The following is a 110,877-nucleotide window of genomic DNA, read 5'->3' on the forward strand; positions in this document are numbered from 1 at the left end:
TGAGTTTTACATTTTTACATGTTTCCATCATGGTAGTTTTCTTTCTTCGTTTCTGTATACCAGACTTTCCTAAGCATCTTTGGTAAGGCCAGTCTGCTAGTGATGAATTATTTCAGTTTTTCCTAGTCTTGTAAAGTCTTCATTTCCCCCTCATTTATGAAAGATAGTTTTTCTGGGTAAAGTATTCTTATAGGAAGGTTGTTTTATTCCTTTAAAAATTTGAAATATATCATTCCATTGTCTCCTGGTCTGTAAGCTGAAAAAATCTGCTGTTAATCTCATGGGGATTCCCTTAAAAGTTACTTGGGGCTTTTATCTTGGAGATTTTAGAATTCTCTCTATCTTGCTCTTTTGAGACTTTGATTACAGTGTGTCATAAGTGAAGATCTTTTCTGTTTGGGTCTACTTGAGGTCTCATGGGCTTCCTGTACTTGTATGTACCTTTCTCTAAGTTGGAGAAATTGTATATGTTTAGTGTGCCTCTACTCCTCTCATCATGAATTCCCCAAATTTAGATATTTATTCATTTAATTATATCCCAAAGATCTTGGGACTGTCTCAATTCTTTTTTATTTTTTTCCTCTTTTGGTCTGAGTAGGCTATTTAAAAATGCCTGTCTTCATATTTAGATATTATTTCTTCTGTTTGATCTAGCCTGTTGGTGAGCCTTTCAACTTTGTTTTATTGTTTTTATTTGAAAGGCAGAGTTACAGAGAGAGAGGGAGAGGCAGAAAGAGAGAGAGAGAGAGAGAGACATTGCCCATGCACTGGTTCATTCCCCAAATGGCTGCAACGGCCAGGGCTGGATCAGACCCAAACCAGGAGCCAGGAACTTCATCAGGGTCTTCCATGTGGATGGCAGGAGCCCAAACATTTTAGCCAGCTTTCTTTGGTTTACCAGGTGCATTAGTAGAGAAATGGATTGAAAGTGGAGCATCCGGGACTCAAACCAGTGCCCATATGGGATGCTAATTTCTGCAGGGGGTGGCTGGCTGGGCCATAGTGCTGGCCCCTCAACTTTATTTTTATTTGACCTACTGAGATCCTCATTTTTAAGATTTATGTTAGTCTGTTTTTCAAGATCACAGTCTCTTTGCTGAATTTCTTATTCAAGTCATGCATTGTTTCCCTGATTTCACTCAATTGTCTGTCTTCTCTTGTGGATCTTTGAATATCCGTATAATCATTCTTTTTAATTCATCAGGCAATTAGCCATTCTTTTTTTGGAGGGGGATCTGTTGTTAAAGCTTTATTGTATTCCTTTGTGGGTGTCATATTGCCTTGCCTTTCCATGATTCTGTGTCTTTATATTGATATTTGTGCACTGTTGAATCAGTTGTCTGTATTACCTTAAAAGGATGAGTTTCACAATAGGCTTTTTCCTGTATATGTGTCTTCAAGTGTTGATTTGGAAGGCTACTTTAACTTTAATTCTACTTGAATGTTATATAGTCTGCTTACATCTCCATTCATTCTAGTTGATGGTAGCAGTGGTGCAGAGTCAGTGTTTCTGGGCCCAGCATGGTTGCTGAAATCCCTGGGGTGCAGTCTTTCAACCCATGCCAAGGGAGGGGCCAGTGCTGCAGGAATGGCCTGGGCTGAGAACAGTGCTGAAACTCCCCACCTGCCATTAGTGAGAAGACTTGCAGCTAAGGGAGCAACCCTGGAGCTGGGAGTGGGTTAATTACATTCTTGAGTGTGTGCACAGTCCTAAGTGCCACTGGCAGAACAGGCTAGGGTTACAAGAGACTACTTTGAGTTGCAGTGTGCATGGGTGCAAGCAGTGGTGAGTGACTCCAGGAAATGGTATAAGGGAGAAGTATGACCTTCCAGTCTAAGGGGGAAGATACCCCAATTTCTAGGGTCCTGGAGGTAGGATCCCCCTGATGCATGCATCCCCTATCTCTTGTAGTGCAGAGGACTGTGTAGTCTAGGGTGCTATGATTACCACTGCTCTACTGGGTCTAGTTAGATTTGCGAGGCTGCAATATTTTTTAGTCCTTTTTCTTTGGCTTGTTTCAAATGGTGTGGTAGAATTTCTCTGGGTCCCAAAGAAGAGGGTATGCAACAATTGCTGTGGTAGAGGGCAGTATGGATTCTGACATAGACCATTTTTTAAGATGGTGCCTCCATGCCACAGCCTTTGCACTGGGGACTGGGGAAGATATGATGTGAGTTTCTTTTCTAACTCATAGTGATCACAGGTTCTTCAGATAGCTCTCTTTACTGGACTCTGAATCTGTGATGACTGTGAATTTCTCTTTTTTCTCAGATTGCCTGGGTGAGGCTTTGATCCCAGAGGTCTCTGCTATTGCTGTCCTGTTTGTCATTTTCCCTGAAACAGGATTTCTCCAGGCCATGAGGCTGGGATCTCAGTTTCCAGTTGGCTTCATTTCTCCCTTTATGCTTCTACCCAAGGTCTATGTTCTACCAGACTCCCATTGTTATCTAGCTGACTTCTGGTGTTCTCCCTTGTACTTACCATGAAATGCAGCTATTTATCTGCTATTTCGGCTCCTCTCTGTGGACTCAAGAGCAAAATGCTTGAAGACACTAGTTGGCAAGCCTAAATTGCCTTCAAATTGGATGTCTTCTAATCATTATTTTAAATTCAAGGATATTATTAAACTTTTAAATTTTTGCTGTAACCTTTTCTCACAATGTTCATTTCAAGCTAGTGATTAAAGCTACATATTTTGCATAATAAAGAAAGGAAATAGCTCTGAGAATTATGAACCTGAAAATGTTGGGTCATGATAATAGGAAGACTTACATACTTTCATTTAAAGTACATACTGATGGGGAATTGACATTCAATTTATGCTGTGCTGGTCTCATCTATTAACCAAACTATCCTTATGTAGTCTTATCATAAGTGATATTAATTATTAATTTTTATGTAATATTCCTTTATTAGGTACAGAACTTTTTATAATGTGGAGTTTAGAAACTAGTGGAAAATGATAAATGCAAAATAGAGTTTGAGATGTATTAAATACCACAGATTTATATTAGATTTCACACAAGCTAGTAGAATTCTCTTAAGAATTGAATAGCATATTAAATATAATGCATTTAGAACTCCACCTCACTTATAATATGTATTAGCTGCTATTATCCATTATAAAGATCTTCTCTTTTGAACATAATTTTACTTCATGAAACCATTGATCTTTTTCAGTAAATCAAAAGTACATATGAAGTTCCCTAATAGTCTATTAAAGCTTTAATATAAATAATTGCTGACAAAAGACTATAAGAAATCTATAATTGCAAATAAATAAACAAGGGATGTAACCTAGACTGTTGTTTGACACTGTTATCTACATCTACAGATTACATTATAATCCCTTAGTGTTCCAATTAAGAATGCTTTCAGAAATATAGAGAACTTAGGTAATTGGTTGCTGCCACCCACCTCTACCCCAGCTCATGTAATAAGAAATCTAGAAGTGACTACCAAAGAGCTATTTCAGGTAATGAGTAACTTCATCACAGACTAAAGGCCTTTCTGATTTTTTGCTTTGTTATTAATACATTGGCTTCCACTGTGTTTATCACCTCTTGACTGCTGCACCTTCCATCATCACATTAACACTCCAGGCATGATGAACAGGCAAAGGGAAAATACGAAGTATAGAGCAGCAAAGCACCATACTGAATGAACTTGAGTCTTGTACAGGAAGGCAGGGACTGTCTCTGAAACTCATTTCAGTAGCCACCCTCTGCTATTTCACTAGCCAGAACAGCAGCTTCTGGATACTTCTTAACTAATCACTGGCCAAGGAGATTTTCATGACCACCCGGAGTCCAATGTAAATTGTTCTCCTGGAGTTTTGATAGCCTGTATCTTCCTGCGCTCAAGGGTCTTTCATCTGTGTTTAATATTTCAATAAAAATAAGAGAAGGTCAAAGGAATACCAGGCATGTCACAGTGTGGAACTTGATAAAACATACTCTATATATACTTTTCTTTCCTTTTTTTTTTTTTTTTTTTGGACAGTGAGAGTTAGACAGTGAGAGAGAGACAGAGAGAAAGGTCTTCCTTCCTTTGGCTCACTCCCCAATGGCCTCTACGGCCGGCACACTGCGCCGATCTGAAGCCAGGAGCCAGGTGCTTCCTCCTGGTCTCCCATGCGGGTGCAGGGCCCAAGCACTTGGGCCATCCTCCACTGCACTCCCGGGCCACAGCAGAGAGCTGGACTGGAAGAGGAGCAACCACCGGGATAGAATCTGGTGTTCCAACCGGGACTAGAACCCGGTGTGCCAGCGCCGCAGGTGGAGGATTAGCCTAGTGAGCTGCGGTGCCAGCCTTCTATATACATTTCAATTAGGAATTCCATCTACAGTACCGTTAAGTCAGATACCACAATTTTCTGTAATCCTTTATATTCTTTCCACGTGTTTTGGTGTGTGTGTATGTATGTGTGTGTGTGTGTGTGTGTGTTTTCTCTAGGGGTTGGGTCCTGATGGGAGTGAGTGATTTGCACCTTAGAGTTTTTTTTACACCACTTTCAGCAAATTAACAAAATGGTGGAGACAGTACATAAATAAAATATCAAAAGTAAATATGCAACTAAATAAGCTGTGAAACATTACCACTTAATCCCCTTGACAAATATATTTAAGTATATGCAATATATTGATATTGTCCTAAATATTGAGTTTACAGCAGTAAACAAAATAGGTTAACATTCAGAACTCATTAAACTTACATTTGATGGAGAAAATAAACAAGATAAAAATAATATTTTAGGTAGTAAGTGCTAAGTAAAATAATAGATCAGGGAAGAATAATGAACATGTAATTTTAGCTGGGATAGAACAGTGACATTTGCATAGAAAGCTAAATGAGGTAAAGAAACAAGTCTGTGTGACTAAAGAACTTCTGAAGCAAAAAAGCAATAGTAGGTGCAAAAATCCCTGAGCCAGGAGCATGTCTGTCTTGTTCAAAGAGCAGCAAGGTGTTCCATATGTCTCAAAAGAGAGTGACAGGAGGAAGCAATAGATGAAACCAGAGAGTCAATTAGGGATCAATTTTAGGGCCTTACTGTTCACATAAAGGACTTTGACTTACACAGTAAAGGAAAGTAACATTTGGTTACAATTATTTTCCACCAAGATAGAAAAATAGGAAAACTAATGTAATTTAGTAGAAAAATACAACTACATTAACAGTGTTCTACCTTCTCCATGCACATTACCATGTTCCACCTGTGGGCACCACTCTACTCCACTTGGGTCCTCACAGTCTGTCCAATCCCCCAGCCCATTATCTCCTGATTGTTTCATACCTAATCCTGCTCTCCACTTACCCCCTTGGTTGTTGCCCTCATATTCTGGCTAGTTTATTTTTTTAATCAAATCACTACCACCCTTCTAAATAAAGGAGTTCTTTGTTTTGTGAAGGAATAAGATAAAAGCCTATAACATGACTACTTATATTTCTAGACTTATTTTTTAAAAATGTTTCTATAATCTTCAAGGCTTATTTTCACAAATCTATTTTTGGCCGCATGTTATTCCATAAAGCAATAGTGATTTCTTCCCACATCTTGTCCTAATGAATTACTGCTAAGGTCCAGTGAATGTTTTCAGCTACTGACTTTTACAATACAACTTAATTACTAATTAGACCACAGTTAAGATAGAGTCTTGAATATGTGCATTTATTCCTGCTCATTTTAAATTTTGAATAAAATTACCACAGGCTCAGAAAAAAAATCTGTACTTGCGTTTGAACTAGGGAAAAATTATGTAAACATGCCAGAGACTAAACTTTCTTCTAATTAAAGTGCAGAATAGTTGCGTGTAATGTGCTTTGGGAACAATTTGATATTTGTTCCCCATCAAATATCCTCTACTCCCACAAACTTATGCCTTATGCATATATTAACATGAATATCAAGCTCAAGCTTTTCCATCCTCTCCAACCTAATCTGTATCTCCTAGCAAATATCTCTCTGAATTTACAATGAAACTCTGACCAAGCAGTCAGTACTCAAAGCCCTCTAGTGGATACAAAACGTAATTTTATATAAAGACGGGGCACAAGACACGGTAGGAAGGTGTTCAACAAAAATATTTAATTAGAACACCCAGGGAGCATTTACTTATTCTTGCTTAATGTATATTTCTTTTCCTGCAAAATTTACTGAAATTTCCTTAATGGTAAGCATTAAGCTTTCGTTCTTTTTCCTCAGTATTAAGTACAAAGCAAGCACTAGATACCTGTACATCAATACTGATCTTTGAGAGTTTACCAATAATTTTACTTTATTTACTGTTTTAAATTTTGTTAGAAAAATCGTGGGCCGGCGCCATGGCTCACTTGGTTAATCCTCCGCCTGCAGCGCCAGCATCCCATATGGGCGCCGGGTTTTAGTCCTGGCTGCCCCTCTTCCAGTCCAGCTCTCTGCTGTGGCCTGGGAGTGCAGTGGAGGATGGTCCAGGTGCTTGAGCCCTGCACCCACATGGGAGACCAGGAGGAAGCACCTGGCTCCTGGCTTCGGATCAGCGCAGCGTGCTGGCCGTGGCAGCCATTTGGGGAGTGAACCAGCGGAAGGAAGACCTTTCTCTTTGTCTCTCTGTCTATGACTCTACCTGTCAATTAAAAAAAAGAAAAGAAAAGAAAAGAAAAATTGTACAGGACTATGTTTCAATTTAACCAGTAAGAGAGATTAGATAAACATCTACAAAATCTAAGAACTTGATTCCAGTTATAGTTTATAAGTAGAGACTTTCATTTCATTTTTGTCTGACAGAAAACATACTCAAACTGGATAAGTGAGAGGAAATTATTCCTCAGAATTGGTTTGAAGTGCAGCTTGATTCAAGGGCTCAAATTAAGTCACTAGGACTCTGTTTTTTTTTTTTTTTATTATTATTATTATTCTGTAGCAATCGCCTCTTCTGTTTACACTCTAAAGCTTCTTGGAATTGCGCAATATTTGCCAGTTTATTGCAGTCTTTTTCTTTTAAAGATTTATTTTATTTATTTGAAAGACAGTTATAGAGAGACATAGAGCCAGAGAGAGAGAGAGAGAGAGGTCTTCCATTCTGCTGGTTCACTCCTGAAATGACCGCAACAGCCAAAGCTGAACTGATCCAAAGCCAGGAGCTTCTTCCGGGTCTCCCACATGGGTGCAGGGGCCCAACATCTTCTACTGCTTTCCCAGGCCATAGCAAAGAGCTGGATTGGAAGTGGAGCAGCCGGGACTGGAATCAGAGCCCATATGGGATTCTGGCACTGCAGGCAGTGGTGGTACCCACTACGTCACAGCACCAACCCCTATTGCAATATTTTTTTTTTCTTTATTGATTTATTCATTTTTTAAATTTTAATTTATTTGGAAGGGGAATAACAACAAGAGAGGTCGAGAAAGAGAGTTCTTCCATCCGCTGGTTCCCTCTCCAAATGGCAACAATCAGGCCTGGGCCAAGCTAGAGCCAGGAGCCAGGAACTCCATCCTGGTCTCCCCCATGGGTGGCAAGGGCCCAGGTACTTGGGCCATCTTCACTGACTTGCAAGGAGCATCAGTGGTAAGCTGGATCAGAAGCTGAGCAGCTAGGACTCCAAGTGACACTCCAATACAGAATGCTGACTTCACAAGCAGTGGCTTAACCTGTATCACAACGCCGGCACCAGCAGTTTTCTTTGAATAGTCAGAGCCCTTAGGTTGATGTTGTACTTTCATTCGGAAATCAACATAAAAGTTTAGCACATGTAGTAAGTTGAAAGTATTAGTGAAATCAGAGTTGAGTTTTGCTTTTCCAAACATGTTTTGAAAAGATTGTTTTATTTTAAAACACACACTGTTGGATACAAATGCCTTTTAACCATTGTGGTGGGGAGATTACACTGATTGCTCACATTGATCATTTCTTCCTCTCTCTGAATTCTCTGTTCTCGGAGTCTTATGAAGGATGAGAAGATAATCTCTTCCTTTACTTCCCTGTTGTTTTAATAACAGTCCTTTGACGACAGTAATTATGTGACCAAATTTTCCATAACTGGTGATTATTATTAAAGCTTTGCAGTGGCTGGTTTTCCTATTGATATCTTACATCCAAGCATTTCTTCTAATTTGGTTGTGGCAGGTTCATTCACACTAAATATATAATCATTATTTACTTTCTTCTTCTCTGCCTATTGCAATCTTATATAATCACATGTTCAAGCCCAGAAAAATAGAGCATATCTGCTCCTAGTGAATCCTCTCAAGCCCTGGAATCCTCTTTGATTGGATAAATTTGGGTCCAGTGCTCATCATTCAAGAAATCTCTGTATTTAAGATTCAGGTTTTGGTTTGGTCAGGCTAAATCTCAAGTAGGCTGAGACAGAGCCTCTCCTCAGTGTTGCTGAGGTTTGTGAAGAGATGAGAGGATGCTGGGTACAAAACTGGCTACTAGGCCGGCACCGCGGCTCACTAGGCTAATCCTCCGCCTAGCGGCGCCGGCACACCGGGTTCTAGTCCCGGTCGGGGCGCCGGATTCTGTCCCGGTTGCCCCTCTTCCAAGCCAGCCCTCTGCTGTGGCCAGGGAGTGCAGTGGAGGATGGCCCAGGTGCTTGGGCCCTGCACCCCATGGGAGACCAGGAAAAGCACCTGGCTCCTGGCTCCTGCCATCGGATCAGCGTGGTGCGCCGGCCGCAGCGCGCAGGCCGCGGCGGCCATTGGAGGGTGAACCAATGGCAAAGGAAGACCTTTCTCTCTGTCTCTCTCTCTCTCACTGTCCACTCTGCCTGTCAAAAATAAAAAAAAAAATAAAAACTGGCTACTATACATTGATAAAAAACAACAACACTAGGTTACTATGTCTTAATGCATTACATTTCTGCACTTAACAGTTTACCTTGAGATAAATGACGCCTCATGAAATTCAAATGAAACTCCTCCTCCTCTGCCTCTTCCTCCTTCTTACCCTCCTCACCACCATCATATGAAACTTTTTGACTTCTATGTGAAATACATTGTACTGAAATGAAGTTTGCTCATTACCCTAGACTGAAACAAATGTGATCATTTCTTATTTGAAATAATAACTAAATATGAAACATATCTGTATTACCATCAGGAGGTCAAATTTTTGTGTGGATTTTACACTTCATTTAATTACATGAAAGCAGTTTTCCACATTTCTCTTTATGTAGAGTTTTCTTGATAAATATTATTTATACAAATTTTACTTTAGAATTAACAAGTCAGTCTAATCTTTGAGTTGTTAATATTCTACAGTTTTAAAGCAAAAAGTTTCAGCATATGAAGATTAACTTGAAAACATGATTATTTACATTGACAAGAGATTTATGAAAAAAAGTAACTCAACTCAGTTGCATAGGATTAAATAACCTAAGTTCATTAAAAAAAAAGAGCAATAAATCTGAATAGACATTTTACAAAAGAAGGCACCAGATTGCCCACAGGTAAGTAAAAAAATATTCAGCATCACTAACCATTAAGGCCATGCAAGTCACACCCTGAGGAGATATTATTGCATTCCAGTTAGAATAGCTATGATTGTTGCCAGTGCTATGGTGTAGCAGGTAAAGCTGCCACCTGCAGTGCCAGCATCCCATATAGGCGCTGGTTCGAGACCTGGCTGCTCCACTTCCAATCCAGCTCTCTGCTATGTCCTGGGATAGCAGTAGAAGATGGCCCAAGTCCTTGGGCTCCTGCACCCACGTGGGAGACCAGGAAGAAGCTCCTGGCTCCTGGCTCCTGGCTTCAGATCGGCCAGGTGGCTGGCCTTTGTGGCCACCTGGGGAATGAACCATTGGATGGAAGACCTCTTTCTCTGTCTCTACCTTTCTCTGAAACTCTTTCAAATAAATTAAAAAAAATTTAAAAAAGGAATAGCTATGATCAAAAAGACAAAAGATAACAAGGGTTGGTGAAGATTTGGAAGAAAGGGAACCTATACACATTGTTATTGGGGATGTAAATTAGTACAGTCACTGTGGAAAACAGAACAGAGAGTACTCAAAAAATTAAGAATTATTTTAAGATCCAGCAGTCCTTTTACTGGGAACATATCCAAAAGAAATGAAATATACATGTCCAAGAGACGATCGCTCTCCCTTGTTTATTGGAACTCTACTCAACATAGTCAAGAAATGGAAACAGTGCCCATTAACTGATGAATAGATTAAGAAAATGTGGTGCATATATATAATGGAATACTAACTTATCACAAAATAAAGGATGAAATCCTGTGACTTGTGACCATGAGGCAGTGCTTATGTTAGGAGAAATAAGCCAGGAAGGATAGGTACCACATGATCTTATTCACGTGGAATCTAATCTAATCTAATCTCTGCTGGTGGTGAAGATGGACAAGATGGCACTGCCAGCAGCATGAGGGCAGCCTCCTGGCAGAAGCACATGAGCAGGCACTGGCAGCAAGCCGGGAGCCTCCTCTCCCAGCCCTGCCTCACATACAAGGCTGTATTAGGAGCCAGTGATCCACTTCATAAGGACTCATGTATGTCTTCGATCATGTTAAGGTTCCCAGATATGCTGAGATTGTCCACTTGATGTTACCTGATGGCACACAGAAAAGCGGGCAAGTTCTAAAAGTTGCTGTTTCCAAAGCAGTGATTCACATATTTGAAGGAACTTCAGAGATTAAGGCCAAGAAATTGTCCTGTGAATTTATTCGGAGTATTCTCTGATCACCAGTGTCTGAGGATACGTTCAATGGATCATGCAAGCCCATTCAAAGAGGTCCCATTTTCCTGACTGAAGACTTCCTGGTCATCATGTGTGAGCCAATCAGTCCTCAGTGCTGAACCTACCAAAAGGAAGATTCAGACTGGTACTGCAGCCACAGATGAGATGAACAGCATTGCTAGGCTGCAGAAAACGCCTATCTTCTCCACTAATGGAATATATTTCAATGAGATCGCAGCTCCCATCTGCTGTCAGGCTCATTTGGTAAAGAGATCAAAAGATGTCTTAGGCTACATTGGAGAAAATTTTACAATTATCTTTGCTGTTATGGGTGTAAACATGGAAATTGCCTGGTTCTTCAAGATGACGTTGAAAATAATGTCTCAATGGACAATGTCTGCCTCTTTTTGAACTTGACTAATGCAACCATTAAGAGAATCATTACCCTTTGCATGCCCTTAACCACTGCAGAATTTCTTGGGTACCAGTTTAAGAAACATGTGCTGGTTATCCTGACATACATGAGTCCTTATGAAGTACTTTGAGAGATTTCTACAATCAGGGAAGAGTTTCTGGTCAATGTTGTCGCTCCCCGTCTTCATGGGGGAACGACACAAGACCCTGCGCTGTTCTTTCGTCTGCTCGGCCCTCCCCGGGTTTGCTGCTGGTTCTTCCCGGGTTGGCTACTATCCCTTCCACCTCCGTGGAAGGGCAGTTCCCCCTGGCCACATTCCCCACTTCCGCAGGGGAGCGGCCCACCGCCGGCCGGCTTTCTCGGGGGCTGCACGGGTGTTCCTTCAGCTAGATGTTCCCCATAGATGTTCCCAGTGCATGCCGTCTCTCTCCTCCTTTATAGTCCTCCTCCGCCAATCCTAACTCGGCTGCCCACACGCCGAGTACGCTGCTCTCCTCCAATCAGGAGCAAGTCCTACAGTTTATTAGTTGAACTGGAGGCAGCTGTGCGGAAGCTGTTTACTTCTCTCCCAGCGCCATATTGTGGGAGAGCAGATGCATAGAATAAGTCTTAATTCGAGTAACTTAGTCTAGTCCGGATTGCTCCCCACAGATCCCCCTTTCTTTTTATTTTTGGCGTTGATACGCGCCTGTCTTCGGTGTCCCGCAGCACACACTCTGCTCTACTTGCTAGAGTTGCCACAGGCTCTTACAAGTCCTATCAATCAGGAAAACCGAATCCGGGTCCTCTCTTCGCCATTGTGAGGAGGTTTTTAGGCGCTGATACGTGCCTGTGTTCGGTGCCCTGCAGCGCATGCTCTGGTCGAGCCTGCAGGGGGCTTACAAGCCCTATCAGGCAAACCGAATCCAAGCCTTCTCATTGCCTTATTGTGGGGGAGACTTATTAGTGTTGGTTCGTGCCTATCTTCGGTGACCTGCAGCTCATACTCTGGTCGAGCTGCTTGCTGGCGCTTACCGCCTTAAATCAGGCAGACCGAATCCAAGCTTAATATTGTTGTATTGTGGGGAAGCCTTACTGATGTTAATTCGTGCCTGTCTTCGGTGACCTGCGGCGCATAAGCTGCTAGCTGCCCGCAGGTGCTCATCGCCTCACTTGATTAGGCAGACCGAATCCAAGCTCTCACATTGCAGTGTTGTAGGGAGGCCTTTTTATTTCTCTATTTCTCTATCTCCGGGCATTCCTATTTCTCCCATTTTACTTCTATCTCCCAGCATTCTTATTTCTCTCACTTTACTTCTAAAACTTCTGTTTCTCTTATCCCCGCAGCTTCCTGGTGCCTCGCCCCGCCGGCGGGTTCCCGGCTCTGCGCCGCTTCAGCCCGCGCGCCTCTCTCATCTGCGCAGCTTCCCGGCTTTGCGCGGCTCGGCTTCGCGCGCTCCGCGGTCTCCACGCTTAACCCTTTCGCGTCTAAACCACGGCCTACGCCAGCGTTCCCTATCTATTCACGCCCCGTGCTCTCTCTGCACGCGGCGGCTTCCGCGAGTAACACAGCGTAGCTTGCGTCTCCACCACTAGCATTCAATCCAAGTTCCCCGGGCTAGCCTGGCGAATTCAACCCAGCGTACGTCTCCGCCCCACGATTTGGCTTCCCGTCCTTTGCTCCCCGGGCTAATCAGACGGATCCCAATCTGGCTTACGTCTCAGCTTCTGGTTTCAACTTTTCGCCCCCTATTCCCGGGCTAACTTGAGAATCCCAAAGTGGCTTTCGTATCCGCCTCAGCCTGCCCCCCCGCGGCTTCAATTTCCCTAACACTTTTCTCTACCCGGTATGTTTCCCCAAGCTTTCCTCCAACAATATTCCTCCCTCATTTCTCCTGGCCTCTCCCCACAGTCCGCGTCCGAGTCTGTTTGTTCTAGCTTTCACTTTCGCTTTCGACCTTAGAGATTTCTCCCAGCTTCCCCCCATAGTCCGTATCCGAGTCTATGCCTAGGCTTTCAATAGCTTCTTCCGGCTCCTTTTTCGTCCGGCTTTTCCCTAGGCTGTTTCGAGTCTATGCCTAGGCTTTCAATAGCTTCTTCCGGCTCCTTTTTCGTCCGGCTTTTCCCTAGGCTGTTTGCTAGTTTCTCTCTCCGATATTTTCCCTAGTTCTTCCCGTTTCTTCCCTCCTAAGTTTCCTATCCGTCCTAGGTTTCCTATCCAAGCTAGGTTTTCTATCCGAGCTAGGTTTCCTATCCGAGTCACGGCACCATTATGTCGCTCCCCGTCTTCATGGGGGAACGACACAAGACCCTGCGCTGTTCTTTCGTCTGCTCGGCCCTCCCCGGGTTTGCTGCTGGTTCTTCCCGGGTTGGCTACTATCCCTTCCACCTCCGTGGAAGGGCAGTTCCCCCTGGCCACATTCCCCACTTCCGCAGGGGAGCGGCCCACCGCCGGCCGGCTTTCTCGGGGGCTGCACGGGTGTTCCTTCAGCTAGATGTTCCCCATAGATGTTCCCAGTGCATGCCGTCTCTCTCCTCCTTTATAGTCCTCCTCCGCCAATCCTAACTCGGCTGCCCACACGCCGAGTACGCTGCTCTCCTCCAATCAGGAGCAAGTCCTACAGTTTATTAGTTGAACTGGAGGCAGCTGTGCGGAAGCTGTTTACTTCTCTCCCAGCGCCATATTGTGGGAGAGCAGATGCATAGAATAAGTCTTAATTCGAGTAACTTAGTCTAGTCCGGATTGCTCCCCACACAATGTGGTTCCTCATTCATATATATACAGATTTAGCCACAACCTGTTAGCATCTGGGCCCGTGGAAGGTAGTAATGGCTCTATTACTCAAATACCTATTCTCACCATTGCTAATGATATCACCCACTCTAGCCCTGACTTGACTGGAAACATCACAGAGGGGCGGGTCTACATGGACAGATAGCTGCACAACAGATTTATGTACCTAATAATGCATTACCCTCACTGTCACGGTTAATGAAGTTGGCTATTGTAGGAATGACCAGAAGAATTCATGCGTATGTCTGAAGTCAGTTTCTACACTGTTGGTAAGGAAGCCCAAGCCATGAAGGCTGTGGCTGGAGAAGAAGCCCTTACCTCAGATAATCTGAGAAGTTTGAGAAGAAATGTATTGTTCAGGGTCTTCATGAAAACCACACTGTCTGTGAGACATTGGGCACTGGCTGGCAACTGCTCTGAATCTTCTCCAAAGAAATGCTGAAGAGAATCCCTCAGAACACCTGAGCAAGTTCTAACCTTGAGACTCCCCAAGCATTAGTTGCTGCTCCATCACTGGCATGGGCCTCTTGTGAAATACTTGTTTTGTTTGCTTTATCCCCTTTGTGCTCCTCCATCCCCACCTTGGTGTGGGAGTTTACATGATATCCTGTAATTAAAAATAAAGAAGAGGTATAAGTTAATAAATAAATGAAAATTCTGATCTCACAGAACTTTAGCAGAATGGTGACTACCAGAGGCTTGGGAGAAGAGAGAACTGAGAGGGATTGGACAAGGATGAGTAAATGTACTAAGTTATAATTAGAGAGGATAAAGAAGTGCAGGTATTCTGTTGCATAGTAATGTGACCATACAGAACAATAATTTATGATATGTGCATGTGTGTGTGTGTATGTATATACACATAAATCTACAAGAGACAATTTTGAATGTTTTCTGGATAGAACATTATACAATATATATGTATATCAAGACATCACATTACCCCATAAATATGTATACCTTTTATGTATCAGTTAGAAATAAAAAAGTGATATGAAGGGAAAGACGTTGTCCAGAGACATCAGTAACATTGCATTGCATAATAGAAGATGTGGTTATCCTCATGATTATTTTTCAGCATGAAGTTCCTAGTGATTCAAACCCAGTTTAATCCAATGGAAGTGTGGTCAGCGTTGTGGTACAGCAGGTTAAGCCACTGCCTGCATCTGCTGGCATCCTAGAGCTGAGCACCAGTTTGATTCCTGGCTTCCTTTTTTTTTTTTTTTTTAGATTTAATTTATTTATTTGAGAGGTAGAGTTACAGACTGTGAGAAAGGTTTACCATCCGCTGGTTCACTCCCCAAATGGCCACAACAGCTGGAGCTGTGCCGATCTGAAGCTGGGAGCCAGGAGGTTCTTTCGGATCTCCCACATGGGTGCAGGGACCTAAGGACTTGGGCTATCCTCTACTGCTTTCCCAGGCCATAGCAGAGAGCTGGATCAGAAGAGGAGCCGCTGGGGTTAAAACTGGAATGCATAACGGTTGCCGGCGCCACAGGCAGAGTGCTGCTTTGCTTCCAATTCAAGTTACTGCTAATGTGCCTGTGAAAGCAGTGGAAAATGACCCGTGTTCTTGTACCCCGTCACCCACATGGGAGATCACAGTGGAGTTCCTGGTTCCTGGTTTGGGCCTGGCCCACTCTCTGACTTTGCAGCCATTTGAGGAGTACACCAGTGATATAAGCACTCTCTCTCTCACTCTCTCCTTCTGTCTCTATTTTTCTCTCTCTCTGTCTCTCCCTCTGTCTTACACTCTACCTTTCAAATAAATAAATCTTAAAAAAAATTCATTGTAAGCCAAAAAGAAGCTGGTGAACAGACAACTAAAAACTTCACGGAATTAAAGGAAAAACTGTATGCAGGCATTGTGGCATCTCTACCATGCTGAAATAACTCTCTCAGGATAATCTCTGCTGCTGCTGATCTCTGCTTTTCCTGGCAGCTTTATTCTGTCTGATTGATGAGCAAAGACATCTTTGAGTCATAGTGACACAACCCTGCAAGAGTAGGAAAAAGAAGTATTGTCCATTGTTGTTTACGACAGTAGCTTTAATTCCAACATGGAGACATGTTATGAAGGTATTTCAAAAAGTATATGGAAAATAGAATTAAAAGATTAGTTTATTTTGGAACAAAACATTTGGAATCCATGCATTCCTTGTTCTTGCATTCTGGTGTTGTGGGTAAAGCTGCTGCTTGCGACACTGGTGTCCCATATGGGCACAGGTTCTAGTCCCAGCTGCTCCTCTTCCGAAATTACATATCCTTCTTCTAAATACATGCAGTAGGCTTTCTGAATACTAGTACAGAAATCTGCAATATGCTATGTGATTCAATTCCATGCTGAACTGTTACAGACTTTGAGATGCTGACTGCTACATCCATGAATTAGTCTTTGTTCCTTTTTTTAAAAAAATTGAATGCATAAATTAATCCAGATCAAGTATAAATGCAACTTGGAGAAGGAGGAAGTTATAATTTTTACCTTTTTCATCTTTTCACCCCTCATGATAAAATTAAGTGGTTATTTAGATTTTACTTTCTCATCTACCCTCAGAGGAGAAAGGGTAAACCAGAATGTTCACTTGTTAAATTCATGGAATGAGCAGAGCTAATTTTTCTTTTTGCAGACCAAGAAAAAAAAAAGTAGTGGTGGAAGACACACTGTTGGAGGAAATCTTTATTATTCAAAGCCAGCAGGATATGTGCCTGAGGTAGCTGAGGCAAGAGAGAGTAGTAGATGAGGCCATCACCTGTGGCCGGTTCCTTTTAATCCTTGCTGCACCCCCTGAGGCCACACAGACAGTTGGGAGTGATTAGACTTTGTCAGTTTTTCAAGCTATGTGAGAAATTAATTAAATTGTTAGAGTCATTGCTGGAAAGCAAATGAAACAAATGGGAGATTATTTTCTGTATGTCCTGGGAAAGAAATGAAGTCACATCACTTAGAAGCCTAAGGAAGGTCCTCTGGAATTCATCCTGTGCCCCGCAGTAGTAGAGCTGGGCACTGAAGTATGTCCTATGAACGTCATCACTGTGGCTTATATTAGTGAAAGTTTATAGATGTCTGACTGGAAAAAATCCTATCCTGTCCCGACTTGCATCACCCAAATCTCCTGAAGCTCATGATAGGAATGGAGAGATCGGAATCTATCAAGGACCAGGGGCTCCCAGCCTGAGACAAAAAGAAAAACAACTCAACAAAAAATGTTAAATGAGAAACAAGTAGGGGAAAGATATATGTAGACCTGGCTTCATAATTGCATTTTTTTTTTACCTGATGAATAGGAGCCAGAAATGAATCAAGTTGAGTAAGGAATATGGCTGGATCAATCTTCTCAGTAGCTGTTATTAAACTTGGCTAGGGAATTTTTTTTTTTTTTTGAAGTGCCTCCTGCAAAGATAAGATAGGAAACATAAGATTGGAGAACACAACGTAGAGGCATAGATATTGAGGTATTCAAAGTGTTTAAATGAGAGATTTAACATCCACAAAGGTAGGGATAAATTTTGTTAAACATTTCCTTAATCTCCTTAATATTGCATCTTTTAATTCTTATCTGAACAAGCATGTTTTAGACCTGGAAAGGGAAAAGGCAGATGCTTGGGTCTCATTTTAACTTAAGGACGAACATAGATCTCCAGATTTAAAATTAAATCAGGGGAAACACGAACAAGAGAGTTAGCCCTGTAATGTCATGTTTCTATTTACTATTGATATTTTAAATTTATGTGTCATTATAACTGGGCCAGGGAAAGGAAATTCAATACCTTATAAAATTACACATGTACAAAATATGCAGCAATCTCGCACCAGTGAAGTGTTGCCATCAGGGTAGAAATGGTCAATAGTCTATTTAACAGAAGTGTGGCTTTGGCCTCTGTTCTTTGGCCAGTGCTACAAAGATGCAGTGTCACATATCTCTTTTATCTTAGTTTGAATTAAAAATATTTTAACTTTAGGTGAAATAGATGCAACAAATTTGCAAATCAAGAGAGAGAACTTAAATATCCAACTACTTTCCAGTACACAATATTGTCTCAATTTCTGTACTTAGTTGTGTATTAGCAAAGAACAAAAGAGAAATATTATAAAAATTTAGTCTAATTAACAACCCACAGTTGGTAGAAATACACTATTTGCTTTATAGCCTAAAGGCAAACATTTATGTTCTGTAGTGATAAAAAGGAAAAACTAGAATGATCAAGAAGAGAAACTATTGGGAAATTATGAGAGAATACATTTAAAATAAATTTTAAAAATTCTATATCAATTAACTATTTAGCTCCAAGAACTGGCATATGTATAACCAGTCTAGAAGAAAGTTATGTACAATTTTTAGTTTTAACATCTTACTAAAGAGCCCAGCATTAACAAGTTAACACCAAATATTAATTTCCTGTGGTGCTCTCCAGGAAATACTCTTCAGAATAGCATCTATTTCTATAGATAGAAAAACATCATTAAAATTATTTTCTCTTTCAGTTTGTAAAGCTTCCTTCTGTAATGTGAAATTGATGACTAACAATTTGTTTCATCCTTCAAATTTCCCCTCATAAGCTATAAATCAAATATAAATGACAAGTTCAGGGATAAACTTAGTTGTGCAAAAAGACATCTCTATCCAATGAATACATAGAATTATGTCTGATATGAGAAAAACCTATTAATAATGTTCTTTTTTTTTAAAGATTTTATTTATTTATTCGAGAGGTAGAGTTACACACAGAGGAAGAGACAGAGAGAAAGGTCTTCCTTTCCTTTGGTTCCCTCCCCAAATGACCACAAAGGCTGGAGCTGCGCAGATCCGAAGCCAGGAGCCAGGTGCTTCTTCCCAGTCTCCCACGTGGGTGCAGGGGCCCAAGGACTTGGGCCATCTTCTACTGCTATCCCAGACCATAGCAGAGAGCTGAATGGGAAGAGGAGCAGCCGGGACTAGAACCGGCACCCATATGGGATGCTGGCGCCACAGGTGGAGAATTAACCTACTGCACCACTGCACCGGCCCCAATAATGTTCTATTATTACATTTGAACCAGTATGGGAGGATTAAAAAATACCTTTTTTTTTTTCTCTTCTCCTGGAAAGAGGTCAGGATGGAAGCTTATTAGCAGGGGAAATAAAACTATTTATGCACAGAATGTGCGTATCCATGGGAAAACTCAGTGATGAGTAACTCACAGTGGTGGTTAGCATTTGCCTCTTCTATATCATTTTAACAAAGGGTAATCTGTGAAGTGACAAGAGCAAATAAAAGGTATTTAGCCTTCTAGGAGTGGCAGATCACAACAAAGCAAATACAAGGGAGGAACTTAGGGAAATACTATGATCTCAGCGCTTGAATTTCCCTAAAATTCACATGTTGAAATCCTAACCCCAAGACAGTGGATGAGGAGGTAGCGTCTTTTGGGAAATTATTACATCATAAGGACAGAGCCCTCATGAATGAGATTAGCACTATTATGAAAGGGGCCCCAGGAAGCTCCCTGGCCCTGCCTGTTCTGTGAGGATGCAGCCAAGACACTTTCTAAGAACCAGACAACTGGCCTCAACTGACCATTTGCTGGTTCTTTCGCGTTGGACTTTGCATCCTCCAGAACTGTAAGCAATAAATCTCTGTGGTTCAAAGACCACTCAGTATTTGGTATTGTGTTATAGCCACCCAGAGGAACTAAGACAGCTTATAAGGGTTATTTTATTAAGGTGTTTTTGTGCAGCTCAATCTCAGTGACAACTTTCTGTCTTCAGTGGTCACTTTCCTTGTCCTGGTTTGGGAGATGGTAGGGAGAACAGCTTCACAAAGGGAAATTCATGTGCTGCTTTCAGACAGATATGGAGAGAAGAAGCCCTCCCTGGCGGAGGGCTAGAGCAATGGTGGGATCCTATAATGTTGTTTTGGGTTTCTGCTCAGAAATAGCATATATAACCTCACATTGCAATGATTGAAACAAATGGCATGATCAATACTGATGTCAAGGGATGGATGAAATAAACCCTCTTATGGACATAATTTTTGAACAATAATACAGTCTGCTACATAAACATAAAATGGTTCCCTATAAAAAATAAAAATTTATTTCCTTCTAATTTGGGTGTAGTTAATACATCCTAAAATTTGATAGTCTCCCTGGACTCATGCAAGAGCTTAATCCCCAATCGTGTGTTAATGGCTCTAAGAGGGTATAAACTTAATCAGACTGTGATGTTCATTTTGGAAAGTGATTATAATAGATTAGATTATTACAGTAGAGACCTGAGCTGGAATCCTGATGGCTTCATGAGGAAGAGGAGAGAGACTGCCCAACAGACACACTTCCTGTCTTTTGCCAGCTGAGACTATGTTCTGTGATGTGACTACTGACTGTAAGTCACCTAATGAGACCCCACAGACCCCTAAACTCATTACTCATTGTCCAATGACTCCTCAACAGCTCCCAACTGTCAGTCATAAGCATGATAATATTTCATCCTCCAGATATAGCAGGGCTTATCAACCTATTTTTAAACAAGTAGATTTTTTAAAAGATTTATTTTATTTATTTGAAAGACAGAGTTACACAGAGAGGTAGAGACAGAGACAGAGGTCTTCCATCCACTGATTCACTCCCCAGATGGCCGCAATGGCTGGAGCTGTGCCAATCCGAGGCCAGGAGCCAGGAGCCAGGAGCCTCTTCCGGGTCTCCCATGTGGGTGCAGGAGCCCAAGCACTTGGGCCATCTTCTACTGCTTTCCCAGGCCATAGCAGAGAGTTGGATCGGAAGAGGAGCACCCAGGACTAGAACCAGTGCCCATATGGGATACCAGCGCTTCAGGCCAAGGCTTTAACCCACTGTGCCACAGCGCTGGCCCCACAAGTAGATTTTTTTTTTTTTAATTGAAGAGGCAGAAGAACAGAGACAGACAAACCTCCCCATTACTGGTTTACTCCCAAGATGCCCTCAAGAGTTGGTGCTGATTCTTAGGGCTGGAGCCAGGAGCCAGGAACTCAATCTAGGTCTCCTACATGGGTGCCACTGATCTAACTACTTGAGCCACCATCTGTTATCCACCATTGTCTGCATTGGCAAGAAACTGCAAATGGAAGCTGGGGCTAGGAACTGGACCCAGGAACTCTGATATGGGACATGGACAGCTTTATCACCAAGCCCACGCATCCTTTTTTAGTTTCATTACTTCTTTATTGAATAGGAAAATTTTCCATGAGACTCAATTGAAAATTTGAAACACAATTTTTTTTTTTCTGAAAGCTAACCCAATCATCATTTTTACCAGTTAGCAGTGAATGAATCTCCCTTTACTAGCACTGGATTTTGTTTTGTTTTTCCTAAACCTTGATAAGTCTGGATCGTCAGGGAAGCCAAACAAGGAGATAAGAGACTTTATTAGAACATTATTGAGCTGAGTACTTCATGGCAAAGGATGAATACAAATAACTGGTGAGGCCTTCACATAGTACTATCTAAACTTCAACTAAACAATGGGTCTACATCTAGTTAACAATTATTGCCACTTTTTGGATGCATATGTTAAGATTTTGTAAACACAAAAATCTATTTAAAGATGTGACTCTTGGAGGCACAATATTTTAATGAGAACCAAAACTTTAAATTTTATATATATATAAAATTATAATCATATATAACCAGATCATATTCAATGCTGCTTAACTCTGAGTCAAACCCAAGCCCTCCCTCATGAGTAATGCTGTCCTCATTATTTTTTTTTCTGCCAGATGGCTTGCTAATTTAAAATCCCTGAAGTGATAGGTGTTTTATTATAGACAACCCACTTGGCTGGGAAAAGTAAGACTGCAGCTTTTCACACCTTCACGGATGAAGTTAATGAGTTCCTATCAACTTTATGAAGCTCATTTCCTTCTTCAGACTTGCCGAATTGTGTTCAGAGAGGACAAACATGGATTTCAAGTTCCAGGAATATTCTGGTGAAGTCCACATAGAGAGTTACTAAGCAATGAAAACCCTGTCATGTTCTTTTCCATTGTTACTTCCAATGACCCACATCAAGGCTGTTATTAACTCACAACCAATCCATTGCCAGAATCTGTAAATTTTTTACTGCTTTTAATATTTCACTTTTTCAAATTACACTTCCTACAGTCATCACAATAATGTCTCCCCAATGCCTCTAGTATCATCCAACTGATGATTATTTAACGTCCTACTTCCTTGGCCTGTCATCTAAGTGTTTTCAAATCATCCATCCATCCCTTCCTTACCCTTTCCATATTCTTCCAGACAAACTCTGCACTTCTGCCAACATAAGTCCACTCACAGCCCACTCAGGTTATTTCTGATCACTTCACCCTTATACTTAGTTTCCTTGGCAGAGATGTTTGCAAGAAATAAGTGGGGGCCAGTGTTGTGGCCCAGAGCATTAAGCCTCCGCCAGCAATACCAGCATTTCATGTAAGCACCAGTTCAAGTGCAGGTTGTTCCGCCTCCTTGTTAGCTCCTTGCTAATGTGCCTGGGAAAGCAGCGGAAGATGGCCTGAAGTACTTGGACCCCTGACACTCACCTGGGAGAACTGGATGGAGTTCCTGGCTCCTGATTTCAGCCATGTCAAGTCCTGGTTTTTGCAGCCATTTGGGGAATGAACATTCTCTCTCTCATTCTCTCTCTCTAACGCTGCATTTAAAATAAATAAATAAATCTTAAAAAAATAAGAAAATTAATATTTATGCATTATAAGCTCAAATATATTTTCAAGTAATGCTGATGAATATTAAACAATTCTTAGTAATACAATACTGTGAATTGTTTACCTATTAACATGCCAATGAAAATTAATGTATTTCTTCTGGGCACTGTTAACTAAGGTATGCAAACTAGAGTTGTCTAATACCCACCTAATCAACCCTATGACAACTTTAAGTAAAATGTACACTTAGAGCAGATGTAGTGTAGTGGATTAAGCAGTCATTTGGGGTGCCCACATCCTATATCAGGGAGTTTGGCTGGAGTCCTGGCTGTTCTACTTCTTTTTTTTTTTTTTTTTTTTTTTTTTTTTGACAGGCAGAGTGGACAGTGAGAGAGAGAGACTGAGAGAAAGGTCTTCCTTTTGCAGTTGGTTCACCCTCCAGTGGCCGCCACGGCCAGCACACCGCGCTGATCCAAAGCCAGGAGCCAGGTGCTTCTCCTGATCTCCCATGGGGTGCAGGGCCCAAGCACTTGGGCCATCCTCCACTGCACTCCCTGGCCACAGCAGAGAGCTGGCCTGGAAGAGGGGCAACCGGGACAGAATCCAGAGCCCCGACCGGGACTAGAACCCAGTGTGCCGGCACTGCAAGGCGGAGGAACAGCCTAGTGAGCCGCGGCGCCGGCCTGCTCTACTTCTGATTCAGCTTTCTATTAAGGCACCCTGGCAGTCTGCATATTGCCGCCCAATAATTGGGTTACTGCTATGCACCTGAAAGAGTTATGGGCTCCTAGTTTCAGCCTGACCTAGCCTCCCCTGTTGCAGTCATTTGGGGAGTTGAAGCACCAAATAGATCTTGTCTCTCTTTCTTACTCTGCCACTTTGCCTTTCACATAAATAAATAAATCTACAATAAAGATAGCTGAGAACAGAGTATGACATGTAAGTGAATATGATACTATGAAATAAAAGCATCGTATGTAATTATTAGCAGTTGCAGGTAGAAAAGCCATGCTTAAGAAAATGATACAGAGGCTGGCGCTGCGAAATAGCAGGTAAAGCTGCCGCCTGCAGTGCCGGCATCCCATATGGGTGCTGGTTTAAGACCCGGCTGCTCCACTTCTGATCCAGCTCTCTGCTATGGCCTGGGAAAGCAGTAGAAGATGGCCCAAGTCCCTGGGTCCCTGCACCCACGTGGGAGACCCGGAAGAAACTCCTGGCTCCTGCTTCTGATCAGCGCAGCTCCAGCTGTTGTAGTCAATTGGCGAGTAAACCAGAGGATTGAAGACCTCTCTCTCTCTGCCTCTCCTTCTCTCTGTGTGTAACTCTGACTTTCCAATAAATAAATAAATCTTTTTTAAAACAAGAAAATGATAAAATTTCAATTTAATGAAATCATGTTTTCCTTCTTTAGTTGATTTCTTTAGAAAGTTTCAGAAACTTTTAGGAACTATTTAGAGGGTCTATATTTCTTTCAACACATTTTGGGATAAGTTCCAGCCTAATTAAAGTACTAATAAGTTTAAATAAAAAGACTCTGCTTCTGTTTTCTGTATTATTTAAAAATTTATCTAAACATCTTGTAAAATGTTAACTATGCATTTTTGCTGATATATTAGGGAGAAAATATAGATAACTCACTCCTGTCACAAACTTGGAAATTTACTCCTTGCTTGTCAAGAACTAAAAAAAGTAAGGTGGCCAAATATTAATTTATCCACAAGTATTTATCAGGCAAATACTATGCATAAATCAGTATTTCAAGCAAGAATGTTTTTCAGATGGAGACAAACAGTAATTCAGACTAGATGAATATATGTTATAGTCAGGTTTAAAAAAGCAAAACATAATGGATAAGTAAATTACATTTCTGTTATACTATGAAGAATATTTAAGATAACAGAAATAACAATAAGAGGATTAGAAACTTTTGAGGAGTAGAGTTTACACAATTTCTAATTTTAAGTCTTATTTAATTGATCTCACATATTGGCACACATTAAAAATTAAATAATTATGCTATGCTATATTCTGTTATGTTACACAATTTTGAGAACACTAATTAGAAGAAAGGTAAAACAAATTACCAATATGTTCTTATTCATTTTTATGTTACTCATAAAATATGTATTGAACACCTACTTTGTGTTTGGAACTGTTATACTCATTTAGGGTAGATTAATGATTAAAAGACAAATACAGGCATGGCAAAAATTATGTAAATAATAAGTTAACAATAAAACATCATAGGAATACAAATATATATTGTATCACAAAAATATTATTGTTATATGATAGAGAATAATTAGATAATTAGCTAATGCAGGGTAGTCAGCTGTGGTTCCTGCCAGTGAATGAAAGAGACATGGTAAGATAGTAGGTTATAGAGTTAAAGCAGAGGAATGCCTTCACTCTATGTTTTAAAATGCCACTTTGACTGCTAAGCAAAGAATAGCCTGTTGCGATTGTAGAAGTTCATTAAAATTTTAAGGCAATGTATTATGGTAGTTTAGATGAGGTAGAAATGTTGGAGGAGTAGGGTAGAGCAAGCACATGGTAATATGGTTTGGAAACAGAATTCATAGAGCTTGTTGATACAGCAAAAATGAAAAGCAAAGAATCAACTAACATTCTTTGATAACTGATTTGAACAAAATATGATGTCTTTCATGACAGAAATGGGAAACATTGAGAGAAATTCAAGATTGGAGTGGATTAATAAATTGATTAATTAATTAATAAAATTAATTGGAGTAGATTAAGTTTATCTGAATTTAAATTTGTTAAGCTAGTAAACACCTTTCTCAACAAGGTCAAGTAGTGAGTTATCCAGGAACGGGGGGTTCTGGGAAGAAGTCAAGGTGAAAACACATGTCAAAATTAGTCCCTAAACAAAATCAATAAATTGACTTTAAATATAAGTTAGGCATTTCTTTTAGAAATTCTGTTTTTATCATCACTCTGATTATAGCTCCCATATGTCACAGTGTACAAGAAGCACTTTCTGGGAAATGACAATCAAAGGCTGTCTTTTAAAACTGAAACCACATGGTGGAACTGAAGAAAGTGATTTTACAAGCTGCAATTATCCTTATTGCACATATCGTGTCAGAATATAAGCAAGATGAGTTGTTTATACAAATCCAAACATATCTTTGTAGGGTCTTTACAGTTAGATGGAATTTTAAATTCAAACAATCTTAAATTTTCTTGCAAGAATAAGTAAGATTCTTTACTGAGGAAATGTAATCAGTATAATCAAACCCAGTGGAGAAGAACTAAAATACCTCGCATAGCTAAAGCCTCATTGACCCGAGCCTTCAGTTGTTAAATTCACTTTCTTTTCTTTTCTTTTCTTTTTTTTAGTATTAAATCCTAAACTCAATTAGAGGAAATTGTGTTCATGATAAATGTTCAATATGTACAGTAAGAAAAAAATTCTACTACTATACTAAGATTATTTTTCCTAATTAATTGCATCGTTTCATATTCCTTAGATCTCTCACTTTATTTATTTTTCAAATATATTCCTGAATACAGAGCAAAGTGAGTTTGACCATGTCTTTATTATACCCTGAATTTATTCTACTTTACTTTTGTTTGATTCTGTGCAAAAATCTCATTGCAACCAGTTTTCAAAGACTAATAGCTGTATATTCTGTCAGTGTTATGAAGAAAAAACATGAACTGTGGAATATAGAAATACAGTCACACTAATTTTGCTAATTGATATCACAGACTTGAGAAATGAAAAGAAAATATTTAGATGTGTTAACATTTACAAAATTCTTTGAAGACTCAAAAATTCTGTAAAGTATAAAACTCAGTGGGGTGGAGAAGATATAGAATAGATTCGGAGGAAACACTGTGTTTAATTTATGTAAGTCCTTTAATCTTACTGTCAGCAGAGGCGTACTCATTAATTAATGTCCATGGAAAAGTTCTGATAGTAGCACACTAACACTGCATTATTCACCTTCAACACAGACATGATGGGGTATTTTACTCTTTTAACTACCTGCAGAAATATATGCTCAAGTATTATCTATTCACATCCTTCCATTTCCATTCTATTCTGTGACTTTTATATTTTAGAACATTGTACCTTTTAAAGTCCACTACTTTGAATTCATTGTAATGGTGGTTTTTTTTTTTTTTTTTTTTGACAGGCAGAGTGGACAGTGAGAGAGAGAGAGAGACAGAGAGAAAGGTCTTCCTTTTGCAGTTGGTTCACCTTCCAATGGCCGCCGCGGCTGGTGCGCTGTGGCCGGCGCACCGCGCTGATCTGAAGGCAGGAGCCAGGTGCTTATCCTGGTCTCCCATGGGGTGCAGGGCCCAAGGACTTGAGCCATCCTCCACTGCACTCCTGGGCCACAGCAGAGAGCTGGCCTGGAAGAGGGGCAAGCGCGACAGAATCCGGCTCCCCGACCGGAACTAGAACCCGGCGTGCCGGCGCCGCAAGGCGGAGGATTAGCCTATTGAGCCATGGCGCCGGCCTGTAATGGGTTTTTAAGAATCAGGACTAACCATATTTTAATATGCATATGACTTGATGGTGTTCAGTAAATAGCCATTTTCCCATGAACCTGTTTTTTTGGGGTAATTAAGTAGCCTACTTTTTATCTGCTTCTTCCTCATAGAAGCTGTTACCTTTGATGCAAGTCAGTAGCATAGATAGAAGAAATTTTAGTTTTTATTCTTTGTTTTTTTTGATTTCCTACTTGATTTTTAAAAACTTTGTTAAACAAATAGACTTCAAAATCTTATCAAAGAGGCGGGCACTGTGATGTAGTGGGTAAAGGTGCCACCTGCAACACCAGCATCCTATATGGGCACTGGTTCATGGTGCTAATGCTCCATATCTGGTTGGCTCCCTGCTAATAGCCTGGGAAAAGCAGCAGAAGATGGCCTAAGTACATTTGCCTCTGACACCCACATGGGAGAGCAGGTGAAGCTTCTGGCTCCTGGCTTTGGCTTGTCACAAAATATTAGGAAACCAATGCATAGTAAGAGTAATCAAGGCTGGCGCCGCGGCTCACTAGGCTAATCCACTGCCTTGCGGTGCCGGCACACTGGGTTCTAGTCCCTGTCGGGGCGCTGGATTCTGTCCTGGTTGCCCCTCTTCTAGGCCAGCTCTCTGCTGTGGCCCGGGAGTGCAGTGGAGGATGGCCCAAGTCCTTGGGCCCTGCACCCCATGGGAGATCAGGAGAAGCACCTGGCTCCTGCCATCGGATCAGCGTGGTGCGCCGACTGCAGCGCACTGGCTGAGGTGGCCATTGGAGGGTGAACCAACAGCAAAGGAAGACCTTTCTCTCTGTCTCTCTCTCTCACTGTCCACTCTGTCAAAAAAAAAAAAAAAAAAAAGAATAAAAGAGTAATAAAAAAATTCATAAAAATGTATATGCTTTAAAAACTGCATGGATTTCAAACTTATCTTTTAATTCTACTTTTCTATGAACTTTTTGAACTATGTGAACATCTGTGATAAGATTTTTCCTCTTTTCTCCAAGTCAAGTTCACAGACTAAGAAGATTCAAAATAAGAGAGGTTATTCGACCATGCAATCATTGTGAAGGATTTTCTTTGGGAAGGTACTGTTCAACTTGGTACCATGTTTTTTCCCAGGGGAATTTCAATAAGACTTAGGAACTCCCAATATCCTTTCTCATTTCATGACCAAGAGGCAGCAGAAATATTTGAAAATTCCCATTTGCAACCTGATCTCTCAAAAGCTTCTCTTTGCTTTTTTTTTCCTGACAGGCAGAGTTAGACAGTGAGAGAGAGAGAGAGACAGAAAGGTCTTCCTCTTCTGTTCGTTCACCCCCCAAATGGCCGCCATGGCCGGTGCGCTGTGCCTATCTGAAGTCAGGAGCCAGGTGCTTCCTCCTGGTTTCCCATGTGGGTACAGGGCCCAAGCACTTGGGCCATCCTCCACTGCACTCCCAGGCCACAGCAGAGAGCTGGACTGGAAGAGGAGCAACCGGGCGGGACAGAACTGGTGCCCCAAATGGGACTAGAACCCCGGGTGCCAGCGCCACAGGCAGAGGATTAGCCAAGTGAGCCACGGCACTGGGCTAATTTACCTTTCAACTTAAATGTGCTATCAAAAACTCTTCCTTTGCTAAATCACTTGATTTCTGCAAGCAGGAGGAAAATCATGAGCTCTTTTCCAGCTTTGCAGAGTTTTTTAAGAAGCATTCTTGAAAGAATCATCATTGTTTAATAAAGTTAGCCAGTTTTGTACCATCATCTAGAATTTCTTCTCCAAATTACATTTCCAAGAGGTTTTTTTGACACCAATAAACCTCTGTGAAAAAAAATCAGTGTATAATAACACTATTTTGCAAGAGAAGTGGGTTAAACCTCTCATGAAACTAACTGTTGGAGGGGCACCATCCAACTCAGTTCCTCCAAGACAAATATTTTATTTATAAAACTTTAACAATATCTTGGCCTTTGGTAATTTTTTAGACAGTTCTCTGCCATAGAAAAAGCCTTCTTAAACTTCAACTTAATTTGCAAATCTTCCATATGCTCCAGCATGACATTTACTGATGAAATCTGTTGAGTCACCAACCTGGAGAGAGAAGCTGTTGTTTTTCAATTTACTGCACACAACCTTTTCAGCGATCCACGAGGCACCATCAGTGCCTCACCTTATTTGTCACTTGAAAGTGGAGCCTTTATATCATCTTGCACTGTAGAGCAGTTTACTCGCATTTTACATGTTGCATTATTAGTTTTCTCTTTCTGGGCAAGAAGGTTCTCGGCTAAGTAAATTGCTTCCCAGGTGTTTCGAAATCAAACTTTTATTCTGTTTGTTCTGGGAGTCCAATTATTGTTTAAAATAATAAACACCTTTAGTGATAAACTGGCTGTGAATTTGGTGGAATAATCAGTACATTTGAAAGTTGTCTTCCCTAGAGAAGACACAATAGGAAGACTTGATTACCAACCCATGAAAAACACATTAAATAACTTCCATTGTAAAAATCAGTGATTTTATGTCCTCCATTGCAGTGAAATAACACAGATTTTAATTCTTTGCTGTTAACCTCATCAAAATTTCCCAGAGACCTAGCCCTGGAATCTTTCTCTTTGATCTTACACTTTCTCTTCAAAAACTGTTGCACTGAACCACAAACGCTAAATAAATGTAAAACAAAAGGGCATAATTAATAATAAAATAAAAATTCTTCCAATAACACTTTACCTCTGCCTTATGCTTCCACATTATGTAATGTTTGTCAGAATAGTGAACAGTGGAGGAAAGTGAAAGTGGCTCAAGCAGCTGAATCACGGCACTTAAAAATTTCTACTTTAGAATGAAAATGTCTTTCAGATCTCTGCCCAGGCAAACTCCCTGGGCTATGAGTACTTGGTGTAAATCAATTATATTGATGCCTTGTAGGTCTTACAAAGTTGATGAATATGAGGAAGGCAGAATGCAGGAATGAAAGAAGACAAATCTCATAAGGTATTCTGTACATTGCTTAAGGAATGACTATCCCAGGTTGGAGGGAAATCTCTCCATTACGTTAGCAGGTATTTCCTGCTTTGTACTTCTTCCAATGAGGTGGAATTAGCATGTATGAAAGGGTCTCCTGGGGGTTGGTGTTGTGGCACATTGGGTTAAGCTTCTGCTTGGAAAACCTGCACCCCATCTCAGAACACTAGTTTGAGTCTTGACTGCTCTGCTTCCAGTCCATCTCCCTGCTAACATGCCTGAGAAAGCAGTGGAAGATGGCCCAAATGCTTAACCCCCTAACCGTGCACGTGGGAGACCTGGATGGAGGTCCAGGCTTCTGGATATTGGGCCTGGCCCAGCCCTGGGCATTGAGACCATCTGGGGAGTGAACTAGGGAGATAACAGATCTTCTCTATCTCTCCCTCTTCTCTGCCTTTCAAACAAATAAGACAGTCTTTAAAAAATCCTCATGAAACTATACAGAGAAGCTTCATTAGAATAGAAGGCAGGGAGGCCGGCGCAGTGGCTCAATAGGCTAATCCTCTGCCTGCGGCGCCAGCACCCTGGGATCCAGTCCCGGTCGGGGTGCCAGATTCTGTCCCGGTTGCCCCTCTTCCAGTCCAGCTCTCTGCTGTGGCCAGGGAGTGCAGTGGAGGATGGCCCAAGTGCTTGGGCCCTGCACCCGCATGGGAGACCAGGAGGAAGCACCTGGCTCCTGGCTTTGGATCAGCGCGGTGCGCTGGCTGCAGCGGCCACTTCGGGGGTGAACCAACGGAAAAAAAAGGAAGATCTTTCTCTCTGTCTCTCTCTCACTGTCCACTCTGCCTGTCAAAAAAAAAAAAAAAAAAAAAAAAAATGAATAGAAGGCAGGGAAAGTAGATTCTATTATTGACTTTTCCAATATCTATATTTTAGTTCTCTTATCTATAAACTCAATAAATAAAATAAGACAACTTTAGGATCTGAGAGTTTATAATTGTCCATCTCAAGAGGATGCTTGTAAGTATTAAAGGAAACATATTTTGCCCTTATTACAGACTCATACTTTGAAAAACATCCCACCTAATACTACATTAGACAATTCTGGTTTGCTTTGCTCATTGTAAATGAAAGACACAGCCTTCTGAACTTTGGCATGCAGTCTGAAGAAACTAAGACTTCCATGAAGTATAAAGGACACAGGTTATAGATGGAATATAATGGAATTTTTAGAGAAAACTATGGTAAGAGAATACTTGACATTGCTTCTTCACACTATTGCTCTGCCTCAGGTTTCAGAGTTTGCATTTTCACATCTTGAAAATGTGAGGATAATATTATTTGAAATATTCCTTGCACACCACTCACTGTATTTATCTAGGGCAGTCGTGTCATGGCTCAATCCTCTTGAAATACCTCAAACTGCACGACGAAAGAGTCAGCATCTGTTATACTCCCACACACTTTATGGTTGATTGGAAGCCAGAGAAGCTGTGCCTCCTTCTCTTCACACAACAGAAGGTAAAGTATTGACACTCAGATGTTAAATAATGCCATAATTGAGAATGGTATGTGTGAAAGGTAGTTAAAAAATAAACTCATATGCCACTTGAAGAGTTGGGTTTTTTTAATTTTTAATTTTTTAGAAGGTTATGCTATGGTAAAAGCAAATAGCTACTGATCACTTTTGAGTCTGTCCAGTCTGTCTGTATCAAACAAAGGAGGAGCTTGGGAGTTAAACTTCATGAGAGCAGCTGCCTCTCTGGGTACCATATTCACTCAGATTTGCCATTTAAAAACACTGGCTGATTTATACATATTGACATGAATACAAGCTGGAATGTCACCACATATATCCTTCTCTAGCTCTAAATTTGCAACAAACTTTTAACATTAAGATCGAATTGTTGAATTTGGATGATATTCTGACAAGTTCATCAACAGTGGCTATGCAGAGGTCAAGCAATAATAAGTATAATATCTTGGCTATTTTTATACTAATTTGCCTAATTGGTAGATGGAAACTCTATTCAAAGCTGTCATCTTATAATAAAGTTAGCACAAATAATTGCCATAATACAAATCCATGTATAATAAAGTTAAAAAATGATGAAGTTAAACCTTACATATGATAGAAATAAGAAGAAAAACTTCAATGCCAAATATGCTGGGCTTGAATTCCAACTCCATCTCTTACCTGCTGGACAAGTTACAGTTTTCTCAACTTCAATTTCCTCTAGAAGGAGTAATTACAGACCTCTGTCACTGGGTCAATTGTGCATAAAATCACACAGATCTAAAGCAACACATTGGGACAGGCATTTAGCTTAGTAGTTAGGGTGCTGCTTGGAATGCTGGCATCAGAGTGCCTGGATTAAAGTTCTGGCTGCTTTCCCAATTCTGCCTTCCTGCTAATGCACACTCTAGAGGCAGCAGATTATGGCCCAAGTAGTTAGGTCCCTATCCACGCACATGGTAGACCTCGATTGTGTTCCCAGTTCCTGGTTTTCGCCAGGCTCAGAACTGGTATTGAGAGCATTTGAGGAGTGAACCAGCAGATGGATGAACTCTGTCTACCTGTCTCTATCTTGCTGGCTTTCAAACAAATAGACTTTTGGTTTTTTAATGCAGAGCACTTTCTTGAACATAGTATATAATCTGTAAAAGTCACCTTTATTTACTACTCCAAATTTCTAATCTCTGTAGAGTCAATATTCTATCAATCACTGTAATATCTTTACATAATGCTATGTTTGACATACAGTGGATTTTGCCCTCCATTTGTCAACTCATTTCTTTTTCTACCCTTCTAATATTCTAAACATAAAAGCCCTTCCTGGGGCTGGCGCTGTGGCGCAGTGGGTTAAAGCCCTGGCCTGAAGAGCCGGCAACTCATAGGGCGCCGGTTCGAGACCTGGCTGCTCCTCTTCTGATCCAGCTCTCTGTTATGGCCTGGGAAAGCAGTACAAGATGGTCCAAGTCCTTGGGCCCTGCACCCGCGTGGGAGACCCGGAAGAAGCTCCTGGCTCCTGGCTTCGGATTGGTGCAGCTCCAGTAGTTACAGCCAACTGGGGAGTGAACCATGGGTTGGAAGACCTCTCTCTCTCTCTCTCTCTCTTTCTCTTCTTGCCTCTCCTCTCTCTGTGTAACTCTGACTTTCAAATAAACAAATAAATCTTTTAAAAAAAGCCCTTCCTGCTTCTATGTCTTCTTCAATTATTTTCTCAAACTGAAAATCGCTAAGAATTATATAGAGAACCAAAAAGCCTCATGCAGATTCCTGGTTTAAATTCAGTGAAATAGAAATAGAACAGTCCCCACTGGGACCCCTTTGCTGTACACACCAATTTTCACCATTCTTTAAGCCTTCACCTGATCATAGATAATGAAAACATTCTTTGAAATGTAAAGACTCTGTAAGAATGGGAAGCTTGCACTGAAATATAAATGACAGAACTTGTATCATCAGTGTGAAAAAATAACATCATATTCTAAAAATATTTTTCCAAATTCTTCTCTGTCTTTCGGAGAGAATGCTCTTCTTCCCCAACAAGAAGGAGCTGGTTTGCATGTGTTCCCCAAAGTTCATGTGCTGGAAATGCAATCCCCAATCCAAGTGTTGAGAGGTAGTACTTTTGAGGGTGATTAGGCCACAAAAGCTCTGTGCTCATGAATGAATAAGAAATTACCTTGAGAGTAGGTTTGTTTTTACAGGAGTGGGCTTATTACCAGAGTAACTGTAGTTCTCTCTCTCTGCCTCTCATCGGGTGATGCCTTCCATCATGCTGTGATGCAGCAAGGACACTCTCACCAGATACAGCCTCTTGACCTTAGAGTTCCCAGCCTCACGTGCCAATGCATTATGTTCTTTATGAACTACCCAGTCTCAGGTATTCAGTTATAGCAGCACAAAATAGACTAAGAATCCATTTCCTTAAGATAATTGAAAGCCCTGAAGGGCACCCTCATTCCATGAGTTCAGTTCTGGTCTCTAGCATTTCCACTGGAGAGGGGAATGTGATTTATCCTCCTATGAATGAAAGACTCTGAAATGGTTCCTGGAGTCTGGGTGCCTGTGAGATGATTTTGTGGTTGCTGAGACTGAGGCTGATATCACTGTTGACTCTCAGAGGTTCTATTAAGAGTCCTCGCTGGATCACTGACCGGAAGGCATTGTTGCTATCAGTAAGGTTACAGGGATTGCATTTTTCTCCACTGAGACCAGAACTTAGCAGACTGCCCTGAAAGCTAGAGGACTGGTTACTTAAATTTAATTGTTTTATGTTCTGGTATGGTTTGGGTACAATTTGAATATCCCCCGAAGGCTTCATGTGTTGAAAATTAATCTCCATTGTGAGATATTAAGAGAGTGGAACTTCCGTCTGGCAATTGTGGTTGGAAGTGGGACCTTCAGTAAGAGATAAGGATTAGGTGGTCCTTAGGGTGGAGTCCCCATGATTGGTTCATCCTGGGTTTGTAAGCAAAGAGAAATGCATACTCGCTATCCCTTGACATATGACACCATGTGCATCCCCAGCACTCGGCAGTGCTAGCAAGTAGGTCTTAAGGCATCAAGTGGTAGCTCAGGGGAGCCCTCACAATAAACACATCATGTTTTCTGGATTTAGAGCCTTCAGACTCATGAGCTAAAATACACCTCTGTTTTTTACAAAATCAGCCTGCTTCAAGTCTTTGGTCTCAGGAGCAAAAAAGGTGACAAATATATCTGGAGTACACTAAGGTCCCAGTGACAAAGCCCTTCAGAGACACATCCGTCTCGGTTTGAACACATGTACTCTGCACAGAATTCCCTCTATTAATTTATTAGAATTAATTAGCTTCCTCTATTAATTCATTAATTTCCTCTACCATGGGTTAGTTTTGTTATAATTGGTAATGCAACATGATTCAATACTATTAATACCACGTTTCCTTTGGACTTACTAAGTTTGTAAAACAATGTTCTTTTCTTTATCTAGTGTTCTATTAAAGGTACTGCCTTGGGGCTGACTTTGTGAGGTAGTCGGTTAAGTCAGCTTGCCACCGAGGTATCCCATGTCAGAACATTTGTTCCAAGTTGCTTTCAGCCCAGCTCCCTTCTGGTACATCTGGGAAGATAGCAGAGCACAGCCGAGTGCTTGGGATGTTGTTAGCCAAGCAGGAGACCAGAATGGAGTTCCAGGCTCCTGGCTTTGCTTTGGTGCAGACTCAGCAGGTAAGGCCATTCAGGGGCTGAACCAGTGGACGGGAGATCTCTTTCGCTCTCTGACTCTCCCTCTCTCAGTTGCTCTGCCTTTCAAATGGATCAAATAAATCTTTTAAGAAAAGAAAACAATACTGCTTTACATTGGTTTGTAATGGTTCCTTAGGTGACGGTTTCTCAGACTTCACTTGTTTTTGATAACTTTAATGCATTTGAGGGATATTGATCAGGTATTTTGTAGAATTTTCTTCTATTGGAATTAGTCTGATGTTTTCCCCATGATTAAACAACAATTACTGGTTTTGAGGAGAAAGATCAGAGAGATAAAATGCCATCTTCCCCACATTTGGGCCATCTTCCCTTTTGCTTTCCCACGAGCTTTAGCAGGGAACCAAATTGGAAGTGGAGCAGCTGGGTCTCAAACTGGTACCCATAGGGATTGGCGGCATCACAGGCAGCAGCTTAACCTGTTACACCACAACATTGGCCCCTCCATAAACATTTTGAAAAGCCCTTGTAGATGAGGAATTGGCCCCTGCAATTATAGAAGCCAAGAAGTCCAACAATCTGCTGTATGAAAGATGGAAAACCAGAAAAGCGGGTGGTGTAATGAGTCTAAAAGCCTGAGAACCAAACTTTGAGGGCAGGAGAAGACGGTTGTCTGACCTCAAAGCGCTCTTTTCCCTTCCTCTGCTTTTTGTCTGCACAAGCCCTCAATCATTGGATGACGCCTACCTATGCAGTCTGTTGATTCAAATATTAGTCTATTCCAGAAACACCCTCACAGGCACACCTGAAATAATATTTTCTAGGTATCTAGATGTCCCTTAGTCTAATCAAGCTGACACACAAAACTGACCATCACACGCATTGACCCATGTATACCCTCATGTCCATACATACCTTGACAGGCAACCAACTGCCTCGCAGGTTTGGGCAATTATGAAGAAAGCTGCTATCATCACTCACATGCATGCCTTTGTAAGAACTTAAGTTTTCAAACACACCAGGAACTCTGTTGCTGGATCATTTGGCAGGATTTATCCAGCCTTGTTAACAAACTGTCTTCCAAAGTAGCAGTGCCAGTTTTCTTTCTTTCTTTCTTTCTTTCTTTCTTTCTTTCTTTCTTTCTTTCTTTCTTTCTTTCTTTCTTTCTTTCTTTCTTTCTTTCTATTTTTTGACAGGCAGAGTGGACAGTGAGAGAGAGAGAGAGACAGAGAGAAAGGTCTTCCTTTGCCATTGGTTCACCCTCCAATGGCCACCGCGGCCAGCACGCTGCGGCCGGCATACCATGCCTATCTGAAGGCAGGAGCCAGGTGCTTATCCTGGTCTCCCATGGGATGCAGGGCCCAAGCACTTGGGCCATCCTCCACTGCACTCCTGGGCCACAGCAGAGAGATGGCCTGGAAGAGGGGCAACTGGGACAGAATCCGGCACCCCGACTGGGACTAGAACCTGGTGTGCCGGCGCCGCAAGGCAGAGGATTAGCCTACTGAGCCGCGGCGCCGGCCTACCAGTTTTCTTTCTTACCAGCAATGAATGAATGTTTCTGTTGCTCAGTACCATAGCTAATTTCTGATATCATCAGTTTCTTAGAGGTTAACCATTCTATTACATATGTAGTGGCATCTTAGCGCTGTTTCAAGTTGCAATTCCCTCATGACAAGTATGCTGAGCGTTTCTTCATGTACTTGCTTTCCATATACATATCTTCCTCAATCCAGCATCTCTTCAGATTTATTGCTCATTTTTCATTTTTAAATTTTAGGCATTTGTTTTTTCAAAAAGATTTATTTATTTATTTGAAAGTCAGAGTTACACGGAGAGAGAAGGAGAGGCAGAGAGAGAGAAGGAGATTTTCCATCCGCTGGTTCGCTCCCCAATTGGCCGCAATGGCTGGAGCTGTGCAGATCCGAAGCCAAGAGCTAGGAGCTTCTTCCGGGTCTCTCACTTGGGTGCAGGGTCCCAAGGGCTTAGGCCATCCTCCACTGCTTTCCCAGGCCATAGCAAAGAGCTGGATTGGAATTGGAGCAGCTGAGGCTCGAATTGGCACCCACATGGGATGCTAGCACTGCAGGCGGCGGCTTTACCTGCTACTCCACAGTGCTGGCCATGGCATTTGTTTTTAAAAAATGTATTTTATTTATTTGAAAGACAAAGTTACAGAGAGAGGTAGAGAGAAAGTGAAAGCGAGAGAGAGAGGGAGAGAGATCTTCCATCCACTGATTAACTCCTCAGATGGCTGCAATAGTTGCAACTGTGCTGATCTGAAGCCAGGAGCCTGGGGCTTCTCCCAGGTCTCCAACCTGGAGTGTGAGGGCCCAAGGACTTGGGTCATCCTATACTGCTTTCCCAGGTACATTAGTAGGGAGCTGAACCGGAAGTAAAGCAACCAGGACTCGAACAGGCTCCATATGGGATGCAGGTGCTGCAGGCCATGGGTTTAACCTACTACACCACAGCGTTGGCCCCTATGCATTCTTTATAGTTTAGACACAAAGCCCTTATCACATACATATTTCACAAATATTTTGCAATCAGTAGTTTGTCTTTTGTATTACCAATCTCTTTCATAAAGTAAAAGTTTTTATTTTAATAAAATGTAAGTTATTACTTCTTTTATGGATTGTGTCTTTGGTGTCATATCCAAAAATAACAACAACAACAACAAAAGCCAGTAGCGCCTTGATTAATTTTTGCTTTCTTCTAGATGCTTTACAGTTTTGCACCATGAAGCATTTTCAGATAAATTTTATGGAAGATGTGAGGCCTGCCCCATCCACCCTCCTTTTATCTATACACACACATTACCTTTTCTCAGTTGAACCATTTTTGTTGCTTTGTAAAATATTAATGACCATGCATTCTGGTATATTTCTTGGCTTTTAATGCCAATTGATTTATCTTTGTGCCTATTTTTTCAGGCTATACCATATTCATTTGATCACTGTTACTTTATAGTAATCTTTGAATATAAATATGCCTAATTGTTATCTTCTTCATTATCACGCTGTCTATACTAGATGTTTCGATTTTCCATGTAAAAATTTTTAAAGATTTATTTATTTGTAAGGCAGAGTTACAAAGAGGTAGAGGCAGAGAGAGATAGAAAGAGAAAGAGAAAGAGAAAGAGAAAGAGAAAGAGAAAGAGAAAGAGAAAGAGAAAGAGAAAGAGAAAGAGAAAGAGAAAGAGAAAGAGAAAGAGAAAGAGAAAGAGAAAAAGATTGGTCTTCCATCTGCTGGTTCACTCCCTGGATGGCTGTAAAAGCCAGAGCTGAGTCGATCTGAAGCCAGGAGCCAGGAGCTTCTTCCAGGTCTCCCAAGCTGGTGCAGGGACCCAAGGAATTAAGCCATCTTGCACTGCTTTTCCTGGCCATAGCAGAGAGATGGATTGGAAGAGGAGCAGCCATGACTCGAACCAGCCCATATGGGATGCCAGCACTGCATGTGGCATCTTTACCTGCTACTCCACAGTGCCAGCCTCCCATGTAAATTTTTTTAAATATTTATTTATTTTATTCGAAAGGCAGAGTTACAGAGAGGCTGAGGCAGAGATAGAGAGAGAGAGAGAGAGAGAGAGAGAGAGAGAGAGAGAAAGAGGTCTTCCATCCAGTGGCTCCATCCATCGCCAGATATCCGCAATGGCCGAAGCTGCGCTAATCTGAAGCCAGGAGCCAGGAGCTTCTTCTGGGTCTCCCAATTGGGTGCAGGGGCCCAAGGACTTGGGCCATCTTCTGCTGCTTTCCCATGCCATAGCAGAGAGCTGAATTGGAAGTAGAGCAGCCAGGACTAGAACTGTCACCCATATGGATGCTGGCACTGCAGGCGGCGGCTTTACCTTCTACGCCACAGTGCTAGCCCCTGTTTTCATCTACTTGAAAGGCAGAGAAAGAGAGAGAGAGAGAGAGAGAGAGAAAGAGAGAGAGAGAATCTTCCAGTTATTGGTTTACTCCTCAAGTGCCTACAACAGTCAAGGCTGGGCCAGGCCAAAGGCAGGAGACTGGAACTGCATCTGGGTCTTCTAAATGAGTGACAGGGGCTTAACCCATTGAGCCATCATCACCTACTTCATAAAATGCATTAGCAGGAGGCTGAATTGAAAGTGGAGGAGCTGGGATTCCAACCAGCACTCCGACACATGATGAGGATTCCTCAGATAGTAGTTTAACTCTGTAACCCAACCACCACTTCAACTGTTGTTTTTTTATATATAAATATTTATTATATTATGTCCTTATCAGTGCTGTCCAGTAGGACTTTGTGTAATGATAAAAATATTTCACATCTACAGGACCTATGGAGACTATTAAGCACCTGTGACCAAAATGCTTGAAATGTGGTTAACAGGACTACAAAGCTGAATCTTAATAAAATCTTCAGTTATAATGAGATTTCAATTGCTTTGTGTGGCTAATGCTTACTCTATTGGACAATATGAGTTTATATTATGGTTGTATTAACTACAGTTTCTAGAAATCTAATCCTTTCTTTTTCTCTCTTTGCTGACATTTCTTTGTATTCTTTTACTTGTATGTTTTTGTAATTTTCTGTTGTAAATTCATTTTTTTAAAGAGGAATGCATCTTTGAGTATTTTGTACTGTCTATATGCCTCTAGACAGCTCATACATTTATTTTATCTAAGACCCCAGAAAACTCTAGACATGTGAGTTGTATTTAATAATATTTTTTTAAGCTCAGAAAATTCTACAATGTAAATTAGGATTCCAAATCTTCTGGAATCTAAGTTAATGGTTACATTTTCTCTAGAAAGACTTTTCTGTCTAAAGTTCTGGCTAAATTATAAACTATTTTCAAAAAGTTCATTGAAAATGTATATTACGAAAAAACTATGTGCAGTTTTCAAAATTTTTTCCAAAAATAAATTTGTTTTAATTATTATAGAGGCAGAGAAGCAGAGAGACAGAGACAGAAATACAGAGACCTCTCATTTGCTGGTTCACTTCCCAAATGCCCAGGAGCTGGGAACTCAGGCCAAGTGTCCTCCATAGTTGGCTGCAACACAACTCCTTGAACTTTCCTTGCTGACTCCCAAGAACCACGTTAGCTGGGGTTGAGAGCAGGCACTGTAGCATGGGATGTGCACATATCAGCTGATATCTTAGTTGCTGTACCAAATGCCTACCCCTCTATGATCTTTTGTGTGGTAGCTTCATAAAGGTGTTTTCTTCTAGCATTCCTGACAAAAACTGATTGGATCAGTAGATAATCCAATTTGGGTAGGTGTCAATTACCAACTACAGGTGGGCTAATTGCATAGAAAAACTTTTACACACTCAGGAATAACTCAGTGTTCTGAATATATCCCATTGATCAACCTTCCACCTAATGTCTTCCAGTACTTTTCCACTAGCTCATCCCAGTATTTACAAACCCTCCTGAATTTTGTTTTGGTGGAGTTGAATTCAGACTGGCGTGTAACACTAAACAAATATTCTTTGCATTTTAACTTTGGTGAGTTTTTGCAATGACATAGGTTAAATCCAAGTCCTTATATTAACAAGACTAGAAAATTGTCCAAGGCTGTTTTGTATTGGTGCTCATACTGATGGGACAGGGACTCATTTTTCTCTTCACTTTATTCCTAGGAATTTCTGTTACTTACTTCCCTCTGAGCTCAACTTTGCATATTTAAAAAGATTTATTTATTTGAAAGTCAGAGTAACAGAGAGAGAAGGAGAAAGAGATTTTCCATCTGCTGGTTCACTCCCCTGATGGTGACAATGGCCAGTGTTGTGTCAGGCTGAAGCCAGGAGCCAGGAGCTTCTTCCAGGTCTCCCACGTGGGTAGCAGGGGCTCAAGCATTTGGACCATCTTTTGCTGCTTTTCCCAAGCCATTAGCAGGGAGCTGGAATGGAAGCGGAGCAGCCAGGACAGAACCAGTGCCCATATGAGATGCCAGCATTGCTGGCAGCAGCTTTCTCCACCATGTTACAAGGCCAGTCCCTCAATTTTACATTTTAGAGATTATTTACTTTATGGAATCTAGCATTTCTAGATGATTTGTACTGAAAGAATTTTTACTAGGACTGATTACAGATTTTATGGGGCTCAAACCAAAGAAAAGTGCAAAATTCCTTGTTTAAAAATGATTAAGAATCTCAAGATGGTGGAAGCAGCATGGAATCAGTCACAGGAACTTTCTAAGCATGTAGCTCTCTAACTGCACAGAGGCTGACCTGATGTCTCAGTGTATAACTGAGTTATACACTGAAACATCTTGCTTCTATAATGTCAGTCCATTTCTCTAGTTTCAGTTTCCAGATCGCCACCTGATTCTTACCTCTCCACTTCTGAATATTTTGAAGCTTCTTCTATATCCAGTATTTACCTAAGGGTCAAATATTGTCTCTGGTTTTCTCCCATACCTTTCTGAATAAAAGAGCTTAAAAGATCAGTCTGTACTTAGTTCAGCTTCCTCTCTATTCATTCATGACACTCTACTGGCCAGTCTCAAGACTCCATGGATCTATGCTTTTGAGATCACAACTCCCAAATTGCCAAATCCAGATAGATACTTCCTTTGTCCACCTGATGCTATTGTCTTCTCTTCTTTCTGGAAAATTCCCTTTCATTGACTTCATTGACAAAATATTTTCCTCATCTCCAAGGCCCTATCTTTCACCATGCCACCAGGTAGACACTTCTAAAATGTGTAACTTACTGTTAACATTCAGTATTAAACCTTCCCATCAATCTCCATAGCACTAGGAATCAAATGTGTACAACCTGGCATGACGTTCAAAACCATTAGTAACTCAGACCTTGTCAATGAGTTCTACCTTCCTGTCACTCAAACACTTGAAGATCTTAGCATGACCTTCAAGTCTTGGTCTTCTCTATTCAATCTATGTCTGTCTGCCTGTGTTATCCCTTACATCCGGAGCTTTTAAAACCCCACCACCATCCTCTCTATTTCCATCTTCACAAGGCTGCAGATTAGAGTTGGGGGTCTGGTCCTCTAAGAATATTCCCTGGGTTAATTAATTCTCTCTGATCTGACAATCCCTTATGCAGATCTCTACCAAGGCACTGATCATATAGATTTACAGCTACTGTATACACTTGGACTGCAACTTTTTTTTTGTCTTTCTGTCATTAATGTCATCATTTAATAGTTAATGAATGGCAGTGACTGATATGCTGTACAGAATGTTAGGTGCTAATGGAGTCAGAATAAGAAATTATCATAGTCACTCTTTCTAAGTATTGATTGTCTAGTATTAAAATTTGTTAGTTAGTGTAGCAATAGTAAAAATAACAATTATAGTAGTAATAATTCTAGTACTAATAACAAAGGGAAAGAAGAGTATTTCTGGTACACTCTACTATTGCTATTACATACCATGCATCATGCTAGTCCTTTTTTCATACATCGTTTTTGTGGAATGGATAGGAAGATGAATGAATGCATTGCCCACTTGACGTAACTATTATTGTTGCATCCTGTTAAGGGGAAAGCTCAGTTCTGGTCCTCACTAATAATAGCATTTATTCGCATCTGTATCTCCTCTATAAAACACCATGACTTTGTTAAGAGAGAGAATGGAATGGGGTGGTTGTTGGTTCATGGTTAAAGTGTTTTGGAATCAGCTTAATGAAGAATACTTTTCTCTTCTCACATGTGTGTAGACTTGTCATATCCTTTTGACATTTCCCCATCTGGTGACCATTAATTTTTGGCTACTATGACTTATTACTGGAATATGTCATTGTCCCTGTATGCATTTGGGTCTAGTATCTACCATTTTTTCTTCTCATTATTTGTACTTCAACTCTTCTCTGTATCCATGCAGATCTGTCTAGCTCTGACATATTACTGCAACATATATTTTCTTTCACTCTAGATACAAAATCTACGCAGTTTACTGCCCTTCTTTGGTTCCTTTTGCTAAATCCACACAGAAATGCAGGCTTCCTCAGATTTTAAGATACCATTCCTTACCAAAAATTCCTAAAATTGGAAAAAGCACTTTTCATTTGTCTCTAAATGCCACAAATAATAGACTGTGGTACTGGAATTATCTTTCTAATGATAATGCTTAGGCTTTTTGTGATTAAAAGTTTAGACCATTAATTCCTTATTCTAGCCAATATTTTAGAACCCTGTACCCATTTCTAACTTCCAGTTTAATGATTTCCCTGTTCTGTGTCAAAATTGACTTTTTAGCTTCTACATATGACAGAATAAATGGCATTATTCTTTCTGCATATGACTTATTTCACTTAACATAATGTCCTCTGGTTTTATCCAGTTTTATTAAAGTTTCAAACTATACCCCATTAATATATGCAATTATTGTTTGTGAATCAAAAGTGAAAACAAAATGGTTAAAGAGTTGGAAATGGTAACTACCCCACTTGATCATTATATACATCATGTACATATATTGAATTATTGTACTATAGCTATATGTATACTATATGTACAAATAAAGTAATAATAGGAAACCCCAATATTTTCTGTACTATAACTTTGGCAAAAAAATCCCTTTTAAGACATTGCCTAGCAAGTATCCAGAATATATACTGTATTTAATTTCATCTCATTTTTGATTTTTCACATTACACATGTAGCTTTCAATATTTTATATTTACATAGTCTTGATATGTCCCTTTCACCCAATTTTGGATAAAAACAAAAATTGGACATTTTTCCAATTTGAATTTATTCTTGTAGACTGTTCCTCTCCTAAATATTCTTAACCAAGACTTATGGAAGTTTTATTTTGTCCCCTGTAACTCTCTTCTACTCATATATTCTCTCAAACTAGGGAAATTATATCCCACCCTTACCCCATGTTCAATTGGATTGCTTTCTGTAACAAATCTCTCTACTAGTTCAGTGAGTTTTCTCTTTAAGAATTTGCCACCAAGCTCTAGATTTTTATATTAAAGATCCTAATTTGGTTTTCCAGTTCACTGTCTTACTGACTAAATATATTTATGCAGCAAGCTGTTTTTAACATAGCTTCTTGCTTAAGTCTGAAGCTTTTTTCCTCCTTTCATAGAGGTCTAATTTGCTGACTTCATTCTCCATGATTTGTTTTCATAAACAGGCTACCACATAAAGGTCAACAATAAGATTCTAACATCCTGAAATTGAGCACATGATTATCATTTATAGTGTCTCTTTTTTTCTGGTGCAGGAATAACTTGGAGATCAGATGCAGATTATATTTTGTTTTGCATATGGAAGAAATGCATATGATAAGAACTTGGGAGCCAAGCTGATTTTGCTTTTAGAATTATGCCAGAGCATCTCTACTCTACCCCGCCAAAAACAACAACAACAACAACAACAACAACAACAACAACAAAAGCCTGAATGCTTCCTGTAAAAATTGGCAATGTTAAATATGAAAACTAAGACTGATGAAATCTTTACTTAATATATACTAAATCGATCTTCTGTATATAAAGATGATTGAAAATGAATCTTGATGTGAATGGAATGGGAGAGGGAGCGGGAGATGGGAGGGGTGCGGTGGGAGGGAAAAAGCCATTGTAATCCATAAACTGTACTTTGGAAAATTATATCTACTAAATAAAAGTGTTTATAATAATAATAAAATGAAACAGAATTGGGAAGAGATGCCAAATGGAGCATCATTTGGCCTGTCCATCCTTAGAAATGAAACACAGCAGTAAGCTGGTAAACATGCTGCCCTGCACTATTGTACCATTGTGCTCCTGTTCCGATCCAGAGAGACCATTGCTGAGAATTAAAGGGCTGTCCATTTTCAGTGACTGTTGATTACATGCAGCTCTGTTGAAGACTTCCAATTACAATATCAGCTTGCAATCACAGTCCAATTCAATGGACCCTGTCTAAAGGACTGCCTGGTTCTCTCAACAATGTGTTAAACAGATACCCAGTAAAATGGCTTTGGGTCACTATTGATCTTAAACAGATTTCAGGTCAACACAGGGAAACTGGGAGTATAGGACCTGTGTCAAGTTTCAAGTAAAAATTATATTATTCCATCTTGATAAAAATGTATAGTCTAAAAGTCAATGGAACTACATAGGGAAGCTCTTTAATATATAGAAAACTAGAATTATACAAGTGAAAATGTTACATTCTCAAATTTACCTGCATATTTTCTCTTGTTTGTTTTTCCCCAGGGAAATCAATAGCTTGGAACTAGATGAAAAAGATGAATTGCTGGGATGAATTCCTCTCAATAAATCTTACCATGTACTGTAGCTCAAAACAAGGTCTTCTTTTTGGAATCAATTATTTTTATTAAAAGAGTTATTTATTTATCTAAAAGTCAGAGAGAGGGACACATGGAGAGAGGGAGATAGATCTTCCATCCACTAGTTCACTCTCCAGATGGTCCAGCCCTGGCCAAAGCCGGGAACCAAAAGCCAGGATATTTATCAGGATCTTCTACATGGGTGGCAGGGGGCCAAACACTTGGGCCATCTTTCTCTGCTTTCCTCAGGCGTTTAGCAGGGAGCTGGATCAGAAGTGGAGCAGCCAAGGACTCAAACCAGCACCCATATGGGATGCTGGTGTCTCAGGTGTCAGTTTAAGCCACTATGCCACAATGCTGGTCCAGGAATTCATGATATTTTATTTCCTCCAATATTTACTATTTCTTCTGCCTGTGTTAGCCTTATATTCATTTCATTTTCTTCCTTTTCTCTACATATTTTCCTAAACCCTCCTCTCCTTGTTTTCTGTATTCTTTGCCATATATTACAGGGCATGAAGTGTACCAGGCAGAGCTGATTTAGATTCTCTTCCAGTTAGTGTATTGATCTAATAGCGATAATAACTACAAAATTACTCTTAGACAAGTCATTTGCCTTATTCATTTGTTTTATCCTAATGTTAATCCTTTTGATAGTTATTGTTATCTCCTTTTTACAGATGAAGATGGTTAAGTCCTGAGAGAGTAAGGGTTCCCAGGACCACACAGCTAAAGGGCGCTATAGGTAGGATTTCAAGCCACCAATTTAGCACCAGAATTCTTGTTCACAACCACTACAGTAAAATAGGGGTTGAGTAGTGGTTGTGCCTATTCCATACGAGACCATCAGTACATATTTTCTCTTTTCTCAATATCTTTCCTATTCCTGAATGTTTTGATTCAATGCCTTCATATAACTAGTTCATCCAAGCACTATTTACTATTTATTTGCATCATCCAAACTAAGGGTGATGTGGTGACTGAGACAAACTTGTGACTATCAATATCACGATTGTAACATGTTTAGCCTCATGGGTAGCACTTCTAGAATAGTGTCCATTTCTCAACTAGCAGTGTAACTGCAGCTCAGACACTAGGGTTAGAATATAAGCTGTGTGAAAACTGGGCATGTTAAAGTCTCAGTATCTCAGGTTCTGCATAAGTAAAATGGAGATGATAATCGTGAGTGCCTCTTAGAGTTGTGGGACCATTCATGAGTTAATTCATGGAAAACGTGTAGAGCCATGCCTGGCATCTATTAAGTGCTCCATTGGTCTGTTAATGTGCGTCTTGTCTTCCCTGTCCACCCACCCCATACTGCACCCGCATATGCTTCCACATAATTAGTTGTTGAATAGATGGATACAAAAAGAGGAGATACTGACAGGACTGCTAAAGAGAATGCTATTCTTTAAAAGCTCTCTCTGCTTGACTAATTTGCTTTGATTTTTTTTAATTTTCTGTAGCATGTAACACTGTGCATAGTTCTTACATCTGGGAAGGTCTCCCTTTGACCTCTCTGCAGTTTTAGTAAAAATAAGCTTTCATCATTAGTTGACTAATGAACAAGAGTTCAGGCATTGCTGGAGAGATTTAAACTTAGAAGGGAAAAAAGGTTATTATTTTATTTGTAATAAGCCTATTCATAAGAGAAAGATGATTATGTTTTTGGTTTGAAGTTCATGATTTTTGAATAGTTTCTTGAATTTTATTTTTTATTTCCTTTGTACAAACTATCATCATTTTATTCATTACTCATTCTGTTTAAAAAAGGATACTTTTCTCCTAATGTCCAAGAGTAGGCAGTTTCAAACTTGTATTTTGCTATTAGCAAGAGCACATTGCCCTTGTCAGAGAATTTGGCTGGGACACATTTAAACTTGACTTAAATTAGTTAATTGTGCAAATTCCCCAAAGTTGAAAGAACTCACTATAAAAAATCCACCCGAATAGCCTCTGGGAATGTTCAATGCAAGGCAAGCTCTCAAGGGTTCCATTTACATTTATGTATAGCATCAAGAAACAGAGCTGTGCTGCTAAGTCTTCCATGACTATGAAAGTATGAATCAGCTGATAAATGTGGACATTTTTATAAGGCATTTATAATTGAGCAGAAAACAAATTTTCTGGCATATTATGCAAGTATATTCATTTAATCAAAGACTTATTGAACATCTCCTGGACATCATGCCAGGCATAGAGCTTAGTGTTGAGATCAAAGATGACGATCATATATCCTCTGCTCTATGGGATGGTCCAAATAGGTATGTGAGTGGTGGTGGTGGAAATGCAAGCTGATTCTTTTTCTTTCTGTTGAGTAAACGATAGTGACACAGATCTGCACAAATAGCGTAGGAAAACCTGATCACCCTGCTTGTGCAAGAGAGAGAGATCAGGAATATTTCTTGGAGGACATAAAGCCAAAGCTATATAAAGGTTAGCTAGGCCAAACATAAGAATAAAAGCATTCCAGGCATGGAAATAACACGAGCAAAAACATGGGAGTGAGAACTGGCATAGTGTGTCCATAGTTCTGCAAGTGTTTTTATGCTGCTTAAGAACACAATTTAACATGGAATGGCATGAGGAGAGCTTGAATAGTCACTCAGGGGTTAACATACAGGATTCCTTTTTGCCCCGTCACTTATTAAGGAGATTTAGCTTTAACCTTGGGACTATATGGAACCAGTTAAGGGTTTTAAACCTGGGAATGACCTGGGAAGACATGCATATATGTAGATCACTGTATACATTGTGTGGAGACTAGATTTGAAAAACCCAAGACTATATGTAGGGGGACCAATAGAAGGCTACAATTCCAAGAGATGATAAAAACATGAAATCAGGTTGTGTATGTAATAAAGCCCAAGTGGAAGCAATTTAGACCTGAAGTCAGCAAGACTCCATGTTTGGATTTGAGAGATGATAAGTTACAGGTGAATCTAAAAATCATCATTTAAGTAATAAATACTTATTTTAAATTAACTCAAGTTGCAAATAGAGAATATATTTCTAACCCTGCCTAGTAAAACCACACAAAAATAAAACCATACAGGAACACTTAGGTCATAATAAGCAGAATACAATTGTAGAATTATATCTTTCTTTTGTTCCAAGACAAATAAAAACAGACAAACTTAGCATTCACTTTGTGAACAAAGTGAAGTGCTAGAAAAATGTCATTTTGTGCAAATCCATGTGAATTTGGATAATTGACTTGAATAATTGGAACTAAGACATGTACAAGTGTTTTTTTTTTTCCTTGCCGACTATTGTCTTTAAGGTCACGTTGGCAAATAAGCTACAATGTATAGTCTTGGTTCTATATTTTTGTTTCTTTGACAAACCATAGAAAACCAAGCAACACACAGAATTTTGATGCATTTTCAAGTGCTGTAGAGACTTAGCTTCAAGTCTTGGGTACTATTGTGGTGTTCACAATTTCAGCTCATGTCTCAAAAACCTGGGTAAAATTGATGATGTTTAGTTGATTTGAGGATTATAACTGCATTATTTTCTTCTGATAACAGTGAAATATATTTTAATTTGGTACAGTGATATTTATTGCATTCATTCTGATAAGAACTCTGATTGTACCTCTACTATCTGGTAGTATCTCTGCCAGATAAGTAATTGGGAGCTGGAGGAATTGCAGAGTAAGAAATGAAGAAAAGAGAATGTGAGGAGAAGTCTTTTAGAAGTGAATGTAAATGCTTTTCTAAGACTGGCTCTAGCAACCTTCAATGCTCTAATCTCTGGGCAGAGAAAAAAAAAGACTAATTACTGTGTCTTCAGTTACTTTTCATTTGTTTACAATTTATCACTCTGCCTTTTTCCTCTTTCCTTTATTCAAATGCATTTATTTTAATTAAAGAGAGACAGGAAGCTAACATGTATTTTGTCTTACCATGTGGCTCACACGTGATGGGAACATTGGAGTCATCTAGACGTGTACTACTCTTTAGTAGGTGTGTAGCTCTTGGTGATCACGTAACACTCTCCAAGTTGCAGTCTTCTCCCCATATAATCAAGTCTTGGGAAAGCTAAATACAATGTTCCAAAACTACTGCATAAAATATTACTTCATGACTTCTGATAGTATTTCTTTTGCAGGGCTCATATATGAAACATGAAATAATCCAATGGAATATTTTAATTAATTAATTAATGTATTCTTTTTTTAGTTTTTAACAGATACATTTCTGAGAACATAATGATATTCCCATCATTCCTTCCTCCTTCTCCTTCCCTTCCTCTCTCTCTCTCTTGCTCTCTCTTTCTCTCTTTTTCTCTCCCATTCTCTTTTGGTTTTTGAGATAACATTTTTAATTGATATTATAGTCAAGGGTTTAATGCTCCACCAAACAAGGAGTTTTACACATAGCAAGTAAAAAACACCCTAGTTCAGTGGGAATATATGAAAGGGCTGTAAACATCAATCAAGTAAGAAGATGCCCATTTTAACCAAATACAGTGTTTTAAAGCAGTCAAAGATCATTAAAACTATAGTAGTATAAAATAAAATCATCAACAAAAGAAATTTATGGAAAGAAGATTAGGAAATTCAGTTTCCCTGGTAAGTCTAAAGTTCAGCAAGGGCCTGCTATCCTAAGTGCTGAGTCCTGGCCTGCACAGCTGGGTCTTGGACACATTCTGCACTGCACATAACCGGCCTTTCCTTGTGTGCCCGAGGAAGAGTGCACAGGCTCTGCATCTGTCAGTGCTGGCCTCCAGCTTCATTCTCCATGAGCGTCAGGCCAGCTCTAGTGTACTGACAAGGCAAGACCGACAAGGCAAGTGCTAGTCAATGCAGATTCTGTTGTTTGAGGTGGGCCCAGCCTCTCTCTTCATTCTCAGAGGGAAAGAATGAAGATTCTGGGAAGCAATCCTCCCCCGACAAGGACAGGCATCTCCTCCAGTGCATAAGCAACCAAATCTTTTCTTTAAACTTGTGCTCACCAGGCCTTTTTGTAATGTATTTGGCAGTGACTGGAGTTAAAAAAAAAGGACCAAGTTAATAATGAATGTACAAAATCATTCTGTAACATGAATTTTTAATAGACCTCATGGACATTATGCTTTGTTTTGTTTTTGTATAACCAAAGAATTTTGGAAAATGTTGTGACTCAATATCAACAACTAATCCCTAAATATTGGTGAGTAATATTCATAAGACCATTATATCATTAGTCAGCCAAGTGACTCATGAGATTCTAAGAGTTTAAGAACAAAAGTGTCATTAAGAGTTGGTCAACCCATTTCAATGCCATCATTTTTCAAATAAGCCTAAAAAAGTTCAGAAATACAAAGTAAGTTTTTCTAGAACTAATAGCTAGATGGAGACAAAGCAAGAAGCTTATTTATCCTTGTGTTTAAGTCAGAGTTCTGTGGAGAAACAAAATTAATAGGATATGCCTATAAGTATATGAGGATTTATGAGCAGGTTTGGTTCACATGATCATGGCAACTGAGAAATTCTAGGACAGGTCACCTGCAGGCTGGAGATCCCAGGATACTCATGTGTGGCTTGGTCCACATCCAAGAACTTCAGTATAAGCATGTGAATCTCTGTTCAAGGCTGAACATCTGTGTGACAGCAAGGGGACTGCAGGTGTAAATGCTGCAATCCGAAGACCAGCAACTAATATCTGAGGCAGAGCCACGTGCATCCACGCTCCTTAAGGGAGACTAAATTTCTTCCCATTTAGTATCTCTAGAACCTCAGCCTGTTGATGGTGCCTACCCACATCAAGGCTGGGTCTTCTTAGCAAGTCTACTCCATCTCACATGCTAACCTCATCTGGAAACATTCTCATAGGCACACCAAAAGTAATATTTTCCCACATTTCTAGGTCTTCTTTAATCCAGTCAAGGTGACACCATAAAAATGTACCATTACAGTAAGAGTAATGATACGTCTTTCATGAGAGATGCCTCTTGAATTAAATTTATTTGAGCCCCCCAAAAACAAAAACAAAAACAAAGATTGGCTTCTCCAACCTTTCTGTTATAAAATATGTAGTGCTTTGGATTATTTTCATCATATTTCATGTCTTTAGCATCAAACAGTGTAAACTGAAGTGGCATAGTTAAATTAAAGTCTGCTGAGAGCACAAGATCCGTGAAGCCAGCCACATATATTATCAAACTCTTGAACTTACATAAGATGGTACTTCAAAAGGTTCATGGTAAAAAGTGGAATTAAAAGATAAATGTTTTGTTGCAAAGAAAGTCTCAAAATTCATGCATTTTTTTCATAATATGCATTTTCCACGAACTTTTTGAAGGCCTAGTGTCCTGGTGTGTGTGTGTGCGTGTGTGTGTGTATATGTGTGTGTGTGTATACACTTATATATAGAACACTTAATGATTGTTTCCATAACTTATTACATTTTCGGCTATCTAACTGAATATTGTCACCATGAAAATAGAAATGTAAAAGAAAAGAAGGGGAAGAAAAGGAGGAATGCCAGTAACAGCATCATAGCAGACAAAGAACTGTGCGCGCACACACACACACACGTGTAATCTCTCCTTGGAGAGCTTGGTAATCACAGCCATTAACTACTGTAAGTTACAAATTTTCCAGATATATCAAAAAGTGTTGAACATGCAATCCAATGTTTAAGGTTTAAAATTAAATCTTCTTATGAAGAACAAACCATCTTCACAAAAAATTAATGTGTGGAGGAAAAATTTATGTTGAGCTGGCATCTTATCCAAGGGATATTTAGTCATGAAAAAATCAAAATCACCTTATTATGAAACATATCTGTTTGCAAGGCAACTGCTTCCCCAGGAACAAATGTATAACAAAGTTCATTTTTTTCAAAGATTTATTTACTTATTTGAAATTCAGATTACACAGAGAGAGAAGGAGAGGCAGAGAGAGAGAGAAAGAGGTCTTCCATCCTCTGGTTCACTCCCCAGATAGCCGCAAGGGCCGAAACTGTGCTGATCCGAAGCCAGGAGCCAGGAGCTTCTTCTGGGTCTCCCGTGTGGGTGCAGGGACCCAAGAACTTGAGCCATTTTCTACTGCTTTCCCAGGCCATAGCAGAGACCTGGACTGGAAATGCAGCAGCCGGGACTCCAACCAGCGCCCATATGGGATGCTGGCACTGCAGATGGTGGCTTTACCCGCTATGCCACAGTGCTGGCCCCAACAAAGTTCATTTGGATGCTACTTTTAAATAATGATCCTTGAAAATACTAGCTCCCTCAGCATTATGTTATCTTAATATCGTATTGAATCTACTAAGGTAATAACCATCATCCACAGTCCTCATTTAACCAGTCCTGCAATATTGCATTTAACAACTGCAATATTGTAACTTTGTAAAGACACAGAGAACGGTTATTGGGATTATTCTAAAACTGTTTCTGCAACAGATTCTCAAGTAGCTTTATCATTTCCTCCAAAAAATTTCAATGCTAGTGTGTACCACTGGCTACCTATGCCATTTTTTTTAAAAAAAATTGGAGTTAGAAACATATTCTTTCTGCTTCAATCTTAAGTTCTCTACATACATAACCATGTAGCAGAGAGACAGCAAACACTCTCTCCTCCTTCTGAAGGTCTGATAATTAAATCAATGAAATAAACTGTCAGTCGACAGATTAATAGGAGAAAAGTCATTTTAATTATGTGCATACACACAAGCCTCAGGAAATAATGAGACTCCAAGAAGGACCAGATAATTGAAGTCTTTATGGCATCCTGAGCTACAGAAAGGAATAGGGACTTAGAGCTTCTGTGGGGTGGTGGCAGAATAAATTGTGGGAAGGGGAGTAGAAGATATACACAGGGAAGAAAGATTGTCCTGTTATGCGGATTATAGCAAGTCCCTCAGATAATCAGCTGTCCTGGCGAAGCCCTCAGAAGAACAGACGACAGCCGGCGCCGCAGCTCAATAGGCTAATCCTCCACCTAGCGGCGCCGGCACATTGGGTTCTAGTCCCAGTCGGGGTGCCGGATTCTGTCCCAGTTGCCCCTCTTCCAGGCCAGCTCTCAGCTGTGGCCAGGGAGTGCAGTGGAGGATGGCCCAAGTGCTTGGGTCCTGCACCCCATGGGAGACCAGGATAAGCACCTGGCTCCTGCCTTCAGATAGGCATGGTATGCCGGCCGCAGCGTGCTGGCCGCGGTGGCCATTGGAGGGTGAACCAATGGCAAAGGAAGATCTTTCTCTCTCTCTCTCTCACTGTCCACTCTGCCTGTTAAAAAAAAAAAAAAAAGAACAGATGACAGCCTGTGACACAGTCTGTGGTGTCAACCTTTGGTCTCCTCTATGGAGAGGCAATCTTCCTTCCCTAGCTGATTCAATTCCTATGGAGGGGCTTTGTGACCACTGGATTTTGTTTTGGAGGATTTGTCCCTAGGCAGATGGAAGATTTCAGAGACATCTTCTCGTTTTACTTCAGCAGAGTGTGGGCCAGACATAAGAGAGTGCAGAAGATCGGGGGACCTTGGTGCTCCTTTAGTTTAAAGCACTCGGGAGATTGGAACCAAGGTGACCGCCTCCCCACAGAGACACTAACATGAACAACGCTATGCACACCTGTCACCTTTGCAAGAGCTACGGAAGCCAGGTGAGAGACCACAGTGCCTCGTCTTGGCATGATCATAAGAAAGGTCCCACTGAAGAAAGCAAGAATGAAAGAAAGTGACATAGAGGGACATCTCCTGCTAGGGACAGGAAGAGTGTGCCATGCCACTCTGGAAGAATTCAGTCACACGGAGCTCCACCTGTAGAGTGTCTTTATGGAGCTTCCACAGCCATACAACATCTGCCGTCCTCCTACAGCTGCTGCCAGAAAGTGAAACTCCAACAGCATGGAGAGGCCGAGAGAGGGAGCTTAGGACCGTGCCTTAGAGTTCAGAGTCAGTCTATGTGATGAGGTCTAATAAAGTCCAAAGATCTCTGCTACCCAGCCAGTGTTCACACACTGAACCTCCAATATTCTCTGTACCTGGTGGAGGTTCCTGTGCTCTGGGGTAAGAGAATCATTTTGGCAAGTGTCACTGGCAGCTTCTTGTGGGCTTGGCACACAACCCTGGGGCTTGTAGGTACTTGTGACTAGGGGACCTAGGTGTGACCATCTGTGCATACTACTCAAGTAATTTACAAGTCCAACACAATCCCTATGAAAATCCCGGTGATATTTTTCACAGCATTAGAAAAAACAAGTTACTAAAGTTCATATGGTTCCACAAAAGACCCCCAATAGTCCAAATGATTTTGACCAAAAAGAACAACACATGAAGCATTATACTATTTGACTTTAAAATATATTAAAAATGAGCCAGCATTGTGGGATAGTGGGCAAAGCTGTTGCCTGTGATGCCGGCATCCCATAAGGGTACCAGTTTGAGTCCCAACTTACTCAGTTCCAGGCTAGGTCCCTGGCAATGCACTTGGGAAAGCAGCAGAAAATGGCCCAAGTGTTTGGGAACCTGTGCCCATGTGAGAGGCCCAGAAAAAGCTTCCAGCTCCTGGATTCATCCTGGCCCAGCCCCAGTTGTTGTGGCTGTTCTGGCTATTTGGAAATGAGCCAGCAAATGGAATATCTCTCTCTCTCTCTCTCTCTCTCTCTCTCTAATGCTGCCTTTCAAATTTTTAACAGAAGTTCTAGAAACATGCATTGGAAAAAGAATAGTCTTTTTAATAAATGACATGGGGAAAACTGGATATACACAGGTAGAAGAATGAAACTAAACCCCTATTTCTCACTATGTAAAAACAACGTATGTAGAAACAACAACTCCAAATAGATTAAAGATCTGAAATGTTGAAACTATTAGGGGCGGGCATTGTGGCATAGCAGGTAAAGCCACCATATGAAGTGCCGGCATCCCATATGGGTGCTGGTTTGAGTCCCAGCTATTCAGCTTCTGATCCAGCTACCTACTGATGCACCCAGGAAAACAGCAGATGATGGCCCAAGCACTTGGATCTCTGTACCCAAGTGGGAGACGCAGAAGAAGGTCCTGGATCCTGGCTTCAGATTGGCTTAGCTCTGGCTATTGCAGCCATTTGGGGGAGTGAATCAGTGGATGGAAGATTCTCTCTCTCTCTCTCTCTGCCTTTCAAACAAATAAAATAGATCTTTTAAAAAAGAAAGTATTGGCAAAACACTTCAGGGCAATGGAATAGGCGAGGATTTTCTAGCTCAGACACCCAAAGCACAGAAAACAAAGCAGACAAATGCATTTTCATTAAACTAAGGAACTTTGGCATGGCAAAGGAAACAAGAGACTACCTATGGAATGGGAGAAAACTTCTGTAAGCTATATATTAAATTAATTCAATTAAAATGAGTTGCAGATCTAAATAGACATTTCTCAAAGGAAGGAATACAAGTGGCAACAGATAAATGATAAAATGATGAACATTACTAATCATGAGGAAAGTTCAAATCAAAACTACAATGAAATATCAATTAGATTGGCTATTATCCAAAAGCAAAATATAACAAGTGTTGGTAGAGCTGTGTAGAAAAGGGAACCCATGCATAATGTTGGTGGTGATGTAAATTAGTACAGCCACTGGAAGACAGTATGGAGTTTTCTCATAAAACTACAAAAATTAAATTTACCATATGACCCTGCAATCCCACTTTTTGGTATGTATCCGAGGGAAATGAAATCTGTTGGAGAGCCATCTGCATTCCCATGTTTATTGCAGCACTAATCACAATAGCCAAGACATGGAAACAGGCTAAATATTCATCCACCAATGAATAGAAAAATAAAATGTGGTGCCTATACACAATGGAATATTACTCAACCATAAAAACGATTAAATCTTTTCATTTACAACAACATAGATGGAAATGGAAGTAATTATGTTAAGTGAAATAAGTAAAGCACAGAAAGGCAAAATTATCTGACTCATATGTGTGGTCTAAAAATAGATGATCTCATAGCGGTAAAAAATGTAAAGCTGGTTACCAGAGGCTGGGGAGGGAGGTGAGGAGGGAGGGATGGGGAAAAGTTGATTAAAGGGTACTAGGTTAAAGCTAGATAAGAGAAATAATTTCTGGAGTTCTATTGCATCACATAGTGACTATGCATAATGTTAATGTACTCTATGTTTCTCTGTTAAATAAAAGCTAGAGGACAGGAGTTCGGATGCTTTCATTACAAAGAAATGTTAAATGTTTAGCACAGGTGCTATGAGAGAAAAATTGCCAGCCCAGAATATTATATCCTGCCAAGCTCTCATTTGTGAATGAAGGTGAAATAAAGACCTTTCATAGCAAACAGAAATTGAAGGACTTTGTGGCCACTCGTCCGGCCCTGCAAAAGATACTTAAAGATGTGCTACACTCAGAAACACAGAAACACGGCCATCAATATGAAAGAAGGGAAAGGAAGAACACTTACCAGTAAAAGAGCATGGGAAGCTCAAAGCATATACTAGAAAATATTTCCGGGAAAATGGCAGGGCAAAGTCACTACGTATCAATTGTCACATTGAACATTAATGGTCTGAATTCTTCAGTTAAAAGACACCGTTTGGCTGACTGGCTCACAGAACACAACCCAACTATTTGTTGCCTACAAGAAACACATCTCTCTAACAAAGAGGCATGCAGACTGAAAGTGAAAGGTTGGAAAAAGATATTCCATGCCAACAGAAACCAAAAAAAAGCAGGTGTAGCCATATTAATATCAGACAAAATAAACTTTAATACAAAAACTGTTAAGAGAGACAAAGAGGGACACTATATAATGATTAAGGGTTCAATTCAACAGGAAGATGTAACTATTATAAATGTATATGCACCTAATTACAGGGCACCGGTCTATTTAAAAGATATGTTAAGGGACTTAAAGGGAGATTTAGATTCCAATACAATAGTACTGGGGGACTTCAATACTCCACTCTCAGAAATAGACAGATCATCCGGACAGAAGATCAACAAGGAAACAGCAGATTTAATTGACACTATTGCCCAAATGGATCTAACAGATATCTACAGAACTTTCAACCCTACATCTACAGACTTCACATTCTTCTCAGCAGCACATGGAACCTTCTCTAGGATTGATCACATACTAGGCCATAAAGCAAGTCTCAGCAAATTTAAAAGAATTAGAATCATACCATGCAGCTTCTCAGACCACAGCGGGATGAAGCTGGAAATTAGCAACTCAGGAAACCCCAGAAAGTATGCAAACACATGGAGACTGAACAACATGCTCCTGAATGAACACTGGGTCATTCAAGAAATCAAAAGAGAAATCAAAAACTTTCTGGAAGTAAATGAAGACAACAACACAACATATCAAAACTTATGGGATACAGCAAAAGCAGTATTGAGAGGCAAATTTATAGCAATAGGTGCCTATACCAAGAAATTGGAAAGGTACCAAATAAATGAGCTTTCAGCGCACCTCAAGGACCTAGAAAAACTGCAGCAAACCAAACCCAAATCTAGTAGGAGAAGAGAAATAATTAAAACCAGAGAAGAAATTAACAGGATTGAATCCAAAAAAACATTACAAAAAATCAGCCAAGCGAGAAGCTGGTTTTTTGAAAAAATAAACAAAATTGACACCCCATTGGCCCAACTAACTAAAAAAAGAAGAGAAAAGACCCAAATCAATAAAATCAGAGATGAAAAAGGAAACGTAACAACAGACACCACAGAAATAAAAAGAATCATCAGAAATTACTACAAGGACCTGTATGCCAGCAAACAGGAAAACCTATCAGAAATGGATAGATTCCTGGACACATGCAATCTACCAAAATTGAACCATGAAGACATTGAAAACCTAAATAGACCCATAACTGAAACAGAAATTGAAACAGTAATAAAGGCCCTCCCAACAAAGAAAAGCCCAGGACCAGATGGATTCACTGCTGAATTCTACCAGACATTTAAAGAAGAACTAATCCCATTTCTTCTCAAACTATTCAGAACAATCGAAAAAGAGGGAATCCTCCCAAATTCTTTCTATGAAGCCAGCATCACCTTAATCCCTAAGCCAGAGAAAGATGCAGCACTGAAAGAAAATTACAGACCAATATCCCTGATGAACATAGACGCAAAAATCCTCAATAAAATTCTGGCCAATAGAATACAACAACACATCAGGAAAATCATCCACCCAGACCAAGTGGGATTCATCCCTGGTATGCAGGGATGGTTCAACATTCGCAAATCAATCAATGTGATTCACCACATTAACAGACTGCAGAAGAAAAACCATATGATTATCTCAATTGATGCAGAGAAAGCATTTGATAAAATTCAACACCCTTTCATGATGAAAACTCTAAGCAAATTGGGTGTAGAAGGAACATTCCTCAATATAATCAAAGCAATTTATAAAAAACCCACAGCCAGCATCCTATTGAATGGGGAAAAGTTGGAAGCATTTCCACTGAAATCTGGCACCAGGCAGGGATGCCCACTCTCACCACTGCTATTTAACATAGTTCTGGAAGTTTTAGCCAGAGCCATCAGACAAGAAAAAGAAATCAAAGGAATACAAATCAAGAAGGAAGAAGTCAAACTATCCCTCTTTGCAGACGATATGATTCTGTACTTAGAGGATCCAAAGTACTCTACTAAGAGACTATTGGAACTCATAGAGGAGTTTGGCAAAGTGGCAGGATATAAAATCAATGCACAAAAATCAACAGCCTTTGTATACACAAGCAATGCCATGACTGAGAAAGAGCTGCTAAGATCAATCCCATTCACAATAGCTACAAAAACAATCAAATACCTTGGAATAAACTTAACCAAGGACGTTAAAGATCTCTACGATGAAAATTACAAAACCTTAAAGAAAGAAATAGAAGAGGATACCAAAAAATGGAAAAATCTTCCATGCTCATGGATTGGAAGAATCAACATCATCAAAATGTCCATTCTCCCAAAAGCAATTTATAGATTCAATGCAATCCCAATCAAGATACCAAAGACATTCTTCGCAGATCTAGAAAAAATGATGCTGAAATTCATATGGAGGCACAAGAGACCTCGAATAGCTAAAGCAATCTTGTACAACAAAAACAAAGCCGGAGGCATCACAATACCAGACTTCAGGACATACTACAGGGCAGTTGTAATCAAAACAGCATGGTACTGGTACAGAAACAGATGGATAGACCAATGGAACAGAATTGAAACACCAGAAATCAACCCAAACATCTACAGCCAACTTATATTTGATCAAGGATCTAAAACTAATTCCTGGAGCAAGGACAGTCTATTCAATAAATGGTGCTGGGAAAACTGGATTTCCACGTGCAGAAGCATGAAGCAAGACCCCTACCTTACACCTTACACAAAAATCCACTCAACGTGGATTAAAGACCTAAATCTACGTCCTGACACCATTAAGTTATTAGAGAACATTGGAGAAACCCTTCAAGATATTGGCACAGGCAAAGAATTTCTGGAAAAGACCCGGGAGGCACAGACAGTCAAAGCCAAAATCAACTATTGGGATTGCATCAAATTGAGAAGTTTCTGTACTGCAAAAGAAACAGTCAGGAGAGTGAAGAGACAACCGACAGAATGGGAAAAAATATTTGCAAACTATGCAACAGATAAAGGGTTAATAACCAGAATCTACAAAGAGATCAAGAAACTCCACAAAAACAAAACCAACAACCCACTTAAGAGATGGGCCAAGGACTTCAATAGACATTTTTCAAAAGAGGAAATCCAAATGGCCAACAGGCACATGAAAAAATGTTCAAGGTCACTAGCAATCAGGGAAATGCAAATCAAAAGCACAATGAGGTTTCACCTCACCCCGGTTAGAATGGCTCACATACAGAAATCTACCAACAACAGATGCTGGCGAGGATGTGGGGAAAAAGGGACACTAACCCACTGTTGGTGGGAATGCAAACTGGTCAAGCCACTATGGAAATCAGTCTGGAGATTCCTCAGAAACCTGAATATAACCCTACCATTCGACCCAGCCATCCCACTCCTTGGAATTTACCCAAAGGAGTTTAAATTGATAAACAAAAAAGCGGTCTGCACCCTAATGTTTATTGCAGCACAATTCACAATAGCCAAGACCTGGAACCAACCTAAATGCCCATCAACGGTAGACTGGATAAAGAAATTATGGGATATGTATTCTTTAGAGTACTATACCGCAGTAAGAAACAACGAAATCCAGTCATTTGCAACAAAATGGAGGAATCTGGAACACATCATGCTGAGTGAAGTAAGCCAGTCCCAAAGGGACAAATACCATATGTTCTCCCTGATTGGTGACAACTGACTGAACACCAAAAAGGAAACCTCCTGAAGTGAAATGGACACTATGAGAAATGGTGACTTGATCAGCATAGCCCTTACTGCTAATGGACAACTTAATACATTATCCCTCATAGTATTTTTTTTTTTTGTCTGTTCTACTTAATATGACTGGTTTAATTCTGTAATTATCACACAGTTATTCTTAAGTGTTGAAAATTAACTGAAATGTGATCCCTGTTAAACATAAGAGTGGGAATAAGAGAGGGAAGAGATGTATAATTTGGGGCATGCTCGGGCTGACTTGCCCCAATTGGTAGAGTTGGAAACATACCAGGGGATTCCAATTCAATCCCATCAAGGTGGCATGTGCCAATGCCATCTCACTACTCCAAGTGATCAATTTCAGTTCACAATTGATCATAATGAAAGGACTAAGAGTCAAAGGGAGCACATAAACAAGTCTAGTATCTGCTAACACCAACCAATAGAATAAATAAAGGGGAGAGTGATCCAACATGGGAAGTGAGATACTCAGCAGACTCATAGAATGGCGGATGTCCTAAATAGCACTCTGGCCTCAGAATCAGCCCTAAAGGCACTCGGATCTGTCTGAAAAGCCCATGAGAGTATTTCAGGCATGGAAAGCCAAGACACTCTGGCAAAAAGATCTCTGTGAGTGAGATCCCAGTGGAAAGAACAGGTCTTCAAAGAGGGAGGTGCCTTTTTCTGAAGGGAGGAGAGAACCTCCACTTTGACTATGACCGTGTCTAAACAAGATAAGAGTCGGAGAACTCAAGGGGCTTCCATAGCCTTGGAAACTCATAACTGGTGCATAGGGAGATTACTGATGCCATAAACAGGAGTGTCAATTGGTAAAGTCAACAACAGGAGTCACTGTGCACTTACTCCTCATGTAGGATCTCTGTCCTTAACGTGCTGTACACTGAGGCTTAATGCTATAACGAGTACTCAAACAGTATATTTCACTTTGTGTTTCTATGGGGGTGCAAACGACTGAAATCTTTACTTAATGTATACTAAACTGATCTTCTGTAAAAAAAAAAAAAAAAAAAAAAAAGAAAGAAAAAGAAATTATGAATTCCCAACTTGACTCTCACTGGGATTAAACATGACAATAGGTCTGATCTGATTTCATCATCATTTAAAAAAAAATCATCTATTATTTTTCACTTTATGTTTCTGTGTGGGAGCAAACTGTTGAAATACTTACTTAAGGTATACTAAGCTAATCTTCTGTATATTAAGATAATCAAAAATGAATCTTGATGTGAATGGAAGGGGAGAGGGAGTGGGAAAGGGGAGGGTTGTGGGTGGGAGGGACGGTATGGGGGGGGAAGCCATTGTAACACATGAGTCGTACTTTGGAAATTTATATTCATTAAATAAAAGATTAAAAAAAAAACAAAGAAATGTTAAATGCCCAAATATATTTACATGTAATAAAACATGATTTAATACCCTATAAATATGCAACATATTTGTATATCTGTTACAATATTTTAAGGAAAAAATAGACAAAGCATTCAGCATGCCAAAATTCCATACTTTACGGTTAATTTTCTGAATCCCAAGAATTAAAATAGAGTTCAGCCTTCTCCAGATTCAGACACTAATCTTGTCCACAGGTTTGAGGAAACTTAAAATTCTTTGACCAACATTGCAGTTTTGCTTTGTTCCTGTGTAATATTATCACTCTTCCTTCTAATTTTGGATTTTTTTCATTAAATTACAGAATGCTCTCATAGACTCAGTGAAAACTGTGAGATTGTCTTGTTTGGTAGAGTAGATAGAGCAAGGATGATATATGCATTTTGCTGTCCTTGCAATGAGGAACCGAGACGCATATCATTAATCAACCACCCTATTTTTCTTAGTATAATCTTGATCCTTCTCAACACACTATCCTAGATAGTGTTAGCTACTTAGGTACCAGTGAATTGGGCTATGTGTTGAAACCTACTTAAGACTTGCTTAAGAGTCCTGGGCCATGCATGAAAAGTGATAAAAGAAATACACCTTGACTGCCCACAAGGAATAGTGAGAAAGACTATAACTAACAGTGAATATAGGAGTTAATACAATATTATAGGTTTGAATATTAAATTTAAGAAAAGTAGGACTTGGGAAGGCAGATGATAGGTTAACAGAGTCATTCTAGATGAAACACATTCTGAGGTTAGTTTAGAGAGACAGGTGGGTGATGATCAGGTAAAATGAAGGTAAGTGGGGGCTGGCTCCGAGGCACAGTAGGTTAATTCTCCACCTGTGGCGCTGGCATCCCATATGGATGTCTTTTCTAGTCCCAGTTGTCCCTCTTCCACTCCAGCTCTCTGCTATGGCTCAGGAGGGCAGTGGAGGATGGCCCAAGTGCTTGGGCCCCTGCACCTGCATGGGAGACCAGGAAGAAGCACCTGGCTCCTGGCTTCGGATTAGCACAGCTCTGGACATTGCGGCCACCTGGGGAGTGAACCAATGGAGGGAAGACCTTTCTCTCTGTCTCTCCCTCTCACTGTCTGTAACTCTACCTCTCAAATAAATCATAAAATCTTAAAAAAAAATGAAGGTAAGTGAAGGGCATTCCATTGAGGCAGAGATGGTGCAATATTCAGTTACTTAGTCCCAAAAGATACTGGCTTCTCTGGAGAGTAGCAGCATCCTTACGTTCATCTGGGACAAGAGAGTATGAAGGGCTCATCAGAGTCAAGTCATATCCAACTAATGAGAGCCATGCAAAGTTTAGTATTTCACCCTGCAGTCAATAGGAAGTATTTGACAGATTTAAGACAAGAAATTCCTAGGATAGAAAGATCACTTCTGCAGCTGTGTGCAGGACATAGCAGAAGAAGTTACAGCAGGTGACAAAGAACCTGTAAGGTCTTTTGTAGGAATTGAAAGGAATGATGAGGGCAATTGTCATACAGAGAAGTATCTAAGAAATTTCTAGTTGATATAACTTGGTGACTCATTAGCTATGGAGAAAAAGGGAAAACAAGAAATCTAGGAATTGTGGCACAGCGGTTTAAGCCACCCTCAATGACAATGGCATTCCATATCAGAACATCAGTTTGAGTCTTGCCTGCTCTGCTTCCAATCCAGCTCCCTGGTAATGCAGCTGGGAAAACAGTAGAAAGTCATCCAAGGACTCAGATACCTTCCAGCCATATTGGTTATCCGGATGGAGTTACAGACTCATAGCTTTGGCCTGGCTCAGCTTCAAGCATTGGAGCCATTTGGAGAGTGAACGATCTCTCTTTCTCTCCATCTCTCCCTCTTCCTCTGTCACTCTGCCTTTCAGATAAATAAAATAAATTCTGAAATAAAAAAGAAATCTAGGGCGAGTTCTAGGTTTGTAAGTTGAAACTTTATTTGTTTCTCTTCCTTGCATTATTCTGTTGAGACTTTGAATTCCGTTACCATCATATAAATTGCTTTAAGCCCATAGGATTTCCTGCCTATTAGAATATCAACTTTTTACACTTAACAGTCTCCCCTGATCTTGGCCGCAATTTGAACTCCATTGTATGTCCTGGTTATCCTTTTGTAAGGAAACTTGTTCTTTCTACTAGTTTTGAATTTCCCTACAGGCACATTTCTTGAAAAATCAAGACCCAAATGCCCAGTACTCTGGTGTTACAATCCCTAGTCTCTGCTTTGGATAGTATTTTTGTGAAGACTTCTCATTCTGTCCCCACTTAAATTTTTATCCCATGAAGTTACCATTTTATTTTGTAGCCTTGTGCAGGAAACACTTCCATTAAAAAGTGGAAAGTAACTGGTTTTTGCAACAAAATTTAAAAATATATTTGAAAGGCAGAGAGGAGAGAAAGTATGTTCTCAGCTAATGCTTTAATCTCCAAATGCCTGCAATGGCTGGAGCTGGGCTGGGCTGGGCCATCTTCAGGAGCTGAGATCTCAAACTAGGTCTCCCATATCTATGGCAAGAACCCAACCACTCCAACCATCACCTGCTACCTCCTAGGTATCCTATTAGCATGAAGCTGGAGTCAGGAGCCAGAGCTGGGTATCAAACCCATGTATATGATGTGGGATCAGGGGTGTTTTAGCTGGTTTCCCAACCACTAGATCAAAACACCCAGTACTACAACAATTTTTAATTAAAGGATAAGAACAGGGCGATAGAGGCAACTATCTAGCACATTTTGCAGGAAATGTATTTTACTTTTATAGGTAAGATCTGCAGAACCGTAAAGCTATTATAGAGAATATTGCAGAGCAGTTACTCTCATCTCCTGCAGGCAAATACCTTGAAGAGGAAAACTAAAACCTGTGGTTTCCTCAGAAGAGAATGTATCTTCTTGTGTCAATTAGGCTTTCCCTGAATTATTGATCATAGCTGCAAATTATTTATTTAAAAACATGGCACTGCATTTACTAGCTATTAGAAAGCACATGCAGACTGTTTCATAACTCATTGCAGGCTTTTCCAGTCAGATCCCTGCTAATCTTCCCATTTTCGTGCCACTAGCACACTCTGGGCAGAAGCCAGGATTTTCTAGGTCTCTGAAAGCAATAATTGAATCCATTTTTGAAAATACCGGAGCAGTTTTAGATTATTCCTCATTTGGGAACATATTTTAACAAAAAGTTCAAAAGAAGCAAATGCCTTGTTCCTATTGTAGTCTCTTCGTATGAATAAATACATAAGACTTATTCATTCACCTCAAGGAATCCACTCATTCCCATCTGCAAGAGTGAAAGGCACAGGACACATCTGTATGAACTGAGGGGGGCAGATGCTGGGGAAATAAAGCTTAGTAAAATAAAATAAAATCTTAGTAAATGAAATACAAAAGAAGTCAGTTTTGCTGTTGACTATATATGTTGGCTTAATCATTTTTGCAACGTCTTTGGGTCACAGTTTCTTTGTCTATGAATTAGCAATGCCAATAACAAACCCTAATGTACATCAAAGAAATACAATAATAATAAAACAAATGGCAGTGTTCATAAGCACTAGGACATATGGGTAGCAGCAAGATATAACAAGAATTTATAATTAAAGAGTAAGGTTTGTTTTGGTAAACAAAGTCAGAGGGAATGAAGTTGTGAATGGATAAAAGCATCCTCACAATTGGGTGACTATGAGGCAGCTTCTAGTTACAGAATTAGTGAATAGCCTGGAGTTTAGCAGAGTTTTTGGTGAAAAATGAAATTCTGATTACTCCGTGGTATTAGCAAGATGTTAAATAAAATGATGTCCATGGAAAAACCTGCAGTCAGCACAGAAAACAACAACATAAGTAAGGAGAATTGCACTCTTGCCTGGAGTTCTGGAGGGAGTGAGACTAGACCAGTGGGCCCAGAATCTAAAGCCTTTGGCAGGTTGGTCTGTCTCCTTAACCAAAGAAGTGTTGGCAACTTGCTTAGGTGACTAAAATTCTTTGTTCTAAATCTGCACCTGTCAAGCAGCGTTTGATTGTAATTTAATGTCCAGGTATCTGCCTAGGAAGCAGAGAATATAACTGAAGTGTGAGAATTTGAGGAAATAAGACTGTTTGATTTGTCATGCCCCCATTCTCAAGTTTCTTTGTTAAACAGCTTTACTGGGACCTAATTCACATACCCGCCATTCACCCAATTCAAAGAACAATTCAGGGTTGTTCTTATGGCTTCATATATTCACTGAATTATGCAAACATCACCAAAATAAAATTGGGCTAGTTTTACCACATTAAAAAGAAACCCCAGATTCATTAACTGTCAGTCATTTTTGTTGTTTAATGGCCATTTGAGTTGTTTCTATTTTTCAACCTTTATGAATAATGCTTCTAAAACATTTATGTTCATGTTGTAATGACCATGTATGTTTTCTTTTGCTCAGGTGTATACCTAGAACCGCAATTGCTGGGTCATTTGATAATTCTATATATTTTTAAATTTTTTTTTTTATTTTTTGACAGGCAGAGTGGACAGTGAGAGAGAGAGAGACAGAGAGAAAGGTCTTCCTTTGCCGTTGGTTCACCCTCCAATGGCCGCCGCGGCCAGTGTGCTGCAGTCGGCGCACCGTGCTGATCCAATGGCAGGAGCCAGGTGCTTCTCCTGGTCTCCCATGGGGTGCAGGGCCCAAGCACCTGGGCCATCCTCCACTGCACTCCCGGGCCACAGCAGAGAGCTGGACTGGAAGAGGGGCAACCGGGACAGAATCCGGCGCCCCGACTGGGACTAGAACCCGGTGTGCTGGCGCTGCTAGGTGGAGGATTAGCCTAGTGAGCCACGGTGCCGGCCAGTTCTATATTTTACATTTTGAGGAAATCTCGAATGTTTTACAAAACAGCTGCACCACATTACAATCACATGAGCAATACATGAGGGCTCCAATATCTCCATGTCCTTGCCAGGCTTTGGGAAAGTGCTTTTTCTTCTTTGTCTTATCCTGTCTTTTGTATCACAGCCATCCTTATACTTGAGAAGTGGTATTTCACTATGGTTTGTGTTTACCATCCATTTGTTTATCTTCTTTGGGTAAGTGTCTATCAACATTTCCTTGCCCCCTTTTTTTATTTTATTTTATTTTTTATTTTTTATTTTTTTAAGCAAAGCTTCTGTCTGCCTTTTCACTTCATGGCCCATCAGTATTTTTAAAAAATTTTATTTATTTTAATTTTTTATTTGAAATGGAGAGAGAGAAAGAGAGAGAGATAGGAGAGAGTGAGACTACCATCTATGGGTTCACTCCACAAATGCCCACAATAGCCAGAGCTAACCCAGTCCAAAGCCAGGAACCCAGATCTCAATCTAGGTCTCTCATGTGGCTGGCAGGGATCTAAGTACTTGAGCCACCACCTGCTACCTCCCAGGGTGTTAACAGGAAGATGAATCAGAAAGTAGACTAGCTGGCACTCAGACCAGTAATTCTGGTACAGAATCCAGGCATCACAAGAAATGATTTAACTGCTGCACAAAAGGCAGCAGTTAAGATTTTTTAGATTTTATTTATTTATTTGAGAGATAGAGTTACAGACAGTGAAAGAGGAGAGAGACAGAGAGAAAGGTCTTCCTTTCACTGGTTCACTCCCCAAATGGCTGAAATGGCTGGAGCTGCACCTATATGAAGCCAGGAGCCAGGAGCTTCTTCTGGGTCTCCCATGCAGGTGCAGGGGCCCAAGGACTTGGGCCATCTTCCATTGCTTTCTCAGGCCATAGCAGAGAGCTGGATTGGAAGAGGGACTAGAACCAGCGCCCATATAGGTTGCTGGAACTTCAGGCCAGGGCTTTAATCCACTGCACTGCAATGCTGGCCCCAGATTTACCTTTATGTTATTGAGTTGCAAGAATTCCTTATACATTCTAGACGAAAATTTCTTATCAAATATGTGATGAGAACGTATTTTTTCTTATTTTGTGAGTGCCTTTTCACTTTATTGAGATATATTTGACAAATAAAATGTACATATTTACAATTGTTATTTGATGATCTGATATACATTGTGAAATGATCATGACAGTCAAGTTAATTCACATATCAATCAACTCAGATAGATCCCACTTAGGTGTACTTGTGATGAGAACATCTAAAATTTCATGCTTTGCAAATATTAACTGCAATAATTTAATGTTAATTATAACCTCATTGCTGTACATTAGATCCCCAGAACTTATTTATCTTTCATGACTAAAACTACACCCATCGGCAAACACTACCATTTCCCCCTAGCCTAGACTGCACATGTACTGAAATCACGTAGTATTTGTATTTTTTTTAAAATCTGATTTATTTCAGCAAATATATAATGTCTTCCAGATGCATCTATGATTTGCAATGGTAGTATTTTCTTCTTTTTACTATTTGATTATATATACATGTGTCTGTGTCTGCATGTATATGTGTATACATATATACATATGTATGAAGATATTCCAGAAATTTTGTGGAAAAATTTAATTAGAATGTTTATTTTGATGGAAAAATATTTGTGACATTCCTGTAGATGAAGGATCTTTAAAAATTTATGAAAAATGTGTGTTATGGGGACAGCTGCATTGTGGCATAGTGGGTAGAGCTGCCTCCTATAGAGCCAGCATCCTATATGGGCACCAGTTCAAGTCCCAGCTGCTCTACTTCCAATACAGCTCTCTGCTATGGCCTGGGAAAGCAGTAGAAGTTGGACCAGGTCCTTGGGCCCCTGCTTTGGATCGGCTCAGCTATGGTTTTTGCAGCCATCTGGGGAGTGAACCAGCAGATCAAAGACCTCTCTCTTTTTCTGCCTATGCCTCTTTGTAACTCTGCCTTTCAAATAAATAAATAAATCTTGAAAAAACATAAAAAGTATGTTATGAAAAACTTATGCATGGATTTCACATTTCTTTTGCACCAAAATAATCTTATCTTTTAAGTCAATTTCCAGAATCTTTGTGTAATACCTGTATGTATGTGTGTGTGAAATACCTGTGTGTGTGTGTGTGTGTGTGTGTGTATGTATTCCCTAATTTTCTTTATTCATCTGCTAATGGATATAGATTGATTCATATCCTGGCTATTGTGAATAATGCAATAACCATGAGAGAGCAAATATCTCTGAAAAGCCGATTTCAATTCCTTTAGATAATAAATACAAAGAAATGGTACTCAATCATTAATTTTGTGAGGAACCTGTGTATTGTTACATATAACTGTACCAACTTATACTTCCACCAGTAGTGTGCAAGGGTACACTTTACTCACGATTCTCATGAATACTTGTTATCCTTTGTCTTTTTTTTTTTTTCTTTTTGGACAGGCAGAGTTAGAGAGAGACAGGTCTTCCTTTTCCATTGGCTCACCCCCCAAAATGGCCGCTACGGCCGGTGCGCTGCACTGATCTGAAGCCAGGAGCCAGGTGCTTCCTCCTGGTCTCCCATGTGGGTGCAGGGCCCAAGCACCTAGGCCATCCTCCACTGCCTTCCCAGGCCACAGCAGAGAGCTGGACTGGAAGAGGAGAAACCAGGACAGAACTGTGCCCCAACCGGGACTAGAACCTGGGGTTCTGGCGCCACAGGCAGAGGCACCGGCCTATCTTTTATCTTTCTGATAACAGCCATCCTAGCAGGTATGATGTGACTTCTCATTATTGTTTTGATTTGCATTTTCCTAATGATTAGTTATTTTCACCATTCTTTACATACTTGTTTGTTTTTCTTTTTTGCAGTTTAGTTTACTCATTCGTTCATTTAATTGAATTGAAAAGCAGGAAGGGAGAGAAAAAGAGAAAGGTGTGTGTGTGTGTGTGTGTGTGTGTGTGTGTGAGACGGGGGGCTTCCATCTGCAGGTTCACTCCACAAATGCCCACAACCGCCAAGGCTGGGCCAGACCAAAGGCAGGGGTCTGGAACTCAATCTAGGTTCTCCTATATGGGTGACAGGGACCCAACTCCTTCTTTTTTTTAAAAAAGAATTATTTATTTATTTATTAGAAAGTCACAGTTACAGAGAGAGAAGGACAGACATGGAGAGAGAATGTCCATCCACTGGTTCTCTCTCCAGATGGCTGCAATGGCCAGGGCTGGGCCAGGCCAAAGACAGGAGCTAGGAGCTTCACCTGGGTCTCCCACATGAGTGGCAGTTGCCCAAGTATTCGGGCCATTACCAGGGAGCTGGATCACAAGTGGTGCAGCCAGGACACAATCAGGTGCCCACCTATGATGCTGGCACTGCAGGGAGTGGCTTTACCTGCTGTGTCACAATGCTGATCCTGAGACCTGATTTCTTGAGTTATCAGCTGCTGGGTGTGCATTATCAGGAAGTTGGGCTGCAAGTGCAGTTGGGATTGAAACCCACGCATTTGGATACAAGTGTCTCAAACAGCAATTTAACTAAGGTGCCAAAAGCATGCCCTTGTTTACTCATGAAAAGTGTTTATTCAGGTATTTTGTCCATTTTTAAATTATATTATTTATATTTTTTTGCAATAGAGATATGGGAGTTCTTTATATATTTCGGATGTTAACCTTCCATCAGATAGGCATACAATTGGCAAATAATTTTCTCCTATTTCTTTGGTTGTCTTTCTCATCTTTTGATTTATTCCCTTGCTTTACAGAATCTTTTTACTTTAATGTAATCCCATTATCTACTTTTGCTTTTGGTGCCTGTGCTTTTGAGGTCATAGCTAAGAGATCATTGCCCAGATTAATGTCAAAGTCTATTTTCTTCTGATAGTTTTATGCTTTCAGGTCCTAGGTTATGTCTTTCACCCATTTGAATTGTTTTTTGTGTATTTTGTGAGCTAACAGTCCAACTTCATTCTTTTGCATGTGCATATCCAGACCTCCCAGCACTGTCTATGGAAGACGTTCCTCTCCCCATCGGACAAAAATGATCACAGCACCTTTGTCCAACATCAGTTGATTACAGATGCAGGGATTCATTTCTGAGCACTCTACTCTGTTCCAGGAGTCTATACATCTCTATTCATCTGTACGTCAGTATAATGTTTTATAAATGAGGTGACTGAGATACAGAGAGTTTGAGTACTAATGGCAAATTAGAAATTCAAGACTCAAACTTATTTCTATAATTCCAGAGTCCATACCCTTAACTCTTCTATTTTAATGCCTCAGATACCTGTAGCACTTCCTGATTTTGGAAAACCTCATTAACATCACTAAGATTTCTGGTAGCTTACATCTTCAGTCAAAATGCTGAGTGTAGGGGATGTTTGGAAATTAGTTGGGTTGATTGATTCTTAGATGAATTTTCCCATGATTACCTGCATTGGCAGTCCATAAAACTGTGGTTTAATCTTTTGTCTTAAATCTCCCTCAGTGTCCTCTCCCACTTTCATAGCCGGCTATTTAGGACCTATTATTAGATAAAATGTTCATTACTCTGCCTTGGAATTTTGTGCAAATTTCTTTTTCTATGTGTGTCTCTCCTGCAAGATTATGAACCCCAATAAAGCAAGAAGCATGCATTTTATTTTAATGTTGGCTAATTTGGCAGGTTTATTTACTAAAAAGGTAGTTCATGCTATTTTTAACCATTTTGATGTGAACAGAGAACTTTTATAAAATATTAATTGTCATTAGCCCTTCATATAACCATCAATCAGGTCAGAAGGAATTGATGAAAAAGTCAAAATACTACAGTAGAAATGTTAAAATTAGGTTAGAATCTTTGGCAAATCATACATAATCATTTTGAAACATTTTCTCATCTATAATATTTGAATTGCTCTATTTTTCCTTATTGTTATGTATTCCTTTTTATTATTTCTATTTATTCCTTATTATTAATTGGAAACATTATTCCCCAATTACTGCCTATAAATAAAGGTCACGCAGGTGTAAATGCTCACACAAACACAGTAATTCTCTGAACTCCCAACTCCTATAGGATTCTACTACTTCCTACATCTTCGCTTCTCTCTTCAATTTCTGCTTGCACTGCCTGAATTCAGACATGAACACATGTGGTCTGGATTGATGCAATAGTCTCCTCTCTAGCATAGGTTTGCAGTGTGCTGCCAGCGTATTTCTTAAAAGTAATTTGAACCACGTCTTGCAGTGCCTCTCCATCACATTTAGGCTAACATTTCATGCCTTAACTTATTACCCAGACCCTGTGATCTGACAGGTGCCTCACCCTGCCTTTGACTTCTTCTCCTTGATGTGAATATTTCTTTTCAGAAAATCCTACCATATTAAATTCCTTCTCCAATATTTGACATAGGTTTAAAGCTCTATGCTTTCCCATACCCTGTCATAAACGTTTAAACTCTTTGGATGTTTCTTCACCAGATCTGTTCATTATTAAGCAAAATATCATTTCCTCAAAGAAGGCCTAGCCTGAAAATTTAAGTGTACTCTGCACATGCATTTTATCTCTATACATGATTAGGCTATGTTGAAATCTACATTTTATTGAATGTCTCTTTCATTAGACTCCTTGAGGGGGAAAGTTTCTGAGTTGCTAACCTGTGTCTTTTCTCAAGGCCTAGTACAATCAGTGCTCAGGCAATGGCCAATGTGTATGAAGTATACACAATTATGAAAAAATGAATAAATGAATGGACGAGCTAATTGGAGCACAAAGGATAATTATATCAATAATCAAAACATTTTATTTTTAAGAATTCAATCAACATGCTTATTTTATTAAATGTTATTGAGTTTATTTAGTAAGTTAGCAAATTTATGTATTTTTATTTTAATACTGTATGATTCCTTCTTAGAATTTGTCCTGATCTATTTATTTGTTTATTTATGACATGGAGAGACAGAGAGACAGAGAGAACTCCTATTCACTGGTTAATTTCCCAAATGCCACAGTGACAAGGGGCTGGGACAGTGTCAAAGCCAGGACTAGGAACTCACTTCCAGAATCCCATATGAGTGACAGGGACCCAAATATTTGAGCCTTCATCACTGCCTCCAGAGAGCACATAGCACAGGAGTTAGGAGTCAGAGTAAGGGACTAAATACAGGTTTTCCACTGTGGGGCATGGGCATTATAACCAGTTACTTTCTTGCTTGTTTTCTTCTTTATTTCTCTTTCTTTTTTTAAGATTTATGTATTTATTTGAACGTCAGAATTACACAGAGAGGAGAGGCAGAGAGAGAGAGAGATAGAGAGAGAGGTCTTCCATACAATGGTTCACTCCCCAAATGGCCACAATGCCTGGAGCTGCGCCGATCCAAAGCCAGGAGCCAGGAGCTTCTTCGGGTCTCCCATGTGGGTGCAGGGGCCCAAGGCTTTGGACCATATTCTACTGCTTTCCCAGGCCATAGCAGAGAGCTGGATTGGAAGAGGAGCAGTGGGGCCTGGAGCATGTGCCCAAATGGGATGCCAGCGCTTCAGGCCAGGGTGTTAACCCTCTGTACCACAGGGCTGGCCCCATCCAGGAGTATATTGAATAGCTATGTTGAAAGTGGACATCCTTGTCTGATTCTGGGTCTTAGTGGAAATGCTCCCAACTTTTCCCCATGCAAGATGATGCTGTCTGAGGGTTTGTCATAAGTTGTCTTAACTGCGTTGAGGAATATTCTTTCTAAATCCAACTTGCTTAAGGATTTTATCATGAAAGGATGTTGTATTCCATCAAATACTTCCTCTGCATTTATTGAAATAATCATGTAGTTTTTATTCTTCAATTTGTCAATGTGATGTATTACTTTTTTTTTTTAGACAGGCAGAGTGGACAGTGAGAGAGAGAGAGACAGGGAGAAAGGTCTTCCTTTGCCGTTGGTTCACCCTCCAATGGCCGCTGCGGCCGGAGCGCTGCGGCCGGCGCACCGCGCTGATCCGATGGCAGGAGCCAGGCACTTATCCTGGTCTCCCATGGGGTGCAGGGCCCAAGCACCTGGGTCATCCTCCACTGCACTCCCAGGCCACAGCAGAGAGCTGGCCTGGAAGAGGGGCAACCGGGACAGAATCCGTCGCCCCGACTGGGACTAGAACCAGGTGTGCCAGCGCCGCTAGGTGGAGGATTAGCCTATTGAGCCACGGCACCGACTGTATCACATTTTTTGATTGGCAAATGTTGAACCATCCTTACACAGCAGGGATAAATCCCACCTGTCTGGGTTAGTGATCTGTAGGATGTATTGTTGGCTTCTATTTCCCAATATTTTGTTGAGGATTTTTGCATCTATGTTCATCAGGTATATTGATCTATAGTTAATTTTTTTGTTGTAAATTTTTCTGGCTTTGGAATTAAGGTGATGCTTGCTTCTCAGAAGGAGTTTGGGAGGATTCCCTCCCTTCCAATATGTTGAATAGCTTGAGAAGAATTGGAGTTGCTTCTTTAAAATTCTGGTAGAAATCAGCAGTAAAGCCATCAGGTACTGGGCTTTTCTTTGTTAGGAGAGTTTTTACTAGTGATTCAGTCTCTGTCATGGTTATTTAGGTTTTCTTTGATTTCAAGACTCAATTTTGGCAGATTGTATACATCCCACTGGCAAGCATGAGTGAAACTGGGGCTTGTGGCATCAACTGCTGTGACTCTAGGACTGTGTGATGTGGATGACCCCTGCTTCAGGTCTTGGTAGCAGAGGGCAGCTGGGGCTTCAGATTCTAATACCAACAGTCCTAGTCCAGAGATTGGGGGATGTAAATTGAACCTGCTCCAGTCCCTCAGGGTGACTACCAGATACACAGTAGATTTGCTCTGGCAGCTTAGGGTCCAGAGAAGGTTGTAACAGGTAGGTTCTTCTTTGAGTCCACAGGGTAGACTCTAATGGGATTGAGGAAATTAGAGCTGATTGTTACAGTCCTGGGTTGCAGTGAATAGTGAGGACATTACCCAGATCTCCCAGGGTTGGAGCAGGTTTTTTATATGGTTTGCTTGTTGGGTCTAACACCCAGACTCCTGACTCACATAGAATGAGTGAACATAGCTCTGGTGCTAATGCTCAAAAAACTCCCATTGTTGCAGGATATAGGGAACCCGCGGCCTGCCCCACAAATGGCTCTGCTTCTAGTGGCAGCAGTGACAAGATCAGTTGCCTGATTTTCCAAGCAGAACCCAGCGCTCTCCAGGTTGTGGTGGAAGGGAGGCAATGTGGCTTCCCTTCTCAGAGCCCAGCAGTTGCTCAGACCCCAGATGGCTCCCAGACTGAAGTTACAGGGGGCGACTGGGGAATTCTCCCCAGCTAAAGCTGTGTGGGCAAGGCACTCAGCCATCTCTTCTTTCCTTGACTTTGTGAGATGGTGACTCCCAGCTGGCAGCTGGCAGCTGGCTGCGCTGGGCAGCTGGCCTCAGCTGTGTCTCTTCCTCACTGTCACACGAAGTCTTCATTCTTTTTTGTTACATCTCCACTGTGAGATTCCGGGAAATGTGCTCTTTTTTTTGTTGTTGTTCTATTTCTTAGCACAGCTGCAGTCAGTGTGGCTTCACCCTATTCAGCCATCTTGGATCATTTTCCCCGAAAATTTTACTGACAAAAGCATTAATTAATCTTTCAAATGCAAGTCAAGATAATTATTGTGTTTTTCTTCCAGGATAGTTGAGTTATAAAGTTGCTTTGATTGTTATAGGTTACTTGTGTGGCATAATCGCTCAAAGAGTTAAACATCTTTGACAGCATCTGCAAGTTAAAATGTGTGCAATAAAAGAGTAAAAGTTAGTATAGTACTTGCATTTCTCTTTCTAGTTGATAATTCCAATTGTATAGTATGTTCAAGAATTTTATTTTAAAATTTATTTTTACTTATGATTGTCTTATTTTGAAATGCTACTATTAGTACATGATATAAAAGCAGAATGTTTTGGAATAGAGTACATTTGTAAATAGCAAGGATAATGCAATTAATGTGCATTAAGTAGAAAACTTTCAAAGATTTTGTCTGAGTCAGAATTAAGCATAATTATGAGTTTTGGATTCATGTAATTTAAATGTTAATGATAAAAATAAGGTATGATTAGATACTCATCAATCCTAATGTTTATAGTGAAATAAAATTATATTGAAGCATATTCTTCCTTTTGTGATGAGTTATCTGAGATTAATAGGAGGCTATCCATAATGATGAATATTAGTTGACATTTAAAAGTAGTTTATACTAATTGCACTTTTAAAAATCATCTAGATGTGTTCAGTCACTTCTTTTTAAAAATAAAATAAAATTTGGAAATAATACCTTGAACAGAAATGTGATTTTTTTGTTCCCCTCAGAGTGCAGTGCTGTCTCTGCAGTCAATGAAAGTGATGAACTGGGGTCCATTTAATGGGTCACAGAGTTGAATGAGAAAGGTTTCCTAGAGCTATCAGTAAAACTCAACTATATTGGTCACCTTATTCTTCTCTGAAAAACAGATGCTAGAGAATAAACTCATTCAACCTTAGCTGCTTTAGAGAATGAAATCAGATCACAATTTTAGATGCATTTTTTTGCTTGTAAAATGTGACTTAAAGTTTAACTGCCAAAATTGGGCATATTGCTAAAATATCCTTAAACAAAGGCCTGTTTGTTGCACATTTATTATAAGAAATTTTAAAAGATTGACTGACACCAAAACAAAAAGGTAATTTGTATTGAATTGGACAGGAAAACTTTGTTACTTTGTTTTCCAAACAAGTGGAGCTTTTATAGGGACATAGAAGGCTGACATTTCATTTAATTATTGCTGTTTTTTTTTTTTTTATGGGAGAGATTCGTGGTTTGCCAATATTCTAAATACTGAATAACCTTTTTGTGTTTGGTTAACAACAATATTACTTTCCAGTTTTCTCCCCTGCTTCATCTTCCCTGACTACTCTTCCTTACTGTTTCCTTTTCTCCTTCCACCTTTATTCTTATTTCTCTACCATGTCCTGCTCTGGCTTCTCTTTCTGCTTCCCTTGTAATCTTGCTCTGCACACGCTGTTTTTTCCAGAGCCAATTGGTTTCCCAGAATGGAGGGGACTGCTTATCTTAGGGAGAGGAACTTTGCCCCATGGAACTGTTCTGGTCAGATAAGCAGACAGCTGCTGATTGGACAGGACTGGCTTGGCTGTGGTCCCGTCTGGACTAAACTGAGCAGCAGGAACAAAGCCACTTGATGCTAGAGCAGGGAGCCACAGCCAAAGCTGTTGGTAGGGAATGTCTGGGGGTGGAACAAACATTTCTGTGACTCTAAACCTAAGTATGTTTCGCTTGAGTTGGTCATTTTGTCACAGGTTGGCTGCTATTCAGTATATTCCTAATGGATTTGCAATGGCAGCTAAACCAGTGCTGTATCATGTAACCAAATTTTGAAAGTATAAATCTTCCTCAGCAGTTTCAAGAAATACCCCCTCTATTTGCAGCAAACCACACATGAGGTCCTAATACCATTTGTTGAAAAGTGGCCCAGAATCTGATTTAATATATTTTCAACACATCCTAGTCAATTGGATTTTTCAAAAATGATAAGTTAAATACTAATGATTCATTTTGTTTAGGTATCCAGCAAATATTATAATTAAGGAATTATTTGTGTAACTCTTTGCCAACGAAGATGATGCTTCTGACCTGCAGCTGTGTGTGGTTGTGGCCAAATATACTAATCACTGACACTTGTTTGTCAGATCCATTTTTGCATATATAACAACCTGAAAACTGATGCCAATACTTCTTTTCTGGCTGTTTTTAGCTAATCCTTTTTTTTTTTTTTTTTTTACTTTCCCCATAGAATTAAGCTATTGCCATCTGTAAGCAAAACATATGAAAAGACACAGGGTTTTCATCCTTTTTTTTTTATTAAATGTGAAATTTTCTGAGAAAAGACAAAGTTACCATGCAATTGTTGTAATGATTTGGATAGACTAGTCCTTCTCAAATTGCAGTGTGCAAGTGAATCACCCAACAAGCTCGTTAAATAATACAAACTCTGCCGTTCCACCCACAGAGTGTCAGAGATTCAGGTGGTATGTGGGAGGGGCCCCAGAATCCCCCTAACATATTCCCAGGTGCTGCTCCTGCTGTTGGCCCAGGAGAACACTTTGAGACAGCCTGGGATGGACGAGTGAATTATCGTACAGAAGCCACAGTCCCCCGGGGCATGGGTATAGCCCATGCTCTGATCCACTCTGGCTGCGGCAATCACTCACGCCTAGCTCGGTGGCTTTCGTGAGCATTACTTTGTTCTTAAAGGACATGCTTCTCGTTGTTCTAAGTTCAGAATCTATCCTCATTCTCCCTTTCCCTGGCATTTGCTGATTCATTTCTTAGATAATGTGCCATGTCTGACTTTGCTGGCAGAGGAAAACAGTTCCGTCCTCTGAAGGTGGAGTAGGCAACAGAAACTCGTTCGTGGCTCTCTCTCTTTTAGATGCTGAGCACTCGCTCAGGACGAATCAAAATGTCAGTAAGTGGCGTGCTCGTGTCTATTATCTCAGTGGTGCTCATTGAGAAGGTTACGTGACGTTAGAGATTCTGGTCTGAGATTTGGCTTGGAGCTTGAAGTCTGCTGTCTGGCTGTAGACCAGTGTGTAAAAATGACGTATTGATTTTCGTAATCTTTTTTTATCTCCCTGTCTAGCCTGGAAAAGGTCTAATAAAGTCACTCTCTTTGCTGTGAAGTCGGTGATGGGGATGTTTGCAGCAGATGGGATCTGTCTGGGAGTGTTAGTTAGTGCGTGGCAATGTGGGTGTGCTCCTTAGACTTGTGTAGTTTGGAGAATGTTACTGCCAGTATCCCTTAAAGGACATTTAGAAAAAATTAACTTCCAAGTACAAAGGGTAACTCAATGTAAAGTCCCTTAGGGGTTGGCATTATGGCGAAGTGGGTTAACGCCCTGGCCTGCAGCACCAGCATCCGGTTTGGGCACCGGTTCTAGTCCTGGCTGCTCTACTTCCAATCCAGCTCTCTGCTGTGTCCCGGGATAACAGTAGAAGATGGCCCAAGGCCTTGGGCCCCTGCACTCGCGTGGGAGACCTGGAAGAAGCTTGGCTGTTGCGGCCAACTGGGGAGTGAACCGTAGGATGGAAGACCTCTCTCTCTGTCTCTACCTCTCTCTGTAACTCTTTCAAGTAAATAAAAATAAATCTTTAAAAAAAATAAAGTTTCTTGAAGGCAAGGGCCATATTATTCTCCCTTCTTAATTACTGAGTCAACAAATCGAGTTCAACATCGACATTTAATCCACATATTAAACAAATGACATAATGTTAGGGAAAAGAAATCCTGAGAAACAATGTAGTTCAGAATTTTCTGAAATGTGATCTTTGGGAATTCTGTCATAAAAATAGTTTTCATCATAAAGCTCTTTTATAAAATGGGGGATAAATATAACCACAAACTCCTCCTCAGAGTCATAATATACTCAAGCAAATTAAAGGTCCAAGGAGTTCTTGCAGGAAAAAAGTTTAATAGTATTTTCCTCAGCTGTATTGAAGTATAATTGACAAATATTATTCTACCTGTTTGTATTTTAGGTATAAGTGATATACAAATATATTTTGAAATGATTACCACACCTAGCTAATGAACACATCCTTTGCCTCACATACTTACCTTTTATGTATTTGTGGTTAAACTTTTTTTTTGGTAAATATTTGATTTATTTGAGAGGTAGAGTTACAGACAGAGAAAGGGAGAGACAGAGAGAATGATCTTCCGTCTGCTGGTTCACTCCCCAAATGGCCACAATAGCCAGAGCTGAGCCAATCTGAAGCCAGAAGCCAGGAGCTTCTTCTGGGTCTCCCACATGGATGCAGGGGCCCAAGTACTATTGCTTTTGTCCTGAAATAAACTTATTTTGTAATTTCATTTTCCAAAAACTTCTTGAAATCACTTCATATATATTATTGCAATTTTTTATTGGAAATCTTCCACCTGCTGGTTCACCCCCTCAAATGGCCACAATGGCCAGAGGTAGGCCAGACCGAAGCCATGAGCCAGGAACCAAAAGCCAGAAGCTTCTTCTGGATCTCCCATGTGGGTGGCAGGGACCCAAACACTTGGACCATCTTCTGCTGCCTTTTCCAGGCATATCAGCAGGGAGTTGGATCAGAAGTGGAGCTGCTGGGAATCGAAGAAAGACCTAAATGGGATGCCTGCATCACAGGCAGCAGCTTAACCAGCTATACCACAGCACCAGCCCTATTATTGCATTTGATTGTCAAACCATTTATCTGTTAAGTAGCTTTATCCCCACCTTGCAGCACTACAGAATACAGTCCTTGATCGATGAATATATGGTTTTCCAAAGATGTGTCCTCCCACTGACTCCTCAGTGAGAAGTACTGCACAGGGTTCTTAAACTTGGAAGGCAGGTGACACTCTTGCTTGGAACATTTGCAACACAACCACAAACATAGAAAAAGGTTATTTTAAGAATAATTCTACATTACTACATAAGCAATATTGAAATAATAATAATTAAATGATTTTTTAACTTTACTAAAATTATTTTACAGATAAATTTATTTTTAGATTGTATTTCATAGAGGGCTTCTCAAAACATTTAGATTTGCTGGAGTCACGGAAGTTCTTATTCTGTCTCTGTTGTTCCTCCTTCACAATTTAAATTTCTTGTGCATCTTATTTTTTAAATAATTTATTTATGCTAGTTGTTTGAAAGGCACAGAGACATAAAAAGACAGGGACAGACAGAGGTCAAAACAGAGAGTCAGAGAGAGATCTCTCATCCATTGGGCCATTCTGCAAATGCTTGCAACAGCTAGAGATGGGCCAGGACATAATCAGGGGCTGGGAATTCAATCTGGGTTTTCCATGTGGGTGGCAGGAATCCGACTACTTGAATCTTTATCTGCTGCCTCCCAGGGTACATATTAGTAGGGAGCTGGTAACAGAAGGAAAGCTAGGACACTCAAACCCAGGCATTTCAGTGTGAGATGTCACCATTCCAAAAGGTGTCCTAACCTCTCTGCCGAATGCCTGCCCCATCCAATACACATTCTTCAACTACCAACTCACTTTAAGCATCACTTAAAATGTCTTATCCTCTTTGAGATCTTTCCTCAATACTTCACATGACTTTTTTATTGTTTATCATTGCCCCATCTATAGTTTCTGGCATCATAGTCACCCCTTTGCAAACACTTTCAATACTGCTGCTCTTTTTACTGATAAATAACTGTTTGGATAGACTCCTTTTAAAAAAAAAAAAGATTTTATTTTTATTTATTTGAAAGACAGAGTTACAAAGAGAGATAGAGACAGAAATAGAGGTCTTCCATCCACTGGTTCATTCCCCAAATGGGTGCAATGGCTGGAGCTGAGCCGATCCAAGTCGAGAGCCAGGAGCTTGTTCCGGGTCTCCCACATAGGTGCGGGGTTCCAAAGACTTGGGCCATCTTCTACTGTTTCCCAGGCCATAGCAGAGAGCTGAATAGGAAGTGGCCAGCCGGGACTAGAACTAGTGCCCATATGGAATGCAAGCACTTCAGGCCGATGCTTTAACCCGCTGCACCACAGCACTGGTCCCATTGGATAGACTCTTTCTTGTTGCATCTAACCATGTTCTTAAATCCCAGGCTATATTCCTCAAACGGGTACTAAATTAACTTGAAAGTTCTATTACACATCCCTTATTAAATATCCATTTCCAGTAGCCCTATTACATATATTCTTTTCCTTCTGAAGCTTGATAATCTTAGGCTATGAAATGAACACAAAATATGCAGCATGCAAGTTTATTATTATGTGTAAGCATGGAAGCCATAGACAAAATATGACTCAAAGAGGGAAAAAATGATTGAAGCTTATGTAGAGTTCAACAAAGGGATAGAGGCTGGGCTTTGGGAGGGTAAGGGGGTGTCTAGGCTGTGGAAGGTTAGGGGAAGGAGGCACACAGTGAGCAAGCGGTATCTTGTGCAGGCAATGTCTCCCAGGTAGCAGTCACATATGGTAATCTCTGTCTGTGCGCTGTGCCAGACCCCCAAACTCTTCTTTCTCTGAACAGTTCTTTCTCATACAGAAAGGGAACATCAATTGCAAAAATCTTCATCTGTGTCAGCTTTTACTAATGTAAGAAGGCACTAATTTCTCTTTACAAAAGGACAAATTTTCAGTTCCATCCATGGGTCTGTAGGGGTCTGCAGTTTCTCTGAACAGCTGTTGTGAAATATGCTGTTAGACCCTCGGAGTGAGGATGCTTACGCGTCGAGAGGCACACCCCAGAGACTCAGACTCCAGACCAGCTGATGCAAAAGCAAGAGGATTTATTCGGCGTCTGCGCAGACGGGCCTCCTGAACTCGGGAGTCCGGAGAGTGCCCCCAGTACAAGCCACACGGTTTATATACCTGCAGCGACCAATCAAAAGCACTATAGAGTCCATGCACACAGCAGTCCAATCCGCGAGCTGATCATGTGAAGGGCATGCGTCTTCTATCCAATCAGCTACGGGATCACATGGGAGGCATGCACCTCGTCGCCATTTTGTTGTTTACTTCTTTAGTAGTTCCTTTCCCTGCCAGTGCCATCTTGTTCACCCTGAGGTGAACAAGCGTCCCGCTTCCCACACCGTTATTTGAGTATTAGGAGGTATACAAACTGGGTTAGGTCTTAGCACAGCCAGGCACAAGTGTCGCAGCTAGCTAAGCATAGGGTCCCTTATTTTATAGCTGCAACTAATTTTAGCTTTGGGGGAAAAAGTTTAGGGCTGTAATTTTAAACTTTAATTTTTATTTGGAGCAAAGGTGACTTCTTGTTTTTAATGGTATTGGCTTAGGTCACTCCATCTTGGTTTGATTTTTAAGGTTCTTCAATGCTAATGAAACAGATTTTGCGGTAGTGTATTTTGGGATCCCACACTTCTCTCATTCTTTCATATATCTCCACACTAAATTGATTTCTTCAACTCACAATAAAATAGAATAAATGAAATCACTTACAATAAATATCCTACTTTTATTCATATTTTTATTTTCTGTCTTTTTCTTTGACAGTAGAAGAAAATTGCCTACCTTGAACAGAGATAAACTCAAACCCCTGGGCTCCACATCTGAGTGTATCTCATTCTCAAGGATTTTAATGGAGCTGTTTTTTCTCTTTCTACTACAACTTCTATTTCTACTACTCAAACAGATGATTTCCTTCAGTATACTTTATGTTCTGCTTTAAATTGTGCCATTTTAAAGTATGTGCCTTTTCCCAGTGAAATTTAGCCTTGTCAAAGTCAAGATGCCTCCAGCATTGCCATAGCTCAATAGCCACTTCCCCTACTCTCAACTTACTCTGCTCTCAGTTTCCTTTACCTTTCTTGACCTCAAAGTTTCCTAATTTTGTCACTCGCCAACTTCTGCTTCTCAAGTTCCTTGCCTGTGTCTTCTTCTAACTTCTAAATGTTGCAATGATCCAGGGTTGGGACCTTGTAGACTGCCGTTTCCCACATATGCTCTCTTTCTAGATTTTCTTATCTATTCAATTTTTAATTTCTGCCCATTGACTCCAAACTTATCCTTCAAATTATGACCTCTTCCATAAGCACTGTAACCAACAACTGAGAGCTCCAAATTTAAGAATAATAGAAATCACTAAGCTATCAAGATTAAACTAGGACTCTACATTTCTCTGCTACAGTTAGTGTCATAAACAGCCATCATTTGCTTAGACAAAGAATTTTACACTAATTCTTCCCTTATCCTCAGCAGTGGTCCATTCCCTCAGAAATGCCTCTCATATTTGCTTTCAACAGAGGCTTTGAACTTGTTTTATTTCTTCAACATCTGCTGCTATGACCCTATACAGGATACTGACTCTTCTGTAAAATATTTCACTTGTCTTTTTAAGTGGCCGTTCTAATTCTACTCTCGCCCTCCAACTCTCCCATGACCTTGGCTGAAACACCTGTATGATGTGATTCTTACTTACCCATGTGATCTTATTTCATACAATTCCATGCCTCAAACTGTGCTGCAGCCACACTATTCTCCTCTCAAGTTCTCCCAGCTGAACTCATTCACTAGCTTTTTTTCTTGGCTTAGAATGCTTGTCCACAGTTTTTGTATGACCAAACTTCTTCTTTCAGGTTACATTTCAGTTGTACCCTCCTTAGAGAATGTAACTACCCTTGATACTCCCCACATAACCTTTAACACTTCCTATTTCATTTTCTTTGTCAATTGGCACCAGGTGCAATTATTCTGTAAGGTTGCTTTCACTTGAATTTCTGTGTATGCCTCAACTGATGTGTTAGCTACTCTGGTTTGTTCCCTTATCTAGGTTCATGTTTTACCCTGTATGAAAGCAGAATTACAAAAGAATGGCAAGAAAATGAAAGGCAAAATATAAATTGCTTTCCAAACACAAATTGCATTATAGATGCATAAAAATAATGTACGGCAAAGAGCATTGCTCTCTAATGGGACGAGTCTATTGTGTAAGGTCATTAAAAAGTAACTCAAACTCCATTACATTAACAAAAGAATAAAATTCCATTAGGCTAGGGCTTGGAGGTTGGCTATTAATTAAATACTGCAGTGCTTGCCTGCATACATAGCCCTTAGAAACCCACCTAAAAATTCCTTTGAAGTAAGCTGATGTAGACTAATATTTGGCAAATAATAAATATGACTTTTACCTAATGAAATAATGGAGTTGGCTTATAATTGCTAGTGGATGCTAAAACATTATAAGAACACATTATAAGAAACATTGATATGGAACTTTTTAATGGGAGATTTAGATAGATAGATTTGAGCAATATTGGCCAAATGTTCACATCAATGTTTACTTACTAAAAGAGAAAAGACCTCACCTTACGTGCCTCCTGAGAAGATGAAGGGAAGATCAAACAGAATAAAAAACACCATCCACAAAGCAAAAACAAAAATAAAATCAAGTCAAGCTGCTGGATGTAACTAGGTAACAGATTTGTGAAGAAAAGAGAGCATGTGAAATTATATGACAAGGATACATTCAGGCATGGAGAATACATGTTTAGAATGCGTAGAATTTTATGGCCCAAAATATCTACCTTCTCATAGTTGGAAAAGTAGTAAGGAGTCAAATCAAATTCTGTTTTAAAAGTTGTATTAATTAATATGAATTAATATGATGTAAAGGCATCGAAGAGCTTTAACCTTGATAATAACATTCTTTGTTTTAAATGAAAAAAAATTACTCAAATTATTGTGTAGAAAAAGACTGACTTCTAAGAGCAGAAGCCTTGAAAGTAGTGATACAGCTATTGCAAGAGATGGTTTGGAGATAAATTCAAAAGGATGCATCAGGTTCAGGCTAACTGAGCTTGCTTTTGTGGAGTCTTAAGCATTCCTGTCTCAAATGTAAGAGCAACCTTAGAAAAATCTTACGTTTGGGACAGGAATGGTTAAGTGTGTGGTGGGGACACTAGTAAGTTGGGGGTGACTAGAAGAAGAAGAGCAGGTTTTAGTATAGGAAAAAATCAATAGTCCACTTTGGACTATGCTGCTTTGAGATTTTTATGAGCCATCCTACTCTAAGTGTCAAGAATGGAGTTGGATATACAAGTATGTGTCTTGGCAGAGAAGTTGGGATTTGAGCTTGATAACGTGGTCAAATGAAACAGAAAATACAATATGGATTTCTAGAGCTGGTCTTCCTTGGTTCTAACCCCTCTTATGGAACTTCCCTTTTTTCTCTGTACCCAGGTACTATTTGGGAGACAAACAAGAATGAATAGGAAATCTGAGAGAAACAGCATTTTGTATGATAAAACTAACACATTATTTAAAGGGCTTGTTTATACTTTTTTCTATTCAAAAATATTAATTTATTTATCTAAATTTTAATTTTAGCATTATTTCTTATTAGTCATCTGGTGGGAATTCAGGAATAATATCAAATGACTTACAGCCAAATGATGAAGATAATTTTCTTTTACATATTATTGCAAAACAACTTAATACATATGGCTGTTCATTTTTGTAAATATTGTTTATTTTGGTAAATATTAATACATGAATATAAGTGGCTGAAGCTTTCAGTTTCCTCCCCCAAATTAAGTTATCTGGTGGTTTTAAAGCAGATCATTTCAGATTGAATCCACTCCCACACACATAGATGTTTTTACTACACATGCACTCACACACACACACACATACAGATAGACTCTTCATAAACTTCTTGGGATTTTTAGATTATAAAAAACAAACTGTACATAATTTTTAAAAATGGGCTGGTGTTGTGACATAGCTGGTAAATCTACCACCTTCAACATCAGCATCCCATATGGACATCAGTTCGTGTCCCAGCTGCTTCCCTTCTGATTCAGTTCCCTTGCTAATTGCTTGAGAAAAGCAGTAGGAAATGGCCTAAGTGCTTAGGACCTTGCCACTTACGTAGCTGGCTTTGGACTAACTTGGTCCTGGATGTTGGGGTCAGCTGGAGATGAACAAGTAGATGGAAGAACTTTTTCTCTCATTTCCTGTTTTTTCTGTAAATATGACTTTTAAATAAATAAACCTTTAAAAATATTAATTTTTAAAATTGCCACATAATTATCTTTTTTTACCATTCTCTTTTTTAAACTTTTATTTAGTAAATATAAATTTCCAAAGTACAGTTTATGGATTACAATGTCTTTGCCCCCCATAACTTCCCTCCCGCCCACACCCCTCTCATCTCAAGCTCCCTCTCCCATTCCATTCACATCAAGATTCATTTTCAATTATCTTTATATACGGAAGATTGATTTAGTATATATTAAGTAAAGATTTCATCAGTTTGCATCCACACAGAACATAAAGTGTAAAATACTGTTTCAGTACTAGTTATAGCATTAATTCACATTGGACAACACATTAAGGACAGAGATCCTACAGGAGGAGTAAGTACACAAATTGTTGTTGACTTAACTATTTGACACTCTGGAAAAAAAAATAAAGAGGACCTAAATGAAAGATCTCTGCAAGTGAGATCCCAGTAGAAAGAACGGGCCATGAAAGAAGGAGGTACCTTTCTCTGAAGGGAGGAGAGAACTTCCACTTTGACTATGACCTTGTCTAAATAAGATCAAAGTCGGCTAACTCAAAAGGCTTCCATAGCCTTGGCAACTCATGACTAGAGCCTAGGGAGATTACTGATGCCATAAACAAGAGTGTCAAATTGTTAAGTCAACATAATTATCTTTTAATTGAGTTTCCCACAAACTTTTAGAAGTCCTTGTTCTCTTTCTATATATGTAGCAGTATGTATATGGGTATATACTCACAAATATTATACAACATACACATGTATTATACATTCATATGCATACACATAGTACAAACTGTTATTAATCATGATAAAATTTCAGTTTTTTGTTCTTTCTGGGATTCAGACATTTTATACAAAGATTTAACTACAAAGTAATAATGTAATATTACTTTGCTGGGTTTGCTACATTTTGGCAACACAACTCATTAGGAAAACATTTCTTTTTTTTTTTTAACTTTTATTTAATGAATATAAATTTCCAAAGTACAGAATACGGATTACAACGGCTTCCCCCCCATAATGTCCCTCCCACCCGCAACCCTCCCCTTATCCACCCCCTCTCCCCTTCCATTCACATGAGGATTCATTTTCGATTCTCTTTATATACAGAAGATCAGTTTAGCATACATTAAGTAAAGATTTCAACAGTTTGCTCCCACACAGAAACATAAAGTAAAAAATACTGTTTGAGTACTAGTTATAGCATTAAATCTCAATGTACAGCACACTAAGGACAAAGATTCTACATGAGGAGTAAGTGCACAGTGACTCCTGTTGTTGACTTAACAAATTGACACTCTTGTTTATGGCATCAGTAATCACCCTAGGCTCTTGTCATGAGCTGCCAAGGCTATGGAAGCCCCCTGAGTTCACTGACTCTAATCATATTTAGACAAGGCCATGGTCAAAGTGGAAGTTCTCTCCTCCCATCAGAGAAAGGTACCTCCTTCTTTGATGACCCATTCTTTCCACTGGGATCTCACCCGTGGAGATCTTTCATTTAGGGTTTTTTTTTTTGTTTGTTTGTTTTTTTTTTTTTTTTTTTTTTTTTTTTTTGCCAGAGTGTCTTGGCTTTCTATGCCTGAAATACTTTCATGGGCATTTCAGCTGGATCCGCATGCCTTAAGGGCTGATTATGAGGCCAGAGTGCTGTTAGGACATTTGCCTTTCTATGGGTCTGCTGTGTATCTCACTTCCCATGTTGGACCATTCTCTCCCTTTTTGATTCTATCAGCTAGTATTTGCAGACACTAGTCTTGTTTATGTGATCCCTTTGGTTCTTAGTCCTATCATTACGATCAATTGTGAACAGAAATTGATCACTGGGACTAGTGAGATGGCATTGGTACATGCCACCTCGATGGGATTGAATTAGAATCCCCTGGTATGTTTCTAACTCCACCGTTTGAGGCAAGTCAGCTTGAGCATGTCCCGAATTGCACATCTCTTCCCTCTCTTATTCCCACTCTTACATTTAAGAGTGATCACTTTTCAGTTAAGTTTCAGCACTTAAGAAGAATTGTGTATTGATTACAGTATTCAACCAAAAGTATTAAGTAGAACAAACAAAAAAATACTAAGAGGGATAACATATTAAGCTGCTCATCAACAGTCAGGGTGAGGGCTGATCAAGTCACCGTTTCTCATAGTGTTCATTTCACTTTAACAGGTTTCCTTTTTGGTGCTCAGTTAGTTGTCACCTAGGAAAACATTTCTAGACTTCAAAATTATGCTGAAGATGTTAAGCTTCTGGGTTTGTCAGATTGTTAGAACCCACTCAGGAAAAAATGGGCTTCCTACATAATATTTCTAGACATTTTTTGTCGCTCCCCGTCTTCGTGGAGGAACGACACAGGACCCTGTGTTGTTCTTTTGTCTGCTCGGCCCTCCCTGGGTTTGCTGCTGGTTCTTCCCGGGTTGGCTGCCGACCCTTCCACCTCCGTGGAAGGGTGGTTCCCCCTGCCACATTCCCCACTTCCACGGGGGAGCGGCACACCGCCGGCCGGCTCTCTCGGGGGCTGCACAGGTGTTCCCCTTAGATGTTCCTGGTGCATGCCGTCTCTCTCCTCCTTTATAGTCCTCCTCCGCCAATCCTAACTCGGCTGCCCACATGCCGAGCATGCTGCTCTCCTCCAATCAGGAGCAGGATCAGCTCCTGGAGGTCATCACTCAAGTTGGCAAGAGGCAGCTGCGTAGAAGCTGTTTTCTCCTCTCCCAGCGCCATATTGTGGGAGAGCAGATGCATAGAATAAGTCTTAATTCCAGTAACTCAGTCCAGTCCGGGTTGCTCCCCACAATTTTTCTTGAACAATGCTCATTTCAATAATTAAAAATTATTTCTCACATTACTTGTGTTAATAAAATTTCTGGTACACATTTACTTATTAGTACTGGAAATTTTCTCATAGTTGGTTATGGAATGAAGAAAGGTGAGTGCTTTTTTTTTTTCCAAATTCTAATTTAATCATGATTATGTGTAGATTCCTGATTAAGATACTTAAAATAATAACAGCTCCACAGAGAATTAATATGTTAAATTATATGTAAATGTTTTGCACTATTACATTCAAAGTAAATTGAGGTAAAGTATAGCCTCATTCACTCCTGTGATACTGAAGTGTTGACTTGGCCATGGATTTTTTTGTTATACATTCATGAACAGGAGATTGAATTCCACCTTTGTTCTTATTCTTCCTTGTGAGTGTAAATGGCTGGATTACGTTGAGATGGATCACAATCTATGTTTCGCTTCTCTCTAATATTCTTAGCAGGCTTTATTCACCCAGAAAGAACAACTTTTAGCTCAGTAACATAGAAATCGATGAAAAGTATAAAGAACCAGATGAAAAGGACACAAAGGAAAAGCTATTCCAGGTCACTCTACATCACCCTGAACAGAATACAAAGGTATAATTCCCTCATGCATAATTCTGCATGTTGGAATGAATGTCTTGTAAATCTTGGTTTTTCTCCTTTGCTTGCTCTTGATGAACATGGAAAAAAAAAACCAGACATTTGGAAACTACACCTAAATTTATCCTGTATCTCTCATCTTTTGCTGTAGTATCCATATTTGGATTTTGCCAAACTAAAAGATTTTTTTTAACTTTTATTTAATGAATATACGTTTCCAAAGTACGAATAATGGATTACTATGGCTTCCCCCCCATACCGTCCCTCCCACCCACAACCCTCCCCTTTCCCACTCCCTCTCCCCTTCCATTCACATCAAGATTCATTTTCGATTATCTTAATATACAGATCAGCTTAGTATACATTAAGTAAGGATTTCAACAGTTTGCTCCCACACAGAAACATAAAGTGAAAAATAATAGATGATTTTTTTTTAATGATGATGAAATCAGATCAGACCTATTGTCATGTTTAATCCCAGTGAGAGTCAAGTTGGGAGTTGATAGTTTCTTTTCTTTTCTTTTCTTTTCTTTTCTTTTTTTTTTTTTACAGAGGATCAGTTTAGTATGCATTAAGTAAAGATTTCAACAGTTTGCACCCCCATAGAAACACAAAGTGAAATATATTATTTGAGTACTCGTTATAGCATTAAATCTCAATGCACAGCACATTAAGGACAGAGATCCTACATGAGGAGTAAGTGCACAGTGACTCCTGTTGTTGACTTTACCAATTGACACTCCTGTCTATGGCATCAGTAATCTCCCTATGCTCCAGTCATGAGTTTCCAAGGCTATGGAAGCCCCTTGAGTTCTCCGACTCTTATCTTGTTTAGACAAGGTCATAGTCAAAGTGGAGGTTCTCTCCTCCCTTCAGAGAAAGGTACCTCCTTCTTTGAAGACCTGTTCTTTCCACTGACATCTCACTCACAGAGATCTTTTGCCAGAGTGTCTTGGCTTTCCATGCCTGAAATACTCTCATGGGCTTTTCAGCCAGATTGGAATGCCTTTAGGGCTGATTCTGAGGCCAGAGTGCTATTTAGGGCATCTGCCATTCTATGAGTCTGCTGAGTATCTCACTTCCCATGTTGGATCACTCTCCCCTTTATTTATTCTATCGGTTAGTGTTAGCAGGTACTAGACTTGCTTATGTGCTCCCTTTGACTCTTAGTCCTTTCATTATGATCAATTGCGAACTGAAATTGATCACTTGGACTAGTGAGATGGCATTGGTACATGCCACCTTGATGGGATTAAATTGGAGTCCCCTGGTATGTTTCTAACTCTACCATTTGGGGCAAGTCAGCTTGAGCATGTCCCAAATTATATATCTCTTCCCTCTCTTATTCCTACTCTTATGTTTAACAGGGATCACATTTCAGTTAAATTTCAACACTTAAGAATAACTGTGTATTAATTACAGAATTAAACCAGTCATATTAAGTAGAACAGACAAAAAAACTACTAAGAGGGATAATGTATTAAGTTGTTCATTAACAGTCAGGGCTATGCTGGGAAAATTGGATTTCCACGTGCAGAATCATGAAGCAAGACCCCTACCTTACACCTTACACAAAAATCCACTCAACATGGATTAAAGACCTAAATCTACGACCTGACACCATCAAGTTACTAGAGAACATTGGAGAAACCCTTCAAGATATTGGCACAGGCAAAGAGTTTCTGGAAAAGACCCGGGAGGCACAGGCAGTCAAAGCCAAAATTAACTATTGGGATTGCATCAAATTGAGAAGTTTCTGTACTGCAAAAGAAACAGTCAGGAGAGTGAAGAGACAACCATCAGAATGGGAAAAAATATTTGCAAACTATGCAACAGATAAAGGGTTAATAACCAGAATCTACAAAGAGATCAAGAAACTCCACAAAAACAAAACCAACAACCCAATTAAGAGATGGGCCAAGGACCTCAATAGACATTTTTCAAAAGAGGAAATCCAAATGGCCAACAGGCACATGAAAAAATGTTCAAGGTCATTAGCAATCAGAGAAATGCAAATCAAAACCACAATGAGGTTCCACCTCACCCCGGTTAGAATGGCTCACATTCAGAAATCTACCAACAACAGATGCTGGCGAGGATGTGGGGAAAAAGGGACACTAACCCACTGTTGGTGGGAATGCAAACTGGTCAAGCCACTATGGAAGTCAGTCTGGAGATTCCTCAGAAACCTGAAGATAACCCTACCGTTCGACCCAGCCATCCCACTCCTTGGAATTTATCCAAAGGAATTTAAATTGGCAAACAAAAAAGCGGTCTGCAGCCTAATGTTTATTGCAGCACAATTCACAATAGCTAAGACCTGGAACCAACCTAAATGCCCATCAACGGTAGACTGGACAAAGAAATTATGGGATATGTACTCTTTAGAATACTATACCGCAGTAAGAAACAACGAAATCCAGTCATTTGCAACAAAATGGAGGAATCTGGAACACATCATGCTGAGTGAAATAAGCCAGTCCCAAAGGGACAAATACCATATGTTCTCCCTGATCGGTGACAACTGACTGAACACCAAAAAGGAAACCTGTTGAAGTGGAATGGACACTATGGCAAACTAAAAGATTTTAGGGTAAACCTTTCAAAATTTCCCACAGCAACCAAGAGGAGTTAGAGCACACCTACAAAACTGGAAGGGTAAGTCTGCACAAGGCCACAGTCAGTATGACTCCAACTGCAACTTGTGGGAGGCTTTTCCCCAAATCACCATCAGATTCAACAATTTGGTAGAAAGACTCAGAAACAATCAAAAGTCAGGCATATGAAAGAACATTTGAGAAAATTTCGAATGAAACACCTGTGAATGTCAGGATCCTTGGCATCAGTGTGTGATAAGGATCGCCAGCCAATGCAGGTTGCCTAAGCATCAGTGTCAAGAGACTCTTGAGTCTTCTTTATGTAGACATGAGTGATTGATTTCCTACATAGTTTAATTCAGATTCAGCTCCCCTACTCCTTCAGGCAGCTGTAACATGACCCATGGAACCCAGTTTGAGTGACTTTGTTACTAAAATGTTCATCACTCAGGAACGTCATGACTTTGGAGATGACTGATTGGGCTTCTTGGAGAAGCCCTGTCTTTGAGCAATACTAAATTCTTTGCTGTGTATCTAGTACATTCATACTCTGAACACTTGCTCCTTCTTCCTGGAGTATTCCTTCCATGGCTAGGCCTTTCTGTTTATCCTGAATGAAAGTAAATTTGGCTGTTTTGAGAATTCAGTCTGTATCATGCAGGAAAGGATAATTATTTTCTTTATTACTATCTTGTGTGTATGCTTTTAAAGATTAGCCACGTGAAATTATTTTATAGTAATTATAGTTTGTTAACTACTCTGTAAACTTGCATGCTCTACTAGAATATAAGACACTAGAATCATTCATCTTTCTCACAATTTTTACCTGAGTATCTGACACATAGTAGGAATAAAAATATCTTGTATGGATAATTTAGTGAACAGAGTATGAACTTGGAATTTAGTCTTTCCACTCAGTTCGCTCGCATAATAATAGCTCTTAGTTGATGGAACCACACACAACACACATATTTAACATGTAACATATATAGTATGTAACATATGTATACATAAGTAATGTGTATATTATAACTATAGATACATATGGCTGTGTTTGTAAATGTTAGAGTCTCAGAGTCATTTTGAACTCTGTGTTCTGGGTAGGTGTGCAATTTAAGATGAATTGGCCATTCCTGAGCTACAAGATTTAAAAATTGTTAACATATAGTTTTGTCCTTTTTTTCTTTAACAACACAAAAGAAATGCTTTTCTTTATTTAATTACATAATTTAAAGAACCATGATGTCGGTTCTTTGCAAAGAAGGCTGGCCTTTGAGAAATTTATCCACTCAGCCTTATTCCCACAGACAAGGAAAACATTCTTGGGCTATTGAAGCCAGCAAACGCAGTTAATTATATTTTATCTACCCAATATTCTCCTTGGAAACATTATATTATTTTAATCCAATATGAAAATTGGCAAACTGTATCACATATTTGAAAGAAATAAGGCTGAACCCTGATAAATCAATTTAAAGTCAGTGAAAGATAATATAAAAAGGTAAATTTGATCTAAATCCTTTTACATGATACCAAAACATTTGGAATATAAAATCAAAATTGTTTACAACTGAAGATAATATTGTGAAACAAGATTCCCTCAGGGCCCCAAAAGTTAAAAATTCTCAGACAGGAGTAGGCAGTGGGCACAGTTGTTAAGACACCAAAAAGGGGCTGGTGTTGTGGCATAGTGGGAAAAGGCATGTCCTGTGATGCCAGCATTCCATATGGACATCGGTTCATGCTGCAGCTGCTCCAGTTCCAATCCAAAGCGCAGAAGATGGCCCAAGTGTTTGGGCCCCTACGTCCACATGGGAGACCCAGATGAAGCTCATGGTTCCTTGCTTCAGTCTTGCCCAGTACTGGCCATTGTCTATCTGGAGAGTGAACCAGAAGATAAACTCTCTCTCTCTATGTCTCCCCTTCTGTCTCCGTTACTCTGACTTTGAAATAAATAAAATAAATATTAGAGGTCCCGGTTCTGCTCCCAATTCCAGCTCCCTACTAGGGCACAGCCTGGGATGGAGGAGGTGATAGCTCAATTTGTTGGGCTTCTGCCACACATGTGAGATACCTCGATGAAATTTCCAGCTACTGGGTTGTGCTGACCAAGCCCTCGTCAAAGCAGGTATTTCTGGAAAGAGTTAGCAGATGGAGGTTCTGTCTCTGTCTGTCAAATAAATAAATAAATAAATAGTTTGTTTTTTAAAGAAAATCTTCAAATAATTACATCTGTTACTTGCATGGAATGATTGAGAAATTTCAGGATTGAAGTATGTAATTCTTGACAAAAGGATCTTTATGTCAGAGTTTCACATGTACTAGGCTATAGAGATACATTCATTTTTATGTAACTTGCAAAACATTGATTTGCTAGCAAGTCTGTCAACATGTATTTATTGAAGTCTTCTTAGGTTGCAAGCATTGCTTAGGAACTGGAAATATACTGATGCATACACAGATATAGATACACTTTTTTTAAAAGAATTATTTTATTTATTTGAAAGAGTAACACAGGGAAAGGAGAGGCAGAGAGAGAGAGAGAGAGAGAGAGAGAGAGAGAGAGGTCTTCCATTCTGCTTGTTCACTCTCCAAATGACCACAACAGCCAGAGCTGAGCTGATCCAAAGCCAGGAGCCAGGAGCTTCTTCTGGGTCTCCCACATGGGTATAGGGGCCTAAGGAGTTGAGCCATCCTCTACTGCTTTCCCAGGCCACAGCAGAGAGCCAGATCAGAAGAGGAACAGCAGGGACACGAATAGATACACTTTTATGCTAGAAGAAGAAGATGGTAATTTCAGGGTTAAGTTAATGGGTTCTCTTTGCCTGGCTTCCAGATCAATATCTATAGACTGAACTTCTAGGTCACCATCAATGGAAATCCCATAGCCCCAGCTTCCAATCTACCTGACATACTGGGTCTCTGGACTCTCCCACTACCACACCTGGGTTCCCAGGTTCTAGTCTGCCCCTAGCAACAGGCCATCTCTAGGGTCCACCAGAACACTGATGCACATTGGCCCAGTACAAGGCAGCCCTACTTATCAGGCCAGCACAGGCAGACCAAGCCTCCTGTCAGGCCCCCTTTGTGTATAGGACATCATTCCACCCAACACTTAAGGTCTACAATAGTGCCAGGTCCATTTCCTTCACCTCAAACATCAAGTAGCCACTAATGGACACTGAATCAAGGCCTTTCAACTGCCAAGCTGGTCTCCATGACCCCTTGCCTCAGACCAGCAGCTGTAGCTCCATCTTCCAGCAGACCAAGGCAATAAAGCCAATCCTGTTAATGGGGCAATGCAGAGATCCTGTCTTCCATGCTGCATGGATCCTGTATTTGTAGATTTCAGCCTTTCCAGGCTTGTCTTTATAAGCACCAGTGCTGGAACAGCCTTAACAGACCAAGGCTCCAGGATCATGCAAGAGTCCCAGAACCCAGGCCAGCTCTCATGGGCCTAACCTCCAAGCCAGCACACACAAGCTCCATAGCTCCAACTGCAAGGCTCCTATCCCTAATTGTAGGCTTCAGCCTAACTCCTGTGGACCCAGGATCCATGATGGTTCCAGATCCATGTTTCATATTGGAATTCAGGGTTCAATTCTTGGCTCTAGCTCCTGACTCCAGCTTCTTGCTAATGCATATCCTGGGAGGCAGTGATGATGAAGTAATTGGGTTCCTGTCACTCTTGTGGAAGACTTTGATTGTTTCAGGCTTCTGGCTTTGGACTGGCCCAGCACTAACCCTGAGGGCATTTGGGGAGTTAGCAGTGTATGGGAACTCTCTCTTTCTCTCTCTCTCTCTGTCTCTCTTTATTTCTCTGCCTCTCAAATAAATACAATTTTAAAATGTAGTAAAATAAAATATATAATGAGAAAAGAAAAAATAGCAGTTAAGAACAAAGAAAGCTTATGAAGAGTAAAAGATAAAGAAACCTTAAAGAAATAAAGAAAACTTTCCAAATTCTGAGAAATGAATTCAGACTCAGATGTAGGAAAGTCTAAGGTCTACAATTGGATTCAATACAAATACGACTACACTAAGACATAATATGATTGAATTCTCAAAATTCGAGAACAAAGAGAGGACCAGGAAAGCAGCAAGAAAAAAGAAGTAAATAGCACATACGAGAGTTCCAATGAAGCTACCAGTGAGGTTTTTAGCAGAGGCCTTACAGTCCAGGAGAGACTAAGATGATATAGATTGCTGAAGAAGAATAAATAAACAAATAAAAACCCCTGTCTACTAGTAATCATGTGCCCTGAAAGGCTACATTTCAGAATAAACTAAGGGAATTTATTACTATCAGACTTTTTTTTTTAAATGAGAAATGCTTTAAGAAATTCATCAAGTTGAAAGACAAGATGTAATTAAAGAACACAAAAATATATGAAAGTGTAAAGCTTCTTGGTACAAATAAATAAATAAATTTGGAATACTTTAATACTGTGATAATAGTATACAAATTACTTAAACTTTAGTGTGAAGGTTAAAAGACAAAACCATTAACAATGATAATGATAGCCACAATATTTCATTAAGGATATATGATATAATACAACATAAATTGTGACATCAATAAATTAAAATGCAAGTAGGGTAAAAAATTGTAAGTCTTGAATATTCTATCAAGTAGCTTAAAATAACCTATTATAATTATACTTTATGTAAACCTCACGGAAGCCACAAAGCAAACACTATAATGGAGACACAAATGACAAAAAATGAGTAATCAAAGCATACCAAGGGAATGTAACAAGAGAGGCAGGAACAAAAGTTCTACAAAACAACTGGAACACAATTTTAAAAACAGCAGTAGTTGCCAGGTCCAATTAATAAAAATCTTAAAAATTAAAAAATCCCTGATTCTCTTCAGAGCTTGAAGCCACCTAGAAGAAAGACCACTTTCCAGCCCCCACTGAAACAAGGTGTGGTTTTGCCTGCATGATGAGCAGTGAGTCGTAAGCTGAACTAATGTGTGCATCATCCACAGAGTGTCCTGAGGGGAGAAGGTGAGTACTTCTTCCTTTTGTCCTGTTTGTTGGTTGGGATGAAGGCATGATAACTAGAGGTCAAGCAGTCATCTTGGATCATGAGAGGAAAACCACATCTTAAGTCTGACGAGGTGACAAAATAAGAATCTGGGAAGCCATGTTGCCTTACCAGACCTGGAAAACTGACTTTCAGACATTTTTTTAACATAATAAACTTCTCTCTTCCATAAACAAACAAACAAACAAACAATAGTAACTGTCCTCAGGTATCAAGATATCAGTAGTTATATTGAATGAAAATTGATTAAATTCTCCAATAGGAAGACATACAGTGGCTCACTAGATATAAAAAAAGAATTAACTGATGCCTACAAGAGATTCACTTCAGCTATGAGGTCACACATAACTTAAAGTCAAGAGACATGAAAGGATATTCTATACAAACAAAACCCAAAATAAATAATGGGGCAATTCATGAAAAGAATGTAACAATTGTGTGTGTGTGTATATATATATATATATATATATATATATACATTCAACATATAGAAAGCAAATATAATGGATTGGATGGGAGAGAGAAACTGTAATATGATAATGGAAACCCTGCTTTCAACAATGAACAGACCATCTGACAGAAAGCAAGTAAAGCAACACCAGACTAAAAGTATATTCTAGACAAAAATGGAACTGACATACATAGAACCTTCCAACCCATAGCAGAATCAGAATATGCATTCTTCTCATATATACATAGAAAATTCTCCAAGATAGGTAATATATTAGACCACAAGTCTTAATAAATGTATGAATATTGAAATCATACCAGGTTTCTTTCTAACCCCAAGGTATGAAATTAAAAATCAACAGTAGAAACTATGAAAAATTCACCAATACATAGAAGTTAAACAGTATATTCCTTAGCAACCAATAGGTCAAGAGTAAACTTGAAAAATGTCTTTAGGCAAAGAAAATGGACGCACAACATATCAAACGTATGGGATGCAGAAAAAGCAGTTCAAACAGTTTATCACAATGAACACCAACATCACTAAAGAAGATCCCAAGCAGACAACTTAACATCACACCTTAAGAACAAACTAAGCCAAAATCATGGGAAGGAAGAGAATGAAGATGAGAGCAGGGCAGGTGTTTGACATAGCAGTTTAAGTTGCTGCTTAGGATATTTGCATCCCATGGCAACTGCTTGTGTTTCAGTCCTCCCAGTATTTCCAAGCCAGCATTCCTGCAAATGTGTTCCCTGAAGGTGGCAGGTGAGAGTTCAACTACTACTGCCACCTGTATCAGAGATCACAATTGAGTGTGGGCTCCTGGCTTTTACCTGACCCAGCGCACCCCTTTCCTGGCCATTAGAGGCAAAAGGGAGTGCACCAGTGAATGGGAGATCTTTTTTCTATTTGTCTCTGCCTTTCTCTCTGTCTCCTGCCTTTCAAACTTGTCAAAATAAATTAACACTTAAAAAAGATCAGAGGAGAAAGAAAAGATCAAAAAAATTAAGAATTGGCTGTTTTGTAAAGATAAAAGAAATCAACAAACCTTTAACTAGACTAAGTAGTGAGAAAACAAGTAAATAAAATCAGAAATGAATTAACATGCATTAACATTGATACCACAGAAATAAAAGGAACCATGAGACTGCTATGAGCAATTATATGTCAGCAAATTGGATACTTAGAAGAAAAAAAGTGATTATAGTCAAGAAGCGAATAATGTTTCTATGAGGGTTTTCTGAGAAAATGTTATTACCACCTGGGTTAAGGGTGGAGCCTTGAAAGTTAAAGGTTGGTTGACTAGTTGGTGATCTCTAGAGAGAGGAACTTCTCCCTCTGGTCTTGTCATTTCAGGAGAAGTGAGACCTGGAGCCTGTTTACCTCCCAATGTAAAGTAAATGACTAGAAGCAAAGGTTTTATGCCCGCACAGGAGGAGAGGGTCCAGCATGAAACCTGCATAAAATCCCAGATTTAATTTCAGGATCATTTTCCTGGAGAGTAGACCACCTACACTTGCATGCCCACCTCTGGCTCCAAGTTTCACTTCTGAAGCACTGGCTGTGGGAAATTAAGGGAATATAAGTTCTAATCACTCTGGACTCTGCCCCAGAAACCTCCTATTTACTTTCAGGATAAAAACAAAATGAGAGAACTTCAAAAATTTACAAAAAATGTATGTTATACAAAACTATGCATGAATTTAAATTCTTTTGTGCAAAAATAAGCACATTGTAATTCTGTTTTTCTACAAACTCTTTGAAGTACCCATGTGTAAATATTAAACACTTTTTGAATATTTATTTATATATTTGAAAAGCAGAGCAACAGAAAAAGGAGACACAGAGAGAGACATCTTCCATCAGCTCATTCACTCCCCAGCTGCCCACAACAGCTAGGCTGGGCCAGGCTGAAGTCAGGAGGTAGGAATACCATCCTGGTCTCCCATGTTGGGGCCAGGGATGCAAATACTTGAGCCACTTTTTGTTGCCTTCTCAGGTGCATTTATAGCTTGAAGTTGGAACAGAAGTGGAGTAGCCAGGACTCTAAATGGAACTCTGATGATGGATGTTGGCATCAGCAGGGTTGACTTAACTGGCTGTATCACAGCACCAGCCTCATATATTAAAAAATTGATCAGTTTTCCATTACTTTTGCCTTGTGATATATTAGTATGTTCTGTGTTGAGGAGGTAGGAATCTCATGTGACATGCAGATTACAACTAGAATTACCTTCAATGATCATACAATAATTACTTTTATTGAGTGAATCTATACTTTATATCCCTTGACTCATTTAATTTCATCAATAGAACAGTCACACAGGTAGAAATATTTCTTCCTTTTATGATTAAAGAAGTAGGTTCATTCAGTTTACAAATTTGCCTGAGTGATGGATTGCAAAGTAGTCTGTGTCTTTAGTCTAGTTAAGATATCTTTTACAAGTACAGATAGATATGATATCTGTCTATGTATCTTATTTAAATTATGAAAATGGATGATATATACCTATTATAAAGAAATGAATCCTACTTGCATCTTTATTTTTTTAAAAGTTTTATTTTATTTTTATTTTATTTATTTATTTGACAGGTAGAGTTACAGACAATGAGAGAGAGACAGAGAGAAAGGTCTTCCTTCCATTGGTTCACTCTCCAAATGGCCGCAACGACCGGAGCTGGGCCAATCTGAAGCCGGCAGCCAGGTGCTTCCTCCTGGTCTCCCATGCGGGTGCAGGGCCCAAGCACTTGGGCCATCCTCCACTGCCTTCCCGGGCCACAGCAGAGAGCTGGACTGGAAGAGGAGCAGCCAGGACTAGAACTGGCACCCATATAGGATGCCAGCACCACATTAACCTACTGTGCCATGGCGCCAGCCCCTGCATCTTCATCTTTTTCATCTTAATTATACTCTGCCTATTTCTGGGTCCAGTGAGAGGGACGTTTCAGCTCCTCAAAACCTCCCAAAATTACTAAAACAAGTAAAGTCAGGCTTTTAATGAATGTTATTCTAATGTCATATTCGTTGTAGGCCAAAACCTTTACTGCCAGCTCCATTGTTTTGTCATTTATTTTTCCCATTTCATATTACGATCAGCAATGCAAGTACTGCACAATAGAGCTTGCCAGATATGTTTATAGAGTATATCCTAATTAATTCTAAGAGGCCCTTAATGAAATAGATCCCCCCATTATTAAATCAATATTATGTTGCTTTAAATAATTTAAAGACCCACAGAATTTCCTAAATAAAATTCTTCTGGCTTTTTTCCTTTGACAGCTAATTGTAAAAATGATAATAATGAAGCCTAGGCAAAATGAGTCTGAAATATAACACTTCCCTAAACTGTTTTCCTATAACAGTTGAAGGCATCAAATGTCTCCTTTCTTTTCTTCTTTGTCCCATCAAATACAATCAGAGAGTACTTAATCTAAGAATATTCCTAGCTCTCTCCCCTGGATCTGAAAGAGCATATTTAGAATCTTCAGTGTTGGTTTATTTCATCCTTAACATTCCAGAGTGGATGTGCCCTACATTTCCAAAGTCTTAAAATTCAGAAAACAAAAATAGAGCTGTAGCAGCTAATAAAGTGAATTATAATATGTTATTCTCCAAGCAAGAAGAGGTCCTCTGAACCTCAGAGAGATTGCAATTTAGAGTCACACTGTTGAAACTATGAGAGACAGACTCACATATTAGTGCATCTGAAAAAAAGCCTGATGGAGAAAGCAGAAAAAGGAAAAAAATTATTTCAGCTTGGCCAAATTGAATGTGTATCTATGCCAGCTATAAATTACATATACAATAAAATTTGGATTCTTCTTCAATGGTGAGGAATTGATGCTGGGAAGATGCTTAGCCAAGAACTACATTTCTCAGTTCTGCAAGCATCTAATGGGTTCTGTGATGAATTTGGAGATAGATACAGTGATCCCAGGGATGGTCTATGACCCCTTGTAGCTTGACATATGAAAGCCTCCTGTCCATTCCATTTCCCTTCCTTTATTGGATGAATAGAGAAGATTCTGAGGCTCTGTAGAAGAGAGAAGACACAAGTACTAGATGTACCCTGGCGGTGCCATGAGTGACTATGTGGGAGCTCAGCCACTCATCAGGAACACCTGGTTAAATTCTGAGTAAAGAATAAATCATATAACAGTAATCTCAAATCCACAGCCTGTGACTCATTTGAGACTCATTTGAGAAATCCTGTCTTTTGCAACAAAATGGATGCCACTGGAACCATTATGCTTAGTGAAATAAGCCAATCTCAAAAAGAAAGATATCATGTTTTCCCTGATCTGGGGTAATAAATAGAGTACCTAAAATGTAATGTATTGGAGCAAAATGGATTTTTTGAGATTCAATGATTGTTTATAGCTCTTGTCTCTTCTGTTGAGGAACAGTGTTCTTTTTCTTTCATACCATTTGTTGAAATCTTTACTTAGTGTAGGTTTAACTTTATGAGTATGGAGTAAACTGAAAATAGATCTGTGTAAAAATTAAGAATGAGAATAGGAGAGGAAGGAGGAAGAAAGGGTGGAGCCTGGGCAGGAGGGAGGGCTGGTTGGGAAGGATCACTATGTCCCTAAATCTCTGAATATGAAATGCATGACACTAGTATACCTTAAATAAATACTTAAAAAATAAAAAAAGAAGTCATTTGGAAGAAATCATTCATCAAAAATCATTTTAGATTCCATATACCTATTCTCTAATAATATAATCTACATATATAAAAACTACCTCTTCTCACAGAAAGCGGCATGTGGAAACACTCAACTTCTTGACAGCATTTAGAATGTTGCACAGGTGAGTGATACAGTTTCCTGTAGTTCTGTTTGCCATTATAGTGTTATATTTATATTTTTAAAATATTTATTTGTTTAAAAATATTTATTTACTTGAAAGGCAGAATGACACCGAGAGAAGAAGAGATAGATAGATAAATAATAGATAGATCATATTTCATCTACTGGTTCACTCCCCAAATGGTTGTGACATCCAGGGTTAGGCCAGGCTGAAGGTTAGGCAAGGAAGTAGGAACTCCATCCAGGTCTCTTATGTGGGTAACAGAGGCCCAAGTACTTGGGTCATCATTTGTGCCATCCCAGGTGCACTAGTAGGGAGCTGGATCAGAAGCAAAGCAGGCAGGACTCAAATTGATACTCTGATACACGATGGCAGGGTCGCTAGCAGTGGCTAAACGTATTGCACCACAATGCTGGCCCCAAAACTATTCATTTTAATTTCCCCCTTTTTTTACCTCTCTCCTGTAGACACACTAGATGTGATTCTCTATAGGATCACGATTGTCTCTCTTACAATCTGAGCACTGCACATTTTAACAAAAACTTTCCAAGAAAACTTTAGAATGTTTTCCTTTTTCCACTCCCACTACATATTACTGTTATTTATACATTTTTTCCAAACCTAAGAAAATTCCTAGGGCCTCTTTGCTATGAGTTCTCCAGGCACCAGAATTCTTCCAAACTTTGAGAGAGAGAGAGAGAGAGAGAGAGAGAATCTTCCATCCTCTGGTTCACTCTCCCAAATGGCCACAACAGCTGGGAACTGGGACTAGGTCAGTCCAAAGCCAGGAGCCTGGAATTCCATCTGGGTCTCTCACATGCAGAGACCCAAGGACCTGGGCCATTCTCTGCTGTTTCTTTAGGTTCACTAGTAGGGAGCGGAATTGGAAGTGAATCAGCCAGGACTCGAACCAGTGCCCATATGGGATGCCAGCATTGCAGGCAGAAGCTTAACCCACTATGCCAAAATGCTGGTTCCTGTTTCTCTTTTTCTACAGCAGCTGAATCAAAATTTAGTATTTATGTTCAGTATTCCCATACCACATTCCAACAAGTCTGTTGTATGTAACAAAATTGAAAACAACTTGTCTTGTTCCCAGGGTTAATACTTTTGTTGATCAGAGTTGCTGCTTTAGTTTTTCTCTTTTGAGAACATATCTATGTTTTGCTAAGGTATTTTGCTTGTGTGGTTTATTAAAGAAGATATATGATATTAGTGGTTTCTTGGTCTAGAAAAAAAATCAGTTTTCAAAAAATATGCTCAACCTTTCCCCTCTCAATTGGGAAGTTTTACCATGGAGGCCAGTTTGATATCTGTGCTGGTCACATCATTCATGAATCTCATTTCCCCTTTAGACTCCAGGCCCCATATATTTGCTTGACACATTTCTCAACAGTTTGACTTATTCTAGGTTTCTCTTAAAATTCTTTCATCCACTTGAAGTTCATTAAGTTCCTTGAGAAATGCCTGAATTATCTATTCACTGGTCTCTTCTCTTTAATCTTTCCTTTTTGTTGTTGTTACCAGCACCTGTGGTATGTTACTCAAATTTTGCCATTCACAACATGCAACAACACATGGTAAGCTTTCAACTACCTATAAAATGTGCCCAATTCTGGCTTCAATATTCACATGTTTCTTTTATTGATTTCTTAGGCTCTAGTCTCATAATAAAAAGAGGCTTGGCATTTTTGTCTCTGGGACCCCTGATTTTTTTTCTACTTCCAAAGATCTGTCTTTGCCCTGATAAAAAAAGAAAAGCAAAACAAAACAACATAAACAATCAAAACCCCTGTCATTTCTGACCCAGCTTTAAAAGAAATTCCATTTTTATATTAATTACTCCTTTATCTTTGGTGTACTCCTAACATGTTATCTAAGACCTCAACTCTTAAGAATTTCCTTCTATTCCTGCTCCTGTGCCTTCTACAACTTCCAAACTCTAAATGACCCCTGCAAAGTAGTTCATTATTGATTTAATGGTTCAAAGTTCCTATAATTCTTCCACAATTTCTGGACTAACCTAATTCTCTAATCCAGGGCTCCCTAAGTGCTTATGGCTTTGATTACATGTGATGAACTCATTTATATTTTCTTCCTTCTCAACCTAAGGAAATGAGCCATTCTTCATTTGATGAAAGCTTCTTTTTTCTATCACTATTCACTGATGAACTCTACTCCCCTCCTGGAGGTGCACACGTTTGGTATTTAAATTCTATAACCATGATGGAAACTACTCGAATGCTCATTGAGTATCTCTAGTACTCCTTGGGACAGGAAAAGGGGAGAGGATTGTTAGTCTTTTTGGACTGCTACAACAAACATCATAGACTGAGTGGCTTATAAACAACAGAAATTTATTTCTCACCATTTCAGAAGCTGGGAAATTCAAGGTCAAGGCACCAGCAGATTCAATGTCTGTTGAGGGCCATCTCCTTGCTTCATAGATTATTGTCTTTTGCTGTGCATGCACATGGTGGAAGGGATCATCTAGTTGTCAGGGGCCTCTTTTATAAAGACAAAAATCCTACAGCTGTAGGGCCCTTGCCTCACAATCTAATCACCTCCTCATTGCCCCCACCTCCAAATACCATCATATTGGGGATTAAGCTTAAGATGAATAATTTTGAAGAGACTCAAAGTATTTGTCCTACAGCAGAGGAGGAGTAAATCCAGGAGGTCTCAAAAATCAATAGAAGTTAATCCTCTATTTGTCTTTCCCTCTTCCCATCCTCACTCTCTAATTCTAGATGCTTTTGGTAGTTATTAAAATCAGTTTGGTAGTTATTAAAATCAGTTTTGATCATGCAATCTAGTGATAAGCTTAGTATATTAATTTTCAGAGTGCAACTGACAGGGACACTTTTGTTCCGAGTTCTAAAATCATTATCTTTGGTGGTTGAGAAGAGACTCATCTAACATGCAATAAAGAGTGAGAAAAGAAATAGCTTTAACCTACATTTAGAAGTTAAAAATAGGTAGTAATGCCAACAAATAGATTTACACACACACACACACATGCACACGCACACACATCACCAGACATATGTTTCAAACATATCATTCTCATTCCTTCCAAGAAAATCATGGGAAAAATGTGGCATGAAATCTTTTGTTTCAGTTTTGATTATTAAGTACCATTTACTTGTCATTTTCTTTTTTGCATGTCAAAAAGCCTGTTAAACATTTATTTGATTTGATTATCTTTTCCTTCACATGTATTTCTTTATCAATTAAAACTGAGCTATCTGACCTATGTGCTGTAACAGGTTTTATGGGTGTGGTGGTGCTGAGCAGTCCCCAGTTAGGATGGGATACTGTGTAGAGAAGTGAGTTCCTCTGTATTTGCTGAGTAGGATGTGCAGAATGTGGAAGCTCAGTACTGGAGTGGATCCCATCTGGAGTGAGTAGTTCCTTAAGTTCTTATGTGATGAGAATGGTAGAGAAGTTATCCAGCTACCTAGTAAAAAATGCTTTGGATAATTTTGCTTTTGGTGGTGACTGGAGATAAGAACTGCACTAAGGGTGAACTCACATGCTGACTTTTGGCATTGGATTGGTCTCTGCACTCAGAGGGACTCCTCATATCCTACTCTAGTCTGAATTTAGAGAACAACATCTTGCTACGTCAGTATCCCATTATGGACTGCTGGTTTAAATTCTGGCTCCTTCGCTTTTGATCCTGTTCCCTGCTAATGTGTTTGGGAAGGCAGTGGAAGATGGCACAAGTACTGGTATTAGGTAGGAAGTCAGGAGTTAACCTATGTATGTGAGAAGGGCCTAAGGAAACTGACATCTACAGCAGTCCAGCATTCACATTTCAAAGTCACCCCGATAACCTTTCAGGTGCAGTCCAGTATCTGCACTTCAAAGTCCTGCCCGGACATGCTAGAGAGAAGCCCTTTGGCCAATGCCAACCAAGCTTCCCCTGTCTGACAACTTCAGCAGCAAACTCAGAAAGGAATTATTATTTTTTTTTTAAAGACAGAGTTACAGAGAGAGGTAGAGACAGATAGAGAGGTCTTCCTTCCGCTGGTTCACTCCCTAGATGGCCGCAATGGCCAGGGCTATGCCAATCTGAAGCCAGGAGCCAGGAGCTTCTTCTGGGTCTCCCACATGGGTGCAGGGGCCCAAGGACTTGGGCCATCCTCCACTGCTTTCCCAGGCCATAGCAGAGAGCTGGATCGGAAGAGAAGAAGCCAGGACTAGAACCAGTGCTCAAATGGGATGCCGGTGCTTCAGGCCAGGGCTTTAACTTGCTGTGCTACAGCGTGGGCCCCAGGAATTACTTTGTATTTACATCCAACAAGTCCTTTGTTCAGGAGGAGAAGAAGGAGAGGGGCAGAGAAAAGGTGGAAGGCAAGACCCATTCCCTTAAAAACCCCAGCCTAAATGTGAACTAGGCACTCTCTCTCAGGTTCTGTCTGGAGAGATGCCCATCCGTTCTACGGATGTCCCTACCCTAATAAACTTTTCTACGTTGCTTTCCACTGCTCTCTGTCTCATGCCTGAATTCTTTCTTGGGTGAAGACAAGGACTCTTAGCTTCCTCTCTGGTGACACTGGTGCCCCTGCCATCCACATGGAAGAACAAGATACAGTTTCTGGCTCCTGGCTTCAGCCTGGCACAGACCTGGGAATGGCAGCCATTTGGGGAATGAAACAGCCATTAAACTTGTTCTCTTTGCCTTTCAAATAAATAAATGAATGAATCTTAAAAGTAGAAGGAGGAGGGAAAGGAAGAGGAAGAAGAGGAAAAAAGGAAGGAATGAAGGAAGGAAAGAAGGAAGGGAGGGAGGGAGGAAGGGAGAGATGGAGGGAGGGAGGGAGTACCTAACAGGAACCCCAGTCCTCTTTCTTTGAGGCCAGCATGTCAGACTTCAAGATTCTATGTGTCATTCCAGATGTGATCATCTGAATCCTTCCATCTTGACTTCATCCCATCCAATCAATAATACTAATCAAACTTCAAACCCGTACCTGTTTCATCATATCAAAATAGTTAATATTTTAGATAAACTAGATGATTTTATTATTTCCCCAGAGAAATTGATGATGACAGAGCAAGGAAATTCTTGAAAATCTGGGAAACAAGATCAGAGGAAGTCTTCAGGTTTTTTTTTTTTTTTTTCAAGTTTCAGCATCCTTTTTCTGTCTCTTCAGAGAATGCTTTTTACTTATTTCACTGTTTACAAATAAAGCAATTGTCTGTACTCTCTAAGGTCAAGCTGGCCATCCTCTGCAGAAGGTAAGATCTTTCCTATTTTCTTAGGAGTTTGGGTTGAGCAAAGGATGACAGGACCTAGAAACGTTGGCCTTAATTAAATGTGCACATACAGGAACTGGAAAAACATGCTATTTCTGATCACCATTACTTAGATAAGATTTTTAATATTAATCATAGAATCAGATACAGCTTCTTATCTATGTAATTAAATGTGACATTGACATACGAGATAAACATAAGGTCATTTTTTTCCATAGCATTTTTAAATGAATAGATGGCTGATACAAATACAAGTTTTTGGTTGTTGTTTTTTTTTTTTTTTTTCATGGCTACCAAGTAGATCATTAAAAAATTCTGTTTTGGGAAAGTCTTTCATAATGGAATGTATGGTTTATTCAGTTTCTAGTTTTGATGTTATTTTTTCTGGCATTATTGATTACTTCAATTACATGAGCTCTACACAATGAGATGCAGAAAAGTATGCAGGGGCTGAATTGTGGTGCAGTGGGTTAAGCTGCTGCCTGCCACAGCAGCATCCCATATAGGAGTGTCCATATAGGAGTGTCCATATAGGAGCACCACTTTTCTGCTTCTGATTCAGCTCCCTGCTAATGTTTTTGGAAAAGCAATGGGGGATGGCCCAAGTACATGGGTCCATACTGCTTATGTGGGCGACCGAGATGGAATTCTAGCATTCTAGCTTTGGCCTGGACCAGTTGTGGTCATTGCAATCTTTTGGGGTGTAAGCCAGCAGATGGAAGATTTCTTTCTCTCTTTGTCTCTCCCTTTCTCTGTAACTATACCTTTCAAATAAATAAAATAAATGTTTTTTTTTTAGAGAAAAAGTGTGCAATGATTTACTTAAAGTTATAAGAAGTTCAACCATCAGGTGAAATTGGGATTAGAAGGCAGACTTTTTAATATTTTTGTAGAGAATTTTTGTTTTTTTACTTAACAGGGCAGCTTTTCAAGTGTTTTTCAAAATCTGAGATACACCATTAGTGGGAAAAAAATAAAAGACCGGACATTAGAGGCAGGCATTTGGTGTGGCAGTTAAGTCAACACTCGGGGTACCTATATTCAACATCGAAGTGTCTGAGTTGGTCTCCCAGCCCTGCCTCTGATCCAGCTTCCTACCAATGCACACCCTGGAAAGCAGAAGGTGATGAATGAAATAGTTGGGTCCCTGCTACCCATTTGGGAGACCTAGATTGAGTTCTAGGCTCCTGGCTTTGGGGTGGCCCAGTTCTGGCTGTTCTGGCCATTTGGAGAATCAACCACCACATATGAGACCTTTTTATATGTCTGGCTGGCTGTATTTCTCTGTCTCTCTTGCCCTCTGTCTCCCTGCCTTCTGAATACATGAAAATTTAAAAAAATGAAAAACCTTAAAAGGAAAATCAGTGAGAAAATAATATTAATGTCATAAATGAAGTTTTAATGAGGAATATATATTAAAATGTAATTGGAATTTGCATATATGTTGCTGTATAGTACCACCCCCAAATCTTAGTTATTTAAGACAATAATTTTTATCTCTTACACCATGTGCTTTGGGTTCAGATCTCTCCTAGTTGGAGTAAGGTGTCATTCATAGCAAGTGTCGACTTGAAAATCAGTGGATGGCTATCCATGACAGCTTTCTCACTGGTAAGGCTGGTCTTGAGCTGGTGTGACGGAAGCAGCAGGGCCTAGCTGAGTGTCTCATGACTTTTGTGTGGCATCCTCCCAACATGGCAAATTCACTGCAGCTGAACTACTTCTGTGGTTCCTGGGGCTGCTCCAGAGGGAGTGATTTACTATAACCAAGAGGAGACCTGGGGTGCTTATGATCTAACCTTGGGAATCACATGTCATCGCTCCTACTACAGTCTACTGATTAAGATCTGTAAAGAGCAGATTAAAGGAGGATGTAGTTCATGTGTTGTGGGATTCTGGAAACTAGTTATCATAGTTAGTAAGGTGATGCTTAGAAGGAAGAACAATGAAGTTTCACAGAAAATTCTAATATTTTTCTTTCCTTGTAATGTAAATTAGTTATTGATTTTGAGAACAGGAGAGACATCTTAAGTGTCCTCTAGAATATCCAATTTATCCTTGAAGAAATTAAAGCTCTGAGAAAAAAGTCATTATGATTATAAAAATAAAAATGTTATGATCTTAATATTTTTAGATAATTTTTAATTTGAGTTCTCACCTGAAGAAATATCCAAAAATTTATTTGTCACAATTGACTGAATTTTCCCAAAATGTACACTGAATTGAGTGTTATTTTTAAAATTCATATTTGAAAGTTAACAAAAATGACAGTATCTGAAACTGGATTTGAAAATTGGCTTCTTACTGTATTTCTTGTTCTGTTATTTCATTTGGAAAGTTGTGACATGGGTTTGCAATGACTTTTTTTATTATATACTTAGTAAGAATGAATACATTCTTTTGAAGTATTTTTCATTTTGTCAGGTACAGATGATATGAATAGTAGTATTTTATAAGGCTGAAGTTTTATAAGTAAAAAGCAAAATAGTGATAACCTTTCTGGAATTTCCCATGGACTACTCTAGGAAATGCACATAATGAGAGAAAATATTCAAAATTATATATTAGCCCTCAGTTATTTCTGCTCTGTGCATTCTTTAACAAGAGCAGTTATTACTGAAGGGACTGCATGTCTCATGGTTGTTAAATGTGTAGTGCATAATTGCGGGCTAGGGTCTGTGGATGCAGTAGTTAGATTTGACCGATAGGTTTGCAATGTGGGAACTCCCATCTGAAAACTCCATGCACATGGAGAGAAAGAATGTTTTATTTTGCAATATAACATTGAAATATGTCAAGCACATGAACTGAGACT

The 110,877-nt window shown here is 39.8% G+C and overlaps 1 pseudogene; it reads left to right on the forward strand.

Moving 5' to 3' along the window:
* The first annotated feature begins 2,091 nt into the window (after positions 1 to 2,091).
* Positions 2,092 to 75,239, forward strand: LOC149123502 (V-type proton ATPase subunit B, brain isoform pseudogene; annotated as a pseudogene).
* The last annotated feature ends 35,638 nt before the right edge of the window (positions 75,240 to 110,877 follow it).

The sequence above is a fragment of the Oryctolagus cuniculus genome, chromosome 11 (assembly GCF_051225735.1).
Source record: "Oryctolagus cuniculus isolate XC-2025 breed Fujian yellow rabbit chromosome 11, ASM5122573v1, whole genome shotgun sequence".
NCBI classification, from domain to species: domain Eukaryota; kingdom Metazoa; phylum Chordata; class Mammalia; order Lagomorpha; family Leporidae; genus Oryctolagus; species Oryctolagus cuniculus.